This window comes from Chaetodon trifascialis, chromosome 4 (assembly GCF_039877785.1).
Source record: "Chaetodon trifascialis isolate fChaTrf1 chromosome 4, fChaTrf1.hap1, whole genome shotgun sequence".
Lineage (NCBI taxonomy): Eukaryota > Metazoa > Chordata > Actinopteri > Chaetodontiformes > Chaetodontidae > Chaetodon > Chaetodon trifascialis.
In genome coordinates this window covers 3,667,942-3,786,911 of record NC_092059.1, presented here as the reverse complement: position 1 = coordinate 3,786,911, position 118,970 = coordinate 3,667,942, and the positions used below count along the sequence as shown (strand labels likewise).

At 44.3% G+C, this 118,970-nt stretch overlaps 1 protein-coding gene across 1 annotated transcript; it reads right to left on the bottom strand.

Moving 5' to 3' along the window:
- Positions 1-14,580: 14,580 nt before the first annotated feature.
- On the bottom strand, positions 14,581-102,211 carry lpp (LIM domain containing preferred translocation partner in lipoma). Its single transcript, XM_070961399.1, has 10 exons — positions 102,013-102,211; positions 89,134-89,234; positions 85,773-85,895; positions 68,523-69,116; positions 52,326-52,422; positions 40,201-40,370; positions 23,855-24,033; positions 21,265-21,385; positions 16,694-19,533; positions 14,581-16,653 (listed from the first exon to the last, which is right to left on the bottom strand). The coding sequence occupies exons 1-9, from the start codon at positions 102,206-102,208 to the stop codon at positions 19,405-19,407; spliced, it is 1,710 nt and encodes a 569-aa protein (XP_070817500.1). The 5' UTR covers positions 102,209-102,211; the 3' UTR covers positions 14,581-16,653; positions 16,694-19,404.
- Positions 102,212-118,970: the final 16,759 nt, after the last annotated feature.

Genomic DNA, 118,970 nt, shown 5'->3' with positions numbered 1-118,970 from the left:
ACACCTCGACCTGCAGCTGAACCACAATCCTCATAGATTCTGTTTTATATTTATTTTATATGGATTTTATTCTGTCCAGAGGCATAATCTCTGGTTTCCTGCCTCCAAAAAAAATATTATTATTACCTGTAAATATGCCAGTATTTTAAATGTTTATTCAATTGTGTATTTAATTTCATTAAAGGGCAGCAAGTGTTGGATTGCAAATATATTGATCAATAATTTTATGATAGCAAAATTGTGACACAGAGCTCTTCACGACCAGCCGGTGGAGGCAGTAATGTCACTGCATGTAAACACAACACATAAATCAGCTCTTTACTCTGATATAGTCTGCACAGCAAAAGCCGTGTTTCCATCAAGGTTGTTTTTATGAGCATTCTGAAATATCACATTCAAAAAGATCGTCAGAAACGGCAAAATAAGTTAAAAAGTTTTTACGCTCGCTTGAGGTTTTTACCTTTTTGGAGAAAGTGTTAATTCGCTAAATGGGGGATGGAAAAAGTTCTGCCACAGCAAACACAACTCACATGACTGATCCACTGATTTGAACTGCAGCATTTTGTTCATTTAGTATGTTAGTATGACACTGCGATTGAAGCAGCTTTATCTGACACACTGGAGTTATTTTCAACAGCTGTGTGTAATACTGCTGTGCTAATAAGAGGTCTGCAGGCTTTACACAATGTTTTCACTCCAAAGAAAAAAAGCCCAGGTGCTTCTTTGATGAAACAGCTTTGCTAGCTAACAAGGTACATATAAATAAGAGTGCTGTGGAGCTATTTTAAGGCCACAGAACAAACATCAATATCCGTTCAGATGCCGAATTTCCCAAAATGCCAGAACCCACAAACTCTGATAAAACGTTATCCTGCCCAAGAAAGCGAGATAAAACTGCTGCGGCGCTAACGTGCTAAATTTGTCCACACGCTCTTCGGTTCAGATGATAAAGTTCATTGCACATTCCTTCACAAAAGATCACAAAGACTGACATTTAGAGGAAAGTCCACAGATTTGCGAGACGAGCTGTTGCAGGGGATTACCTGCTGGAATCAATGCAAAGAGTTAAGCTACTGATTTTAGCCACAGATGCCAGTTTATTAAGCGCTTCCTACAGCTCCGCACGGCTGCACCAAGGCGTGAGAGACGTCTTCTAATTCAAAGAAACGCTGGACACCTATCAGCTGGCGACGACACCTTCCTCACTGTAATTAAGTTGAATAAGGACAGTCAAAGAACGACGGGTTGCTAGGAGACTGTTGCAGAAGGAGTCCAAGGAAGGCATTAATGCTGACCTTTAGCAGAGGACAAGGCAGGAAAATGAAAATGATGTATCACATTGTTTTATGCGACGCATCAGAGATTTAAATATAGAAATCAGCCATTTATTATTTCACTAACAAAACAGCATTCGCAGCTGACGGGGAGCAGATTCACGAGGGCTTTAAAGCAAAGTTAACACGGGAGGTTACTCTTTGGTAGTAACACCAGATGCTTGAATCACTGTTTCCATGACTCATGGGATAAACAACACTTCACACTGTGTTTCTAACACACGAGTGTTGACACGAGCGCATTGTCTCTCAGCCACTGATGCTGAAAGCTTGATTTAAGTTCCCTAAATTCCAGTATGAACTTTAAGATGCACAGCAGACTCTCTGACCGCCGCTGCAGACCGCAGCATCAGCATCATATTTGAAATAGCAGCAGAGTTTCCACCACCGGTCCTGTGTGTGGGCCCTTCAGCCGAGCCATGCCTCGAGACCCGCGGTGCGAAAGTCTGGTCCCATGCTGCATGAGAGTGTGTTTAAATCAGGTCATTTATCTGTCTGGGTGACGCGCGGCGATGTGAGAGGCACACACTTCTGTGAGAGCGAGCGCCACAGGGTTGCCTGGTGGAGCCGCTGTGTTCATGTGAGAAGAAGGGAGTAAACTTTGCTTCACACTCTCAGACGGATTTGTGGATGGTGAAAGAGAACGAGACGAGCAGGATTTCGTTTTTAAGACAGTGGCGTTGCAGCTGTGAGGGTGTCACTTTGCTACTTTGCTGACAAGCGGTTTAAATATTTCACATGGCCTATATTCAGGCAACTGATGTTTGACATTTACAGCCACTTCGGGAGCATTAGTTCCATTTATTCCAAATCTTCCATATCACAGCGCTCCACCACTTCCAGGAATCTGTTTGTATCCTGAGACATCTGATATTATTCGAATGCTTTAGTAACAGTTCCTCGGCTGGAGTGCACACAGAAAGTACAACGCTGCACAAAATGACCTTCTCATCAAATGACGCGAGCGGAAGGAACATCTGTAAGTATGTAAAAAGTGACGCAGACGGACTGCAGTGTGAAGCGGGGAAGTAAAAACATGTTGTGGTTTGACCTGGAGTTCATGCTGGAGAGGAGCAGGGCAGCCATTGGTTGAGTCAAACCACACCGCCATTATCAGTTTGAACTTACCGAGCTCCTGAATTGCGGCCGAGATCACCTCCACAGCCGGGTCGAAGGGCACCTGAGCACCTCCAGGCAGGTTACTACGACGTCAGGCGGGCTTCGGCATCATTCAGGGACGAATCGACGACATGTTCATAAAGCCTCTGCAGCTGCAGATACTCATCAGTTTCAATCATCCTGTCTCTGTTTTTAGGGCCATTAGATGCCAAGAAAAAGCAGAACAGTCAGTGAGAACAGTCAGAACAACGCTTAACTGAATGAGCTTTAGCTAAAGTCCTGCTGTTTTCAGCCCAAAACTGATCTCTCAAGCATCAACTGAGCTGAGAAAATGAGGCATCAGTACTCCCAAAGAGCTGCAAGAGGGTTTTTCTGCATCTGCAGGTTCAGAGATTTGTGACAACACGAAGAGAGGCACAATCTGAAAGAAGCAACAACAAGTAATTAAGACATTAATTATGTGTGCAAATGATCAAAGTGCTGAGAGGCCAAAAAACATCACAAATACAATAAACAGCAGCGGGAAAGATCGACTGTAATTGTGAGTCAACAGTTTTTACAAGTGAACTCACACTTAATTCATAATTATAAATATTTTCCAGACAATAATAATTAGAAATGACATCTTTAGTATGAATAATTAAGGTATTCATGAAGGTGTTCATTATGTTGCATGCAGTTTTACTTATTTTCAGCTCATTCCCTCACAGCCATGAGTTTCTAATGTGTCATTCATTATTTCATAGGTGTTAATCCATACATACTCACAGTCATGTGTCATGTAATCATTTATTAAATATGGCCTGCACACACATTCATAATAAACAATTCATGGGCTGCAAAAGTGTGTTTTCAAATGTGAGCAAATACTTTGCAGCTGTAAATGTCACTTGGTTAGAGCGACCGCAACACGACAACTTCACTTTCTAGGAGAACAATGAATCTATCAAAGACCAGAGACCACAAACGCATCACTGAATTGTGGTGCATTCACAGCACAGCGGCGACACACGGCCTCAGAGACATAATCAATAATGCTGATTACGCCATAAAACACAGAGGAACAGAAAGAAAACAGTCTCATGTCGTAAAAAACTGAAAGGAACAAAGACGTTATTGATATCAAAAGAGCTCCTTTGCTTGACTTTCGTTTGCTTGAAGAGATGAAAAACACTACGAACAGCCATGTTGTAAATGCGATCGATTGAGTCTAAGATTCGGTTGGTACTGCTAATTTATTGGACTCTCGAGCAAAAGAATCCATTCAAGAAGAAGGAGAAGCGTGACATTTGAATTTGAGACGAGCTGTTTTCTGTGATGGAGCCTTTCCACTTAATCCACTGTGTGAAGTGAATGGACTCGGCCTTGATAACACACTCAACCTGTGACATTCAGCTGTTTGTACACAAATGTTGGACTGGTAATCCACAAATCCCCCCCAAATCCCCTTAATCACAGCTGGTTGACCGAAATACTGCCTAAACCTTCGACTCAGGGCCGTTTGATAAACTGAGACTCGGGTCTGAGAGGACGCAGGACGGCGGTCAGAGCAGGTTAATGGAACAGCTGAACAGCCGCTCGAATCATCGATATACTGGAGCACGACATCCTGGTGTATGCTCAGTACATGGATTATCACATTTTGATGTAATTGTTTTTGCTATGTAGCTTATGGAGGGCAGAGTCCACTCTTTCTGTGGCGGCCTTCCAGTAAAAACACCTCAGACGTCTGCAGCTGATGCATCCTAAGAACGTCTTTTCTACAGTCATGCTAGCAGCTCTGTGACAGACGAGAGCTGGTGTGAACGCTAAATGCTAACGTCCAGGCGTCACAATGACAGGGGGTGAAAACACGTGCTGTGAAAGCACGGCGCCAAACGGAAAAAAAATTGTGGCGCCATGACGAAAAAGCTGCCGAGTGACATTTTGCACATCAAACAACTGAAAACAAGCCAAAACTTTATTTATTTAGCACTATTCTTCACACAGTGCTTTACAAAATTAAATAAAAATAAAAGCAGACAAGGTGATCGACCAAATCAATCAATTTGAATAAAGCATTTCCAAAAGCTTTCACAAAAAGAAAAGTTTTAAGATTCAGAGACTCAGAGTGAGGCGGCGCAGTGGAGCAGCAGGAACAGCAAGAAGGTCGCCGGTTCGATCCCCGGGTCGGGCGCGGCCTTTCTGTGTGAAGTTTGCATGATCTTCCCGTGCATGCGTGGGTTCTCTCCGGGCACTCCGGCTTCCTCCCACAGACCAAAAACATGCTCATTAGGTTAACTGATGACTCTAAATTGTCCTTGGGTGTGAGTGTATATGCTGCCCTGCGATCGGCTGGCGATTGGTTCAGGGTCTACCCCACCTCCCGCCCGTTGACAGCTGGGATAGGCTCCAGCCCCCCCGCATCCCCGGAAAGGGATAGGTGGTATAGAAAATGGATGGATGGACTCAGAGTGTCTGAGGGACGAGTTTCAGGCCTGTATCAGGAGAATCAGAGCTCGTTAATGTCTAAATGAAAGGTTTTATCTTTCTTTTAAAAGCATTCAGCCGGCTGCTTCCCTGATATCTACAGGTAGTTTGTTCCAGAGCTTTGGGGCCTAATTGACAAAGGCTGCATCCACGATTCTTTGAGCTTTTGCTGGACGCCTCTGATCACCCAGCGGCAGATGATCTCAGTGTTTGAGACGGAAAACAGCGAACGAGGCAGCCAATAAAACGATAAACTGTGGGTCCCGGCCAGTCGGTACGTGCACATCCGCAGCTCATAGCATGACTCAAAACTATACAATTGAGGCAAACTGGAAACTGTTTGTTTGAATCGTGCATCCAGTCGAGCAAAAAGGCAAAATAACACATCGAGCTTGTTACCAGACTGTGCAACACATTGCATAAGACTATTAACATCAGTTTAAGGAAGCCGCGGAGAGCAGGCGCAGAGCACGGCATGTGAACTCTGAGGCAGAGCAGAGGTGCACAAGTTCAGGCATCTGAAGCCTCTTCTCCAGCAGTTCAAGCCAAAGAGGTGGAGTTGGATCAGTTTGGAGTGTCTGTGCAAAACAGTGATGGAGGAGGGAGGGGCGACAAGTTTGATGTGAATAATTTATCACTGATGTTTCCACTGCCTTTGTTCTAGCTCCAAAGGATCCGGGTTTTAAGTTTTAATAGCATTTGTGGCTGGACTTATTATGTGTGATCAAATAATTCTCAGTCCTGGGATTAAAAAAATAAGTATTCTTCGCTTCTTTTTTTTCTAGCAATGTAAGTAATTGAGGCCACATGGGTATAGCCCACTTCTCTCTCCCCTTCACCCTCTGATTTTAATACTGCAAAACATACAGATGTGTCTCTGGTATTTCAGTGACTACGCACTCATCAAAGCTGTTCAATCATTCATTGATTTAAACATTTACTTTGGTAAAAGTTCACATTATTGAGCCCAACTGGAAACAACAGATGGATCCAGTAAGACAGTAAGTTGCACTTGTTAATTCTTAATCTGTCTTGCAAGACTCCTTTGTTGAGTGTTGAGTGGTGGAAAGAGTGCGTCCAAGCAAGATATGCTAATCCACCCTCATGCAATCTTCATGCACCGTCTTTGTATATATTATACTTTAAAACCCATTTAAATGCAACAATGACAGTGGCGGCAGAAGTTTACACTACAAAGATACAGCAGAACAAAAGGCTTCAGCTCCGGAGCTGGCGTTGGAGATAATTTTGGAAACTGATGTTATCTGGTTTAAGTGTAATTATCACATGGGTGATATGTTAAGAGAGAAATTCAAACAAAAAAATGAGGCTGAAGTGATCAAGAGGCGTCTTATTTCATCATATGGGGTTAACAGTTGAACTCTGTGATGTCTGGAGTTTCTAGCACTATTTGAATTCTGCGCTTCTGAGAGAATTCAGGCACCTCAAACGAGGATTCATTAAAGGCTCACGAGCTAAGAGAAAGATTGTTAGATGGGTGAACGCGGGCCTTGGTGAAAGGGTAACTTCTCTGGCTTTTTCCCGCAGGCAAAATTTCAATTATACGTCCTCCTCTGATGAAAAAAAGAAAAGGGAAATGAAAACACTTGATCAAAATTGCCTCATTTCCAGAGCTGTCTTGAGCTTTGACATCACCGCGAAGCAACACGTTACATCAATAAACATGAGTCCTTAACATGCTGCTCTGGAAAGAAAAGCAGCAGTTTGTAGCCACCAACACAGAAACGTCTCCTCTCAAAATGGGTGTAATGTGAAGAGGCAGAGGAACAAATCTGAAGTATCAGCTCAGGTATCACTGAGCACAATGTTATAACACCTGCCTGAACCAGTGATTCCCAACATGGAGTTGAAAAGGACAATTACTTCAGAAATAAACCCTGGAAATTCAGATTTCATCTTAAAACTGGTCTGTTTAGGAACAAAATAACCATCCACATTGCAGTTACGCTGAGCTTTCAGTAAATCTATCAAGCTAATCTGTACCAGCCAATGAGCATGAAAACCAGTTAGCAAGCGAGTAACTGAAAGGCTGAAACGTCCAGAGTCTGAGAGTCCAAAGCAGCTTCCACTTTAAAATCAGCTGAAAATGCAAAATGATGGTCAGCGGTGATGAAGGGCGGTGGTGATGAAGGGCGGCGGCTGGTGAAAAATATTCTAGGTGGGGCTGTGCCATATCAATGCAATAATAATTATTCAATGCCAATATTAATAACTTGAGGCATTTTTGCACAAAGCATAAACATCATATTGCACAACCACAGTTTTGGCAATAAATTACTTTACTTACTAGACATTTTTTCCTTTTTATATACAGCTGAGCACATGAAGCAGTGCATTAGTGGTAAATTGACGACGCAAGTATTTTGTATTAAGTATATTAAGAAATGAATACTGGAATAGAAAAATACTGTACAGTAATTTCTGATAAAGCTAAATGTTACTAATATGATCAGAACTGCAGCAATTAACTGATTTTTCAATTAGCAGATCAAGAAAAATACAATCTGCAACAATTTTGATAATTTCAACATTTGAGTGAACAAGCCAGAAAATGATGACACACCCTTTGTCGCCCTTTGAGCATCAGATTCGACGACGCTGATTGGATAAATTCCTGTTGCTACGTCGAATCTCTTGTCGGTAACTGGCTGCTCTGCCGCACTGGCAGGGCGATTTTTCTATCGCCCCAGCAACTCGGCAGAGATGAGCAGGAAACTATTTTTTATTTTGTATATGACATGTCATTGCGAATTTAAACACACATGGTGCTCAAAATAAGTGATTATTGTTTATTTTACAAATATTTATTTTAAAAACGAAAAATCAAAAACACCAGGGGGGCAGCGCCCGAGCGCCCTCTATTGGCCAGCCGCCACTGGCGGTGGTGATGAAGGGCGGCGGTGATGAAGGGCGGCGGTGATGAAGGGGTGTCTGAGCTCCTGCGGCCGCGGTGCGGGGGTACGATACGTCAGACATACGTACGCAGTGGAGAATCTCATCCCCACACCAAACAGTCTTTGTTTGCACTATTATTTAACACATTCCTGTTTGTCAGCAGCCGCCTGGTTCACATGGAAACACTGCGCTCTGTATATGCTCAGATCTTCTCAGTGGAGGTTCAGGTATAATTGGTAGCACTCAACAATCCCGCCAACTGTCAAGGAAACAAGAAAGTGGTGTTCATTTTGCGCCCACTGCTCCAGCATTCAGATATCCTCAGCTGGCTTAATCAGTCGGCTCGCTTTAGTGTGAGAATGAGAGTTCACACCGAAACACAAGGTTTTGCATTAAATCCACCGACGACTCTCTGCCTCTTACCCTCAGGTCAAGAGGTGACAGCTCAAAGAGCGCCTTAAATCATGAGAACTGCTTTACCTTTCAGTGGAGCTGCAGAGACGCACCTACACTAAGTCAGTAAAGTCTGTGGATTTATGTGGATCTCAATCCTTCCCCCGTGCTGCATATAAATCAGCCATCATTCGTCGGACTCGGCGGGTGAAGAGCGAGCCTGACAGTCCGACTGTGGCGGGAGGGGAGGTGGTGAGTGACGGCGGGGAGGTGGAGGGAGGCAAAGGGCAGCAGGCAGCGCCGCGCCATGACCCCTGAAACACACGTTAGACGTGTTTCCAGAAAGCAGGCGAACGAATTTAAAGAAGAACTTTTGGTGTCGCAGAAAAACAAAAGGAGCGATCAAGTGTTGGGAGCAAATAAACACAGCACAGGCGGCGGCACAGGCTGTAATAAATAGAGCAGAAGAAGAAGAAAAGTGGTGAACAGGGAGAGAAGCTGTTGTTCTTATTGTTCTTCTTCTAATTGTTCTTCTTGTTCTTGTTATTTTTTCTGTGGTTGTTTTTGCTGTTGTTGTTCTTCTTGTTCTTGTTATTTTTTCTGTGGTTATTTTTGCTGTTGTTGTTCTTCTTGTTCTTGTTATTTTTTCTGTGGTTGTTTTTGCTGTTGTTGTTCTTCTTGTTCTTGTTATTTTTCTGTGGTTGTTTTTGCTGTTGTTGTTCTTCTTGTTCTTGTTATTTTTTCTGTGGTTATTTTTGCTGTTGTTGTTCTTCTTGCTCTTGTTGAGTTTGGTCAGAAGATAGAGTAAAAGAAGAAGTCACGATCAGGGAGAAAAGCTGCTCTTGTTGTTGTTGTTGTTCTTCTTCTTCTTCTTCTTCTTCTTCTTGTGGTTCTTGTTCTTCTCTCGAGGTGAAAACAGCTGCCCCATCATGTGACTTAAATGTTCTCTATGTCAGAACTTATTAAGGAAACCTTTTCTATTGTGATACTGAAACACAGTGGAAATGGTGCTTTTGTGAAATTAACAGATCAACAAGCTTCACAACGCTGACATGTTGGAGTTCAGAGCAATAATCCTCTCACAGTTACAATCAGCTCAAAGCTGATTTTGAGTCAAACCTCTGTTTTTACCACTCGTGCTGTTTACTGTTCAACGTTTCTCGGCTGACGGCGACACAATGAGTCTAACTTCATTTTCCAGCCTGTAAGATTCGAATCAAACGCGTCTCATGAGCTCCAACAACAACTGGGATGAAGAAACACTTAATGAAGACAAGGAAACCACAGCTGGAACAGTATATCTTATATGTACTGTTACGTAACTAATGCAATCCAGAAGCTTCAATGTACATTTTAATGAAACGAGATGACGTCTGCGCTTCTGTGTGTCGGATTTTGAACAGTAAACTAAATTTCTATGGCATAGTCGACAGCCATGCTAGTGGCTTTGTGAGGAGGCTGGAGCTAAATGCTAATGCTAACATCCTGATGATGACTATGCTAGCATGCTGATGGTCGACATGTATCATGTTTGCACAGCAGCATGCTAACATTTGCCAATCAGCACCAAATGAGCTGAAGCTGATGAACCTCTATCACAGACAAGAATGATGGAGGACCGTTTGGCAAAACTGGAGAATTACGCCAAATGACAAGGTTGTAAAAAATCTTAAATGTCCTCATGTGATGTCACTTGAGTCAGTGTTGGTTGGGCCTGAAGACCACAAGTTTGAAGATAAAATATAAATAACTAAAAACAGGGTGAGGAGTTAGCGAGCTTACTGGACCTCTGCAGCAGCTCGAGGCTACATTAGCCACCACTAGCATAACATACCCATATCTCTGAAAGAAATGTCAGTGATTGAGTTGCATTGTGGGTAATGTAGGTGCCAGGTTTTGACGAGGGAGAGGAAAGCCTGGAATAATAAAGATGATCTCTGATTTAATATGAAAATGTCTGTGTTTCATGTACGTTTATACCGTCCATGTTGATTCCTCTGTGGTTGGTATCTGTATTCTTGGGAGCAGCTGATCTGTATTTAATAAGTCCTTTTGATTCACTGTCAACACGTGGCCTCTCTGGACCCTTTGCTCAGTCAGTCGGGCTTCATGCCTGAGAAGAGGAGATCCAAACAGCGTCCGACTGTGGGAACTCTAACACAGAAGCGGCCGACATTAACAAAATGACTGTAATATGAAAGAGGAAAATGAATCAAACTGTTATTTGTGCTGGACGCTGCCCGTTGCCTCTCCCAGCGTGTGTGGGAGTGAATGAAATCACAATGCGAGGACAGATTCCTCTGTGAGCGTTGTATAACTAACCTGATAGTGGAGCGGATCTAATGAATCTCAGTCATGACAGGCTGAACTTTGACAAAGAACAGCAATTCAAAGAAATGCTATCGGCGTCGTCCAATGAGGAGAGCTGGTTATTTTTTGGAAACGCGTATCGACAGTTTGCTCTCAAAACAAGAGAACTGCAGTGATTAGCTGAACTCCAGATGCACGCTGTGCTGCTGAAGCGAAGCCTCTGCTATCACTGGCAGTTTAACAAGCGATCACAGGCCCCGTATCAAATCAATTACCATCCATTTATTAATCTCTGCCAGACTGCAGATAGCTCAGTCTGCTCCAAGTCTTTCTACGATAACGTGCAGTGTCACCACGTCCAACGTGGCTGCGGCTGCTTCTCATGTAAATCACACTCCCATGTGCAGCTGACCTGTGGTGTGTGTCAGCAGCTACTGTTACACTCTGGATGGAAGCTTCTTCTTTGATGAATGATACCCAAGAAGCAGAGCATAAAGGAAGTGTGTTCAGGCTAATAACGAGCAGCTGTGCAGCTTCTGGCGCAGATCATCCCAGCAGCAGTCTGCAGTCCACGTGCTGCACCGACATTTCAAAACATTACTTCAAAAACACCTTTACTGCGTCTCTGATTGTTGTTAGTCGCTGAGTAATTATCAGGTTCAGCCTCAGTTTCTCACTGTACGCTCAGTGCGATCATGCTCTTCCGCTGAAAAGAAGTTTCCTCTGCGTGAATTCTGAGAAAAATTACTGGACTCTTGAGTTTTTATGTCCAAGTTCAACATGCACGCAGCTTCCACATTTCTTATTTTGCAGAAAAATCCTGGAAATCCGTCAAAATTCCAGCTTGTGATCAAGTGTGTTTCTAACTCAGCACATCGAAAACAAATGAACAAGAGCATTTTTGAGTTGGACAGTTCATTTTCCACAGATGTACTGTAACAGGCATGTAATGGGCACCACATGTGTATCCTCTGCTCTGACACGATGTACAAAGACGTTTCTGGAAGTTCAGTTCAACAGCAGCTAAAGGTACAGAAGGCCAGTTCACGCTCAACGAGGCCCCCTGGTGGTAGGAGGGAAAATGCATTTACGGCACAAACTAATACACAGATTTTTTTCGGTATTATCTGACGGCTCAGAAACGCGACTTCTTTGCATCTTTGCTCTTCCAGAGACTAACGGTCAGTCATGCTAACAGCTTCGTGAGGCTGCACTGCTTTGAGGTACGTGGTGACGTCAGCATGCTAATATGCTCACACTGACGACGCTAACACCTTAATGTTTAGCATGTGCATCTGCACAATGTTACATTTTTGTTTTCTGTGCTTATATGTATATATTTTTTCCATTGCATAGTACAAAACCACAGTATTTTATGATCCAAATTTTACTTGTGTACAATTCAAAATTTTCCGTTGAGAAATTGGCAATATTATTTTTCTGCTCTTTTTGTATACAATGTGCATTTTCTGTCTTTTCCTTTATTGTCCATTTGTTCTTTTTCTACATCTCTCTTTATTCTTGCTGTATTTCCATCTTAGTTTGTGTGTTAGCATGTTAACATTTGCTAATCTGTACAAAAAGACTCCTCCGTATATCACTAGGTGCAAAGCCAGTCTGCTAGCATGGTTTAAAATTATATAATAATGATAATAATATATTACATAACTCTAAATTTCTGTTTTTGCAAATTAGTGGTGCGTATTTGTTCCTGGCTAATGTCTACATTGTCATGCAGAGGTTAAAAATAAGTAAAAGATTAATTCAGATCAGTAAAAATACAGTTTGAGCTCTTTGCATGAACAACATGAGCTTACAACATATTTTAATGGAATAAATTTAAGTTTTTTAGCAGCTAAAAATAGCTTACTGAACATTTTAACGCTAAAAACGACATCATTAATTGTTAATGGTTTACAACAATCTGAGTGCAGCAGTAACAGACCAAACAGACTCTCACAAACCAGCCGGAGTGACGCTCGTACAGCAGAGTGACCGCCAGAGGTGAAAATTTCATTTTACATGACTGCAGTAGCTTTAGAGGCTCGGCTGCACGGATAACAGCACTTCAAATGTTTAGTGTTCATTTGTGAATGAGTCATGCAACATTCACACTTTTGCATCAGTCAGTAATGGAGGCTTACAGAGGAAAAAGTTTAGTTTCTGAGCAACCTGTCACAAAGTCTGCAGCGCTGATCGAGCCCGTGAAAGCTTTCCATCTGCAGTCCATTATCTCTCTTTAGAAGAACCGAATCTGAAACGCTCTCGCTCTTGAAAATGTTTTGATGAACAGTAAGTCATGAAGACGGCTGCTGCTCCTGAACACCGTGGGCACCTTGGCCGGTCCTTGGATGCTCACAGCCAGTTGTGGAGCAAGAAAAGGATCTAATAACGGTTTCATACAACGTGCACACACGAATGGCTTGGATTTGTGTCTCACTGTGATCTGAGTTCTACAGAGAGCAACACTGACTCAGTGATTACATCACTGCCTTTAGCCAACTCAAGGACGCCCAAAATCAATGCTCTTGATGTAAATGCACAGTGGGAATTCACTTTAAAGCTAATAACATTAAGCTCAGAGCACTGCGATGTGGGCCCACATTGTAATGTTATGTAAATCTGACCATATGACAGCTTCATTTAAATCCGAGTGCGCAAGATTATGCATGATAGTGGCCCATTTTGCTCCCTCGTGCTCATCTCTGCTTCCCGGTAAATAATTCAGGCCATAATTCTGCGTATTAGAAGAAGACATTCAAAAATGCCGAAGCAGGCCCCCGGAGACTCCACGCTGGAATTTTATGCAGAGGAAGAAATTGGAGGGTACATCATGTTGGCTGGAGGGCCCATCACTCATCAATTTGTTTGTAAACACCAGATTTATGTGCAGTAAAGCAAGTCCTCGTCTAAACTGCTGCAGGGCTTTTCTCTCTCAGACACACACGCGCGCACACACGCGCGCGTGCACACACACACACACACACTCAATTTCGCCTCCAGCATATTTAGGAAAAAATTACGAGGAAATCTCCATGATGCCGCCATTCTGAGATCGTCTGAGTCTACTGGCAGAGAAATGAGGGTGAGCGCGTGCTCTCAGTTCACAGTTCACGTCAGAGGCTGGAGAGCAACGAGCTGATGATATAACCGACGTATTTACTGTAAGCATCAGGTCAGCTGTGGGTAAATATTTCTGTTTGATTTCAAACTCGTACGTGCATCACTTCTCAGTGACCAGAGGACGAGCCTCCTCCTCCTCCTCCTCCTCCTCCTCCTCCTCCTGCTTTGTCTCTGACATTTCAAATAAAGCTGGTTTTCCGGTTCGGTCCGGAGAGATCCCTCTCTTACGTTCCTGATTGCTGCTTCAATGCAGCAATCTGCAGGAAGTAAATGAAATGCTCAGTGACTTACGGCTGATATGCAGCACACGAGTAAAGATGACAAATGGAAAGGATTAAATCAAGCGGGTCTTGGGCAGGCGACAGTAAAAAAAAAAAAAAAAAAACTTTCAGGAGGTCTTTAAATTATTCTAACAACTCCATCAAGCTGATCCCAGCAGTAAGCATACTTCACAGCTGAGTGCATTTGCTGATCGTGGCCACAAAAAAAGGAGGCTGCACGCTGTATCTGTGTAATTAAACTGTTGTCCCAGATGTACACTCAAAAGACTACTGCAAGTGTAGGATTTCTATTAAGCAGGTGATTCCAGTTCGTCTAAAGAGCGGTCGGGGACTCGCTGCACGAGAAGGGAGGAGATGAATGGGAGCTGTGTAAGCACGGGGCGTTCGCTGCCGCTGAAGGGCTTTTAAGAGAGCGAAGCAGCTGTGGGTCACACTGGAGGTCACCAGGAGGTTTCAGGGGAGGATGAGGAGAAGACAGAGCTCATTATCTGGGCGATCCCAGAAGCTGACGGGCGAGCGTTAAGCAGCCACAGGCGGGGGTGGGGGGGGGGCAGCACTGGCCTGATCAGAGGGAGAGAGTTTGGTATTTTCTTAAATGATTCAACACTGCAAACAAAGACACAGAGACACGAGGCTACTGCAAAGCTTTTATTGAAGAAGAAAACAACAGTTGACGACATGCCCCTTCCAAAGATCCAGAGCAGATCAGATGCTTTACTGCTACAACAGAGGGTCAAGCTCTTTAAGACTCATTTAAGACTCCTGCTGCAGCCTTAAGCTCCGCGGCCGATGGAAACATCCGCTGCACGGATTCAGAGACGAGCCCAAACAGAGGGATCATCTTTATTTACTTTGGTGAGGACGAGTAAACATGGCTAAATCTTTGAGCGAGGCACTGTGAGACACACAGCAACAGTATCGTGAGTCAATACTGCTCAGTCAAAGGCACTTTACAGACAAAGACAGAAGACAACACGAACACACTGAACGAAGGAAGAGTCTTTACACTCGGAGCATCAATCAGTTTGAGAGGATTCACGTCAGGCAGGGTCCTGCAAAGATGTGCGATGTGTTCAAGGACCGCCGCACAAATACCATCAACAGGAGAGGTTAATACAGCTCTAATGGCACATGGACAACCTCACGGACCAGCCCAGGGTACGCTTTGTAGGAAACGTGCTAATAAGCCAATAAAAACATATGTTTAAAATCAGAATAATTGCCTCTTATTCTGTTTAAAAGAAATCTGCTTTAAAACTGCAAAGCACATCACCTCCTTCAGCTGATATGTGCACATCCTGCAGACAAAGCAATCCTTAGTCCAATATTCAACATTTAAACCTTTATTTAAACTTGACACATCGTTCAGGGTGGTTCATGTGTGATGATGTGGCTCCAGCTCTGCTAAACGCTCCTCTGTGCTACTGCTAGCTCGTCGCCAGCCGTGTCCGCTAGCCGCGTGTGGTGCGGAGCAGGAAGTCAACACGCTGTTCAGCTGCTTGTCATGACGAGAAACGAGGCCGATGGGCGGCAAGCGGAAACGCAGAAGCTGCGGCTGAATAACCAAAACAAAGAGCTGAAGGACGCTAAAACGCTCCGTCACGCTGAGGGAAAGCCTGTGGGCTCCTTGACTTGTGCGGCTTTAAACCACCTCACATGCTGCGTTTTGGTAGAAATGGTCGAAGTTTAAACACAGTTCTGTTCTTTCTTATCGGCTGTGTGAGATTCTCTTTCCCAAACGGTAACAGCAGCCCTCTTTCTGGCCAACAGGCCCAAGCTGTGAACACATGCTTTCAACAGCAGCTCTAACTGACGGCTGCACTGTCGGTTACATAAAAGGAATGAATGCTTGATTGTTAACTGGTACATTTACTTAACACCATACAGAGTTCTGATTGGACAGCGGTCAAGCTGATGTGGAAAACACTTTCTGCAATTTTGTGAAGCGCATTTTTACGCTGACGTCCGGAGCTCGTAATCACTGCACGCTTCCTCACACTGCCACTAATTAAGTTAAACACAGCGCTGGAGTGACTCGACTGTGCAGCGGTCATGCCTGAAAGCACCGCTAATGTTCCCGCTGCTGATTGCTGCAGCGTTGCGATGAGATGTTTTCCTGTGGAGTCCGAACCAGAGGCCCATCTCTGGCACGGAGGTCCGCTCCTGAACTCCCGAGCGACGATCGACACAGCTGCTCAGGAGAAGTACCTGCACTTGAATTTTAGATGAGCGTCATGGCTTTGCTTTAGTTCCCGTCCTGTTCTTAACCAGCTGCTGCTTTTGTAGCCCGCCTGGTTTGAACCCCTCGTTTGCGCTGTCTAACAACGCAGGCGGGTCACACAGCTTGCCATCGACCTTTAACAAACTCAGCCCGATCACCAGGAACGACTCCGAGGGCTGAAACCTAGCAACATGTGACATGATGATACATGGAGCGTGTATTTTTTGTCCTCTGTTGCCTAACAACCAGCGCTAATCAGATGACTCACCGAGTCAAGTGTCAAGCGGTCAAAGCGACAGATGAAGAGTGGATCTAACGTATGTGAAGATAAAATAAGGGGAATGGATGTCTGCTTCAGCGTGGCACATTTCAGTGCTTTCCTCCTGCAGCTTGATCTCTTTCAGATAACAGAATAAAAGATGCTTCAGATTAATGTGAATTGTGCTGTGAATTAAGTCTTGTGACATTTTAACGTCTTCAAATTGAGCTTTCACTGTTTTGAGGGAACAGTTTGCTCTAATTTTCACTTTTCCTGCTTATTACCACTGACTGCTTTTTATTAAAGGGCTTATTAGCACAGTTATTTACATGGTGTAACCCTGGTTGAAACGCTGCCACAGTCAATTTGATCACAAAGGCTCTGATGTAACCAGACTTCCTGATTACAGCAGATTCAGCAGACAGAGAGGTTTTATTTCTGTGATCACTTCTTAACGTGAAGAAGACTCTCTGAAGGCTGTAATTATCTGCTTTGTTCATAATATATCCATCCACAGTTTTGGGGAGTTCTCTGTCTCACATTGCGTGGGTGACTGGAAACCAATCCAACCAATAAACAGGACTTTACTTAAAGGGACCCTGTGGAGTTTTCTTGTAAACAAAAAAAAAACAAACAAATTTTCAAATTCGTCTCATTTCCCCTTTAAACATTTGCAAAGCTGATGGTTTGTATATTTAAAATCGTGGTTGTTTACGTCCTTGTTTGCGGCTTGTAGTCTTCTTCTTCGATGCTTTTTCAGGCACACTGTTACACTTCTTTGCTCGTTACTGCCACCACCTGTCGATCAGCAGAAGAGCGTGAAACCAGCTGCAGAAAATGTGCAACACACACCTGCTGGGTGCCGCCTACAGCGATGAACACATTATGAGACAGACATGTCAAAGGCCCCCCACCCACCCCTCCTACACTGGAGCAGGACCCCGAGAATGAAATACACACATGACTGCTTTCAAAGAGCAGCCTTTGTAGCTGTTTGGAATTATTTTCTCTTCTTTTTGCATGTTTTTTCCATCTCTCTGGGGACTTTTTTCACTTCACATGGAGGTTTTGATGCTGACTTTGTCTCTGCATTTAGGTCCATGTGTGCATTCAAGACTCATAAAACCATAAAAACTCCACAGGGTACCTTGAACTCACCACCATCGGTTAAGTCTGACTCATTGCTGTAGTGATTACGCTGAAGTAACTTTCAAATCAAACAGTCTAACCACTGCTCAGTGACTGTGATGGAACAAATAATAAAATCAGACACTTTGGGGAAACTCGTGGTCCCTTCTTAGCCCATCGACTTAAAACAAACACTAAATATAAAAGACGAGTGTCAGCGGTACAGTCAGTACTGACAGACAGCACAGTGACACAGTCACACAGTACCAACAGCATAGTTTGATTAAAGGCTTACTATAAGGACACTTACGCTCGAATCTGTACAGGTAAAATATTTCCTTATTCATAAAAATTTCTTATAAAGTGTCGATGCAATTAACATTAAAAATTGCATAGCCATCTCAAATCTCTACCAGACTGCTTTCACTACAATCACTAATCTAATCTACATGATGGTAAATGAGAGGAAAAGTTACATATCTATCTGCTCAAAAACAAGATAATTAAATTCCAATATAAGGCAGCATGTATATGAATGGAATGCCATGATTGTACAGTTCAGGCCCCAGAAAATCATCTACCGTACACGCAAAAGCAAATTCAATTGGAAGATACAAAGAAAACATTATGTTCAAAAGGAAATTGCATTCCACAGCTGCCTGTTGAGGGTTGCGTCTTTGTCACTGAGAATGACTCGTTGTGATTCGTGTGGTCCCGATCAATATGATGTCATGTTTAATACAGTTGCATACAAACTAAGGTCACGCTAACTGTGGCAGTTTAAATTCAATTCTTTGGTGTTCAGTGATGCAGAACTGCTTTGCAATAATGAGCTTGAGTGTGTAATCGTATCCCTATTTGTGTACCGTCTGTGGGTTTGCACTGCGATAAACAGTAAGAGGAAGATGATGTTCTCACCAGCAAACTGTATGCTCATGGTTTTTCTAAATACTGCGAAAGCTACAGGCGCACACATCCATCCATGACGCCTTCACCTGCGGGGCAGATGTGTCAAACATTCTGCACGTTTAGCTGGAGTCAGGCTCCATCTTAGATCACAAAATCCAGCCGGCGAGTAATATTTGGGCTTGCATGCACGCACACATGCATGTGCACCCATGATAATAATATGGGATTATAACACTGAGTGTGGATGTGTATTTTAACTGTTAACTGGTGGATTTTAAGGTGATTTGAAGCAATAGTTTGACATTTTGGTAAAGGTGCTTATTCGCCTTCTGGTTGGGAGTCAGATGAGATGCCACTGTCACATCTGTACGATCAATAAAAGGCTGCATCTTAAGCTTCGCTTAGCATAAAGACTGGAAACAGAGGGAAACAGCTAGCCGCTAAAGCTCAGTGAGACACATGTAAAAGCTTGTCTTTTTAATCCGTGCAGACACAGAGGTCTAAAAAGGACAAGGTGTGGCTTCACGGAGAGCGATGTGTCGGGATCATCTTGGTAATTAATGAGCTTTACGGATACAATTAGGTGGATTTCTGTTTCCAGGTGTGATTAAGCAGAGCGATTCACCTGCAGACGGCAGCTTCATATCGATCGCAGGCATCAATCTTTTCATCTTACTCTCAGGAAGAAAGTGTGTGAGCACATTCCCCAAAATGTTGACCAGGACACACAGCGTCCTCTGCTGCGACTGTGCCGAGTCTGTAGATACATGTTTGCAGGTGAACACGTGGTTCTTGTTACTGAGAGTGAATATATAGAGAGGGATATATGTGTTCTGTATACGCTGAGGAATGCAAGCTTGTGTGGATCGGTATGTCTGCGAGGGAAAGAGCGAGCGAGCGAGCGTTGGGTTATCACAGTGGAGGTGACCGGGCGGCGGCTGCTCAGAGGTCAGTGGTGGCCTTGGCGGTGAGGGCCTGGATGCGGCTGGTGTTACAGTTTTTGCAGAGGACGTGTCCGTCCAGAGGGTAGCAGCCCTGGTTGTCCCCCTCTGAGAGCAGAGAGCCGCAGTCCTGCAGGACACAGATACTCTGTTAGTCCCCAAACACAAACAGAGTCATTAGCCACGCTCACCGATCAGGCACATTCATACGCTCTCTGTGTTCACACCCTAAATGAGGCATTTACTGCTGTTTAAAAACTCAGCCAGAGTGGAGCTACAGGAGGCTCTCTGCAGAAAAGCCTGTCAGCGTTCTGCTTTCCTACCAGCTGCAGAGGGAAGAGCGGCGACGGCGGCTTCTGACTGCGAGACCAAAGATCCCTTTGTCTGAAACCTCCATCACCTCAGTGTTGAGCTCAGCTTTGACGCTATTTAGATAAATCTTAAATAATAATTACTGTATGTTTGAGTACAGGATTCTACTCGTCTTTTCCAGATTTTAAGATGAATATATTTCCTAAGAGTAGATTTTTTGATGCCGTTCTTTTGTTTTTGTTTACTCCTCTGTCTTCTGCCTTTTGCCAGAAAGCAGCTGTTTGCCAGTTAAATCTTTTGTTGTAGGCCTGAAATATCTGCTACCACAAACGTTTAGAGAAATTCATGGTCCCCAGAGGATAAATCCTAATGACTCAATCATTTTTGACTTCAGTCAGTACTTCAGTACATCAAATCTCAGCTGTGCTCTGTGTTAACAGCTAGTTAGCGAATGTTAGCATGCTAACAAGCTAAAGTAAGATGCTGAATCTGAGCGAATTTTAATATATTGGTTAAATAAAGCAAAATCTTGAATCAAATCCTTCTTTCATGAACTCTTCTCTCTAATGGATCTATTAATCTGTTAATATGTGAACGTTATGATTGCTAAACATCAGCATGTTAGCACAATGAGCACATTAGCATGCTGATGTTAGCATTTAGCTCAAAGCACTGCCTCGCAGCTGTACGCTCCATTTGTTCTTTCTGCTTGTTGAAAATAATTGAAGTGATGCACACACACAGTGCAGAGTGTATGTAATGCTTTCATTTATCTGATCAGTGCAGTGAGGAGCGGCCTGACTGTTAATCATGCACGCTGAGCACATGTGTGTTGTGTACTTCTGGCTCTGCTCTGCAGCGATGACGTGAAGAAGAAGACGCTCCTCGCTGTACGCTGCGATGTTTGTTTTTGTTGCAGCACCTGTAAAGCTCAGCTCCACGCTCTCTTTACACAGTAATAACCACAAAACCCATGAGGACAATTTCACACACACAAATACAGATGCACACATTGCTTTGGCATTATTTCCTCGTCGTCTGTGACGCCGGGTTACTCTCTACATCTCTCTCACACACACTCTGACAAATACAACTCGCTCTCCTCACGTTTCCCTGGTGACAAAATTCTTCTCTTGTTGAGCCCCTTCAGCTGAACTAATCTGCTTTGCTTTCCTTTGACCTTTATGCCTGCCAAACGCTCTGTGTACTCACACTGGCACGGCTCTTTGACAATGTGACACGTAACTTCTCTCTTAGCCGGGCACGTAATGTCTCAGCGCCGCTTATCAACCGGTGAGCGCCGGCTGACAGATTGGTTACTATGCGAGTCCGTGAACTTTGCAGAGCAGAGATGGAGAGCTATTTGGAGGCAGGTAAGAGAGGGATGATTCAGTCGTCTGGCTGAAAAGGTGACTCGGGGGACGGGCATGCATGTCGTGCCTTACACCTTCATGCCTTAATGGTTGTCACCTAGAGCTGCGGCAGATGGTACGAAAGCACCGCTGCTAATTACAGGGAGCTGACATACCAGAAGAGCTAGCTCACATACCTCACAGCGGTAACACTGCACGTGGAAGTCGCGGTCCAGGGCCACAATACGGACGGTCTCCTCCTGGCCCGGCGCTGGCATTATCGGCTCAGAGCACACACAGCAGCGCGGAGCAAACTTCCTGCCAGAGAGAACCGAGAACAACAGACGTGAGCTCGCAGCGACAGGAAACACTGCTGCTGTCTGATCCGAGATCACGCAGGGCTGCAGCGAACAGTGATGCTCATTACTGATCAATCTGCCGGCCTCTTTCTCGATCAATCGGTCATTCGTTGGGTTTTTAAAAGCAGAAAAAAGGGGCATACTGCGTCACTTTGAGCTGCAATTCCTGCACAAAAGGTGCTATACAAATAAAGTTTATTATTATTATTATTATTATTATTATTACTTGACTGGTGCAACATTTCCTAGCTCTCCTTGCTCGTGAAGTCCGCTTACAATCTCTCATCATTATATTGTGTCTACCGGCCAGTTCGACCAAAAAAAATATTATTTTTCCTTTGAATAATTTTCTGAGGTCTGAAAGGGTAAAAATATTTTGGAATTCATAAGAAAAATAAGAGATTTTTTTTTTGTGTGGTAGAAAATTTGCTGAATATTTTTTCTTTAATCGCCTCGTGACCCCTCCGAGTTGTCTGGTGACCCCAGCAGGGTCCCAGCCCCAGGTCTGGCACAGCTTGTGCATTTGTTTCCTGTATTTAATTATTCATTCCATCAACCGCCGAGGAAAAGCTAAATTTGCCCTTCTCTGAAATAGTTCATATGAATAGAACATTTGAGGAAAAGCTAAACATAGCAGGGCTTTTACAAATATCACAACCGACACTCACGGTGACATTTCCAAGCCTTCAGATCAGCGAGTCTGGAAATGCCTTCAGCAGGAAGAGGTCTGTCTAACAATAGGATCATTGAGGATATGAAAAGCACCCAGAGATCTCAGGTCCCGTCAGGTGACTGACGGCCGGGTGGACACTTATTTCACACGCTCGCCGCGCGCCTGAGAATCAGGAAGTGAAGGGGGCGCGTGGCTTTGGGGAACCACGGCTGTACAGTATCAGCCAGAGAAAACACTCGGGCCCCGGCGTGACTGTTCCTCGACACAAAGGGCTGCGCTGTTGAGGTCACACTTGTCATGTGGAATTAAATAACGGCCCAGCGCAGCTACTCCACAAAGCCGAAGCTGTGCGCTAACACCGAGAGCCAGCTGTTTACTTCTGTTTCCCTTCTGGTCACTGAGCAAAGGAACATTTCTGGTAAGGTGGCGGTTATGCAATCGGTGGATTGTGACACAATGACAGGAATTTACTATTAAATTCATGTCTACAGCTTCGTCTCAGAAGGTCACTGGGCTTGTGACACTGCCTGCAGTACTTCCCAAAAAGGAAGCACTGAGATCCCATATTGATTATTCTTAACTGCGGTTGAAATTGTGAGGTCAGAGAGGGATTTTAAAGCAGAATTACTGGATTTAGCCACATGGGGGCGGTGAAACAAGCCGAGGTGTGAGCGAAAATTGCCTATTTAGCAAACATGGAAGAACATCAGCTTTCATTTAGAGTTGAGCTTCCTCTTCTTTAGCCCAATGCTAGAGGTTGTACTTTACCAGCTAGATGCTACCATTTGTTTGTGCTGCACAGGAAGTTTACAGTGTTTTTATTTGAGCTTTATGCTGAAAACTGCTGCCTGCTGGAAAACCTGCAGACCAATACAACCAAAACAATGAGCTGAAAGACGCTAAAACGTTCCCCCTGAGATACTGCGATAGACACCGTTCATGCCACTGGATCCACTGTTAATATGAAAACATTGATTTGTGCAGCTTTGAAGGAATACTCTGGGACTTTGCACATGGTTTCCTGATGATTTGTTTTGCTTATCTGGGCAAAAATACTGGAATCAGGCTAAAACTGCCAGCCTCCAACATCCGTCAAAATATAATATTTCACAAGTTAATATGACACTATGGCTGTGGCAGCATTAGCTTACACACTGGAGCTATTTTCCATAGTTGAACATAGTGACTGTACGGGGTACCACAGATGGAGTTAGACATTTTTGCATGATGTCACAACTGGAAAATAAAACCAAGGTATTTCTTGGATTGGATGAAACAATGAGTAGCTTGGTAGCTAACAAGTTACAACATATACAGCAAATAAGATACATTTTGAGCTATTTTGCAGCTTTGAAATTGGTAAAGGAAATTAGAAATGATGCGTGTTACTCCTGACAAGTGTTCTTCTAAATACTGACTCCCCTTTTAGCTCTGTTTGGGTCTCCTTGGGGAGATATGTGGTTCATTAGCTGCTAAATGCTCCTCGATGTTCACCAGTGAGATGCTAATTTTGTCTTTCTGAAATTTGGTCCGTGGTATGTTTGCTGAAAACTGCTGCTTTGTGCATCTGGATGGACGAATGATGAGACCAAAAAACCAAAACTGAGCTGAAAGATGTTAAAACGCGATGAAGAGCTGAAGGAAGCTGCTGAACTGCCAGCGATGATTCTCTGTGGGTTTGTCAAGATGAGCACATGTTTGTTAGTACATACAAAAACAGTTATTTGAGATGTGATGGGGAGCTGTTGTGCGTACTTGTGGAAGTCCTCGATGCAGTGGATGTGGTTGGAAGCGTCCACGGTGAAGGGGATGCCGTCCAGGCTGCGGTGGCACACCACGCAGGTGAAGCAGTGAGGGTGGTAGGCTTTCCCTGTGGCTCGCAGGATGCGCTCCATGATGGGCTTACTGCAGATGGTACAGGTCTCAAGGGTGTTCTGTAGACACAAACACACAAACCCACAAACACCCACACGGTTACACAACCAACCTGATGATGAACGTAGTGATTCTGATGATTCATCTCCAAAGGCCCTTTGAGCCACTGTTTACAATTAGCACTTGTCCGCTAACAAATTTTAACCAGCACGATATATTTAGGCGAGTTTCTCTGCATTTCCTCCGGTTCTGAGCTTGTGATGTTTAACTTCCTGTTGCCTGTTCAGGTGGCTCCGCTCCCATTCGTGCCTGCGCAGCGAATAAATCCACGCTCGGGACCTTTAGCTCGGCTGTCCTCAGATGCCTCTGAAGCTGAAGGAATCTGATTAGCACTCCTCTCGAAACACAAACACAGTCATTTTTCAGCTGCCCTCACCCACACTTCATCCTCCCATATGCAAGAGTGTGAGCAGTAAATATTTCCACTTTGTGATGACTGCAGGTTTTCTGCAGCCAGGCGACTGGGCAAGCGGCCCGCGGGGGGACGTGGCAGCCGCCTGCCTCTGACTTATCTGTGGCATCTCTCTTCTTAATACCTGCCGGGAGACACCATTTGTTATTTCAATATTTCATAAATAACGACCGCCTCTCTAAACAGCAATGCAATTACGGGGGTGTGGATATATCATGTGAGGGTGATCAATGCGCAGCCTGATGCGGCCGCGTGCGAGCTCGTGGGCCCCGCTGTCGCTGCCTCTCGCTCAGGCATTTCCTGGATCTCTGTGTCTCTCTGTTCTCTCCCCTTTTCTGCGCTTGGCTGGGCTAAAGAGTTGCACGGTTCAGCTGTTCCCATTGGCTCCCACTGTAGTAGCAAGCTGCCTCAGTGTTTCCAAACACAGCTCGGGGTGTGTAGCAACACTGCGCTGCGTCATCGGCTGCCTCCCAGACACACCGCCGGGCGCTGCCGTTTAAGATGACACTTCTGTGACCGCTCGGCCGCGGTAAACTCCCCGCCGTGCCCCGTCCGGCTGCGGAGCACGTGCACTGGCATTTATAGTCTTTATGCTAATGAACGAAGCAGCTTCGCAGGACGAGGCTCATGAAACTACAATGCATAAACGTTCCTGACACGACTCCACGAGGTGCCTGACTTTTGCTTCTCAGATCAACTCGAGACACGATCGTGTGTCACTGGAGGGTAAGAGGGCAAGAGACGACACGGCTGATGTACGACTGGAGGCTGCGAAGAGGTGGTTTGAAAAATGGCCGTTTCTTCAAAGCACTCCTGGAGAGGCATTATTTCATGAAAAGCAATGTGTGCAGACAAGCTCTGCATTCTTATTTGTCTTTTTTCCCCTCTCCAAGACGGTAATAGAAATAAACATTATTCCCAGGGCAACATTTGTGTATAAACAATGTCCATATTGCAATCCTGCTCGATCCTGGAAGTGGAATGAAGCCTTTAATGAGCTCGCTGCACTGAGCCCTTGAGGTTTGCCTCACACATGCACACAGAGGCAGAGCGAGGCAGAGGTAGAGAGGGAGAGAGAGGGGGAGAGAGGATATATTTGCAACCTGAGAATCTGAGTAAGATACCAGGGCCAAACAGCAGCAAACCATCCTCAACTCTTACTCGTCTGTCTGCATTTCCACTTACTTATTCTCATCTGCCCTTCATGTGGGAATACCTTGCCCTTGTTTAGCTTAACTAGAGCATATGATTTCACAGCACACAGTTCCTCCGGGCCATTGTAATGAGTACAGTACTCAAAAGACAAAATTTTCTCTCTTTCTCTCTGATGGTAGGATTCTATGACCTCAATTCATTCATTCTGCTCAGCCCCTGTTGTTTCTTATCCACTCGTGACTCCTTTTATTTGGTATTAGGTAACATTTATTAGGCCTGTTACACAAATGTGGGTCTGATGTCAAAACAGAGAATGTACAAAGAATGTGTTTTGGTACAACCTCCACAGATGGTTTAACAAAATTCTGCATAAATCACTTCATGCCCTCTGTGTCTGACATCCAGGTCCTTTGCAGTTTGCCACTAGAGGGCTGTATATGTCTGCAGATGTCCGGGTTTTGCTTTTCCCCTGACTAAATGTGATGTATTCAAGCATATGTATTCTTTTTTTCCCCTCTCCCTCATACATTTCTCTAAGTGTTTGCCCAGAAGGCTAAACAAATGTCTAGGCAGATGAGGTAAAGTGAATTTAGGTCAGACAGCCTCTTGCTGAACTGAGGGGTGAGTGGAGTGCGTTAAAGTCAATTGTGGCCCCTTTTCCTCATCGTGAGCCGTTTCCTTTTGCTACAGAGTGCTATCACGGCCTCGCGCCGAACGCACTGATGCCCGCACAGTCCGGCGCAGCTTCCCTCTGTTTCGCAACGGGCTCCAAACAACGTTTGACACAGCTGTCTGTCGGAATGAGGAGTGTGATGGCAAACAAAGCATGTAACAGGGAGTTAAGAGGTCCCATGTGCTCCACTGTGAACATGAGACGCAGGCCTGACAGACTGAGGCACACACACAGTCCAACCACACACGCACCAATCAGCAATCAGTGCAACCTTATCTAAACATTTTTTAATATTTTTGGACATTTTTGCACATTTCTAAAGTGAATCAGCTTGTCATTTCTAAGCTTATTGATCAAAGGCCACTGCCTTCACACTCAAACAGGTACAGTGCAACTAAACCAGTAAAAAATGTTCCAGAAGAGCAACACTTCTACACTTCACTGTTTAAATCAGCACACACAGGCTCAACATTAGACTGAACGACGTGATCAGAAAGAGGGCGACATCTCGTCTTTGTACCTTAATGTACTGCGAGACATCCTCACGTTTTAGGAGCTGGAACCATCAACCGTTTGACATTTTTGCTTGAAAACGGACGATTACTCAGTAATCAAAATAAAATATTTAGAACTACATAACAAAATACTCGCATCACTGCTTCATTCAATCAGGGGGTCTGGATGCCCGATTAAAATATCACAATCAATTCAGCGTGCGGTTTGTACTTTTCCATGCAGAGCACAGCTACGGCTGAAACAATGCTGGAACGCAGACGTATTTTCCATGTTTGCAGATGAAACAATAAGCAGCTGGAGATCTGCTGTGGCACGCTGCTAACTTTAAGCTGTTACCCATCTCCTCCCTCCGCATCAACACAAATTTTGCACCTATCTGTCCTTTTTTTTTTCTCACATGGCCTGAGCGGGGCTGACAGGAGTTCGCCGAGACTGCACGCGATTTACGGCCTGGCACGCTGAACTCAGACGGGGCCAAATTTACAGTTGATCTGATTCAGTGTGTGAGTCCAGACCTTCACAGAATGTGCTGGTTGGTGCCAGGCCATGCTGCATGAATTAAGTACACCCTGCTGAAGGTAGCTCAGAGAGGCACTGCTTGGAAAGGAAGGTCTGAGCGCCGCCGCTGCGTTTTGGTTTCCTCTGCAGCGACTTGATGGTGAACTATGAGTCAAATCAGTGACCCTCCAACTTCCCGAGGGAAGGTGTCTGCTGACTTAATGAGCCTTAACAAGCAGCCCCTCTCCCTTTTATTGCCTAATATGGGTCAATAAAGCAGGACAAAGACAAATTATTGTGCCAAAAAAAAATATAATTATGCACTCTTTTAAACAGGAAGTGCTTTAAAACAAGAGAAGAAGAAGAAGTGGGAAATAAGAGAGATGAAGGAACTATGAGTCACAGCGAGGCGACGCTACAGAGAACATGAGAAAGCCACAAACTACACGGGTCAACAAAATAATCCAACAGCACAAACTACAGCTTGAGGGACTTGAAAACAAGGACACTGAGAGAAATTCACAGTTTCACCGCCGCAGCTTTTCTTCCGACCCAGAGCGCATCACATAACGATGATGATGAAGATGCAGTACAGAGCGTTGGCCTTGCAGCACAGCACTGCTCCTGTGGTCTTTGTCTGTAGTCTATACAGATATGACGCTGGCTCCAGCAGCTGATCAGCTTCTTGGCCGGTGCAATCACTTCCTGGATGCTAAATTATGAATCCTACATTGATGAAGAGATGAGCCCCCTACCCCACCTCTGACTGGTTACTGCTCACTGTCTTTGATGGTTGGATTGGTCTGAGGAGTGATGATTGGTTAGGATTTAGGTAAGAATATTAGGATAAGCCAATCAGAGGCAGAGTAAATTTACTTCCTGGACTCTCCACTGGCCGCCTGGCTAACAGTTTCCCTCCATATCCAGTCTTTATGCTAAGCTATGTGCTGTGAGTGTTTGACACAGATATGAAAGTGGTGTCTAACTCTCAGCATATTTCCCAAAATGTCGAAATATTCCTTTAAACGCAGCGACAGAGTAAAACCCCTCATGAACTTCACACAGGTACTTTTTATGTCAGTGTTATTTTATTGGGCTGCGTTATATTTCAGGGCGTTCCTGTTATTATGCCTCTAAAAATACCACACATTCCACCTTTTTAAGTGGAACACCTGCTGCTCGCCGACCACCAAGAAGACAATTTAAGATCTGCTAAGCCCCACTTAACCTCCATTAAGACGCCCCAAATACACCAGAGATGTTTCACTATTTGTGTTGTTTCACTATTTTCCAAAGTCCATTTATTGACAAAATCCTGCCTAATCTGCCTCTTACACCTCCACATACTACGGCTGAATGATCCCACGCCAGGCTTTGAGTGCAAAGGTCATTCAGTCTCCAGTTTAGAGTATATTTGTCTATTATTTGAAGCGCTTTCACGAAGAGGAAGTTACCTCGCTCGCAGCCGACTGGGCTCCAGCTCCTCTTCTTGCATACTTAAAAAGCAGATTTGGCCAAACTGTCCCCATGACAGTGTTTCCAGAACCTGATGCTGCTCTGTTAACCCTGATTGTGGATTCACGCAGCAGCTTCATTCAAAGAAAGACGCTACAAATGGATTAAATGTAGAGTAATTAAGAGGTTTTGGGAGCCACCTTGAGTCAGCTGAAAAAACCCTCTGACAAAGTGATAGATGGGATTATTGTGGTCGGGGTTAAAGGGAAGTAAACTTGTTTTCCACATTCTGAAGCCAAATCATGGAGGTCTTGGCCCGCGGAAAATGCCAGAAATCTGCTTTGGTCGAGGGAGGTTGGGAGCTCATTTAAATCTCCACACATTTGCGAGGGGACTGCGGGAGCACCACCCTTCCCTGATCTGTGGTCTGCTCAGGCCGCGGAGGTGGAGAGGTTTGTGTGTCAGTGTGTGTGCGCGAGCAGAGCTGAGCCTCCTTTCAGTTGGTTGGGTTCAGCGATCACGATCATCTTTCCAACCTCCTCCTGTGAAGGTTAACAAGTGAGCCACCCCCTGCCATTTCCCCTCCCTGAGGTCCAACTCACCCAAGACCCCCGACACGATCCCATCCCCAGCCCTTGATATCCAGCTTAAATTTAATTTTACATATCAGTGATTGCTTTCCAGTGACCGGCGCTGCCTGGCATCCTGACTCTGTCCATCTGTCTGTGCAGTTTCTTGGCGTCAGGGCCACAGAGCGAGCGTATGAAGACACGTTAACTTGACTTGACTCCCTTACAAATCCCTGTCATTTCTAAGCGTGTTATGTAAATCACCCACTCGGATCTGTTCTGCTGCCTGGATGCAGATGACTGAGGTGTGTGTGCGTGTGCTTTGTTTACGTGTGGGTGTGAGCGAGCATGTCACGCAGTGGAAAGTGATTCTCCTAATGGTTTGCTAACTCTGAGGATCACTGACCTTGAAACTATCGGCGGTATAATTTGTGACAGTCATCTGCGCGCACGCCAGTCCGTCAGGACGAGTGCGCCCAGGTTTCGGTGTCTCTGACCTGGAATGGCCCCGCTTCCTCTGAGCATAGGTCTACCCTGCTCAGCTCAGCTCAGCTCAGCTCAGCTCAGTCTGTCTGTGTAATAAATTCACACTGGGTTATGGATGACCAGCGCGTGCAGGAATGAGGTGGCGTCCTGCCAAAGCCTCCTATCCTCATTTGTTTTGTGCATTTGGTTGCTGCCTGGACGCTGTGAGCGGCCTTGGCCCAGTGATCCTCCTCACCAGCAGCTGCAGCCTGTGCAGGTTTCGCTTCTTTCGCTTGAGAACATGAGTTTTGACAAAGCAACAAAAACTGCGAGTGTCGAATGAGATCCGAATATTCATGCGTTCCATTACACTCAGCCGAGCAGCTTTATTTGTTCGTGCACATTTCTTATTTTAGCCAAGCTAAAAGATGATATCAGGCTGAAGGGACAGCGCCGACACACAGATCATGCCTCGCTCAGGCCTTTCTTTAAAGAATAAAAGGTGGCAGTGGGGGCCCTGATCTCTCTCTCCGGCTCAGGCAAAGTGGCCGGCCTGCCTGTCTGCCTCTCTGCCTTAAATTCAGCTCCGCAGCAGAATGTGACCCCTCTGGACTTTGGGCAATGTCTCCTGCTCTGGTTACAGAGAGAAACTGACAAAGACCCCGGCAGTAGTTCTCTCATGCCATGAGTTAGAGTGACATTGTGGTGGGTCAGCATTGGGTCACGGATATTTTTCTCCTGCTCGCTCCTGGGGGGAAGGGGGGGGTGCTTCGACAAAAAGCATGAGGAGGCTTTAGAGGCCCGGTGTTTGGAATCACTCTCTCCTCTCTTGTCCAAACAGTGTATTCTAATAACAGCGCTCATGCTTTTCATTTACTCGCCTGTAATGGATAGGACAGCTGCATTTCCTGTAGTGCAGATCAGTAATAAGAAATAATGACCTGCTTGAGTTCAGTGGGCTCACACCCACTGTACAGCACAATTATACACACACATAATTGTCTTGGCAAGTCTGGAGACGTACTAAGATGTGAAATCCTATTCATGCAAGTGCTATCTAATTGGCTCACTCCTTTGAGGAATTAGACCGAGTTAATCACGTCTGAATATACAGAACTCAATTAGAACTCTGCAAGCTAATGCAGACAGCCATGAATATTTGATGACGAAGTCAGCAGAAAGCGGGGCTGCTCAGACGACAAGTAAAACCAGGGTGGGCGTATACCTGCCGCCGCCGCCGCTCGCCGTGTGCGTGGCAGCTCTCCCGGTGCGAGCGGCAGCTGTGCAGCCGCGCCAACGGGGAGCTGCAGCGCCATGACGACGGGCATACCGGGGCCCTGAACTCACCATGCTGGCTGCGAGCCTCTGGATCTGACTACCTGGATATCCATCACAGAGAAGTGACAGGTGTGTGGGTGGTGTGCAGTCATTTCTAATTAGGGCCATATTACTGTCAGCGAAGCAGCATCACAAACTTCCTTCCTCTGTGTTGCGTTGTTTACATCACTGTGACTGGATGCGAGGGGAGAGATCAGACCGTGATTGGACGCATTGTATCGTATATCCCCTCTCTCAATGACAGCAGGGGCTTTGGGGGAGTTCTTGGGGATATCCCATTGTTAGGTGGGAGAGTAGTCTGCTATGATGTGCTGTGGAGGACATCCATCACCAGGAGCCCTGATGCAGCTGGCACCATGCCTGTCGCCTCTGGGTCCTCTGGCACCCTCGGAAACTTCCCTTTGCTATCCAGATTGTATGAGTGCGCCGCTGCGTTTGCACACACTTTAAACACAACTACGGCAGCGGTTCCCAAATTTTTGTGCCTGACGGACCCCAACATCGCTCAGGTGAACTCAAGCACCCTTTCATCAGCACCACCCGTCACGTCCCAAATGTCCACATTTCACCTGATTTTAAAGTAGTTGCATCACTACAAAAATGGATACTGTTACAAGTCGGTCAATGGTTAACACCAAGACTATTTGACTGCTTACACGTGTTGGTCTGGAGGTTAATTTGCATACACACACACACAGCCTGATGAACTCCAGCTGGCGTGCCGTATGATTGAGAGCCACATCCCACCAATCTGTGCGATTCAAAGAACGACTTCATGTTACGTCATCAAGAGCTACTGTGGCTAAACCCTTTGTAAAACACTTTGTGGAGAAGAAAGATGAGTTAGAAGCAGAGCTAGCCGGTGCAGACAAGCTCTCAAAGAAAGGCTAACCTCACTTCATCAGAGCTGACTCACAGCAGGGTTTCTGTTCTCTGGTGCCAAATGTGGAAAAATTCTGAATAAACATCAATTAAAATAAACTTTGCTTGCAGCTATTGTCAATTTAGACAATTGTTTGCGAGAAATAAATGTGACATTTCTAAAGCACGGTACCGGCTCTTTCTAGTGATAAATATGTTGCTGTCATGCTGGAAAAGAGGCGTCCTGGATCTTTCCTGCACAGACTGACAGTTCAAGTTCAGCCAAACACACGACTGAAACACATTCCTATAACAACCTCTGGAAACGAGGTGGAACAGTTGTTTTCTATTCTGTGAGAATCAGTTTTCTGGCTCGGACGGTTTCCATCATCAAAGCTGGTCGTATGTGAGCGAGAAGCGCCGGGTCTCCATGGGGAGGTTTTACACAGACACTGGAAAAAAGGTCTACACATTCAGCATGAGACGAATCATTGAAAAGGAGCAGTAACACTTTATATGAAGGAACACATATTCACCATTAACTAGCTGCTTATTAGCATGCATATCACTCATTTCTCCTGATTACTGCTTATTGATAAGAAGGAAGGATGTTATTGTATATGAAAGGAAGTGCTTTATGAAGACTAATAAAGAGTCACTATGCTACTAATAAGCATGCTAACAAGCAGCTAATTCATGGTGAACGTGTGTCCCTTAATATAAAGTTAAATATTTGTGTTCAGGAGAAGAAAGTGTGAAAATGTGGGAAATTATTCTACAAAACACAAAACACTGACTTAGAAAAAACAAATCCAGCTTCCTATGGAGCTACTTTATAACTTTATCAGCGTTGCTTAATTGGATCATTTGTTTAATTACATGCGGATTGGTAAATCGAGTCCCACAGAAAAAAGTGCTTTTGTTTTCACAAGTTCTCTTCAAGAGTTCTTGCTGAAAAAGTGGGTCCGCATGATAAAATTAATTACACAAAAATGAAGCCGCAGCCATAAAGGCGGCCGTGTGAATGGGTGACCGGCGAGGCTGACATCACCACTTTCCAAGACAGACAAACAGACACGGAGGGTAAAAGCTCATCAGTCAATCATGAACGTTTCCTGGTGACTGGCAGGTCAGGGCTGCTGCGCGCAGCTCTTCCTTTACAATAGCAGAATGGAAATCTTTCGGAGAGCGTAGCCAATGAGACCAAAGCCCATTTATTTTAAATAACAGAGCCGTAGTACAACACCAGATAATGAACGTAATTACATTCAAGCAAGTTGGCGTCCGTGACCTTGGTGGTCTCTGAAACTCTGTCAAAAGAGGCAGAAATAGATTAAGGTTTTTGTGTGGGCAAATCCCTATCTCTTTATTACTGCTCTTTCAATGTGAAGCCCTGCTCCTGGTGTGACCTTGTGTTACTTACATCACTCTCATTACGGCACACTTAAACTGGCTGCACTTTGGACGATCTATATTCATGGGAAGTGGTGGTATAAACAGGAAAGTAGGGATGTGACACTGCCTCGAACAGGGAACTGAGCATTGTCTGCAACCCTTTTACCGTTCACTGGTGTCAGTTAAGCAGATTGAATGGATCTGTTTACCAGCATAGAACCTGAAGCAAAGGGCAGTTAAGCAGCCGCTTCAAAAAAAATTACCTGGCCAATAACCTGGCTGTGGGAACGCTGCAGACATTTGCAAGAAGGACTAACAAGGCGGACGTGATGGACGGCATAGAATGGACTTAAGAACAGTGGGCACGGTGCCCTGTGTAAGCAATTAACCTCGGTGACACCGAATCCCTCTGCTGAACTTCTTCAAAGCCCAGCTGAGCGATCAGACAGAGGAAGAGTCCTTGTTGCTCTCAGCTCTGTTAACTAATACGCGCTCATGGTTAGAGGCAGACTTCCTAAAGTGAAAGGAGACAGAAAATTACTATTCATATCTGAGAGTACAATTTCAAATAGACGTGGTGGCTTGTATAATCCCACTGACGAAGAACATTTAGGCCTGAACTCTCTCGAAGGTATAATGACTGCTAGAACATAATGACTTCATTGGTGCACTGGTTTGTGATGTGAAGCTGTGCAAAAGTCTCACATTTATATGTCTGAATCAGAGTCCATCACGGTTCCTTTCACTTTGCTGAATACAGGCAGGAATGAGCTGGAATCCTTCAGACTTCGGTCCTGGTTGATTTGAGTAGCTCTCCACTTCACAGCAGCTCACAGGAAAGCTGGGTTTGGTTGCTCAGGTGTTGGAGGTGTGCAGCTCTTCATCTATGACACCTGCCGACTGCTTCATCACTCTCTCGTGAAATTTTGATAGGCGACAGTGTTCTGCGCCAACTCCGCTGACAGATGCACGCCGCGTTTCCTGCGGCGGCTTCACAATAAAAGCCACGCTGTGTGTCGCCGGTACAATGCTCTTAAACTCATAGCAGCAGGAAATGTTTAGTTTGCATCAGAGGTAACTTAGCTACACGCCAGCTCTGATAAGAAAATAGCTGAGTGAATACTCTGATTTAGTCTCGCTGATGTCAGTAAAGCTGGATTACACGAGGCATCGTTTCCTGTGAATCCCTCTAATGAATCCAGTGTGGGATGGTGAACTGCCAATAACAATGAAAACCGTGCAATAGAGAGAGTGTAAATACACTGAATGGCCGTCAAAATGAGTGTCAAAACAAGGTTTGATTTCATGAAAATCTTCAGGATTTTAACTGTTTCTGTCACCACCACGACAGAAACTGGTCCAAGTAAACCAGTTACTCATATCCAATCACACAAACAGCGCATGCCTGGATTTATTCAGAACACATGACTCAGTCTGAAGCTGGTGTGTTCACACAGAAGCTGACACTGAGTGTACTCCTGCTCTTTCAAATTAAGGCGTTTTCCTCTAAAGTGCAGCACTCCTCTTAAATGCATTACACCTCATATCCCTGCTCTCAGCCCGCTTTGTCTGAGGCGGCATCCTTCAAGAACGTAAAACCTTCAGGCTCCTGCTCCTTAATGTGCAGCTAACTGCAAGATGACTGACTCAATTAACAAGGCGAACATTAAGTGAGAAATCTGAGGCTTTCTCTAAAGGTTTACTTTGAACCAGCAAACGGAGGTTTTGGGTCAGCACCTGAAAACACACTATAAATGTCATCACAGACGTGGCTGCATAATTGGATCTCCAGCTACTTGAGCCCCAGTTAAGATGCCTGGCGTTCAGGGAGAATACCGGTGTGATATCGTGTTTGTGATTTTTCAGATGCTCTGTGATTCATTTGTTCCAGTTTGCAGGAAACATACAGTCAGTACTTTGAATTCACTGGAAAATGTTTCACATGAGAGCCGTCTTGGAAAACACTTAGTGGCACTAAAACTGAAAACTGCTGCCTCTCGGTAACAATGATGGACGGCGCGCTGGGTGGTGTTTGCGCACACGCTCACACATGGAGTCTTATCATGTGTGCAAACATGGAAGGGGGAAAGCTGTGGGACACCTCAGCCGAGACAAAAAAAACAAAAAACAATGGCCACTCAGTGCAGCGCTCCATGCAAAACCAGACATCAGCCGAACGTCTGTGGAGTTAATCAGCGTCATCGTGCATTCAAATAGGCAGCGATTAGTCCTCCGTGGAGGCGAGCCAGGGAAGCGCCGCGGACAAAGGCCGACTGCTGCGCCCGCTGCAACCTGTGGGCCAGTGGTGTGACTGAGGTTGGTTAGACAGAGATAGCCGGTCGTGAAATCAGGAAGTAGACAGGTGATGATAACAGATGTGGGTGAGCTCCTGCACATTACTAAAAGGAATTAATGATATCTAGACAAACAGTCTGAATGAGGCAAATCAGCCAGCGGAAGAGACGGATCTCGCCAATACAAATGGCAGCATTGTTCCACAGAATATGTAAAGTGTGAGCCCAGATAAGGGGGCTGCTGATCGCCTACTTTGATACATGGCAGAAAACTTTATTGGATGGCAATCAGCGTGGCGTACAAAATGTATTCATGCAATTCCTGGCAAAGGGATTAATGGATTTTTGCATAATATTATACAGATTCAACACACAGTGAGCTCCTAAGGCACCTGTTCTACCTGTTAGCAAGTCCACACACTGCAGGAGGAGTTTTGATCCATTTAGCACCTACAGCACATACCATAATATAAAAACACATATGCTTCCACCGAGTCAATACTGCTACTACGATTCTATTTTCAGTGTCTTTGAGAAACTGACGTGCATAATGGTGAAGTTCAATTAAATTAATTAAATGTAGTTTTCACTTATTCTGTACCAGCAAATGTTTTTTTTTATCTATGAGTATGTAGAGAACACAGTATTAGTCAGACAGCTGCATTTCTTGTATGAAAAGTTCTATAAAAATAAAATAAATAAATATATATAATGAATTTTCAGCTTTCTAAAGAGATTTTCTTTCACACATACTCATCACAGAGAACGATTCACTCTGTGAAAACAGCTCTTTTATGTCTGGTTCTGGAGGAAGCATTTAAAAAGAAATGACAGCGATGTCATCGGGGTTATTTGGGCTGAGGCTTGGGGACGACGTGTTTTAAGCAAAAGGCCGGTGTTTTACATTTACCTGGCGGGGTGAAGCTTCAGCTTCTGAACACTTTCAGGCTCTGCTGTTTGGATTTTGACGGCTGAATTTCTGTTTTTTGTTTGTTTTTTTAAGCTTTGGGCTGAGGCAGGCTAGCTGTTTCCCTTTGCCTCCAGTCTTTATGCAAAGCTAGGCTAACCGCCCACAGGCCGTAGGTACAGGCATGAGATCAGGAGCAGTTTTCTTATCTAACTCTGAAGGGCAAGAAAGCGAATATATTTACTGTAAGTGCAGGAAAAGTCACCATTTAAGCCTTGTCATAATAACTACACTCATAAATCAAATCTGTCTCTTTCAGGGGTTAATTAGGAGGGAGAGGCTGTGGAGGGGGGACAGTACAGGCATCTACAGTCAAAAAACCCACTCCCAGTGTTTCAGTGGCGTTCGTTTGCTCTTAGAGATTCCTAGACTGACTGACTTGCAGGCTAACTTGAAGTTTCCCACTCTCTCTCTGGGATGTGACATTTCTCTTCAGAGACTCAACTCTCACGTTCATTCTCTAATCGTACAGAGGCGTATGACCCTGAGGATGGGAATAAAAGAAGAAGAAATTACTTTCATTAAGAAATTCAGATTTCCTCCATCCTTTTGATCTTGTGCCAGAAGAACATTTATGCTGATGAAATGCATAAATAAAGTTCTTAAATTATCCCGTTCCTCTTTAGCGCATGTATCAGAGTTGGAGAACTTCCAGACAAGACAACTACAATCACAGTGAGTGCCTCTGAAAAGAGATGATTTAGGAGATGGCCTGCCGCTGGTTTCAGCGGCATGTGGCTCAACTTCCACACTTTACTGGTAAAGTGCACATCGAGCCATTTCCTGCAAGTGATGTGAAGGAAAATGTAAATGACAGTGGGACATTTGTGTTTCCTGGGCAAATAAGTACCTGACAACGTTTGTTTTAATGTGGCTCCACTCTGCTTCAGGGGCCCACACAGGCTGCAGGACATTTGAGTTGCTGATTTAGCGTTGTCATTGGAGTGCAATGATCAAAAAAACAAAAACGATCAAATCGATGCAGCAGAGCCAGAGATATTGTCTTTTCTCCCTGACAAATTATTCTCCCTTGGCAAAACCTGATGCCTACTTTACCCACAATGCAAATGAACTGCCGACAGTTTAGTCTGAGGTTTGTGTGTTTAGCGGCTAATGTAGCCTCGTGCTGCTAGCTGTAAACTGTGGGCTGCACAGCTCTGGTGAGCTCTCGTCCTTCTAACTGTGCACCCTCAGATTTTTTCCAAACTTGCACTCTTCAGACGTAACCGACGCTGACTCGAGCGGCATCACTGAAGGAAATTTACTGGATTTCGTGCAGCTCCCTCTGGAGCTGAAAGAGGCTTTCTGCAGGAGTCCTCCTCCAGACCTGCAAAGAGACGCTGAGAGTAAAATCGTTGGAGTTCCCCTTTGATGATTTTTTTTTATTTACCGGCTTCTTTTGGACCTGACACAAGTTTAAAAACAAACTGAATCCAATCATCTAAATCCCGTATTTCGAAATAAAACAAAAATGAAAGTTTCAAGCTATTACCCAAACTTTCCACTGTAATGGCTCACTGCATTGCACAGCGACTTCCCGTCTCAGCTTCCAGGAATCACCCACAGACTTTCCCGTGATATTGCTGACAATAAGAAACTTGGACGCTGTCACATCCAGCGACTGGACCGATGGCAAAACGGAGCCATATTCTAATGAAACCGAATGAGGGAAACACTTCTGCAAAACCATTTCCTTGTGGTCTTGAGAGATGATGTGTCTTTCCTGACAATATTGTGCAAGGAAATACTTTTATGTGAGTTGTGCAACAGAGCGACAGGAAAAGGGGTCACAGTTTTGTAAGAGGGAATAAAAACACCCAAAATTAAAAATAATTGCGGTGCCTTCTGGGATATCTCGCTGTCAGTTATTTCTACAGTCAGGTCGACTTCTGATCAGAAGAGTGAATTAGAAAAGTCGAAAATTAGGAAACAGATGAGACAGAAGCGTCTGTAATATCTAATCCACAAAGAGAATCACCAGCAAGTTACATCCTAATATGATTTGGACACTCTTTTAATAATAAGTGCATTTAAACCACATCTGAATGCTTATCAGCTGGAACTCCAGATAGTTATGCATCAGCTCACTGAATGATGTGAAAACAATATAATCATCATGTAATTCACCGAGGAGGAGATATCTGACAATCCTCCATGATAAAAAGACAAAGAAGGCATCTCTGATTCATTATTCAGGGAGAATAAATTAATGATCTATCAGGTTGGCCCGGGCTACAAAAAGTTTTGCGCTAGCCTCGTGTATTAGCTGCTCATGACTATCACTGAGGTTAAATCTGAAGCTGCGCTAATTCATTTCATAGCTGCTGTTAACATTGAGCTTTCATTTCACTGTCAACAACAGGCAGCCATAAAAATGGAAATTTCAAGTGTTTTAAACCTGCATTCATTCATGTTTTTGCCACTTGTGGCTGGAAGAACAAGCTGCAAACACCACACTAACATATCACCATGTTATGAGGTTGATTAGCTAACGTTAGCAAACGTTACACATCCAGCAGATGGAGCAACATTAGCTTTCATTAAGAGTCAAGTTTAAATCCAATATTCACGCCCTTCAGAGACAATATTCAACTCTACGGCTGCTAAGTGCTGGCTAACTGCTAGCAGCTAGCACACGCTGGGTTTTTCAAGGCTTTTTCACTGGAAACAGCTGCAGAACAGCAGAGAGGAACTGCGGTCGTGTGACAAATCTCTGGTGGTTTGTGATTATGAGCGACGTCTTTCAGGTCACATACAGGCAACATAAAAATATCAATCAGTGCAGCTTCAACATCAGCTGCTATGAACTGTCAGCAGTACACTGTTAGCTAGCTGGTTAGCATCTGCTGCGACTGAGCTAATCGTAACTGGAAGTCTGCTAACACATTCAAAGAGCGTTTTATATCAAGGGACACATATTCACCATTAACTAGTTGCTTCTCAGCATCTATATTAGTAGCATATTAGCTTCTTATTAGTTATTAAGGGAGTTAAGGGTTATTAAGGATTAGGTTATTAAGATCATAATTCACCTACAAAAACTTAATTCCTTATTATCAATAAGCAGTAATTATGAGGGAAAGCTTAATAAGTGCTTTATAATGATTAATAAAGAGCCAATATGCTGCTAATACGGATGCTAATAAGCAACAAGTTAATGGTGAATGTGTGTCTTTAATATAAAGTGTTATTAATATCAAACAGGCTGAGAACACAAAACCAGACTGTGACACTGTTTCCAGCATCTTCTCATGCCTTTGTATGTCATCGAAAGCTGTGTAAGTGCAGGGAATCACTTTCAGATGAAGAAATCACAAAGGGCAGTTTCATTGAGTGACCAAAAACAAAACAAAGCCAAAGAAAAAGAGGAAATGAAGAAGTGCGTGGAGAGAGGCGGCAGCTCGACGGACTTTGAAGAAATGAAATGCGGTCGCCTGAACACTCCAGGCACGTGGCTCGCAACGAGCCCACACCTGACATCATAAAGTGAGCTTTTGAAACGTGGACATAAATAAGTGAGCCAAAACCAGGCGGAGAGGCAGGTGGAGGGAAAAAAAAGGTGACTTACAATATAGCAAGGCTCACAGTACGCCTTCTTATCCACAGCGAAGAAAGGCTTGCCGCGCAGCTTGGTGCTGCAGGTCATGCAGACGAAGCAGTCGACATGGAAGACCTGGTCCATGGCGGTGCAGCCGGTGCCTTCGCCCACCACGTTCTCTCCACAGCTGGCACAGCGGCCTGGGGGGAGGAAGAGGAGGGAGCAGATTCATCACAAAATCCACAGATATTTAAGGTCGGATCGCATTCATCGACAGTCACGCTCCCCGAAAACACCATCGAGATCAAAACTAACGATCCGGTGACATCTGCGCCAAAGTGTGACGACGGTAAGCAGCTTGACCTGATGGGAAGCGTCCGACAGCGGGCGGCGAGCCTCTCACGGCACTTTCAGGACGATGAAACAACATCTCAAACCCAGCCAGGCCAAAAGAGAGAGAAGAGACATTTCTAAAAACTATGTGAAAACAGTCATTTCCAGGCCACAGATCAGATATCGATTACCCTCAAACTGATTTGTTTTTTGGATCCCTTCATGAAATAAAGAAACCTGAGAGGAGAATCAAGCGAGGCTGCAACTAATGATCATTTTGATGATCTGTTGTAGAGCTGCGTAGTGAAAGGAGTTATTTTATGAGCCTCTGGTTCTGGAAGTAAAGGCCCATTCCTTTCTCCATAGACAATGTTCGGTGACTCAGAGCTGGAGCACGACGGCTCAGATGGACATAAAACTCTGCTGTGAATAATCAGTACAAAAGATCAGGTGGGTTAAAAATAATCTGCTTCTTTGATAAAAAAGAGCCAGTGTGCACACAAACAGAAGGACAGAAGGTAACTCTCACTGTCAAGGTGGATGTTGGTGAGAAACATTCAGTCTTTGGTGTGAACAGCAGACACAAGCTAAATAAAGAAACTGACTTGTGGGTCAACTTTGGATTAATTTGGCTGCTACAGTGCCGTCTTTTGTCCACATTAGAGCTGCAGAGGTTGATCAAAAGAAAATTAACTGCTAACTTTCTTTTTTCAGGCAAAAATGTCAAAAATTTGCTGGTTTCACCTTCTTAAATGTCAAGATTTGCTGCTTTTCTCTGTTGCTTACGATAGTAAATGAAAGGTTTTTGGTTGGACGAAAGGAGAAATTAGACGTCACTTTGGCCTCTTTTAGACAAAATGATTCATTGTAAAAACAATCTGCACATTAATCAATAATGAAAATAATCGCAGCCCTGTGCACGACTGCAGCTGCTAAACATTTTGACTGCTGCAGCTCTGATTCGCACCTCTTCTCCAAAGCAACGCGCTTGTGGGTTTTTTACCTGTTATGGCAAAAAGATGCGATCGCTGGAGGAACAAGAGGTCTTCACATAAACCTGCAGGGTCTTTTCATTATTCACATGTTTGCAAGTCTGTTCCAGGTCGTGTATTTTCACTCAAACGGTTAAACCTTTAAAGCAGAACATGTGGAAAAACTGAAGGAAGGAAGGAAGTGACGTCTTAACATGAGACGTTTGGTCTGATCAGCGAGTCTGAAACCCAAATTATTCATTTTTAAAGAGAAGTTTAACATTACTGCTTACAGAAGCTCTAACATGTCTCCGTTTACTTGTGTTCGTTTGTGTTGACGGGCCGCCGTCTCGCCGGGTCTGACCGCAGGACCCACCAGCCGAGCTGCCGCCACGGCATCGGCTCACATCACCTCGTTCCCAAAATGTTACGCTGTCCCTTTAAATGCTTCACTTCCTGATGTCAGAAGCGCCTAATCTTCATTTCTATTTCAAACACCGGATAAGGAAGGATTAAACACTATAATTATGCGACATTAAAGAAACTAGACACAGCAGCAAAGTGCGACATGGACGACATCTATTTCAAAAAATCAGGCTTTAAATGATAAAAAGAAAACTTTAGAAGTACGAGCGAGTCTTTGTAAAAGGGGCACAAGTGAACTGATATTATTGCGCCACAAAGAGCCTGATTGCATACTGCGGGACATGGCACTGGGATATCTTTAATTGAGTTGGAGATATCTTTAATTGAGTTTAAGATGTCCTCGACTCAATGCAAGTTATCTTCAACCCAATTAATGACGCTGTCAATTTAATTACTGGTATCTTACAATAATAGGGTTTAAAAAGATATCTGAGAATGTTTTATTTTTTACACATCTGAGGACAGATGCAATCTCTCAGAGGAAGCATGATACAGTATATTTAATTAATTCAAGTTCAGTTGTACAGATCATTTCCGTTCCTTTTCATTTTTTGCTCCATCTGAAGGCTGATTTGGGCGATGATTGACACTGTGTGTTCTGAGCTGAGCGGTTCAAGCGTGTTACAGACAGAGGCGAGACTCTAACCGGGGGAGATAGAGTATCTGATGCTTGCATTTTCACAGTTCCACTTTCTGTTTTCATATCAAAAATTCAAACGGAGTGTAAAGCTGAATCTGTCTCAGGTATCAGCACAACTTTGGGAAGTCATATGTTGTTGAGATCAAATATCTGCTTGACTGCGAGGCCCGCTAATGGTCTTCTAATCTCAGATAACTCATTATCTCATTGTCAGCCTCGGCGGAAACACAGAAAAGTTGCTTAACGAATGACTGGATCTGCAACTTTCCCAGCAACATTTCCGAATCCGACTGATATTTGCGACTCCTTCGTTGCCGGATTCGTCGTTTGGCGCCGGGGGACGCATTAAGAAACAAGGGACTGACAAATTGCTGTTGAAGACTATTAGATGTCAACATTGTGAATTCTTATCGCAGCAGCAATCTGTGCGTTAATGCAGTGACGGCAGTCAACCACGACGACTCACGGCGCAGACGAGTTTTCACAAAACCTGCTATCGGTTTCATCTGTTCCCGCAGCTCTATCCACACCTCAATTATGGCTGCGTTACCTACTGTACAGGGAGGCAGATTAAACAAACTAGTGAAGGCACGTCTCGGGGGGACATGTGGGTGTCAGTGGAATCACAAGCAGGGTAATCACTTCAGAGAGCCAGAGGGAAAGAGAAAGGGAGAGAGAGCGAGCGAGAGACAGAGACGCAGAATGCTGAGCCTGTTAGTGGCTTCAGATCACAGGCCATCTTCAGTGAGTGGATGAGAATGCCAAACATGTCCCACAGGGCTCCCACTTTAAACAGCGAGAAGGAAACCTCTCGGAAATCCTTTTCCTTTTGGCAGTCTGTGATCGCGAGGGCCCTCAGGAGCTATTTGTGCACGGCTCGGCATACAGTGTACACACACACACGCACACACACACACGCACGCACGCACGCAGGATGGAAAAAAAAATCTCTTTGCACCAGACATGCCACACATGTAGACGAGCACATATACAAACACAGACGCGTGTATCATACACCGCATGCATACCCGCAGACGTGTGGTGACGTGCTGAGCGCACACACACCAGCAGCCCACACATGAACTCACAGCATCGCAACAAAGAGCACGAGATCTGAGGCTGCAGTGAAGCTACTGTACGCTGCACCGTTACCATCAGTGTGAATGTGAAGCTACCAGAACGGGACGGACTCATAAAGAGAGTCTAAAAACGCTGAGACGATAAAGCAAACAGCACGTCTTTACATGAGGTCTGAGCTAATGATGACGTTCATCATCGGGTAATTGATCGGGACTGGAAAATGTCAGAAAATGTGCTTTGTAATCTTCTGAAGGTGTGGATGACTTCTTCTTCTTTGTGATCTAAAACCAGCTGAAAGTCATTTTTTGGCCTTTTTGCTTTAAAAATAACTGAATCTCGCAATGATTTGCCCCCCCCCAAAAAAACAGTTACCAATTAATTTTCTATGAATCAACTAACTGATTGATCGACTAGTCGTCCAGCTCTTCAGGTAATGAATAACTCTGTTTCCTCCCATCATGCCAAGCGTTTTTCAGAGGAGATGCTGCTCCAACAGACATAAAGTACATTTAATACAATAATGTGCGATTGCTCGATCTGTTGAACGCTGTGTGGAATGTTTAAGGACTCACCATTAAAAATGTGACAGATTCTAAATAATCTAATTATGTTTTCATGAGTGATTAATGTGATCATCATTTTCTTGGTGAATCTAAATAAGAAAAGGGTGAAAAACGGCAGTTTAAGATGCTGCTTGTTCGCTCTGAGCGACATTCGCTGGACCGTCGAAAGACTCAAAGACGACCGGCGAACGTTCACATCTGAGAGAAGCTTCAGCATTTTTCCTTCATCGATTATCAGAGATTCATTTTCTGACATCTGTTTTCAGCTTTATTTTCATGATCAATCAGTCTGTCCATTTTCTCAGTTAATCAATAGTTCCCTGAGACGTCAGAAACACTTTGACTGACCGCCAGACAAAAACCTGTTGACACGAGACCTTCTGCGATCGGTCGATGGTAAGTCATTTGCTGTCAATACGTCGCTTTTTCAATGGACTTTTTCAGGTTTCAGACTGAAGTTGCTCCACTTGAACTGAAAGAATTAAACATGCTCTCCGAGTCTTGTGTTTCATTAAATATAGCACAACACACACGTCTCCAAAGCGGACTCGTACTCCTCTGCCTTTCATTGCGGGGAGCGAAAACGATTCCACAAAGTGTAGAAATGTGAAGCTTTGGAGCGAGTCTGTAACTTTTCTTCTCTAACAGTCGTACTGTATGATAATAGAGAGGAGCGCCGAGTGTTTTACAATGCTTCACATCAATAATTTCACACGTCTGCGTCGGAAGTAAGCATTTTCAATTTCCAGACACTACTTCAATTGACTTCTTGAATAATACAGGACAGCAATTGAAGCAACATCGTATTTACCCCTGTGGAGATGATCGCAAATACTTTCGAACTATTTCAGCTGGGCATAAAGGAATCATGAAAGGCCTCGCTGCTCCCCAGCGTCCCTTTGCACGGGGAATGGAACCAGAGTCTTAATATCCAAACTTCAAATAGTTCCTGTAGAACCAATGCAATGGTGACGGGGCGGGAGGGGGAGTTCATTTACACTTTACTCACTTTCTTTCCTTTCATTCTTCAGCCCTCAGAAGTGTCTCTTCTCTCTTACATCGAAAGTCAAAAGAAGGACTGAAGAGAAAATCTTTTCTTCTTCTCTTTTTTTAAAGAAGCACATTCCCTGTGAGCTACGGAGGCTTAGAATGGTTAGACAATTTAATTGGATAAAAGGAAAAGATTAAAGAGGCCCTGACTCTGTTCCATAAATAATTGATTTCTAATGTATTTGTAGTGGCAGTGAGACGCTGTTGTTTGGGAATGGGGGATGTTGAGTGGCAGAACGCTTCAGATTTCCCTCAGTCTTTGCCTTCTTTGTTTTTTCACGCCGTGATATTGAAGCAGCATGAAAGGCAGAGAGGGAGCACACTTGCAGCTCAATTTGATCTTACATCGTCAGAAATCAAAGATCGTGCATGTAAAGAAGGATCGCACGGAACTTTTTTGTGGGAGACCAAACTTTTCACACTATGTTACTAAAGAATACAATTCTGCTGGTGCAACCCTTGCAAACCCCAAAGGCAAAGCCGGCAACTGCAGCTCGTATCCAAAACTAATAAAAGAACCACAAAATCCATTTCGGGACTTCAACTAAAGTTTCGTGCTTGGATTAAAATATCTGATAGATATGGCGGTAAAAACACAAAACACACTCAACCGCTGCGTATGTTGTGCTTCAATACGAACAACACAACAACGCTGAAAGGAGAGAATTAAAACACAGCTAACAGGAATGCGGCCGCAGCTAATTATCTTGCTCTACTTCACATTTTCACTGGGCCTAATTTTTGAGTAAGTGTTTCCAGCCTGTGAAACAGCACTGATTTGTGGTGACACCCCTGAAAAGGTGGGCCAAATAAAGGTACAAAGTTGTGATAACTTCTTCACACTTAATTAAAGACATAAACAATAGGTCAGCGAGTGGTTAACAGCAGAAAATAAGTCTGTCGAACACATTAGGAGTCAAACTGCCAGCGACTGAACTGCCAGAGGCCACAATTTGTGCGCTGTTTCATCTCTTCCCCCTCTAGGTTAATCTACTTTGTTGCTTCAGATTGCCCTCCGTGCAGCCTGACAATGCTGCGGCCTTCAGTTGCCTCGGGATGACGAGGGAAATAGCTGTCATCGCTGCATTTCAATCTCCGAATGCCTCATTCCTAACCCCTGCCTTTAATCTCATTCCCAATGTCAGCAAATAGCAATCTGCAGAACTGCTGCGGCGATGGTGGAGGATGGAGGAGAGGCGAGCCCGTGCCACTAAGCATTACCGCTCGGCCTGTCAGGGCCCGCGGCGGCGGAGCGAGGGGGACTGAGTGTAGGTTACATGTTTCTGAAGCAGGTTGGCAGGAGCGACGTGGAGGGGTGCCAGGGAGCGAGCGGGGCTGACGAATGGGGTGAAAGAGAGCGAGGAAAGGCGGGGGAACAGGTGAGCGAGTGTGCAAGCTGTGCGTTCACCGACGTCTCTGTGTTTATATGCTGTGCATCCGTGTGCACCCGTGTGCCAGCAACTATGTATGCGTTTGCGTGCATGAGCATGCGGATGTCTACTCATTCCTGAGGTCAAACGCTCACTCACAAATGAAATCTAGCAACGTGAGTGCCCGGAAGCCTCAGCTGGGCTCGCACGGCAGCTGATCTTGCAAGCCTCAGTGGAGCTGTCTCAACGAGGCAGGATAGCAAGCGCCGAGCCTGGCGGGGGAGGAAGGGGAGGGGAGGGGGGAGGGACGGGGTTGGTCACCTCACGTGAACCGCTGCCAAAAAGCAGGCTTCTGTCGCCGGGAAGAGAAGCCCCATGCTGGCACACTGCATCAGCTGAGAAACTAGAAAGCAGCGTTGCGAGGTCAGCGGCAGTGCTGGAGCAAGATAATGAGAGGGAGAAGAGCGGCGAAGAGGACCCATAAACTACGCCCAAAACACGGCTTCGTGCCTCACGAGCCGCTCCGAACGGGCGCAAATATGATTAAGCTCTGAGAACACCACCAATTACAAGCAAGGTGATGACATCGCAGAAAAAAAAACAAAAAACTGATCTCATTCATGGAGGAGCTGCAGACAATTTAAAGGGAAAAGATGGAGGATTTTGCAGAATTTGTTCAATCTGACAAATTTGTAGATTAAAAGCGCTTCACGTTATTTGCATAAGAAAAAGGGTCTTGGAAGTCAAATCCGCAGCCTCACACTGACACACATACGGCATTTTCCCTCTAAAAGGCAGCGATGATGGATCATCCGTGGCTATTGTGCTGTTTAATCTAGTCTTTTGCAGTCATACATTATAATCCACTGTAGGTGGTATAGTGATGCACGGGCTTTAGACGAGTTGCCATGTCACCAGACTGCCTCATGCGATGCCCCCCCCCGCCCCGGGTGGTCGCTGACCTCCTTCCAGCAGCATTATGCTCTTCTGTCTCATACAGATTGTTGCAACATACACACAAACACAGGGAGTACAGTGCAGCACAACAAAGAGGCAACACTTAGCCACTGTGATTGGAGGAAATCCTCTGACAGCGAAAGAGGAAACAGGCTTCACGCTTAAAGGGCCTGTGAGGAGATTACTGTGGGAGAAAAGTGGAGGCAGGTTCGAAGTGAAACGAGCTGCGGTCGTATCGCTGGTGAAGGACAGACGTGAATCCGCCACTTTTTCAAACTGGTGTCAAACGTGGAGCACATGTAACGTCATTTACTGCATGGTACTATTTCAATTTCAGCATTTTTATTGAAGTATTTAATTACATGTCGCTCCATGTTTGGTAGTTTTTTAACATCTTAATTGATTTTAAAGTTGGTGGTTACTGCAGTGACGGCAAGCATGATTTAATAATCCTGCAGGAAATGCAACAGAGGAGCCACTGGTGTGTCCGTGACGTGATTTCAAGCTGCACGAGCTGCTGCTGTGAGTTTAAGACGCACATTTGACGAGTGTGTTTCTTAAAGCTTTTAATGCATCAGGAAATGTTGGGTTAGCATTAGCAGCAGCTGCAGAAGAGGCTGATGTCGGTAAGATCAAATTAAAAATTACATTATATTAAGGCATCATTTCCTGTGAATCCCTTGTGCTGCAGTTGTTTGTTTCAGGGCGGGAATGGCGGACTCCGCCACCACCAATGGAAACACTGAATGTAAACAAAAGAATGTAAATATACTGAGTGACTAAAAGACTTTTTAGCTTTTATTTTAATGACACGCTTTCAGCTGCATTTTATATCTGAAAATACGTTTAAATGTGTGTGTTCACGAGAGCTTCTGTTTTTTCTGCGTATACGTGCCACATGAACATTAAAAATGAACTCACTTTAAAGGTATACCTTCACACACTCAACAGAAACAGTTATCTGTTTTGGGGGAGATGGTTGGCCGAAGGCATTTGGAGGCTGTGGAGGTGGAGTGTGGTGGGGGAGGGTGAGGGTGGGGAGGGGGAGGGCGTCTTTTTAAGCCAGCAGAAAGGTTTTACTCTGACACACATCCCACTTGTTATGACATGCAGAGACACATCTAAAAGCAAACTCCTAAGAGGTTGCTGAGGGCGACCTCAGTAATATGCAAATGGCTCCACCGGAGTATCTTAGACAATGCACAAAGCTGTCTAAACTGGAAGCCTATTAATACATTAAGTTATGATGCTCGCTCGTGTTGTGAAGAAACCGAGGCAGCTCCACAAGAGCGCACTGTGTGAACCTAAACTTTTTCTGACCCAATTACCTTAGCTGATCTGTTCTGACTCCTCTGGCCTGTACTGTTACTGGAGCTACGCTGCCATTTGTATCTCTTCCAAGATTCCTCATGAACATTTCATGTGAGGTGTCTTATAAATTATGAGGGCTCCTCCAGCTGACATTATGAGGAAAAATGGCAAAGGCTGCCTTTTCTTCTCCGGCTCTTATCATAAAACAAAGGCTAGCTCAAAGCAGGAGGAAAGGCTTTTCCGACAGCTCCGGTCCTGAGTGGTGTACAGTACGCCCAGATGAGTCCCGCTGCTTATTTCCAGTGACTATCGCTCCACCATCTGATAATAACATTACAAAAACATTTATGCCACTGCTCAGAAATCCCTCTGGAAAATCACTCTGTATAAATATTGATTGGATATTAAAATTTCACATCTCTCTTAATTCTATACAGTGGAATACTGAAAGTCTGGAACCGCATGAAGGATTCTCAACTTGTCATTTTGGTATTAAAGGAGAAATAAAAACAGATTCTCTGCGGCAGAATGAACTACACTGCATAAGTATCATCATCACTAATTGTAAATAATGCAAAGCATCTCATCCTTTCAATTATTCAGCTTTATGTCCTGGTTTTGGTTGACAGAAATGTAGTGATGACAAAATATTGTAAGTTCCTCTGATGCACAAATGCCAAGGCATCTGTACTGCAAGCTGAGTAGCTGTGTCTTATTAGATTTCCACAAACACAGTACACCTACGCACAACCTAAGTGGATTAAATATGACGGATGATGACATTTGGAGAAAAGGCTCTTTCAGATTACTCAAATCTAATCTGGAACTCTAAATCAGGACTAATCAGTTGCTTTTCAAAGAAGCTTCAATCACAGGAGGAATTTCTGGCTTGCAAACTGGGTTTCTCGCAAGAAAAGCCGTTCTTTTATAGTGCTTCATTTTCAGGTTTTTTACAGCTGGAGAGGCGCTTGCATTTGAGAACGCCTGCTTCTTATGTGCCACAGAGAAGTCTTCAAAGACGTGACCGGTGCAGCTGCAGGACCGGAGCGTGGGGATGTTGTGTAACTTACAGGCTACAGATGGAGCTCCATTGAGTCTAATGAAAAGTTTCTTTGTGACATCACAGAGCCAGAGAGTAACGTTAATTCAATTCAATTAAACCCCTCTGGACCAATGAAAACTCACTATAGCTGTTTCAGATAAGAAGCTCATCAAAGACATTAGTGACACCAATAAAACTTTGCTATAGGAAGACAATGATCCAGTCCAGTAGCGCGCTAGAGATCGCAGCCCCACTTTGATTAATCTTGTTAATTACTAGCCTTAGGGTTTCAGCAACTGCTAGCCCTCTTCCCCCTGAACCCCACCAAAAAAAGAAGGGGCTTGTGTGCCATTAGATTCTTTGTAATTACAAAAGTCTCCTGCCTTGGGACTGATTCTGCCACAGCCCTGCACATACAGTGAGGAAGAGGCCCGACTAAAGTCAGTTTTAACATTAGCTGTGGTGGCTATATGTACATTATTCAGCGGGGGAGGACGGGGGCTCGGCGGATTTGCAAAGCAGCATGTGCCTGCGCTTGAACTCTCTCCTAATGAGTCCCCGCAGTCACCTCAGTCGAACGCTCCTGCCCTCATCCTCTTCCTTTCCCCCAGTCAATTCAGCTGTCGCCTTGTTTAACCACAAGATGACCCTCCTCCCTCCCTCCCTCCCTCCCCCCGCCCTCCACTCCAGCAACAGCCAGCCGCTGTCAGCCGGGGACGCACACTCTATCCCTAACTTGCTCTGGCTACCTCAGCTCACATATGACCCATTTCTCCCATGTCCTTGTTTTAGCAGCCTTCAGCCAGCCAGCCTTATAGTTGGCAAACAGTGGCGTGTGCATGCATGGTATGGCAGTGCACAGAGTTCATGCCAGGTCTGCTTCGCATACACATTCACCCAAAAATTAGGCCAACAAGGCTTTGAGGGCCATTCCTCTGTAAAATGACTACACTTTGCTTAAGCCAGCAGATCCATTTGACCTATGTCTAATGTGAACCAATTAAGGTTTTTTACATCAGCGCGCACCAACGTGAAGCCGAATATCCCTTAATACCAGTTAAATACATGTCCCTGTAGCTATAATACACCTACACATGCTATCGTGGTGTGCTGTGTGATTATGTGCTGATATAAAGCCTGCTCCAGAGTCCCATTGAATGTATTGAGTGAGGTATCTAATGGGCATGGGAACTAATTCCAGGGCAAAGGGGATTAAAGGCTAGAGAAGAGCGAGCAGCAGAGGGATGGCACTCGCTGGCAGCCGAGGGTGCAGAGGGCGGAAAAATAGAAATGAAATATAAACGCGCAGAATCCTTGTCTTTTGAATCCTATTTTGCAAAATAGTATTAAAATTGGTATTTGTTTAATCCTGGCAGTTATATATATATTTTTTAGGTTTTTCAAATGGGAGCAAAATTAAATATCAAGCGCTTCAGTGAAAAGAATGTGAGAGAAATACTGTAAGAAACACGGCTAAAATCGAATCAAATCAGGACGTTTCATCTGTCCGGAGCCTTTATCTCTCATTGTCATTAGACCCTGAGCCAGAGCTGAGCCGTGTCCTTTGATCACTGATACAGTTTTGAGACTCTACCTTGAGGACTGGTTGATACCGCGTCTCCACTTGGAAATCAACGGACAGGAAGCAGCGAGATGAATCCTGCGTTTACCTCGTCTGTATCACATCTGCACTGTACTCGACTGCCTCCAGCCGTTTCCCATAAACACTGATCTAGTGATACAAAACAAACTTTGGGCTAATCAAAGAACCCTTATTGCAGGTTTACTCCATTAACCCACTTTGTCGTATTTAGACCCTAAATGTGTGCTGGATTCGCCTTCGATGGACGCGTCTTCACACTAATCGAGTTGTTTGTTTCTTCTGTTGTTTTCACAAAATATCACAAAAATGACAGAGCGAGTGCTCCTAATGATGATGTGTGTGTGTGTGTGTGTGTGTGTGTGTGAGCTCTCTCCAGTATTAGTGTTACATGTGAATCAAACAGTGACTCACAGGCTAATTTTAGCCACTTTGTTACGCTCACCTATGAATGCCTGTTGCAGAAATGATTCTCTTCTTTTGTTTGGTGACACAAGATGAGGTAATGAAACACTACAGCACATTCTTCTCTGACCAAACCAGGAAGAACAGATATTAATATGGTGTGTGTGTGTGTGTGTGCGTGCGTGCTTCCACGTGCTTTTTGGACAGGTCTTTCCTGTAAATGCTAGCCCCTTGCAGCTAGCATCACATACAATCTGCACAAGCCTGGCTAGCATGCTAACACCAGCAAAGGCTAATACACCAGATGGGAAAAACTAGCTGCCCTGCTCCAATAAAATGGAAAACAGACTTATGGTCTGTGGGAAAGGCCTCTGCTAACCAAGAGTGTGTGAGGTGATCATTCTTACCGAAATATTCCTCAGACGGTGGGTTGTCCATGTCAAACAGCATCTTCTTGGTCAGGCGCTCCAGCTCGTCCTCGGGGTGGGCGACGGGAGCGCTGCCCTGAGGACCAGAAAAGGAACGTAGTTGGGATTCACAAAGCCAACCGAGGTAATGAAGAGCATTTCAGCATTTATTTCCACCTCGCTGATGGATATCACCTGCGATCCGAACGCTGCTTAAAATGCAAAGAAAAAGAACGTATTGCTTAACGAAATACGTCCAGGTTCAGCTTACAGATTCACAAAAACCTGACTTCAATAAATCAGGATGAAGCTCGCAAGGTCAAACAAAACACATTGGCTGTAATCAACATGCAGTGGATGGTTTTGAGTCTGCCTTTCCCCTCTGAGGTATCTGACCCTGGCTCAGGCCCCAGTGGTGGTGCAGCTCAGAAGGTTGTGCATATCCTTCAGTGCGATACAGGCATGTGGAAAAAAGTGTGACCCTGACTAATCCTTGTATTTTGAAAAATAATGATAACAGAAGGAAAAGAGGAGGCCAACATTAGAAGAAAGCTACTTTTAAGTCTCGCACACTTGGGCAATAGGTCAGGAGATTGTTATTTAGTCATACTCGGAGCACAAAAGACTTCAGGTGTGAGCTGTGTTGAGGCCTAATCTGTGAGATGTTAGAGGGATGACATAACTCTCTGAAGATGCCACTTCCTTCCTTTCCTCGCCAGCCTGCCCTCCCTCTTATCATGCCGTCTCTGACATCTGCCTGCTGTGTGTCTGTATGGGGCTGACGTGTCGTGCCTGACATTTTCTGCCAATCATCCGCCGCTCCACCATCCCCCCCCCCGGCGCCGGCTCACGGCCCAATCCTGTCACAGGTGTGTGTGTCCTTTGCAGACGCCCTGGAGGCCTGAACTTGACTCTTCCTTTCCTGCTGCGTGGCCGAGCTTTTTCACAAATCACTGACGCTCCCGTGACCTTCCCTGGATGTGCGGCCGGCCGGATCTTTACAGTAGATTTGATTTTCAATATTGCAGCACGGGCCGTGATCTGAGCTGACCTTTGAGGTGTTCCTAATTGCGACTTCTGGGAGCTGGGCGAATGTTGCGAGCGGTCTGGTTTTGTACGAATTTATCCGTGGTTTACGGCGTCGCATAAAGGCATCAGATTTGTCAATAGCAGATTGAGTGAGAAATGTTTTTGTATTCAGATTGAAAGAGTAATTACAGGCCGTGTCAAACAACTCTTCTGGTGTTATTGATGACTTCATTTGCATGCACGTAATCTTCGTTAATGTGACTCACTGCATGTGTCAGTCAAGGTTTCGAGAGTGTGCATGTGGGGTCGGTGCGGTTTTAACGTTACATTAAAGGTGGTAATGCATATATACGGAACATTTGGCGTGAGAACACGCAACGGTCTGCTGAGTTAATCTCCGGAGACGGCGAGAAATGCTGAGCTCTGATTACCGTCCGCAGTGTATCAAACTGAACTTTATGATGCGTGACTTTTGCTCGGCCCGGCTCGGGATGCAGCGGGCCGATAATGGAAGCCCAAACAGTAGGTCTCATTAACTGTGAGGGATCGACACGTTCGATGTGCAAATCTTCCTGCCGTGCCGGCGCGCTCTCCGGAGAGCAGCTGGGCCCGAGCTCTTGGAATTCTTGGCACCTCGCGCCTCCTCGGCCACTCAACCGTAAACAGCCGGGATCGCATCATGGGGGATTAGGAAGAGATGAAAGGCACATTCCTCTATTGTCGGCTCAAATTACACGACTCTTTTTTTAATAACGCTCAGTGTTTATTGGAGGTGTACGTGGAGGGAGTTGATTTCCGATACAACTACCTGCATAAAAGGGTAGATAATAAGCCTGTGCAATGCTCGTGCACCTCAAAGAAGTGCTCTTGTTGTCAACGTGCTGCTCATTATGCCCGTGTTGTTAGTTTGAGACAGTGAAGAGGACGATTTAACACTGTTAATCTTAGCTCCACATCAAAAGCACATTGGAGAGGGAACGAAATGCTGCTATTACCAGAAACAGACTTTTGAGTTTAAGCTTCATTTATACCTTATCCACTCTCTGACACCCTGCAGCAATGCACTGCCAGAGAGTTTAAAGCACCTTGTTAGGGAGTCTTTTGTGACAGCACGGAATAATTTTTCACTTGAATAAGAGAAAGAAATTGCTTCCCTGCATGCTTTATGATTGCTTCGCAGTTCCCGTTCAGCCTTTCAGAGGCAACAATAGAAACCATACAGCAGCTATACGTGCTGGAGACATGGTTTTTCAGTTATGTCTGGCTCAATTCAGTAAATTGTTTGCCCGTGGCCTCAGGACACTCAGGCGCAGTTTCATTGAAGTTAGTGTTTAAATTCAGCGGTGACCGGGTTAACAGCTGCACCTATTTCCTGCTGTTTTCCCAGTATGTCGAGGCTTATAGTTTCAGGTCATCTGCCATCTGCTTTTTAATGGCAGAAATCCTATCAGTTGTAATACCCCTGAAAGACATGCTGATGGACCATCAAATGCCATCCACTTGACAAACGATTTTCAGAGAGTTGCTAAATGCCAGACCACTTAGAATCAGAAACAACAATAACATCTGTAAATGACCACCATTGCGTGCTACCTGATACAGCATGACGGGGAAAGGTGAGCAGACAAAGCAGAGTCTGGGAGCTGATCGCTGCTCCACTGCCACATCTATGAATAAAGCTGTGAGCACCACCCACTGTGGAATTGGCATTGTGTCAGAACTGATTAAGTGAGGAGAGTGTGTGTGTGTGTGTGTGTGTGTGTGTGTGTGTGTGTGTGTGTGTGTGTGTGTGTGTGTGTGTGTTGGGGGAGCTCGGTACGTGCTCTCACCTGATGCCCTGACAGCATCGTGTCCCGCTAAGAACCAAACCTCAGGCTCTGTCTTTCCTGCTCCCACCGCAGTGATAGAGAGTGAACAGGAGAGACAACTCAGATCTAAAGCTTTGTTAGCGGAGCTGGAACAAAGAGTCCAAGTGAACACACGGCTGCAGATATTTACATATCATCAGCTGCTACGGTACAGAACGAGAGGAGCTTACAGATCTGCCAGATAAATCGTGGCAGCGCAACCCACAGGTCAACTGCGCTGTGTCTCAACAGTGATGTAACACGACTTCAGTTACACATTGACACGGATGCAGATTTTTCACTCCTGCTGTCTGGATGGCAGATGTAAAACCTGCTAAAGTCAAATTAAAATTGTCTAAGAAGTATATAAAGTTTATGGACATGCTGTGAGAGCGCCCCCTACATCTGAGGGGGTGCAAATGTTTAATTTGTGCGATACGGCCATGGACACAGTCACGACAGTCCAATCATTTGTCATAACCACAAATGGAGTCATGAGAAAGACGCAGCTAATGCTAGCCAAAGCCCCTCCTAATGCTAAAATAAATGTTAGCTGAATGGTTGACCTTTGTTACATGTCAGACCCCCGTGTGTTTCCTGTCTGACTCTTAGCTGTCAAAGTGTCCAATAAATGCAAAACTGATGTCTCCAAAGAATAAACATCTTGTGGAAATCAGTGCTAACGTTAGCAAAGTATGCTAACTAGCTACTTCCAGATTCCAGATGAAAAACAAACTTTACAGCATGATGGTGAATGCTGTAAAGCGACGCCATAGATCGCTAAGCTACATTATACCATGTGGGCTTGTTGAAAAAGGCCGCACAGTGGCGCTGGTTCGATCCCCGGGTTGGGTGGGGCCTTTCTGTGTGAAGTTTGCATGATCTTCCTGTGCATGCGTGGGTTCTCTCCGGTTTCCTCCCACAGACCAAAAACATGCCCATTAGGTTAATTGGTGACTCTAAATTGTCCTTAGGTGTGAGTGTGAGCACGAGTGGTTGTCTGTCTTTGTATGTTGCCCTGCGACTGACTGGCAACCGGTTCAGGGTGTACCCCGCCTCTTGCCCAATGACAGCTGGGATAGGCTCCAGATTATGATTATGATGTTATCCAGTCCGTCGCACAGCGAGGAAGCTGACAGAGCGTCTCTGAGGCAAAGCCCGTTTATTTAAAAAGCACCATACAGACACAAAGTGCTTCACAGGAGCATAGAAATACATTCAAAAATAAGACATTAAAAGACAATAAAAGGTTAAAAAGATGCTATGTACTTAATTTACTGGAAATCTGCAGTAAACAGCACTGATTCAAGGCCTGAGTTCACAGCTTTAGCAGACTTCAGGTATTCAGGAAGCACAGAAACTAAAAGCTGCTGCACCTTGCTCGGTTTTGATCATGGAACACTGAGTGAGCCTGTCCCAGACGACCTGAGGACGGGTCTGCATGCTTTACATCTACATCTACATGGTTTCATCCTCCTATCCTCACATAGTTTACATTTCCTCCCACAAAAAAACAGGAGAGTTCAAATTTCAGTTCAACTTTTGAGGAATGACGAGCTGCAGCCTCATATTTAGGCCAGTACGTCTTTTGCACAGTTCAAAAGAAGCAACGTGCAAAGACAATGAGATGAGAGCCGCTCCGTAAACAGCAGGAAGCGCCGAGCCGAAAGTGATAACCAGCAGGGAAAAAGTACAAACGCTGCAGAGAGAGCCCAACGCAACACAACTGGTAAACAACACTAATCTGTGTGTGTAAACCTGCGGTCGTCCATCAGCTGCGTGCCGCTTCTGTTTCACTTCCTGTAAACGCAATACTGCACCTTAAACCGAAAGCGATTGTCTTACCTTTTACAACGGCTTAACGTTTCCTGCATGATCAGCACCAACTAAAGAAAGACATAATCACTCAGACATATTTACCCACAGATTAAATGATGATGGACTTTACAATGCAAAATGCTCTTTGGTGTCGATGGAGCCGCGGCTTTAACTCTGGCTTTTAAAGGAGAAGCTTTAGTCGGCTCTCAATCTGACATCCTGGCTTTTGTCCCCCTCAATCACAATGGCATTATTTCAAATGGACACAGCCTTTGAAAGAGAGACGGCTTATTAAAATAATAGCAATATTAAAAACAACAACAGCAAATGGACCACTGCATTCGTTAGGGTTCATGTGGGATTGAATTTTTTTTTATTGGATTGGAATATCTAAAAAAAGCTTCTTCTTTTTTTTTTCACCGCAACACTAAACGAGTGATTACAGCAGCTTAGGCGACTCTGTTTTACCAAAACAATGAAAGGATTGCTGGATCAGTCACACTATCCTTTCAGTGAGTTGGTGTCTGTTTGCGTGTGTGTGTGTGGGGGGGGGGGGGCATGTACAGCATGTCGTGTGTCTGCAATCAAACATATGGGTTAAACACTTAAAGATGCTTTTTTGGTGTGTATTAAGAGCCATCAGTTTATAATGGATGGCTTATTTTGATTCCACGCCGCAGAGGCCCATCTTCTCAACTGCCTTTGAAAGGCAGATTGTTTGTGTCACTGTGACACGGCGGCACACTTCAATAGAAACCTTGGAGAGTGCCTCATTACTGTGATTCATTCGTAAGACTGACCAGACAGAGTTATATTGATGATAATACAAAGGAAGGCTCTGTTTTGATCACACGGGTAATGTCAAGACGCCACTCTCAGCAGCGTACGGACGCAGCAGGTATCCCACTTCAAACAGGAGCGCTTTGTCTGGACAGAAATGATATTTGTGGGAAAGTTGCTTTGTCATTTTTAAGGCCGCAGCATGCTTAATTGAAGAACTGTGTGAAATCAGTGGCTTTATGTAATCCAGCTGATGAATTTGCTGCTCGCGATGTTAAACGGGTTATGAGTAATCTGTAATGCATTACACTTTGAGAAGAACCATCGCAGCGCTGCGTATTAAGCTCAAGGCCACCTTCTGAGGAGGCACAGATAAAGTATACATTCTCTCCAAACAAAATAGGTCATGCTGTTTCAGCTCCAATTAAATGCTGAGAAAAAATAACAGCCAACTGTAGAGCAGCTGTGTACAGAGCAGCCAACGATAATTAAAAATTAACCAATTCCATAATTGACATTTTCCACAGCCACTCAAATCTTTGCTGTAAACTGAATTCATATAAAGGGATGAATTTCAGAGCGTTCGCAGACATGTAATGTACGTGGAGGGGCCTTTCAATGTTGGTAAGATGGTGCGTGTGTAAAAACTAGGTCATCTGTTCGGAACTGACACATCCCCCTGCAAACAGATATTTGAAAATCTGAGAGTGTAGAGAGGGGAGCCACAAGCGATCTGAAAAAAACAACAACAAATGACTGCACAAATTGTCGGGACGGAGATAAAACTTATTTGGCGTCTCTTTGTGCACCATTACAATCCTGTGAATGCAGCAAACACCATATTACACAGGATGCAGGTTTCCCTGGTTTGGGTGAGAGCTCAAAGCGTCTCCCTGCTGTTTCCTCATGTGGCAGCACAGACCTATGTTTAAACACATGTGGTGGACATAATGAAGATTCATACAGGTTATGTCTTCAAATCGATGTATTGGCAGCCTGCGCTTCCTTTTGTAATACACAGTGTTGTCCGTCTCCTGTGTAATTTTGCCTCCTGAGCAAACCATGATATATCCTTCCTCCCTCCACCTAAACAGCTGCATGGTTTGACTGAATGACACCCTGAAGGATATTTGTTGACCAAACACTACCACTGAAACGTCTCAGCCAACAATACACAAAGCCCGGTCCGCTGAGGGACGCTTCCTTGATGAGAAAAAATGTTTAGAAAGTGCACACGTCTCACGGATTGGGAGCCAGGGGCGGATGAGAGTCCTCCTGTGGACGGAGGAGGATGTTAAGGAGGGCAGAGAGGAGTCTCGTTCCAGCAACGGCCACAAAACAAAGAAAACTTGTTTGTGTGCAGGGAAGCATTGGGACTGACAGGAGACCATGTCCTCCAGGAGCCAGCAGGGGCCACTGTTCACGCAGGTGGTTTTGGCTGCCTGGGGTCTGAACCAAGACAGCTTCATACCTTCATGGAGTCTGTGCTTAAAGGGCAAAAGACTTGGATCAATACATAACGCAGTCAAACAGAGTCTCTCAGATGACCTGCGCCTTTTTCATTAACCAGTAAGCTAATAAATCCTTTACATAGCTCACATCACCACAAACAGAGGCTTAAACTCTTCAGAAACGACCAATTTACTACAAAAACACAGCTATGACAATTTACTGTCACATGACCGACTGTCACCCAGCATGCCACAGGATCATGAACTAACCGCGATGGAGGCTGCGGAGGAATCTCAGGACTGCATCTTCATGTGTTCGCCACAGGCCAGCAAGGAGAGGTGGAAAACAAGAAGATAAACAAAGCGCTCAGACATTTTAGACTGCCGAGGCTCACTGAACTGCAATGACAGCTATCGATCGGGCCAGTTATTTACCAGCCAGGCCGTTCGTCTCAGAGGGGGCCAGAGGAGGAGAGGGTGGCGGGGGCTATTATTTATGAACGGTTATGTGACAAAGACTTCTGATCTACGGAGGGTTAGCGCTGACCGAATGAACCGGCCAATCAACAGACTAACAAACAAACAGAGGAGGAAACAACGCAGCCTTTCAAGACCTCATCTTCATTTGATATCAAAACTGTTCACTCTGTGAGGCTTTGTGGATAATTCAGGGTCTGACGCCACACGATGAAGCTCTAGTTGTCGCATGTTTTATGTGCCTTGTCAGGTGGAAAAATGCTGCAATGAATGATGGATCGAGATCCTAGTATTTCCCAGGAATTCTCACCAAAGATTTCTGCCTGAGAAAAACACTTCTGAGATTTTTGAGGGGGTTTTTGCATGTGTACACTCACTCAGTGCAACACACTTCCAGTTCCACACTGGCAGTGTGTTTTTCCCCCTCACAGTTAATGTACTGTTAAGAGGGGTTATTGTTTACAGCCACATAAATGAATGAATATGAAAGAATAACATTAGAAAATTGGAATAATTACCATTTCATGATTACATTTCTGGAGTTATCTGCTTAAAATAACATTTAATTCATGATGAGAGAGCGAAGAATTCCAGGGAAAGATTTTATAATCACCAGGAAACCTTAAACCCTCATATGCAGCAGCTACATCAGATAATTACTTTGCAAGCTAATTTATTTGGGCTGGATGTGGCTTTTTTCATAAATAGCCAAACCTTTCAGAATATTTCTGGATACATGAAAATGTGCATTTTTGCAAGTCCATCAATGAAAGGCTTCATAGACCAAAAACTGTCAGTTCACAGCAGACATTTGGAAAAACACAGGTGTTACTAAAAACATTAAGTGGCTGTGTTCCAATTAGCTGTGCCAGTAAGCCATACCAGCATGCAGGCATACACGAGGCAAAGGTGAGAAAGGCAAACAGTAAATCAGCACATATGGTCTCTGCCCCCGGACGACTCCACGCTGCAAAACTGGTTGAAATTCAAGCAAGCATCCGCAGTTTGAACATTATATGATATTTAAAGGCACACTGCAGAGTTTTCCTCGACACAAACACATTTATGTCTCCTAAACTCATTACTACGACACATTTTGGGATGTCAACGACTGTCAATCAGTGGAACAGCCTGAAACCGCTGGCAGGAACATGTGTTTCGAGATACAAACAAAAGACCGCACGTCAAACATTGCTCCACAGCACTCCTAGTGGTCAAAGACTGCACAGTCTACCTTTAATGTTGCAGCTGCTGGTTTCACACTAGATGTGGCAAATACTGTAATCCACTGTACAAGTTTGTCATTAATGCTCGTGAATAATTCAAAATCTTGATTAATTAGTAATCATTTTATTAATTCAGCAGTTCTTACAACGTAAATCTTTCTATCAATCCTATTTAAATACAGCCATAACCTGGCGACACCCTGGCGACCAACACACACTGTATCCGACCAAAAACACAGTGACAATAAATTACTATTAAATAAATTACAAATCTAACTTTTAACTAATTATTTCCACGAGGCCAGTCTCAAAAAGTTCGTAGCTTTGATAGTTAATCACTTGAACATAATAGTCCCCATATTTATCAATACTATCAATGCCCCTGGTACCCTTAATGGGCCTAATTCGTTTTTGTTGTCGCTTGTGGCTAAATTTGCATAAGAGATTTGTTCCAGCCCAGTTTCAAACCTGGAAGCAGCGACTGGAGGGAAGCTTTCTGATGTGTTAGCATGATAAAATGAAACATAAGGAGATCCACTTTCATCACTGACCTCAAGGATCAGGTCTGGAGAACTGACCTTTAGTCTATGAAGCATTTAGTAACCAGAGCTTGTGTGAACCTCCACAAAACACCATGTCCTCCAACAACATGGTTACAGGCACAGCACTAATTATATACAGTTGCTGTACATGTACATGCAGTGCTAGAGGAAGCCAACTGACCCGTCCCATAATCTGAGCTGGATTAAGGTGTGCCGACTCCTCAGAGGAATGTGTGCTGCATGGTTACAAGTCATAAATCAGTCAACTGATTTGTGCCAAAAGGTTTAATATTCAAAACTGAGATGAGCAGAGAGGATGAGTGGTTTTTACCTTCCTCTGCATGGACTCTAATTCAACTGACGACGACTTTATTATTTTTACACTCTACGTACGCCATCTTCATTTCAGTCGTCAGAACGGGACATTAAACGACCAGCGTACCCGCTGTGTGAGTGTATAATGACACAGCGTATGCATTAAGTTGCCTCTCTAAAGCCTTGTACCTTACAGATTCTGCCCCAAACCCCCCAATTTCCTCCAAAGCCACTTCTGTATTTTTAAACTTCACAAAGACCACAGCCTAATTTAAAAACCTCAACAACAAATTGTCATGCATGTCCCTCCCTCACCCCTGCCTGCTGCAGCTCTGAGAAAAAAAACATATCTATGATGTTTATGTGTATCTCCAATGATGCCTTGAAGGGGGGTCGTATGTTCTGTGTTTACCAGAGGAGCCGGCTTGAACGGCCCACTGATGTGGGACTCACCACATGGAAGAGGGGACATTTTTTAGAAGATCTCATGACATATGCTGATGTTTTTAAACATGTTGGAGCCAATTTTTCTGTTGCCATCATGTCACTGAAATGCAGAAATCCCACCAACATTGACCATTTTTTAACAGCGTTCTCACAGCATGAAGGTACCCAGCTGAGTTTTTATATCACTAGTGATGCTGTGGATGGGTCCTTATGTTTGTTCTTGTTTGCACAAAAGGACGCATGTGCAAGAGCACACGGGTGCTATTCTCTGGTCTACAGGCCACAGCGATGTGGAGAAAAACACATCAGTACGGCGGGAAAGACGGGCAAGAAGGAAACTGCTAGCAAGTAAACATGAACGCAACACAGCCGGTTTCAAAATAATCTTCTTTTATGAGGACAGAATCGGCACTGAACACATTAATCAGGCCTCAAGGATGCATACAAAGCGTTTTGACGAGTAACTCTGAATGTAAAAAGAAACTTTGTTTATGCCTTTAAATCACCTGAACTTAAAGCACAACATGCATTTGGCTTCCCGCGTCATAAATACGACGGTTCGACACGGAGGCAGCAAAAGAACAACAAACAGAAACGTGAACGTGCTGCACGGCTCGTTACTCCTGTGTAATACTGACGCAGATGAGATGCTCGCTTTGCTCACGCGCTTCACTTTGGCTGAACATTTGTGCAAAGCGCCTGTTGTTTGTGATTCTTCGTACGATCTTTGATTTCTTCACCAGTATGAGAAGAAACTTAAGGTGTCAGTGGGCGTGCTATTTAAAAACCATGATTCACTTTGTTTTTAATTGTGCGGTAAAAACAATATCACTGTCTGAGACACTGCACGGAATATGTTCTTATTATATTTTCAGGTTCATTAATTACCTTTCACCCAGCTTGCATGCATACATCACACACACGCTCACGCACACACGCACAAAGCAAAAGCTTATTTTAGTGGTGTCCTTTCTCTGAAAGCTCCACTGTACATTCATTTGGCAGAAATTGCGACGCAGGAATAGAAATTCTGATTTTGTCCTTTAAAGACGGTGGCATTTGAATAGCACACAAACAAATGTGTTGAGGCACACAGTGAGAATTTAAAGCTGCTTTTTCTGACGTTGTGTTAACACTTTACGGTTCAGTAAAAATAGAATTCCTGAGGATTATAAGGAAGTATTTATTTCTTTTTTGAGTCGCCAGAGGGAAATTCTGGATCAGACGGGAGGAAAATGATGAGCTTTCAGCGTAATGGTTCGATAATGTTATGAAAGAAGTGAAAATGCATCAGTGGTCAGAAAAAGATAGCGACTGTGTATTATATCAATCACACAATACGATAAAAATATGGGACTATTTTGTTTGTTTGGTGCAGAACAAGCTGGAATTTGTTTCAAGGTGCATCTACAGAGAGATAAGATCACAGGGCTGCAGATAACATGTCTTCATCTAGTCGAAGCCCTGGGCTCTCACTTTGTAGTTACACATGGTAACCCTGCACCGAGCAAAGAATCCTCTCCGGTAATCTACAGCAGAGCGGGTAACCCTGCACTCAGTCAGCTTGCTTTTTTAAGAGCTGCTCATAGTTCTTGAGGGTAGGGCAGCTGAGGTCAATCACATGAGGTGACGGCATCACGTATGATGTAAACACAGCAAGTGTTCGACCCGATCGCCTTTCCAGACATAATTTAAGCATCTCTCATGCACATTAATGGACGCCTCCTTTTACTGACACGTTCAGACACTGCAGAATAATCATGTTCTAGTCTATTATGAGTGGCTGAGCTTCCACAGTGTACAAAAACAAAACCATGAACCACCGTCAATGTCAAATCTTTTGTTTTTGTGGAGTCCCCCCCCGGGCCCATCCCAGGTCCCCTCTCATTCCCTATTACCATGAACCCTCTGGGGCATATCTTCCACTGACATACAGTAATACTGACTTCCACTGATAAGTAAACACAACTGTATGCACCAATATAGCCTGGTGCTAAAAAAGCCCTGCATTATGTCTTGCCTTGCTGATATTAAGAACTGCATGTCTTGAAATTTCCTGTACTGATCCTTTTAATTACCCCTCCTGGTCCCAGAACTTGCATTATTAACAGTCTCTCATATAGTCTGGTTGCCTTATTTCATAATGTCAAACTAAAAGCCTGTAATTTAGCAGCAGTTTGACCAATTTCTTTTTGTTTTTTGACATTATTGAATTGTTTCAACTGTCATTTTGTCGTTTCATCTCATTGTATATTTATATTCTTGAATATATTAACAGTTTTTTCCTTGTTTTACTGCAGCACTGATGCAATTCAGCTTTTGAAAAGAGCTATCTCAGTAAGGTGGTCTGCCATGATGCCTGTTAAATTAGCCTTAGCAAGATTGAACTGGTGCTTATGATGCGTTCTGGTTGCATGTGTTAGTAAAAATCAAGCATGGAAATCAAGAATTAGTATTTAAATTCAGAATTAATGAAAGATCATTTCTCAAGTCGGGTTTGTGTGGAGAGTGAATTGCTCATTTTGATGGATTTTCACAGGTGTTACTTTGAGGTTTGTGGAATTTTGGGAGGTTGTCGCCACGTCAAACATACATAAAGATGCTGTTTTGGACACATCCTGATCGCACCATATGCAAATGTTCTCGTGCAGGTCAAAAGGCAAAGTGGCCAGGCCCAGAAGGCAGAGAAATGTCAGATATTTAAACGTGTTTGACAGCTGAAACCATCATTGACCTTCGAGGGGGCTTTAACTGGCTGCAGGGATTGAGCAGTTCAAAATAATCCTCCCCTGTCAAACGTCACTCAAGCTCAGCAATAACACAAGTCATCATCCAGCTTAGCTTTCCTCCAATTTCGGGAAAGACGGAGAGACTCGTGGAAACTGGTATGTTAACCGGCAGCCATGAAATCTGTTAATTTTTCGGACTACAATAGAGATCAAAGACTGGTGGATTTGGGTAATTAAGCGTCCTTGGAGACTGTTGATGTGAGAAGCTGTTTTTACACCTTCACTTTACGTGTGAGTAAGGACACGTTGGGGGGCTTGGGCGCCGGGTGGCAGGGGGTGAGGTGGGGGGCAGAGCAGCCGAGCTAATCAGAACAAGTCCAGATCACAGAATTTCATCCAAGGAGTTCATCTTGGACTTCTAATGACACTGACCTTCTATGAATACCCTCAATTATGCGCAATGATCTCTTGAATAAAGTCCTCAATCAAAGTCACAGACCCCCTGCTGAGAAAGTCTCGGGTATTACATAAAGTCACCATTAACTCTACGTGACTGGAGATAATTTTTGATAATTATGACAAATGTGTGAATAGTTCCTTTAATTGACTGTGTTTTGGTTTATTTACACAACAGATTAAAAGAGGCACAACGCACTTCTTTTAAGTAGATTTAACACCATTTGTAAAATGTTATGAACATGTCACGGCATTGGGTCAAGCAGAGTGATGATCATAAAGGCGACGTTGACAGATTTTGCTTTCAGTCTAATCTCGCTTTCATAGTGTCTCTGGTTTATTTTGGCATTAAAGATCCGACATAGTGGACACAAATAAACAAAAAATCTGATTAGAGCTAAGGTTTGGATACAACAGTTTCGGGGGGGGGGGGGGGGATCGGGTCAAACATGATGTGACACGACCGAGTCTTTTACAGCTCATCATCGGGCTGAGTGTGTGCATGTGGAGCATGAAGTTTCCTGATATGTTTCAAAGCCTTCAAATAAAGCACGGGGGGATGGAGGCACTGAGCGCATTATCCTGCTACAGTACATCCTTGGGAAAGAGAGACAAATATATATATGGTGTACGCTATATCTGTAAAATTACTGATTTGCTTTTATCTGAAATCAAAGAGATGCTCAGAACTCTATTAAACGCCACCTTGTTTTTTAATAATGCATCATTCTGGGACCAAAGCGAGCTTTTCAAGGAAAATGTAGACTTTTGTTCTGAACAAATATAATTAGACTTATTTTTAAGATACTCTCTGCAATCTTGAAGCTAATTTGTATTTAGTAAAATACAGTCCTTGATGAGCTATTCCCAGAGGCTGGGAGGCCCAGTTTGTATTTTGAACCAGCATAAAATCCTTGAATTAAACAAAACTCAAGGGCCTTTCACTTTCCAGAGATTGTCGACAGCTGGATATATTGAGATTAGAATAGCTGTCTCTGTAGCATTGACTACTCTGTTCTAAAGAACCACAGGATTTTGCAATTCTTCTCAGTTGTGTACAGTTCTATAAAAAGGTCCAGCGTCTTGCCATGCTTTTGAAGGCCTGAAGCCAGGTCTGTGACAGCATCATACCAGTCTTGCCAAGATTAAACATAATGCTTTCTAACCTTATTATAAATATGTTTTGTGTTGGCATTTCGTTCCTTTGTGTGACGATACGGTGCACCTACGACACTGTTTAGGAACAGACTATTAAATCTAAAAATGCTAAAGTAAGAACCATTTGTTGCTTTGGTCCACAACACTTAGAAATGAGAAGACAATCCAGTCTGATTGCTTGTTAGGTCTTTCCTCCTTAACTACCGTCTCAAACTTTTATTTTCTCGATACAGTTTATACAGCTTGAGATTCTTTGAAATCTTTTAAACAATGGGCAACCAGGCAGAAGGAGACCGAAGCCATCGACTTTGTCAGGTGTCACAAGCAGATTTAATCAACTGGAGCTAGCCTTCTCTTGAAGCTAACGCTAATTCCATGAGCATTAGCTTAGCAACTTAACTTTTTCATTAACTCAGGTAATGTTGGCTGGAATTGCTCTTTTTCTAAGAAAAAACATGGCAGAGACATCCTACTAGCTGTGAACAAGATCTTTTTTAACGTCCTTGGACTTGGAGGTGGGACTTCTGTAGGTCATCAGCTGAGTGATTTAGCCAGACATGCTCATGATCACAGCTTCCATCTGAGCAGATGAAGTCCTCATACTTTTGCTCTTGTATTTTTTATTCAATGTTTGCTTGCCTGTACAGCTACGGTTAGTAAGCTGTGGTTGGACAATCACTGTCTGAGGGACAGGTTTACCAAATGGTCAATTATTTCAACTTTTAAATCATTCAGTCTTGATAAATTGTAACACATTCAGCATAAAAACACGAAGAATCGTGTTTTTACCTTCAGATGTTTAACTTTGGACGTATTCGATCTTTGCAAAATTCAATGGAAAATAAATATCACCATAAAGCTATAAGCTTAAGTTCACAATGCACACTGGGTAGATACGTACACATGAATATGAGCTGCCTTTTATGAGACAAATGAAATCAGATGGTGTAAAGCCCCAACAGAGAAGATCTTTCAAAAATTCATAAAGGTTAAAACAAATGTTTATTCTGAGCATTTCAATGAAAGATGGCAAGCAGCTCCCCATTGCACTGCCATCTGATGCTGCACAAGTGTATACATACTGTACACACACACACACATACACACACACACACACACACACACACACACACACACACACACACACACACACACACACACACACACACACACACACACACACACACACACAAATCAAGCTGCTGACACAATTGAAGGAGTTTGAAAAGCTTTGGATCGCGCTCGTGACAACAAAATGGAGCAAGACTTCAACAGATGGATTAATGAGGTGATTTCAGTCATTCAGATGTTTCCAAAGGCTTTTATTTACCTGCTGATTGCACATATTCAGAGCTTTCACTATTGTCATGGAATCTGAGTTGCGACTAAAAGGACAGAATTTTGGAATAGAAGGGAGCAAATTGAGTTTTGTTCCCATGGTGTCTGGGCTCAAACTTCAGATAGAGGGACTCAAATATCCCACAGAGGTTTGAAGAAGCACTGCTGTGCTTTCATTTTGACAAGAGCAAGACGACGTGGTTCAAGCATCCAATCAGGACGCCTCCCAGACTCCTCCCTGTGGAGGTATTCCAGGGATATCTAACTGGAAGGAAGGTCCAGGGCAAACCTACAACCCGTTGGAGGGATTAAATATCCCATCTGGTCTGGGAAGGCCTGGGAGATTCTCCAGAGGGAGCTGGGAGACGCTGGGGAAATGGATGCCGGGCAATGTCTGCTCAGTCCAATGCCAACAATCCAGAGTATGAAAAGTGACAGAAAATTCTGACAGGGGTAAATGGATAGATGGATGGGTGGATGGATAAATGGGTGGACTACCTGTAGACTCTTTTTTTTTTTTTTCAGGAACTAAAAATGATGGCACCTGATGGAGCATGTTGCTAGCATGATGAAAACATTCTTACCTTTGGTGGAACGGCTGGTCCAGAGCTGTAGGGAGCCAAGCTTGGTGGTACATCTGTGATGTAGGTCTTCTTGGGGCCTGGAGGTTGGTATGCTTGGCTGGGGGCCAACTCAGGTCTCCTGGAGATTAAGCCACCTTGGGGTACTCCTGGATGGTGCTGTTCTTGATATGCACCCTGAGACATCGGGGAGAAGCCAGGCTGTGGCGGTCCATAGGCAAAGTCGGGACCTTTGGGTTGGGCAGGCATGTACTGCACTTGTGCAGGACTGCGAATGGGCTGCTGGCCAAAATGGTGCCCACCTGGGGCTTGATGCTGGGGGCCAGGCTGGGCTGACCTCACCTGGACATTGAAGGTGGGCTGGCTTGGGGTTGAGGCTGTAGCGTAGGAAGCTGGGACAGGCTGAGGAGCTGCGTGGCTTTGAGGCTTGGCCGCAGGGCTGACAGAGGAAGGGGGGATAGACGAAACTCCCCCGGGAGCCTGAGGTTTGGGCGTAGACTTCTTGGTAGCTGTCAGAGGTGGCTGGGTTGGAATGACCATACGCTTGTAGCCGGTCACTGGAGCATTCGGGGTGGAGGCTGCCGAGGATCCAGAGTTCTGTTCAATGAAAGCCACAAAAGTTGGGGCGTCATGAAATGCATAAATACATAAAAACAGGATGTGATCATTTGCTAATCCTTCTTGACACTCAACTGAAAACAACATACAGTCAATATATGTAATTTTTTTCCTCATCAGCTTAATTGATTTTGGTAAATATCTCCTTATTCTGAATCTGATGCAGCAACACGTTTCAAAGACTGGCAAAGTTGTGGATCATTCCACCAGTGAACAGGTTGATTGGTAACGTGCAGTGGATGTTGAGGTAGGATAAGTGAAAACTTTGACCTGATGGTGGTGCAACAAGAAAAGCAGGATCACCAAAACCAGTAGGCTTCAACCTCTGGGGAGCATGAACGTGTGTAAACATGTCATGGAAATCCATCCAATACTTGTTGAGATATTTCAGTCTGGACCAAAGCAGTGGACTCACTGACAGACCTGCTGGTAAAGTCTGGTAAAAAGCTTCGTAACCAACCTGGTCACAGTAACAGACTGAACTGAAAACTAAAATAACTGAAACCCTGTCGATGATGGAAATACAACAGTTGTATTAAAGCAGCTATTTACTGATACAGTGTTTTACGCTCAGATGATTATCCACTCTGCCTCCCCAGAGTCAATTACAAGGCTACCTCGACAGCAGAGGCTCTACACTGTCCACGACCACCCATAATCTATGGCTAATAAAGCAGGAAGGGAAGCGATAAATTGTTTGGCAGAGGACGCCATGACAGCAGATTGGCAATGGCACATGACGCTTGTGCTGACTCCAGCTGTTTGGGAGTGAAAGATGTTAAATCACTGAGATTTGTGGTGCTGGTGTTCCTGGGAAGAGACGGCCGCAAAGCAGCAGCAAAACCGCTGCTGGGAGTCTCACCGGCTGAACAACGGTGACATTTAAAGCTCTGGCTCTAACAAAATATACCTGTGACAGTGAATAAGACACAGAATAACAGCGTTTCACTCAGATGTCAGAGCCTTCTGCCCTGAGTGTCTCTCATGTAAGTAATAATTGTTTTTCACCACCACTACATATCGGTGTCAGACGTTCAGCCAGTCTAAAAAGGGTCTATCATTAACCTTGGATGGCCTTATTAGGTTATTGCCTGAAGCCAAAAATCAGAGTCAATTACTAAATTTGCAGCACTAGGGGAACAAAAATGAACACTTGTAGTCTTTAGACCCTTTGCAACTCAGTTTGATGAGATGTCTTCTAAATTGGGGCAGAGCATCAATTCTAATCGATTTCCCTTAAAAGTTGATCAAAGCCTGCTGCACAGCGATGGCCCTGACAGCTGGTTTGCTGCACCGCTGCACTGCTTTGTGATTCTGTGCTTAAATAATATAAAAAAAACACGTGTTGTAATTCACTCAGTGTAAAAGTATACAGTAAAATTTAGTCTGTGATCCTGATAATGTAGAAGGATAAAAAAAAAAATCAACTTTTGGGGAGGAAAAAGAGGTGCATGCATCAACTTTGTCTAAATCCCATCTAATCTAAGTCAGAGGGGAGCCCCTAAGGAACCATTAAAAGCTCCAGAAAATATTTTCTGCTCTCACTCTGATTCCTGTCTCAGTGATTAGCGCTGATGTTTATTTAAAAAGTGTGTCTGTCTGCATATGTATGGAAAAATCTCCAGCATGCCCTGTAGGAAGTGAAATTACTTAATTTAAATGTTTCATGGGTTTTAAATACTCTAGATTATTAATTTATCTTTAAGGCCTTAGAACCTACAGTAGCATTTAGTTAGCAGAGCAGTGGAAATGCAAATTGGCCCCCTCAAAATAATTACACTGTCATGGTACATTTTCCACAAATTACATTAAGAGAATGGATTCAGCCCTTTCTGAGGGTGATGAAACTAATCGAATGCGTACAATCTGAGCCGAGCGTCTGCAGCGGAGACGGCTTTCATATTCACTCGGCTATCGTCTCAGCTGCTGCATCCCTTCGACCCGTCAATGCTAACGAGTGCGGCCTGAGACGACATCACGACCGCTGAGAGACTGATCGGGAGGACGCGGACAATCGTTCACGACGACGTCACTTTCTTGCTGAAGAGCAAGATGTTTGTTTAGCGATTAAGACGTCGCTTCCTGTGCCGTCACTGTCATCAACAGCATTTATTTTTACTGTTAGAATGGACGAGGCACTCTTTTCTTATAGTTTAATACAAGTCAGATGTGTATATCTTTGTTTGATCTATTATTTATTCATTTGTATTATATGAACATTATTCATCAAACTGTGTTTACTGACAGTTTGCTGAAGTGTCTCTGAGTCCATGTACTAATCTCCTTCATCCAATCACGTGTTCACAAAGTGAACCCAATCATGATCCTCTCACCTGTCACCAATCAACCTGTTTACCTGTGGAATGTTCCAAACAGGTGTTTTTGGAGCGTTCCACATCTTTCCCGGTCTTTGAAGCGTGTAGCTGCATCAGATCCACAATAAGCAGATATTTACAAAATCAGTGAAGCTGATATTGTCTTTGTACTGAGTTTATGTAAAAAGGATTCAGGGTTGCAGTAACCTGTTTTGTTGTTATGTCAAGAAGCTTCCATATGTTGCTCCATGACATATATCACAGTATGGAAAACAAACTGTCCCAGAAAATTACATATAAAATTGAGGTTTAGAGAATAACCTGTTTTATTTTGTAGACACACATTAAAAATGACCTGAGACCTGATTCAAAGGTTGTAAATTGAGGCTGATTGATGTGATCACGTCATCACATTAACACTGAATGCTGATAAAAAGGTAAAATTGAATCATTGATCACTGCTAACTTCAAATTAATGTTCAAATTAAAAGCATAAGCTGTTTCACAGGAAAGTCTATTTTCACACAATTACACTTAACGAAAGCTCGTTTACACGCGGACCTACAATTACATCCCATAATGATTCAGTCTCTTTGTGTTATGTGCCCTGTGCAGGTCAGACACAGTGTGAATCTAGAGGTTCAACCCAGCTTATAGCATCAGCCTGAGTGTTGTTGTCTCTATTGCCCCCCACCACACACACGCCCACGCACGCGCACACACACAGATTTTAGAAAAGTTTTCCCTAACGCCTTCAGTAAAGTTAACCCTCACTCTACACTGTAATTCAGACTGACTTTGCAAACAACTTAAGTGTGAAATTTCACAGAGAGTCTCAAGAAAGCCTTTTGACACATTAAAAAAGATTAGGAGAGACTATACGAGCCTTGGGGGGCTGAGCAAAACTGTTAACTTTGCATTTCAAACCACGAGGGTGGGGGGATTTTTTTTAAGCAAGCTTGGGGAAAACCCCTAAAGAGGGAGAAGTTCTGCATCTCTTCAGACTCGACTAAGACCTTGGATATTTTTTGCTCAACTTTTTCCTGCTTCTTATTCACACGAAGCTGACGACTGCTGGCTCTCCGGTCCATCTGCATCTGCCTGCTTCAGCACTTACGCTGTGACCATGGAAGAATTCCCAGTCAACACTTTCGCATTCACTGATCTTCCCTCCCTTTTAGTCCTCCTGTCTCTGCACAATCAGCCACAAAAGTCACATTTCGCAATCCGCCGGCCTCGATGCAGTCATGCGGTGGAGGGTATCAATGCTCTTCCTAAAATAGTTCAAGATAAGGCACATTAAATATGATTAAACGATGTCTCTGCGGAACGTGGCGAGACCTCTAGCTGTTTTGAGCTATCTTTCCGTTTCCAGATAAAGTGTGTTATACACATACTGGGAGCTTTTCGCTCTGCGTATCTTTTGTCTGCATGTCTGATTCTCTTGTTGCTCCTTCAAGTGACAGTTGCGTGACAGCCGTCGCCTTTAACAAGTGAATATTTCAGCACTGTTTTCACCCACGCCATATCAATTACAATAAATGTTTAATGGCTGCCCTGTATCACATTTGTCCTGAATTACTACCGCTGAGGCTGGTACTCTCACACTGAGTACATCATGGTATTACATGGAACTGCATATGAGTACCAGTTTATTCCTTGTGGTCCATTGGCCGGGTTCATTTACAGGACCGGCTCTCACAGCCGCAGCTGTCTTTATGTGCTTTTTATTTTTCATGTTGGCATCGAAATTTGAGCGTGAATGCTGGGAAAAGAAGTAAAAATATCATAAAAAGTTTTTATGCTTGGATGAGGCGGGAAGTGGCCAGTAAATCATGACGGACGTGAAGCTTGTGACTGAAACATCAGCTGTGTGCGGAGTGATGAGGAGACCGTAACCTTCCTCAAATTATTCAAAGAAACAAACATATTTCCAGTGTTTTTCATTGTCTGAGCTTTGACTGGAGCGGCATCCTCTTCTTCTACAGCGGTTTTTATTGGTGAGGAGAATTAGCGCCACCAGCTGTTTTGGAATCTGCATTTTTTTGTGCAGATTTTCTGGAAACTGGGTTAAACTTCACGTTCCGGCTCGTCTGTTTGTCCGTATCCCCACGCAGGTCTGGCCTAACCTGAACATGACCTGAGTGATTCTTTGGATTTGAATCTGTAAACATGAAATTATTCACAAAGTACATCCTAAACTTCACAAGCGAGAGTCAGACTGCAGAAGAAGAGAAAATCAAACACAGTAACAGTCTGAGGATGTGGGAACAGTTTAGATTCAGGATTACTGGCACTGCTGGGGAGGAAAACTCACGAGGCTTTGAAACTGGAATAAAAAAATCAACATCTCCACAAAATCACTCACCAACTCTCAGAGTAGCTTCTCTTGATAACATCACTATATTTGTTCTGTGGCTTCTATTGTTTGAACAGTTTATAATTATTACATGAACGGGCTGAAGGGGGGGCACTGATGCACGACAGAAAAATCTACATCTACAAAGATCCCTTTATCTAAAATTAAGATAATAAAAATTATGAGCACACTGAAGGCACATTGTGCAACGTAAAAATCAATATGTCAGTTGACTCTGGGGACAAACGAACAGTGAGGCTGTTTCCAAATAAGCTCATGATCGGCTCATGCACTTCTCTACTGCAATTTCTTCCTAATTACCGACAGATACAGCGACACTATGCGCTACAATGGGTCCATTTATCGCTCAAACTCAGTCCTACTGTATCATCTGGAACATCAAAAGGTCAAACATGCTTAAACAAACTCACTTTGAAACAAACACGTTACAGTTTTCCCAAAAATCAAACATCAACAGCGATGCCTTTGTGTGTTATTTGCCTAAAATGAGTGTGAATCTTTGTCCATTTAGTGTCTTCACAGCAGCTCACTCATTCCTGCAGTGTGACCTTACTGTAGAAGAAATCACAGACAGACTTGGAGTGCAGGGAGAGATGTGAACACACAGAGTGAGTCAGGTAGTCGTCACATACAGCGCATGACATGCGCACTCTTTGGTTTTACCACCAAGACAACCCGAAGACAATGAAGACGAACATTAAGCCCGTGCTTTAAAATTCAGTTATGTAATAACCTAAAAAAACTGGGTTTCAGAAAAAAAAATGTAATATTTCTAGCATGATGTAACAACATCATATAAAGTAGGGCGTATTACTCACTGATGCAACTAAAAAAACATTTTCAGGGCCACTGTGTGAAGAAAGAAAAGTCCCCGAGAGTCACCGATCGTGGCGCTTCTGCAGGCTATCCTTACAAAAGAGGGAAATGTGTGTTTTGCAGCTCTCACCCAGCAGAAACTAATTGTTTCATTCACCTCCTGCAGTACCACAGGCCAGCCTCTCACCACACACGTCCCTGACTCATCCCTGTAACGAGCTTTTCATGCACTCGTGACCCCTCCTGCTCCAGGAGCTGAAATACTGCACCGCTGAAAACGTCCATCGCTTACAGTACGTCGATGTCATCAATCCCACAGACGGGCGACTGTAACTGTTCCCTCGGAGGATGTGTGTGTTTGCGCGTGTGCACGGTGAGCTCGCGCGTGTTATCGGGATGAGGGATAATGTGCAATGACAGCAGTTGATGGTAAGCCTTTTAGCATTGTTACCAGGACTTGGTGATGTAAAGAGGCAGGATGCATCGACTGTCACAGCTTCTTGGCTCAAACTAAATTTGTCATTGGTTCGCCCTGTTAATAAAAGACAAAGGGGTGATACTATGCAGTTTATTTGACTAACAAACATTGACGGAACACATTGAGCGCCCGAAGGCATGCTCCTCTCTCCACAGTTGGCTGCCCCTGTCAAAACTCAGAACCTGCTGCCAGATTGACCTTAAGGTCAATGGCAGCCACCGGCGCTGTGGCAACATCTCTGCTCCGTGCAGCAACAAAGCAATCAGAGAGAACAGCAGCATATAAAACAAACAGAGAGGAAAAAGTTAAACACCGCCAAGCCCTGTAATTACAGAGCTGGGGTGTCATCTCGATGCAGTCCTGGCAGCTCTCAGAGATAAGAAACACACAATCGCACACTTGTGGCGTCAGAGCCCTGAAGAGCAAAATATCCATTGCAAAAAACAGCTGCCTCTGGCTTTGACCTTTTACAAGGAATAAAAGAGGTTGGCTAGCATACCAGTGTCATGCCCGTGACAGCAGCAGAGGCTGGAAACAAATGAAGCCAGCATTCCTCAGCGAACTGTCGCTGTCAAAGAGAGAAACAGTTTATCTCTCAATCTGGATTTTAAGTGGGCAAACACACAGCACATCAGTTTAAACAACGCAGCCGAGGCCGAGCGTCCGCTTCCTTACGACTGACCTCTGAGTTCGCTGGAAACCATATGACGAACCAGCGCTGATAAATAAAACGTAATGTGTCACTGCATGGGCCTCTTTACATGTATTCCTGACTGATGCAAATTTATTCCGCCTTGAGAGGAGCTTGAATCAAAGCGTCTCAGTGTTGTGACAGCCCAAATACGTGAAGGGCGTTCCTGTCATGGGAGCAGGACGGCGGCGCGAGTACACATGGAAACAGTAAGAGGAGATACACCGAAAACAAGGGCGCACGAGTCATCGCGGTCGCACTGCAAAGCAGGTCACAAGCAGGCGAGTGAGTGAAACGATGAAGGAACAGATGAGTGAGCCACTTTCTATATTAATGAGCTGCTTCCTGATCTGGACGTATACAGTACATGTCCTCAGATAAAGTACAGTAAAATACACTTCTGGTGTATTTTGACCCCTCGCTGGTTTCATGGCTGCTTCAGATCAGGTGAATATTGAGAAAATGAAGATAGGAGCAGAAGCAGAAAATCAAAATCACACTGAAACACAGATGAGCCTTTGAACATCATCCTGCTCAACAGCATTTTGTACAGCTCATTCAGCTCAAGCCTGGACAAGGACGGTGCATTAAAAAAATCTGATTAAGGCCTTTAAAACACGCCGTTTCCCACAAGCCCAAGATGGCTCAGATTATGCATCACCACCTCCACAGATTACATCTAAAAGTTGACATCAGCATGGATAATGGAGAAGCTAACAAACAACATAATGGTAAATACGAGCCAGTTAACAGAGGAAGCAGCTTTCTCTAAAGCTAAAACAACAAACAAACAAACAACAGATAAAATGTTGACTAAGGGGCATTTGTTAGAGTTTGATACAGCCATGCTAGCTGTTTCCCTACGTTTGAAGTCATTATGCTAAGCTAAGCTAACTGCTGGCTGTAGCCGAACATCGATCTGATAAACCCTGAACTGCTCCTCTAAAATCACCAAGGCTTTGAATTCCAGTAGCAAGCGCTGTAAATAGATTCAATGAGAGACGTCAGAGAAGTTTGGCTACACACAACTCCACCCTTTCCCAATTTAAAGACTATGAAATTAAAAAAAGTCTAATCCGACATCACAGTTCATTTATTTCTTGTTATATGCTGAATATGTGAAAAAAAAGGGGGTGTTTGGACGACAGCCAGCAAAAACTTGTTTACATTTCCAAGCAGTTTGGTCTGATTTATTCATTTCTCCCTCACCCTGTAACAACACAGGTGAAGGAGGTGTAGGTGGAGGCCAACAGTCCTCCACAGCTTCATGCTTTACCTTCCAATTCACTGTGACTATTCGGTTCATCCAGCTAATTCCACCTTTAGCATGCAGGACGTACTTAATGTAGCTTGGTGACTGAATGACACGGCTTTCTTACACCTTGCATCTTACATTTCATATTTCTCGCCACGATAACGGCTGAGCGTGGCTATTCCATGTATGAATTCATTTCTGCACCTCTCACATGCACACACACACAGCTGAGGTGTAAAGGATGACGAGCGCTCCTGAAGGGATGAAGAACTGAAACGGTGAGTTCGTCCCTTGAGATGCCTCCAGAGTTCGAGCCTCATAAGGGGAGCGGAGGAAAGGTCACCGACCCTCTCACACTCTCAGGGAGCTGAGGCACCGGCAGGGCGGTCTGGAGTCTGTATTCTCTGAGAGCGCTGGGCAGACGCCGTGATCAGTGGGAGGCTCGGGAGCGAGCAGCGAGGGCCTATCATTCTGCCATGTTGTGACAGCGAGTGCCATCCGCAATGCTCTGCCTGTTGAGAGATGGGAGTGTCACGGCATGGCTTGACTGGCACAGTGTGAAGCCAGGCCTCCTCAGGGCACTCATGTGGAAGGATCCATCTCAGCAGCATTTCAAGCGTTTGGCTTCAGCTCAAGTGTCAGCAGACTTCAATAATGCCCATCTGTTTTGTATGGACATGACAACTTATTACACAGACATCAAGCTATTTGACACGGAGGACAAATACAAACAGGCCGACGTGTGCGGGGCTGCAGCTCGTCCGCTGACGTGGTCGTGAAGTGACGGTGACGCGATGCCCTTCTCTTTGGTCGTTCATACAGCGTGAACCGAATGGGCCCTCCTGTACCTGTTCATGATGCCGGGACGCTCGAGGAAAACGAGCAGATTGGATTTTCACTTTCATTTCTCAGTATTTCACGAGTAAATAAAACTGCCCACATCTCTGCAGTGAGCTTCAGCGTTTCAGCAAAAACAGATGGGACGTGAACTTTTGAAACCTTTCTGTGCGTATATAATCATGTTATGTAAATAAAAGTTTAGTTTTCACTCAGTTTACTGAAACACAAAAATGACTGCAGGAAAATAACTATTAATAGTACTGATTGAGCCAAGTTTTGCAAAATATTCAGTGTATGTGACATAGCTGTTAACATACAGGAGAGCTGAAGTCATGTGAAGCTCATTTTAGTCTTCACAGGTCCAAAATTAAGGACCCAGTCAGAAACTGACCCTGAAACTGGACAGCCTGTCCATCAGTGTCACTTTTTACTGTCATTGGTGTGAACCTACATGGTTCTTCAGATGAGGAGGAAATGCAAACAGTTTAATCAGGTTGAATCCGACTGTGGTTCATCTTCCCTCCTGGTACGATTCGTTTGGGACGGTCTGATCTCAGCAGTCACACTCAGGTCAGGAAGTGCTCTCGGTCCGGTCACAAATGAACGCTGTTGTTTTGTGGTGGGAACGTGATCCAACAGCAATCTGAGCTCGAGCTGACCCAACCACAAGGTGCAATCAGCAAGTTTGAACTAAACAGCTCCTGTAGCCAGGTGGGCTTGTTACACCGAGACCCAGATGAGGGAAATAAAAATCTGCTGGCCGAATCTGAGCTGGACGAGCAACAAAGAGCGGTGCCTTCCTGATATTTAGGAAGAAACGACCTTCATCAGGAAGGTCGTCCTTCGGTTCCATAATTTCTAGAACTGTTTGATCAACAGTTAACACACAGTCACAGGATTTGCCACAACAGCATGGGATCTTACCCAAACCAGTAGGGTTAGCCTAACCCTAACCTTAAGATCCTTTGATCCCAAAAATAAAAAGGGTCCCAACATCCTTTGGATCCCCACAGCCCCCGAGAGCCCGTGCCCCTCGCAGTGCTCCCCCCAGAGCGCTGCGCTTTTACCCAAACCCAACCTTAACCAATCGACCCACGTCAGGTCCCAGGTCAGGTTTCAAATACTAGAAACCAAGAGAAGACCTCTACTGTTCCTCTGTTAATGCTGCATCGCGACCCAAAAACACATGAATAGCGTCACATGATCAGTAGTCCACGTCACAGGGTCACGACCTCTTTCCTCAGAGGCACCAAACAGCTAAACAGTGCGGTTCATGTAATTTTTCTCGACAGCATTAAAAGATGGACGCAAACAAAGAGAGCGCTTCAGTGCACTTCGACTGTTAATCGAGGTGGAACCACGACTGGAAGTGAGTCACACATCTTTGATCCCAGAAGTTCACACACACACACACACACACACACACACACACACACACACACACACACACACACACACACACACACACACACACACCTCTCGATGCAGCACAGTAAAACTGGGGAGGTTTATCGTGGCGGTAAGTGTATGTCGAATAGGGAGCTGAGGCTTTCAATATTTTATTTATAACGCTGCGCATTATCGTTTCGCAGCGTGTGGATGAATCAGACAGGAAGAGCTTTTTAACTTCAACTCGGATCTTATCACACCAGATGGAATCAGATCAGAATGAGGTGCGGCTTTAATGGAGGCAGTGCATTACAGTTTAATTGGGACAAAAATGTCACTCCTTAATGTGGAATAAAAAAACTAACCCGCTCACTTAATTGGTTATACGGTGGATAACTCGTTAAGTGCATCAGCAGCGTGGACGCAGTTCTGCTCTGCGTGATAATGAATTGACAGTTTCAGTGACCAGCATGATAAAACGCACAAAGACTAAAGCAAACAACCTGTTTTTAAGTGTCGTGCACGACGAACTGTTCCGTTTCAGCACGTGTGAAAGGGGAAGACGGCGCCTGACACTGTTTACTCTCCTGCTCTTCATGTGCATATTAGCAGAATATGATTGCTAATTTTCAGCCACCTGCTGCTCGTATTTGGCCAAAACTATCAGCCTCTGTCTATGAAGGAGGTGAATACAAATCGACGCTGGCCAAAACACGCTGCTCAGAAAAACACGACAAACAAATCAGATGTGAAAGAGCTCGCGGGGCTTTAAATATTGTGACACTTTCACGTGTTGGGGTCTAATTATATCTCCTCCATTATCATCCAGGGATTGGCTTAAATCCTGATGGCCTCACTTAGTTTTCATGTTGTTCATAATGACCTTAAGGCACATATTAAATGAGTACAAATACATTTTTTAATCTAACGATTCCCCCCCCCCCGAGTCAAGCACAGAGCTGATGTTGCAGAGTCTCAGCAGGTGATGTCTTTGGTTACTAGAAGTGCAGCAGAGGCCAGTGTGGACCAGAGGTCACAGCAGACTCCTCCAAAGCAGCACTGCTGCTCTGCCGCTTGATGAGTGCACTATTTTGACACTCATCTGGGCCTCCTTGTTAACTCCCCCACAACAGATCTGATGCGCTCAGACAGGCCTACGCTGCATATTAGTGGGGCTGGTTGGGCTCAGATTGCAGTGCAGCACACTTGAAGGATTTAGCATGAACAGGCTCTCTTGTGTTTCCTCCAATCACCACACAGGATTTAATCTTTACATGATCTTAAACAATTGGTGAAGTAGGACCAAATCTACAAAAGGTTTAATGCATTATGTCTTTTTAAGGTGCTGGGGAGGGACGGATGGGTTTTCCTTTATGGTGGCCATCAGGTGTGTAAGTCAACCAAGCCTCGGCCGACCGAAAGCTGCCCCGAGTTTAAACAAAGGAAGTCTCTTCAGGGGCAGGTGAAACAGCAAATACGCTCCAGAAAGTTACCTCGGAGTCGTAAATGCACAAGATCTGAAGGAATATCAGATGCCAAAATACTGCACGCTGTATTATATGGTAATACTCTGAGACAGGATTTTACAAGTCTGGAAGCAATCATTATATCTTCCTGCAGGACGACCGTGAGGTAAACAGTACAAATAGAAATAATATGCTCTGCTCCATTCAAGGAGTGTGAGCTGGCGCGAGTTTGATTCACCAACGCTGTGCTTCTCCAGAGACATCACGTATAGAAAGAATGAAGGCGGTGTGTTAACCCTCGAACAGCCGGAAGACGACCAGCGTGATGTAAACCATAAGAACTGAACACTCACGTTGACGATCTTCTGTGCAACAAGATTCAAACACTTCTGATTCAAATGTGGCATGACAAGAAATAACAGGCACCTCTAACAGAACAGAGCAGCGTTTTCAGGTCTGGCTTAATTTTTGCTGTCGCAGGATAAAGCGAACAAACTGTAACACAAACTTGGTTAACTGTGTCAAATAACAAATGGCATCTACGATGGAAGTGGAGAGAGAACAAATGGGAATTATATAATGATCACATTTCATTACCCACTGTTATGCCACAGAGAATACCAACTAAAGCAAACAAAATTGTTTTGATGTCTGTGAAGCATCAGTGCCGGCTGAACGTTTGCAGGGATGCTACTTAGATTTTTATGAATGAGCAGCGACGTCCATTTCAATTTCATCTGGGAGGCAAGCACACATAAGGTCCCTCTGCTGATTCCAAATTTAATGCAGGGAGGAGGATTCCTCTCCGAGAAGCTTGAAAGGGAGCGCGCGGGGTGGCCTATTGATTTTGGAGAGCTGGCTCTGTAATTGCTTGCGCGCAGAAAGCTGTAAATCAAAACCGTTGGTTACTCTTCGCTTGTACAAGCAGGAGATCACTGTGCAGCAGTTGTGCCAGTGCTGGAGTTTGAAACCTGGCTCACGACACAAACCAGTGTTATGCTGTAGAATAATGCATTGAAGGAAGCCAAGCACGGACTGACAGGAGCAGCTGGGTGGGGGAAAAGGTCAACCTGAGTTAATCAGCTAGAATCAGCATCAGCTGAGGAGAGCATTTGTGCGTGTGTGTGTGTGTGTGTGTGTGCGCTCGTAATGCTGAAAAATAAACAATTAAACGGAAAGCAAATTTTCAGTGTGCAAAAAGCTCTCAGAGAGACGACAGAGGAAGAGTAAAAAGGCATCATGACGGCACAGAGAAGCTGTCTTAGACTGCAAAACCAGGGTTAAGTCAACAAAATGTCTGATACATAACATTTCATGATTAATACATGTCCGAACATGTATGTGTACTCTGCTGAGACACAGGTGGTGTGTCTTCTCACCCATAACTCCAAAGGCTGACAGCAGGTTGTGATAAAAATAAACATGCAGCGGCTTTGACCCTGACAGGTAAAAGCACCACGACAGCCATACATTACTTAGTATGACTGCTCACCCGCTCACTCGCCAGCTGGACTCTCAGAGCTATACAGGTGCACATCAATTTTTCAAGCCGTGTTGACAAAAGCTTTCAGTTTCCTGCTCTAATACGGTATATACTGCTACAACAAAGGTGAGCGGGGAGGAAATGGCATGTGTTTCAGCAGCTGGTAGCTCCACATGCTAAAAGACGTTTGTCCTATCCAGAGTGTGCACCTGGGCTTCTGTGCATTTCACCTTTCTATGCACCAGATATTCCAGTTTTCTAAAAAGAAGATTTTCCTGCTGTGCTGTTTGAAAAATTCCACTAATACTCACATTTGCATGCAGCTGTGATACTGTTAAGCAGGTTTGTTTTTACTTCCCAGCAGAAATGTGGCCTTTTCTTCAGCGCACGCGTCCCCACCCCAGCCCTGCAAACCGCTGGCGAGGCGAGGCGAGGCACGGCGCTGACTGTAAACAGGAAGGAGCAGGAAAAACCCCAATTTAAAGCACGTTCTGAGTACGCTGCATGTACGTCCAAAGAACGCTCCTACAGCCCGAATAATATCAGCATGCTACACGCTCCATTCACAGTGAGGCATAATTCAGAATATCCCAAATGGAATATGCTGTTTACGTGACCCTTATCAAACTGGGAATGTTGGCATTCGGAATAAAAGAGGAATATTAGTGGCATGTAAACACCGTCAGTTTGAAGCTGTTTGTGTGTTTCTGTTTACATGAAACACTGAGACAAATAAAAGAAAGCAGATGCTTTCACGCTGTGCTTTAGATTCTGTGTTCATTCACTCTGAATGAAAACACTGCGAAACTTCATGACCTTGTAACACTAACAGCTACAGAAGACATGTACACAGCTCCAAACGACGCTCAGCAGCGACAAAGATTTAGCATTTCTCTTTTCTACTGTTAAAGGAGCAGTTCAACAGTACGGGACACGCTCGCCTCTCTGTACGCTAAATATGAAGCCGCAGTCAGCATGACATGACGCAGTCACTCAGCTGATGCTTTCACTCAAAGCAACCTGCAGCAAGAGCATTCAACCATGAAGATGGAGCCGAAAAATTACGAGATTCATGTGAGTCGATGAAATTCATGCTTCGTCATGGGCCGAGCTGCTGCGTTGTGGATGAGCTGCAGAGGTCAGAGGGCACGAGCCGGCTGCTGTGGTCTTAAAGCGAGAAGATGAGAACCTGGACCAGAACCTGCGTCGCTCTCTGGGTGAGGAACCCATGCTGGCAGCAGGGGGCAGCTGGTTGGCAGCCGGCTAGCTTAGCTTAGCATCGGATGTGTTGTTTTCACATTTTTGCTTGTTATCTGTCGGAAAACCAAAGTTTGAAAACAAGAAGATGTGGTTTTAATGGAACAAGGCCCCAAACTTTACCCACTGTCCCATGAATGGAAACCTGCAGAGACACCTGTGGACGGAGACACAAGCTCTGTGTTGCACTACAAACTGTCAAATGTCCGTTTGACGGGTCAAAAAGGGAGTTCACCGTATTTCATGAGCGTATAATGTCATGTTATCACAGCACCGCATTTAACATCAACACCCATGAACACACTGACTTCCCACAACAATACGCATACTAGAAATCATCAAGTCATATTTTACTTACTTGCCTTTAATGTGTATCATTTCCGAACCCCGCGGTTCGCTTCCCTTCGCTCTGTGTCCGCTATGTTTCCTCTGTGCGGTGCAATAATTCTCACTTTGGGTGTTTTACACCCTTCTCAGTGCCTCCAGCCACAGAGCCAGGAGTCACCAAACCAGAGGACTTCTGTCTGTCTTTCCCCAAAAACACCACGTTTTATGAGCCTTCTGCTCGTCTGAACAGAGGGTATATTCACAGATGTGCAATAAAAGCACGATAAGTTTCTACGTTTCTTATCTTTTCCTGTATGATGTACTGACAGTGGATGTAAATATGTGCGTCTTGATGAGGGCACAGACCCTCATGTGCAGCTAAATGAATGGCTTTGTCAATAATTCATGGTCTTAAGCCTGCTTTCAGTATTACATATGCATCCTGAATAAATAAATTAAGCCTGTGGACATGCTAACTACACAGTCAATAACCCACAGGATGAAAACTTTGTAATTGTGTACACCGGTGATGCCGGCGGGGCCACGTTAGGAGCCGTCACAGAGGACGAGCTTTCAGGTATTACATTATTGCTCGAATATCTCACTAGAGATATGATCTGCATGGTGCCGAAGCCCCTCTGAGCCTTCCTACTCCAAACACAATTGGTTAGGTTTTTTTATCAGCCTGTCCTACATTTATTGTGTGTCAAACAATTTAGTGAACTGCCCAAGGCTTTGACTTTTTGAAGTTGCTGTTAATATCGTTTAATATCAACTAATGATATAGGTCGAGACTCACTTTGTCGTCACTGCAAAACATGTCTCAAAGATGCAGCAGATGGCTCCGCGTCCTGCAGGAAGCTCGTCTGCTGCAGTGCACGTTGATCAGCCAGGACGTGAAAACCACTGACAGGTGGAGAGAGTAACACTGATCATCTCATTAGGATGCAGTGTTCTGCTGGGAAACCTCGGGCCTGGCATTCATGTGGATGTCACTTTGACACAGAGCACCCACCTAAACATGGCTGCAGACCGCCATGGCAACGGCGCTCACCCAGCAGGACGCTGTGCCCCGCCACCCCCCAAAAACTGCTCAGGGACGACTCGAGGAACACGACAAGGAGCCCGAGGCTGCCCCCATCCCAATCTGATCAAGCATCTGAACCAGCCCAATGTATGGAGACACAACCCCCCACCCAGAGGACCCAAAGGGTCCAGGGCCAACGTCCTGAGGCCCCGGGTCCGCGTGTCAGAGCTGTTTTGGCTACACATGCAGGCAGCTTTAATGTTGTGGCTGATCGATGCAAAAGAACAAATAATAATAATTCAACCTTTCGGAACATTTCTTGGTGTTTTTAAACAGCATCCTTTATACAACAGTACTCAGTTAAAACTGTGTATCATCTTCCAATGCGATAAATTTAAGTAGTTTTAGAAGAAGTACTCAAGTCCTTTACTGCATTTTACTTACTCAAAAGTACCAGTACAATAATATAAAAAACTGTCACAAGTAAAAATCCTACAAAACTTCAAAGCACATCAGTATTATCAGGAAAATGTACTAAAGTTATCAAATGTAAAAGTACTCCTTTTGCAGTACGGTGGTCCTGAATACTGATACTTCTACTCATTCTTACTGCTTCATGGTACTGTTGCAGCGGCTCAAGGTGGAACTGGTTTTAACCCTCTTTTTTTATAAAGCAGCTAACAGCATACATGTACAGTACGTTGATCTTATAACTGTAATACTGGTGCAGATGACCTTTAACCTCAAAAGTAACCTGCAGCTACAGCCTTCAGATGAATGTAGGGCAGAAAAAAGTGCAATATTTCCCTCGAGATTCTACTCAGCACTTGAGTAAATGTACTTGGTTACTTCCCCCGACTGGCCGACAGTGTGTATTTGTACACAGGTGTGAGGTCGCGCTGGGGTCATACCTGCGTGCTCCGTGGCTTGTAGGGCGAGCTGCTCTCCAGGTCTGCCAGGATACTGGTGAGGGAGTCGATCTCGGCGTCCAGGCTGGAGCGCCTCTCCTCCAGGGTCTTCTCCGGTCCTTTCACCTGAGGCCGAACACGGCACGCACGTGCACAAAAGTGAGTGAACTCAAAAAGTTAAGGCCAGATAATCATCAATGACGAGTAATTCTGACTCCGTGCTGCTCGGAGACATTCTCTTCTCGCTTTGGATTACAGTCTCTGAGTTCAGCTTTCACCTTGACCTCAGACAATCCTTTTGAAAGCCACACATCAATAGTAGAGACTCCTCTCTGTGAGAAATGCTGTGAGAAATAAGAAGCAATGCATTGTCTGAGAGACAACTTTCATAAGGCAGTGCACTATTCACCTCCTGCTTTTCAGCACACTTGGATTTACAGTATCTCATTCTTCATGCATTATTCATCACAATCTCATTCAGGAGCATTTCAAACAAAAAGGTTCAATTTTTCTAAATTAAAAGTCAGATGTTTTTTTATTCCATATTTTAAACATGCAGTGCATAAAAGCTGACCAGAATAGCTGTGATTTCTATTTAACTAGTTTATCATCAGAGGGTCTTGAAAGTGACGGGATCGCTCCAGCAGACTGAGACCTCGCTGATTTATTCATCTGCATTTTTTCACTTCCACCTCAGAGAAAATACAACACGCACGAAAAAGTCACAAAATATCTTGGAAAAGAGAAACAAAACTGTTGCACAAAAATCTGAAAAGTGCTTAAAGTGATTTGACCATTAGTGACACTCCGTTTTCTGCAAAATTCCCGGGAATTTCTCCGTGGAATGACACATATATTTTTATCTTTTGAACTATGCTGCAACTGCAAGAAGACTTCTTGCAATTGCCTGCGGGGGCTTTCGGAGTTGGCTGGATCAGTGACTGCTTCTTATTCTAATGTTATGTGTTTGGATTACCTGTCACAAACTATTACAGGCGGGGTTCGCCTCCATTTGGAGCCGAGCTGCTGCTTAAAAACATCTAAGGCAATCACGAGCGGGGTAAACAAAGCAAAACACTAATGGCTTGTCTCAAATCAACAGAGGAAAAACAGGCGAACTGTGTTTGACGGTGATAACGAGGAGGATGAAAGGAAACGCCGCAGCCTCTGCGATGGGCTGGAATCTGCCACGTGGGGCGTCGTAACGTGGACAACGGCCACGGTGAGAGCGAGCTGCTCCTCGCCTCCTCTGCTGCTCGAGGTTTCGGCATTAACGCGTCATAATCCAGACATCTCTGTCAGCGAGGGTGATGAAGACAAGAGAGGAATTCAGAGGAAATACCATTTCATCACCGATTCATCCTGGCACAGAACATGACAGAAAGACACTCTGACTGATATCTGCTCCTTTTTCTGAACGGCGCCCACAATTAAAGAGCTCTGTTCTGGCTGCACGGCACATAATTAAGATACCAGTGGTGTATTTAGGAATTAAGTTGCATGGCCGGAGTGGCTCTACAGCCAGTCTGATAGGAGAAGAAAAGTTCGGGATGAAAACATGAGAGCACTTCTAAAACTAATTAAGCACTTCACTGCTTCCTCATTTCAGCCCTCAAATGTCTTTTAGCTGCACAGTCGACTGTTCAGAGGAGGACTGATGACAGGGATGGCAGCAGTAAACACAGAACAAACTAAGTGTAGTGATTTCCAGATTATCTCTGTAATCATGTCTGTTTAATATCGCAGCTGTCCTGTGAAAACCACGCATCTCCAAAAACAGCCTCGTTTTCACACAGCAGTGCAGGATGTGTTCACGTTTCGGTCTTACACAGCAGTCAGGTGCACACACAGGTAGATGAAAAAAATCAGTAAATTAGGAGATGTGTGGTTTTCACTGCACAGTGATGGTGCACTCAGTCATAACTGATGCAACACGTTATGAAACTGGAAAAAATATCAAACGCCTCATGTCCAGCATGGAGACACTGCAGCTCCAAAGGTCATCAGGTGCTCCTTCACCTGATTTGTTGACATGCTGGTCAAACAAGTCTTTTCAGACGAGGATTAGGTCCAAGTACGAGCAGAGAGGGATTTAAAAGCTGCGTGAAACGTGCACAAAGGTCTCATTTGTTTTCCTTTAACAAAACCTGAAAACTTCGGGTTAAATATGAAGAATCAGCACCAAGCTGGATCTCTTTAAGCAGATCTCAGGTCAGATCTTCTGTTTTTAAGTCAGTTATTCTAAAATTTCTTCAATAAACTTCAAGAACGTTTGAATAAAAGCTGGTTCTCGCTTCACGTTATCTTACACAGAGCAGTTACACATATTTCACACCCACGTGAAAAGCACAAGTATCAGATCAGTTTCCCATGACATCCCATAAAATTTCAGTAATGGTTTTGGTACTATAAAAGCAGGACTGGTGTGAATGATCTGTGACTTAACTACCAATCAAAGCGAGGATTTGTGTGGAAGTTTGTGGATCTAATGATCTGCTGGAGACTCAGACTGAACTTTCCTCACATTTCTGATGGTTGGAGCTCATTTGTTGACGCTTATTTCATTTCTAACCGCTAGTGTGTCCCTAACGCACTGAGGGGAAGCAGCTCGTCCACTGGCTCAGCCTGACGCCCCCTTGGTCAAACAAAACCATGAAACTGAGAAGTGTGAAGGCCGTTGCACTGCGCCTTTTAAAGTAAAGTATAACAATGAGAGGGCCCACAGTTTAAGGTCATAACACCACATGAACGGACATTCGCTGCTGATCCTCAGGATGCAGTCTGGTGCCGTCCGTGTGCACAGTCTGTGTGGGAAGAGCGCAGAATTTACATGCGTTGCATAACTGATGAAGGAGGCATTTAAGGAAGTATTCATTTAGGACAGAAAACTGGTCAGATCAAATGAGGGGCTTGAGGAGGATTTCTTTTCCCTGCTTACACTGAACAAAGGAATGTGAAGCACTTGGAGGATTTCGCAGCAGAGGTCAAGTGCTGAGAGTGTCAGTGAGAGCGCAGAGGCCAGATATCCCGGGAGGGACAAATGCCTGTGGGTATTATGAGCAGCAAAGCAAAGACAAGTGACCAGGCTCCACCAATAGGTGTCAGCCTTCTTTCCTCCCTGCGTGAGAGCTCTGAGAGCTGAAGAAAGTCTGCTGTGTGGGTCCTTGGGTTGGGGTGGCTGGCTCCAGGCAGCATCTGGAGATGGACGTCTCTGCAGTTGGCTGCAACTCAAATGGACTGACAGTTCTGCTGGACTTGGTACATGAACTCAGTGTGGAGCTCGGGGCTGTCTTCGCTTTCTGCGCTGACTTTCAGAGAGTTACTGACAACCGAGAAAATGTAATGTAACAACGCTTCCTCTCACCTGATAATCGTACGAGTTCATCGGTGGAGGAGGGAAGGAGCCGGAGGACGGTGGGAAACCGGTTGAGTCTTCCACAGGTGGTGGAGGGGGAGGGTAGTCCGCTGGGATGTGCATGCACACACACACACACACACACACACACACACACACAGACGCACAGACACACACACACACACACACACACACACACACACACACACACACACACACAGCAAGAGAAACAAAAACGGCTTATAAAACACTTCCTCTTTTTTCCTACATTCAAACTGTCACACTCAACCACTGAGTTATCTCACAGCACTTAATGAACAGAAGTGCATGTTTTCAAAAACTAGTGTGACAGATTCAAGAAATTAGCCTTCCAAAACAGTGAAGAAAAGGACACAAATCTAAGCATGAAGTGACTCGTTCAGTTACATCAGAGAACTTTGAGATGAGTTCACATGAAGGTCTGCACAGCGAAGGCCAGAAGTACTGCAGATTACACGGTAACGTTACTCAGGTTACTGCGGATCAGTGTATGAACGGCGTGCCTGAGCTGCTGCATGCTGACGAGGAGAATGTGCACACACACTCCTCTGCAACCAGGTCATCCGTTAAAAAACAAAACAAAAAAAAACGTGCATATGAAACTGAAAATCTGAAAAAATCTGTGTGAAGAACGGTGCAACAAACAAACTGTGCGCTTTATTGTAAACGCTGCTGCAACAAACAAAGAACACATCATGATGTCAGGTTCACCAGCTGCAGGTGTGATTTTAGCTCCCGTAGCCACTGATGCTTGAATTTTACTACTTAAAATATAAAATTAAAGCTGCTATAATTAATATTTCTATCTTACATATGGATCAAATACATCATGTGAAAGCGTTTGCTCAAAGCGATGAACCAGCAGCGAATCCTCAGCCCGTCCTGCACTTCCTCCGGGTCCACGTAGCGCTTTAGCATCGCTCAGCTCGTCGTTTTGGTTCTATGGACAGCGACTTCACTGCTTTCACTGCTCTCGTCATTTTGTTTTTGGCTGCAAACTGCTTTCAGCTAAAAAGCTCTAAAAACCTCCTGCATTGACCCGCTCGGCTCCAGACAGCAGGCAGACAAAGCTAGCAGCTAGCTGGTGAACAGAGGAGCATGTAGCAGCTAAGAGCCAGATATTTCTGTCAGGAGGTGCAAAAACAGAGCAAAAAGGTTTCTTGCGTAATGCTGTATGTGCATCTGTTTGAGTCATTTTACCTCTAATATGAAATACTGTTGAATTATTTGGATGTTTTCAACTGAGTTTGTTGTGTTTTATAGCTGCAACGCTAATAATAAGGACTTTCAGGTCATAATTGATTCATATGGCAACATCTAAAATGCAATAAATCAAGATATTCATGTTTGTCATTACACTGTTTGAAAGATACAACATGGCAAAGGAAAACCAGACTATTTTAGTGAAGTTCAGATTATTCATCAGAACTTGTCTCGAGCTGTAAAATCAAGTAAGACATTCGAAAGCGTTTACGCAGCTATTATAACAGAGAGCTAAAGAGACAAAAAATGGAGCCTTGTCATCCCACGTCAATGGATTGACACACATAATTGCAGCAATTTGGTTAACTAAGAAGTACTAATCTGGAGTAAGCATGTGCTTTTTCTCCCTGAGATTGGAAATGTAAATGCTGTGTTACAAACGGGTTAGACTTGGTGTTTGTTCTGCCAGAGGAGGACGAACAAGCCAAATTTGTAGTTCTAAAGTCCACGCTAATCCAAGGATTGCATCCAACCACATGTTTCAGACAGGATAAGGAGTTACGTGCCAAATTAAATTCTGATTTGGCTTCTCTTGGCACAGGACTTAAGACTGAATCATTTGACCATGTACTTCTAAGTACCAAACCAGACATGAGCTTTGCAAATTAAAGGCTTTTAGGAGACGTAATGGGAATTTGTTCCAACGCTAAGACTTTGATGAGTCCTGTTCAGAAATTCCATTTGCTTTCCATGGCTTTTATCTGTTTTCATTAGAATCTAATTGATGTCATCAATGTAGTTTATCCAAGGCAGCTGACCAAATTAATTAAGCGTGGTTTTCACTTGCCTCGACAAAACAGCCGGAAGAGAGAAAAAAAGAGAAAAAGACAGAAATAATGCAGCATGGTTAAAATTGGACACATGTCTGCGTCTCGAGCATTACAACATTTCAGAAATTGTGAGTATTGCATTAAACATTCCCTCTGGGTGTTGAGGGCCTCAGTGTGAATTGTTTATATAATAACCTCGTGACCTCCGCTAAAACTCCAGAGTGTAACAGCTCCTCTAAACCTCTGGGAGAAAAACTAAAATATGCTGCTCGACAACAAGGCTCTGCCCCAGTCCTCCCTCCCTCCCTCCCTCCCTCCCTCCCTCCCTCCCTCCCTCCCCCCCTCCCTCCCCTCGTACTCCGGCACGGATCCTTTTTGCCAAAAAATAAGTCACTTGTAACTTGTGGCTTACAGAGAATTAAAACATTAAGTTTCATGTACGCTTCTCTCGAACATCAAAGATGTTTGGGATTCATCATTTCAGGAAACACAAGAGTTGTAAATGTTTCAGAGACGCATGTTTTATTGAAAAGGTCTTAGAGTTCTGTATGTGGAACAGTGGAAAGCAAGACTTGGAGCAGGAGCAGGGGTCAGCGAGCATCTTTGCTGAAAGGATCTTTCTGCTTATTTCCCCCTCCATGGTATTTTCTAGAACCTGTCGGCGTGCCGCTCATTTAGGACTGAAACGTGTTGATGTGCTGATGTAAAACACCATCACTGCAGCGCTTGTGCTTCTTCCAAGCGAAACCGTTTGCTCTCGTAAACGCCTGCACTCAACCTTGAAGTGGTCTGCGGCTGATTCAGGGTCAGCTAGGATACAGCGGTTTAATAGAAGCCTTTGCGATTAAGTGGAATATAATATTATAGCATATTTCCATAATTAACATTCTTCTGTAAAAGTGAAATTTACATCAGGATGTTCAAATAAATCACAGATTTATTGGCGTCACGAATCAAAATGCTAAAAAGTGGAACCTGCAGTGTCGTCGGACCTCAAACTGACGAAGCCAAAAAGTGGTTTGGTTTTGAAAGACACCTTTCAACACTTCACATGTTGCATATTAAAGCAGCTGTTGTCTCACAGCAAAAACAAATTAAAGCTGCAACTTCAAGGCGCCCTGCAGAAACAAAACAGAAGTTTTGTTTACATTGAGTGTGTCTCACTAAAACACACCGTGCGCCCTCGAGGTCGGACGAACACGTCGAAGGTTTTTCCTTCCTCATGAAATATTTGCAGAGGAGAGTTTCTGAGTATTCTAAATCCGTCTTTGCTCACTTTCATGTTTGCCAGCTTGCACTCTTCTTCTTCACTGCCTTTCTAGGTGCACCGCTGCACTTCTTCGTCCACAAAACAGGAACGAGCTCGTATCCTGGTCGCTGAAAACATGACTCCACAGCGCTACTAGTGGTCAAAACCTCCACGAGGTCCCTTTAATTGTCAATTTGATGCTTTTGCTATTGCTGTTTATTTTGCTGCCTGCTGATCTTCTCCCATGTTCAACACATATTGGATGCCCACATCAGGAAAAGCTTGCTTTGGCAGATGAGTAGGAAAACATTAATTAAAAGTGTAACATATTATGCTGTGTGCATTAAAACTAAGCTAACCCCATAACAACACGCTGCAGGCTTGGTGTCAAGTAGCCCTCTACGACAGCAGGAACCACTCAAGGACGCTTTCTATGCGAAGTCGGTTTACATACTGGTCTGAAAAAAGCAGCGTGTGGGAGCAAACAGGCGAGAAGAAACTCAACTTTTTTTTTCTAATTTTTCAATAAGAACTTTATGAAATTGGTGAAAAATCTGAAGGAAAATCTACAAACTGAAAAAACCTGCAAACAGGAACACTTTAATAAGATGTAATCTGTGTTTTTCCCTATTTTTCCCACTTCTACTTTACTTTGAACAGAACTTTTAACCTGTCCTCATCAGAGGAGGAGCGTCTGTCCTCTCTCAAAGTGAAACGTAAAGATAATTTTGCATCTTTTTCTCTGTGTTTCAAACCACCATTAAACTCAGCTGAGACTGTGACCTCAGCTCCTCCTACGGGGATCGAACCCCTGATCTCTCCGCTGCAGTCGACGCAGACTTCATCTCACCCTCGTCGCCGATGTTTCTGCTATTTCTAATAAATGTAAACTGGAGTCGGGTTTGGGCCGCTGAGCACCTTGTGTTCAGCCGGCCTGCGCAGTGCTTATGCCGTCAGGCTGTAAAACAGTGTGAACGAGGCAGAGCGAGAACGACTTCTGTGCTGTGAATGAAGCTGGCTCCATTTGTGACAATAGGGAGTTGAAAGCTCCAAGTGAGCACTAATGAGAGAAGCAGCAGGAAGACCTACTTAATAGGACAACTTCCCCTCTCTTTATTGAGCAATTACTTTTAAGTAGCTTCTTTGTGAACAAGGAATCCTAATCAGTGATTAAAGTTATTTGAGAGGCCATAAGAGGTATAATTGGTTATCGGGAACAGGAGTATTGTTAAGGGGAAGATAAAAGGGTGGAGAAGGATCCAGCTGTGACACTGGGACTAACATTAAACTTTGTTTTTCAAGTGAGAGCTACATCCATAAACACTTTGAGTACTGTATATGACTAATGATTGGCAGCCATGACAGTTTAACACTGATGTATGCTGCAGTAAAGAGAAACACCATTAGAGTTTTTTGTAGGTTGCAGATGAGTCTTCGGATTAGTGTGTTCTGTGGGGGCTGAAGGTTGAGCATATGTTTACAGATTTACATATGTACAACATTATCAGAGTTCCACGTATGTCACTGCGGCCATCTGCTCTTTAAAGAGCGAGGACAAAGCCCGCCACAGCTGCCTTTCCTACAGTGCATCCAGCGTTTCGGTGAAGGAAACCGCTTCCAGGACAAAGAGCAGCAGAGACGAACTGAGCAGCCTCAAACGCAGGGAGAGTTCAGCCCGGTCGCTGTAAAACACACACCGTGTTAGCTTGTGTGTTTGGGTGCAACATAAATCAGCTCCCATGACCTGAACTTGAGTTACTGCTGCAAGCTCGAGTTTCTGGTGTCTGTTAGCATTCGTGCACGCCACGATGAGCCGGAATAAGGGCAGAGGAGCGAGACGACGAGGGCCACGCGCGTCACGTGACGGCTCGAGTGCCGGCATGTTTAGCCGAAAAACTTCCGCAGCAGCACCTGACCCCTGAAATCTGAACTAATCTGCATTAACAAAGAGGAGAAAAATGGCTTTGCTTCATTCAGCAGCAAAATCCATAATCCCTCCCAGACAAAATGGACAAAGTGTTTTAAGTCCTGGTGTCAGTCCGCATGCTTTATCTCCACGTACCCGTTCCAAATGTGCTGCGGCAGTGGTTGAGAGCACATTGTTTTGACATAATTATGGACCCATTTTATTCCATCTTCCGCTGGAGAAGAGCAGCTGAGCCCTGCGCTTAATTAGCATGATATGTATAGAAGAGTGATTTATGACTTCATTTGGTTTAGAGATGCAAGGGAGGATTTGAGGTCTTTGGAGATGTACTTGTTTTAAGTGTGAAGGAGCCGACCAAAACTGGCTCGCGCTCCTCCGAAGAGAATTCCCACGGGAGCAGAAATTCAGATCAGGAACGAAGACGGATTCCGTTTTTGTATGAAAGCAAAGAGACAAATGCTGTGAAAAGGTGAAGCCGGAGTCATCGACATCAAATGTGCTGAACAATTAGTGCTGCGATGTTAGTGAGGTCTGCAGAGGAGCGAAAGTGTGATTCATCAAAGGCAGAGAGGGAGCGTCGCTGTCATTTCTTCTAAACAAACGGGAGAGAGAGTAAATGAAGCCAGTCAAATGTCACAGCAGACAGTCACCGCTGTGTAAACTCAGCCAGTTTCATAACACCAAACCCTCGTCGCAGCCTCCGCCGCGCTGAGGAGCGACTGGAAACTCAGGGCAGGTACTCAGCAGCCCATACGTCGACTCTGAGCTTATCCACTTACATCACATGACTCTGTGACCTTTCCAAAGGACACGAGGGCATTCCCAAGCTACCATGTACAGCTAGCGGTGCAAATGGTGACATTTCAATATAATTACCACTTAATGGATACTTAATGTAATTTATTAGGCGTCTTAATTTGCTTGATGGAGAAAACTGTGAGTGGGCGTCTTAACTTTAGCAACTCAGATGTTATCAAATAGCTTGAAAGATCAGATATGAGAGCTGAAAATGGCATAATGTGATCAGTATAAAGTATATGAGTATGAAGTATGCTCGAGCTGGACTGATGTCACGGCCAGCATTAGCTGATCTCAGATACAGTTTACTGCTTTGTTTGCCCTTTAGCGTCTGGAAGAACCCGCTCTGCTGTGAAGTTTGTATTTCTGCTGAAAAGTGGAAGCTAGTGAGCTAAGCTAACTCACTCAGCTCAGAATGGAAGCTAAGGTTAGCACATTTTCCCATTAGAGAGTACTTATTAAGTCTTATTAGACTTATAAGTCTAAGCACCTCCACATGAGGATTACTGGTTCGTGTGCATGTAGATTGAGATGCGAGTCGTCATGTTTCTGCAGTTGCTTTTGTTGTTCTCACAGCTTTGACTAAAGTGAAAAATATTTAGTGTATCCATAATGAAATGGGCTCTCCCTTGGCCCGTGCTACACCCTCCATCACTGATGGAAATCAGGTCTGTAGCTCTTCCTTAACCAAAGCGAGAACATAACCTGCTTGGTGAAGGTGTTCACACATCATCACGTCTTTAAAACTGTCAAACATCAACATCTGCATCCACCTCAAACCTCCACTACCGGCTGAGCTACACCTCTATCACACCATCTGACCGACGGCGCGTCGTCTCCTGATCGACCTCACTTCACGGCCGAGCAGTCGCCTCTTCTCCACACGTGCAAATTCACCCTGAAATCTTACTCAGCAGTCAAATTTCCTTTGATTACGTGGACGCCACTTTGACAGAACAAACAGGATATGGAGAACTTTTTTTTTTCTAACAGCGCTACGAAAAGTACGAGAGATTTAGAGAAGTGAAAAGTCTCGTTCCGGCTGCAGGAGGAGCGATGAAATGAAGAGAAAAACTTTAGAGAAACACGAGGAGAACAAAGAGAAGGAGATGAAGAGTCGCGCTGATACAAACGCTCACGCGCCGCAGACGAAGCACGAGTGGCCGAGCCGCCGTGCGTGTTCTACTTAGATAAAAGCGTCTTTGTGTACGCTCAGAGCCTCAGCCTGTGGTCTCTATGGGGACACTGACACGCTCACTGGTGGATTTCCTGTAAATTCTCCTGGTGACACCCATGAGGGACTCTGACATAACAACCGGTAGTCAGTTTGCCTCTGGCCAGTCAAGCAGGGAGGAATGAAAACAGCTTATGCACATGTTCGACACTTTTGAACTGCTCTGAGCAAACAATTAGCGGGTTTCTGGTAAACTTGGCGAGAAAAGTTTGACGAAAAAAAAAGCGCTTCTCGGATGTTTGAAACTTTCACTATGATTATCTGACGACGAAGACTTTTTAACCTTCGCAACGAGCAGCCGAGACAGTGTGAGACAAAGCGGCGTGGCAGCATCACAAAAACGGCTTCAGTATTAGTGTGTGTGTGGTTTGGAGGTGTTTGCAGTTTATTAAGTTGTAGATTTTAATCAGTTAATATTCCAGCGTTGTGAATGAAGCTGATACTGATGACTAATTTCAGTGTGAATCATTTTCTTTTGTGGCAGACGCTCTTTGGTCACACCATCTGAATATTTACATGCACTTCATACAGGAAAAAAAAAATCCCCATTTAAAAGACAGACATTAGAAGAAAGCGTCTGAAATACTGTACAGCAAAGATAAAAGGAGCAAATTAACAATAATGAAAGTGAGGCAGGAGCTTAAGAGCCGACTCCAAGTATTGATCAGAGCGTCGCATGCGCGTGCTGAATAAAAGGCAGAAAGCGGAGGCATGGAATCAAAGGGAAAGCAGAAACTGAATCTGTTTCAGGTAGACGACCTCTGTCCTCGACATCACGTTCGACACTCTGATCTCACGCGTGGAGACGTCCCAGAGAGCGGCGAGCAGACGGCGACCATCGTCAGCCAGCGCGTGCTGATCCGAGCAGACGGTGTGCAAAACATCTCATCAAAGATATCATTTCTATGGGTTTAAATGCAATCAAAAGGGAAGTCAAGGTGGAGAGTAAGCCATTAGCATAACAGGGATGTGAGGTCTCTTCATGCACGAGGGTTCAGGGTCGGGCACACGTTACATCCTCCGTCTGACAATAACACGCAGGCTTTTAACTGTTCCTCAGCGCTTGAGAGCGTACAGTGAATGACACACTGTTGTCAATACTGTTTTAATAAAACTGAAGTCAACATGCTTTAGAAAGGTGCTCTTTATTGCAGACTGTTGCACTGGATTGCATTGCCTTGTATTCATGATATTTAGTCCGTTTCTCCCGCAGTTTGCTGCAGAGCTGCTCCTGATCTAATCACACATCTATTACGCTCACATCAGCGTGCATTTAAAAGTCCATTTCTATACAAGCGCACAAACACGGGAAACAATCTTTACATTGCTGGAGAGAAGAAAAGAAGTGGAGCACCGGCTGCTCGGTCTTCATCGAGCGACGCGGCGCATGTACACATGAGATCAACCTAAACCCTCTTTTGGAGTGAGGGGTCGCAGTCTGAGGCCTGTGTGTTTCTCACTTCCTCCTGCAATGTTCTCCCTTAAAAATGTGAGGGCAGCCCTCGCTGGCGGTGCGCCGGCCCCTTTGTCCCGCCGGTAAACACGGCCTCCGACTGCTCATTCCAGCCCTGATACTGGCCTCTGCCAGACAAAGGGACACCGAGGCGCCGTGCCAAATTGACTCGTCCTTAATTTTTTTATGCTAATCCTCAATTTTACATCAGACAGTCCCCACATTTGATATAAAAGATATTAAATATATAAATACAGAGGGACCCGGATAATCTGCTCATAAAGACGTCTTATCCTTTGACAAGTGGAGATGTCTGCTGATGGCTTTACATATGTGCATGTTCAAAACGCTGACAACAACCAATCACCAGTGTTTTTATTCAAATTAATGTTTTAATGACAAAAAATAATGTCGCAGCAGCCCAGAGGTCGGAAGATTTTAATGCCACAAGACGCTGCAACCTACAGGACATCACGTACGAGCAACAAGACAAACCCAACCCTGAAAACAGCCGCAGGGACTTAAAACACTTATTAATTACTGTTTCCTCCATATTTCCCTTTTCAATCAGTATCGCTGACCTCAGCTGAATATTTATAGTGAAGAAAAGATTGCAGGCGTTACCCCGTTTATGTAATTACTGTCACAGTCAGCGTGAACAGAGCGAGCGGGATTAACAGACACTGAGGCCGTGAGACTTCAACAATGCGACTCTGGGACGGCTGAATTCATAAAAGTCCATCATGTACATTACAAAGTACAACATTACAACACTTAAATCATCCACAGATGCATCCCCACCCTCTTTATATTGTTTCATTAATCCTCTTAATACCCAGACAATGATTAATAGTGGAAAATGAGACAGTGGCAACGGGTCTGGATTAAATGTTCTGCAGTGAAACGACATTTTGGAAGGTTTCAGTGACGCCATAGAGCATCAACTGGGGATCAAATCTGTTTGCTAAAAATCTCCGAACACGTCCAATAAAATATAAAATATCAATACTAGAGATCCCTCTAAGAGCGACACTCAAATATTGTTTAATTAAATACTGCTAATAAAGAATGTGCTCTGCCGTTGACTCCGGCTCCAAATATGTATTTTCATCTGCTGACTCTGTGTTGAAGTGCACAAAAGATTCAGTTTCTGCTCTTATTCCAAAAAAGACAACACTCATACGAAGCTGTTCATGTGGCCGGATCAAATTCAGGTGACTGTCGTGATCTGAATAACAGTGAAAGATGAATGCTCATGTAAATACTCGCTGCTGTTTTTCCCTCTCAGCGGTGGGCAGAGCTCAAACGACGGCCGTCTAAGAACAACTTTTACAAAACTAACATCTGGAGCAGCAGACAGGTCCACAGCTCAAACCACAAACCCCCACAGACGGCAGTGTTTTCAGCCTGACAGCGCGCTCGCCGCTCGCTCAATTTCATAACCGTTTCCCCTGTTTTGGAATTTGAGGGTTCTCAGGGGGTTTGAGGGTAGAGCTTCAGATAATGCTCACATTACATAGAGCAGATGTGGAGGAGGGAGACACGCGGGCGGTGCGACGTTCTGCGCTCGCGTTCTGCCTTTGCTACGTAACAACGTGCTCGCTCATGAACTCAGCGCTCATTAAACGGCTCTAGAAACAGTGATAACGACTGAGATTCAGGGAATCAGCATCAGTGCTGGTGAAAGCATTCTTGACACAAAGTTGTTTTCCTGTAAGTGCCGCAGTCACTTGAAGCATCGGTGGTTGTAAAAGGCCTGTCGGTCACCACCGAGGAGGTGTTTTCACTTTCTCATCAGTGACGCCAAGAGACTTCAAATGACGTGATGGTTAAATCTTAAGAAGAGAGCGCGTTCTCCACGTTCACGTTAATCATCTGATTATTGTGTTTCTTTGTTTTTGAACTAAACTACGAGCGTTTAAACAGTGAAACACACGTTTCACGTCTTTGCTTCCTCGTCCACACGCCGGGAGTTCACTTCATTTAGAAAGTCTTTTTAAAAGGCAAATAAAGATTTCACTTTATAATCTGAGCCTCTTTCTCTCGCTGATATTACTCATCAGAGGTGATTATGGAGGCAGCCATCGCTCTGTGGAGTCATATCTGTCTCATGTAAAGCAGACTCGGTTATGCTCTGCAGAGCACAGCCTCTGCGTTTGCTCAGCTCTACGTTATTTTAATCATCTCTGCCTGCAATACGAACCTTAATAATGCCAGACTGCGACAATGCTACGACGGAACAAACACTAAATAAGTTACGCATGACAATCCTAGTCCTAAAACTCTATTAGTGAACGCATTTAATGCAGATTGAGTTGCAGCACAAGAACATTTTTTCATATGAACCAACCATCGGCTCCCTGTGGGCTGGAGAAAGCAGACAGCACACGCTTCCTGAAGCAAACCACAGCACACAGCGCTGCGTGTTTATTAGAAATTAGGCATGCAGCAGGGCCTCTGTCACAGCTAACGTATAGAGCTGCGTTCATGCAAACAAGTGAGGTTCCAGAGACGCGATGCGTACAGTGTGTGAAGGTTTATGAGAATCACACACACAAGAGCTGCAACGTGCCACTGAACGCTTCTGCAAACCGTCCAGAAAAACGCCGTCAGAGCACCGCGAGCGATGGCTTCTGTGTGAAACTCTCCAGAAGCAACATTTCGACGTTGCACGACTGAAGAGAAAGTCAGTGCAAAGTTGAGAGTGAACGCACGGAGCAGAGCTTCATTAAAGAAACGATTTCAAGGCTTCACGCCTCCACCTGATGAATGTACAGAGGCAAAAGAAAGGGCAGAGATCACAGGGCGATAAGACGCTGCTGCAGTTCCTGGTGAGCTGTGATGTCAGTCAGTGTGTTCCCTAACTGACTGAATAATGTCCAAAAGCACAGAAATGAGATCAGACATATAACTAGGACAAGGCCAGAGTCACATCTGTTATCAATGAGCCTCTCAGGACTGTAAAAACACATTATACCACGACTGTGGAGAGCAACATCAAGATGCTCTGCTACGTATCGGCAAACAACAGGTGAATTAAGACGTCTATTCCCTAAACAAATGCATACATATTCATGCTTTTATAATCACTGTGTTCTGTGAGGAAAAGGACAAATGAAGGAATTTGGCTCAGCAGCCGTTTTAGACTTTTAAAGTTGGGTTGTGTGCTGATTTAGAGTCAGTCTGCTGTACACTGAAGGACTGCTCACAATCAATACAACGACATCGCTACTCCAGTTCAGTCGCTCCTGAGGGAAAGCTGCCGGGTTCATTGTTGAGAAAAAGAAATAATTCAGGCTGAAGTAGAACATGAATGCAGGCCGAAGAGAGAATTACATGATAAAGTCTAATGAACTAATATTACATTTAACTGACAGACGAGAGGAGGAAGCCAGTCAAATCTCATTTTACACAGGCTTCACCTTCAACTGCTTGATATCAGTCATCCATTTAAACTCAATATCAGACCTGATAATAAACAGACCAGGTCTTGCCTTTGTGTTTACACCTGGTCTTTTTAATGTTGAGATCGGATCTCCGTCCTGCAGAGCAAAACCTGTGAGTAATTCGAGGGGGCGATGAGTCGGCCTCAGACTCAAAATCAGAGTTTTGTGAGTTGCTGAGTTTCAGGAGGTTTTATCAACTCTTTGAAACGTTTTCTCTGACAGATTCTCAATTATTTGTCCCCTCTTGTAAATTTGTCACATGTAATTCAGTCAGTTATTCCTTCCTTTGTGTTAGAAATAGTCAGTTTGTCCCAGCAGCTGCATGGCAGCAGATCAGCTGCTGATGTACTGCTTACTGTACATCATTCATTTCCCACCGATGCTGCTCTAACTTCTCACACAGCTCAGCTGAATAAAGCATCTTTTGGTGTTTTCATGGCAAAGAATAGACGTAGAATCATAATCAGAGGCGTCTTTTTCTGCCTTCTTGCTTGCTCATTCTAAATTTGTAAAATATCTTTTTCATGTTAGCTAAAAACAAATATCTGTACATCGGATGCCAGCACGTGACATGGACTACAGATCCGAACACAACACGCCGATCTTACTCCGATCACGACACATTTACATCCGCTAACGCGTCGTTCTTTATCTGAATAACATGTCCAGATACGTCGCACTTTACTGCCAGGTGTGAGCGTGCTGTTACCTGCAGTGTCGCCATGGGTGGGGTCTCCCATCTGTTTATAAGGGTTGAACTTGGGCTTGGGTGCAACCACAGGGGCGAATTTCTTGGGTGCCTGCTGCTGGGATATGGAGATGCTAGCACTCCCCAAAGACGGGGTCGTCTCCATCCTGGCGGCCACTTGTCCCGTCTGGTCGCTGTTGTTCGCTGGGTTCCACATGGTTCTGAAGGAGGAAGGAAAGTACAAAGAAAATATATTTAATTTAGTCCTGTAATCAGGGTTTCAGCCGTGTGAAGCACACTGAGGCCGTGGAGAGAGAGACTCACAATCCACAGCCATGCTAGCAGCTCTGTGAGGCTCTGCTTTGAGCTAAATGTCAACCTTGCCATGCCAGCATGCTCACAACAACAATGCTAAGCTTCTGATATTTAGCTATTTTTACCAAGTGCCTCACCTGAGTGCAGCGTTGATGAATGTGCAGAATGGAAATGCTATTACTTCTGCGGATATTTGGTTGTAAACGCTAAATGAAACGTGTGACCCACTGACGGCCCTGAAGGAGAGGAGTTATTAGGCTTCACTGTAATCCGTCATCCACTTATGGTTCTCGAGGTGTTTGTATCTCAAGTGGCGGACAGATCGACGCTGCCAGCTCCACGTCGCTAGCGTGGCTGAAATGAATGCAGCTCAATGGGGAAGTCACCAGCAGCTGCATGTCGTACATGAGCACCACAGATATATAATTCTGTCATCCTGCTCGTTTTCTTCTACTTCTGCAACTGTTAAAACTCAATCGGAGCTTTTTTTTGGAGTGAAGTGGCTCAGCAAGCGCAAACCTTCACCTTCCATTCGCCGCCTGGCCTCCACCTCTACACGCACTCACTGCTTTTACATGTGTGGAAGACTGAAGCCTGCTTTTTGTATTTCAACTATTGAGTCAGACCATTAAAGCAGACAGTAATATTATTTTGTAAAATAAGAAAGGAGGTAAAACACACAGATCTGTCATGTGCTGGTGTGTCATGTGTTGAGAGGAGATCGCTTTGAACTCTGAACCTCACATCCCGTGCTGCAACGCCTGCGCCAGAACAACAAATCAAAAACAGTGATGTGTGAAACAAAGAGCGGCGAGAACAACAAAGTCTGTTAAAACCAAAAAGATTTAATAACAGAAAAGACGATCGATGGCTGAAAAAAGGAGATCAGACGAGCGTTGAACAGCGAGGACTCTGATCTGCACCTCAGCTCGTTTTCTAATTAGCTCTAATTACCTTCGCTGTGTTCTAAACCAACGCTGACACACCAGCGCGCGGCTGATATTGACAGCAAATCAATATAACGACTTGGATTTGCGCGTTCGGCTGCCTTTGTGGACTTTCATGACCTTAATACAGTTACAGTGAAAAGAAGACTTGCACAGAGTGAAAGAACTCGCTGAGGCTGAGGACACAAACATCCCGGATTTCACCATCGCATTCTGAAATCACTTGAAATATTTGAACTATTTATACGCCGCGCTTTTTCCCATCCATCTTTTTGTTTGTGTTTGTTGTGCTGCGTTCTGATGTTTTTGCTGTTTATTATGCTCGCTCTGACTGATACAGGGTTTACATGCTTTCTCCGGAGCACAGTAGAGAAGCCCACGCACAATCATCTTTTAATATCTGCTCAAATCCCTGCTCCTCCTGCCGTCTGAATGCTTCTCACTTCTGATATTTTTCCTGCTCTTAATGCTGCGATTCAGGCGACGCGCTGGTGTCTCACACCCACCTGTCCTTTCAATGCAAATGCTTTCATTTCTCGACGCTCAAGTGGCCAACAAAATAAAAGATGAATTAAAAGGAGGGAAAGGGAGAAGAAATGATCTTAGCATGTGTGAGTACGACTCAATGCACGACGCGTTGAATGGGAAACGTCTGCTTCAGCGTGCGGTTACATTCTCTGATGGTGGCAAATAACTCACAGCGGGACGTACTGAGGTGAACATGAAACCCGCTTACATTAGTCTGATTTTAAAATAAACTGTCCTCATACAAAGTGATTTATGGGAACATAAAGCTGAACCCAACACGTGTGTGAATAAAGCTTTACCTGTAAAATCTTTAGGGCATAATGATCATTATGCATTGATTTCAGGTTCAAATGAAACAGACTTTCCATTGGACGAGCGGTCAGACAGTAAAAAGCATCGCAGTCACTTCCACCGCGTTGAGGTGGAGGCTGAAATCTTATTTTGATGAGCCGAGGATATTTTTCCTTTTGTCACCGAATGGCATTAAAGGACCACCTCTCAGTATTTTCAGCTGGGCACTGCAGGTTTTAGCAGATCCTACTCAAACAGGAGTGAATTCTGCATTTGTAGAGGACTATTTATGACGGCGGATGAATACACACTTCATGCACCACTCCAGCAGGACGCCGTATGTGGGACTGATCATGACGAAGGAACATGTTCCTCACTGATGTGTTCAAGGACAGCAGTGGAGGTCATCACATCCATCAGGCTTTGGATTCACAGACAATTTTAATTAAGAGGAGCAATTTATTGATGCTTTTGGTCATTTCATGGAATTTGTTGAACATTAGAAAAATATAGATGACCAGCTTTATCCTTGAAGACTGAGGGTGGCAGTCACATACTGTCAGCTGTCTGCAGCACATCAAATGGATTATGAACCTAAAAGCGAGAGAACATTTCAGCTTTCATCACCTTTATAAGTCATAACAAATAACATGGTCTGATGTTAAGGGCCCACACTGAAGACCACCAGGACGCTGAGTCTGATGTTCAGCGTCCACAGAGGATCAAAAGAAACAGACCTCCTAAATATCCTTTATTGTCCTGCCGTCAAGCCTCAGCAGAGGCGTCTCAGGAGTGTTTCTGAGGTGAGAAAAGGCTCGGTCGGGACGCTCCTCAGCGCTGTCACCACGCGGCTCTGAATCAGCTCTGATTTTGTGCGACGCGACCTCAGTCTGAACAGTCACATCAGAATTCATGCAACTTTTACGTCACTCGCTCGCCTGAGCTGAACCGAGCGTCGTGCAGTGAGGCTCGGCGCTGACAGACGTGGCTGAAAGTAGCCCCCGACATCCTGAAATTTTGGATGTTTCTGCGAAGCCGTTCACGTCACGGTCCCACCACTCCTGGCTCTGCATCCACACACACCTCCGTGCAGAAGAAACAGCCATCGCTCCACAAAAAGCCCCAATCAAAGACTCATCTGCTCGCTGATTGGCTGGTTTAAACGGCACATCGGCCTCTGAATGAAACCATGAACGCTGAAGTGAACAACTTTCAGCTCTGTTAAACACCCACTGCCTTTCATAGTCGTACTTCAGTCTTGTTTACTCTGCAGGACGGTGAAAAATGACATTAGAAATGAATTCAGTTTGGTTTGAACGACATGATCTGTGTCGGTTTAAAGGTTCCCAGACGAAGCAAACGTTTTCTGCGGTGGCCCCTCATTCTTAAACCCTCGTAATAACACTGCGGTGCATGAAAGGATTTTATCTTTTCAACCACTTTTACCAAAAAATATGAGCAGGAGATCCTGCAGAACATGCTGCATGTTGGAAAAATAATCATCAAATGACATGAAAAAGAAGGTCATAATCAATACTGCATGTTTTCAGTGAAGACTTTTTGCAGTCCAGCTGCATCCAGTGTGGTGTTTGCATTTCTGCCTCGTCTCTATAAACAAGAAAACCACTGAAAGACAGATAAGATGAGACGATACGCCGAGCCGATGATGGACATTTGCACATCATTTTGAATGATAATGTTCATTTTACCGTTCACATCAGGGTGAAACTGCGACAGAGCAGCGCTCTCTCATCTTACTTCCACATTGGAGAAAAAGTCTCTGCGTGATGAAGAAGCAGCTGTTGATTCATGGTTGAACCAATACCACCCACTCAGAGAGTCACAGCATACAAGATCATGTGACTTATGGTATTTCCTGTTTCGCTGTTTTCATGCTTCATTTCTGGTATTTGGGCCTAAAATGCAGGTTTGGATTATCTTAATGCTTCATCCTCATTTCTTTCATTCCTGCCAAATAACTCATAACTACAAACCTCCAGCTGTACATTCAAGACCTGCTCAAGGCATTGCAGCTGTCAGTTTCTCCGTCGCTCTCACAGATCGAAACATATCTGAGATCTAAAAACACTGCGGAGCACTTTGAGGTCCGGCGTAAAGCTCCAGGGACGCAGAGCACATGTTCTGTCTTCTGCACATGCGTTTGCTGACTCCATCCTTGTGTGCAGCAGCGGCAGGGAACACCTAGCACAGGTCATCAGCCTATCAGAGGCAGATAAACACATTCACAGTTTCCATTTCACCCTGCGAGTCTCAGGACTGTGGGAGGAAACCAGAGCACCCAGAGGAAACCCACACATAAACAACACGCACAGCACACACACCAGAAGTACATGAACTTCACTGCCAGAGAGGTCTGAAGATGTGACGAAGTGAACGCGACTCAGTGTTCTGTGATTTCCTGCCGCTTAATAAGCTAATTTATTCATTAGCTTACAGCTCTTCTCTATCAGCCATGATGTGCTCTGTGATCAAAAGTCCCTGTTTTATACACACACACACAAACACAAATGAGCGAACACACCACAAGAAGACATGTACAGACGCACACCCACTCGCACGCAACACGCTGCTACGAGTGAGGCGTATGGCACAGGTCGAAAGCACGCACGCAATCACTAAAGCCTCATGAAAGGAAAGTCGATTCTGATTGCCGGGGCAGTTACCAGATGACTCACAAAGCTGCGACACCAACTTTAACAGTTTGCTTTATGGGGGCACGGCAGCCTGGCTGTCTTCTCACAGCTGTTCCGCTGCACTTTTACAGCTGTCATTGAGGAACTGCTGCAGGTGTTTCTGCTGCATTAATCTTTCATACCCACCAAGGAAGCCATCAAACAAAAGCATCCAAAGAGGACCACAGAGAGCGCAGAGTTCTGACAGAAAAGGGCAGGGTTCAGAGGGGCTTTTGGGGAAAGCATGGGACGCTTTCTAGCAAATCCTCGCATGTTGAAAGCACACGCAAAGCTGCAGGTCTTGATCCGGCAGCGTTCGTGATCTTCGGCTTTTAAAATGCTGCATTAGCTTCTTCCTTTTGCCGTTCTTCACACAGGCGAATGCACAACCAGTGACTGGACTCAGAGCAGCAGACTCAAGTTAAAGTTAAAGCTAAGCTCTGAAACCGGCCTGTACACCTGTGCTTTTAAACAAACACTGCTAAAAAGGGAAGTAAATGGTGCATTTGTTGGGGATTGAGAGACATTTGATGCTCTGGTCTTTAGAGCATGGAGCTGTGGAGGATTCAGCAACAGGACGGTGTGTCTGATGTCATCATAATAAAAGAACTTGTCATTCATTCATGTACTTTTAATCGTTTTTGGACAATAACGGAGCTCTATGGCACAGAGGAAGAAGATGCTGACACTGCTGGTTTTGGTCTTCTTGTGAGATTTGTTGACAAACAGAAAAATGTAGAACGTCACCAGAAGACAGCAGATGAAAGACTGAAGGCGCCATATTAACACCGTTTAAGCTGCCAAAGCACAACAGTCTGCACATCCAGCAGGTACAGAGCCACATCTGGAGTCATGCTTCTGTGTAATAGTACAATACTCCCTCTCCTTTGAGCTCTGCTTTGGTCTATACCATCTCCTTCAGCTCCTACATGCTCCCATGTTGACCAGCTACTTGCTAACCGTGTCTTTATGCCCACTGGGCAGCAGCGCAGTGAGCGTACAGTCGGTGTTTAGAGCCTTGCTGCTATAAACCGCTGCCTGCTGTCCACAAAAACAGTGCTGACAAGAGTGAGAGTGAACCACAGAAGTAAAGCTGTGGACCAGAAGACGATGAGCTGAAGACACTGAACTCCGGGTGATAATTCTCTGTGGGTTCATCTCTACGAGTCACACCTTTGACATTAAACGCAGACATTTCATCCAGCACTTATATAAACATGTTGATTGCTGCAGCTTTGACTGTATGGGTACATCATTATGAAGTATACAGTAGTATTTCTTGTAGCTACTGTGAATGCAGTACATGAGCACTCGGATTAAAGACCGCTCTCCATCTTTCTTCGCCATTCTGAGGCACTTATTAACGCTTTTCTCTGCACGGCCACATTCTACATCTACTAGGCCATTAACGAGCAGTTCTCCTCAATAACCACCTGACGACTGCTTAATGATAGAAAGTTGCTGGACATGAATTATGATGATAATAAGCTAACCCTGACTCATAATAACCCTAACACAAGAACCAGAACAAGGCATTAATAAGGGCTTTATAATCCCTAATAAAGAGCCAGTATGCTACATGCTAATTAGCAATTATTTAATGGTGAATATGCGTACATTCATATAAAGTATTAGCATGATGCCATATTATTGTGAGGCACTGATTAAAAATCATAAACGAGGGGCTTAAAGGTTAGAGAAGTGTTTCAATACCAGGACGAATCTGTGAGGGAGCATATACCTCTTTACCACCACTGAGGTGAACCTGACTAAGACCCTTAATCTTCCAGCTGCTCGGACTGGTCGTACTGGGCAGCTTCCAGGTGTGAATGTGTATAACTGTGCGAGTGTGATCTTATAAAGACGTTTTAAAAGACATCACAGCCAAGAACGTCGAGTCCACTGCTGCCGTTTGCTTTGCACTTCACATTTTGGGAAATAAAATTGAGCAAACGTCCTCAGAAAACTTAAACACATCCTGTAGACTCCACATTAATGGGTGTCTGGTGTTGTCCATAATACTGTGTGGTCCTCTACATCTTTAAAGCTTGTAAGAAAAAGGGAACTGAGACTTAAAGGGCAATTATGCTGCTTTTCTCCCACCTTGCCCTTCGTCCCATGAGTGGAGTTCAGTTAACTACACAGCGCTTGGTTCACTGGGCACCGATCAAAACATCGCTTCAAAAAGACACTGCGAAGACGAAGACGGAGATACACTTTGGCTGGCAGATTTTTCATTACAAACAGAGGGGTGGTGGGCATCTGGGATTAGCACTCACGGTTGGTGACGCAACGTGCGGAGGATCAGCCATGCGGATGAAAACGCTTTAAAAATTAAAGGATCCCCATCTGCAAGAGGCTGCTGCCGAGCCTTCCCGGCTTTGGAGCCGCTCTGCTTCAGAGGGCTGGTTGAATGGCTGAACAGGTTAATGCGACATTACACAAACAGGAGCTCGTTCCCCACGTTCTGCTGTTTGGAAACGGGGAAGAGCAAAGAGTTCAAGTGGTCATTATGGATCTTGAAATGTTTTGTGCAGATGGGTAAATATTGGAAAGTGCCGGAAGTCTGACACCACGCTGCATGTTGACATATTAATAAAAGCAAAAAGCTGTTTTGGACCTCTTTCAAGTGTTAAAAATTTAATGCTGGGAGCGCAATACCAGTGTCAGGGCATCAGAGGACTGGGCAAGTCAAACATGATGTTCTGAAACATAGCCACTGCAAACAGCACAGCTACATGAGAAGATCCTCTCAACGCCAGGCGAGGAGCGAAGAATCAGGCTTTATTACGGATGCTGCTGATTCACATTTCATTTTAGAGGTCTTTCACTTGTTTCAGGCTAAATTCAGTCATTATCAGCCATCAAAAAATACAATTAATGAAAAATAATGATTACTGTGGTGTCAGAATACACACAGGTGCTGCTGCTCCCTCACTTTTATAATCAACATCTGCACACTGTCAGCACTTCATCACACACAATGACCTAGAAATAATCCACTTGACATAGTTAGAATTTTAGTGCACGTCAATGTGAGAAAGTACTTATTTATCCCTTTCAGACTGGGATTCCCTACGCTTAAGTGTCATTTTTTTATTTCACTCATCTCTATAAAACATGTCGGGTTTGGATTAAGTAAAGTAAAACATCACCGTTAAGACGCGACACAGTGAGAGGTCCTGATAAGCCCCCGGAGGGATAAAGAAGGAGGACATGACTTGAATATATCCAAACAAGATTTAGCATATGTTTTACCCCTGATATTAGATATTATGTCTTTGATTAATTCATTGTGTCTCTCATTCAGCGAGGCTGCAGTAAAAGCCAGCACGCAAGATTTGTGGTTTTGAAAAATAAATCACGTTTCAGTTGCAGCCAATATTTTTACAGGTTCGTGCACAAAGACACAGTTTCCATCTATGCACAAAGAAGCTAACAAAGCTCCAGCAAAGGCAGTGAAGAGGAGTGAAGAAGATCAGCTTCGCAAGTGAATTCAGCGCGTTTGTCAGAGCACAAGGACACACGATGCACAGGAACAGTGAACGCAACACACGTCTGTTTGCTTCCAAGAAACTTAATCAATGTTAAACTTTAAACTGTAAAGAAAAAAAAAGTCCAACGTGATTAATTTGACTGATCATTTATCATTATGCTATCAGATTAATCTGTGAGCTCTAGTTTGGTGTCATTCAATCACAGTGGTGATGTTGGTGCTTTCTCTGGACTCAGTCATCGTCATCATTTCCATGTTGATATTGAGATCGCTCAGATTTCTATGAGCTTCATGTTATATCTCTTCCATCTCATGTAGATCTCTGAAAACCTCATTAATGGTGTTGAACTCGTGTACTTTGGTCATCTTTGGTCCATTTTTGCTTCACAGTCTTTCATTTTCTGTTCAACAAACGAACAGGAGCTGTGACAAAGAAGTTCAAACAGTGACTTTACGACGGTCTGACTTCCCTGTGTGAAAAAAAAAGGGTCTTCGGGGGTCTCGACACACTCCAGTGAAGCACCTTCACCTCTAATACCAACAAACAGCGGTCCTGTTTCAACACTCCTGTCTCAAAGCCACCTGCTGTGAGCCGGTCCTCGCACCTGCACGGCCTCTGAACACAAACCAGCCGTGACAACCCGGAGTGGGAGAGCTAGCAGGCAAAATCACCTTTTTGTGGTGTCAAAGCGAGTGTGCTCAGAGCTCAGTGAAGAAGAGGGTCTCGATCACACCTCATCGCGTCCACACTCAGACAGTAACCCTACGTGAGGGGGCTGATTCCAGTCTGACAGAAGCTGACGGGCAACAAGTGTTCGTCTGACAGAACAAACTTGTTGGGCGGGTTGCAGCAACGGACCTCAACGGTTACTCGTCTACTTCTATATCAGCGATGCAACAGAGCGCTCTTTGTTTCATATTTACCGACACAAGCTGTCAACGCGATCGATTTGATTAATACATTATCACATTTCAATTATTTCTGTCAGGAGGCGGCGCTTTAAACGGTCACTGGGTGGAAGTTTTAAATTGCAAATGACACTTTGATGGCTGACGGGAACAGCATCACAACATGTTTTACAGCTGCCGTCCACCTGGCTCAGAGTCAGCTTTTAAACAACAAGCGCTCCCTTTTTTTTTAAAGGCCAGAAAATTTCAGACCTATTTGCACAAAGAGCGATCAGACAGCCAGTGTAAAGCCTCTCATAATTAGGCTAATTACACAGAGGGATAATATGAAGGTTAATCAAATGATAAACACGGCAAATACCGATTTGTTTTCCCCATTAGCTATTGTGAAGACCCCAACCAGTTGATAACCATTACAAATGAGATTTGGAGCTGTGACTACTACAAAGAGTAAGAGCCCCACCCCCACCCCCATCCCCACCCCCTCCCTGAGCAAGGCAGAAGAAAAAAAAACTGAATAATGGGTGAGAAATGAAAAGGTAGCTGCACTGCTTTCATTTAAGTGTTTAGACATCATGTGAAATGTATTCTCAAGTTGAAAATAGCTTCAAGGCGTGAAAAAGCTCTGCTACTGTACATCTGAGCCGACTTAGATTCATTACAGAGGCCCCGTCCCACCACTGTTAAACCTGGAGGAGCTCCGTGTGGCATTTTCAGGTTTCTCTCACTGCTTCAGATATGATTTGAGACCATCGGAGACATTTGAGTCTCTAATTTGATTCAGTGCTTCAGTCTTTTTTAACAGCATTCTTGGTTAAGCATGTGAATGTATGTGTACATATATGTATTTATGGATGCACACGTGGATGGATGACTGGATTATTGGCACAAGAGGCGCCCGGGTACCAAAGAATGTAAACAATCATGAAAAGACAAAATGACGACCACAGAATGACCAAAGTGACATCAAATGAATACAAAATGACCACAATGAGGCACAAAGTGACCATAAAGAGACACAAAGTGACTGCAGTGAGACACAAAGTGACCACAAAGAGACACAAAGTGACTGCAGTGAGACACAAAGTGACCACAAAGAGACACAAAGTGACTGCAGTGAGACACAAAGTGACCACAAAGAGACACAAAGTGACTGCAGTGAGACACAAAGTGACTGCAGTGAGACAAAGTGACTATAAAGAGACACAAAGTGACCACAAAGAGACGCAAAGTGACTGCAGTGAGACACAAAGTGACCACAAAGAGACACAAAGTGACCACAGAGACACAAACTGACCACAAAGAGACACAAAGTGACCACAAAGAGACACAAAGTGACCACAAAGAGACGCAAAGTGACTGCAGTGAGACACAAAGTGACCACAGAGACACAAACTGACCACAAAGAGACACAAAGTGACCACAGAGACACAAAACAACAACAGAGACACTAAAGTGATGCCAAACGACCACAGAGATGCAAAATTACTACAAACGACGCAGCTTTGCAGTCGTTCTGTGTCTGTCTGAGTCTGGGTTTTACTGCCCCTGTGCATGAGGGGTGGGGGCCCTAAGACAGTAACTTGGCCCAGGGGCCCACTGCTTCGTAAATCATCTCGACTGCAGGCATCTGTGTGTATGCATGCATGTACGGTGCACGCTGTTGTGTGTACACGCACATCTGTTTTTCTTGTTCTGTTTTGTTCATAATTTGGGTTTACGGATCTGATCATGTGGTACATCATCATCATCATCATCATCATCATCATCATCATCATCATCATCATCATCATCATCAGTGCAGGAGAAGATACTTAAAGAGCCCATGTTAGGGCTGATTAGCCACATACGACAGACTGAGCAGACTCTGGGAGTCGACAGAACGGTGCGTGGAGCCTACTTCGCCCAGTCTGTCCCTACCGGCTGGAGAGCTAACGCTAGCTAGCAGCCGTGTGCAGGTATCAGACTGAGGTCACACAAAGAGCAGCAGATTTCAGACTTTTCTTTTAAAGTGTCTGCTTCTACTTAATTACTCTAACTGTGTGTGAGAGCCTGTGTTTTTCTACGTGCCGGACAAAGAAAGGCTCGCAGGTGGTGCAGCTTTCTGTTGTAAACGCTCTGCTATCGTGGACCTATGTTATTTCAGTCAGGTTTAGTCTTGCTACATTTTGCAGGAAAAAAGAAGAAACTGCTTATCTTGAAATAGTGAATTGGCCTCAAGCTTTTTATTTTTTACTAACTTGCACAGCCATCGCCTAAGAAAAGGATTTGTGCTATTAAATAACAATGACTGTTTGGGACTGGATTCAGAGATGTTAAGCTGTTTTTTTCTGTCTTTGGCTGAATGTTTAATTGTCGGTGCAGACGGTGGAAACAAGACTTTCAGATCTTGTTGTATTTTTGACCTCTTGGTATCACACAAGCCTGCACATAATTCGGGGTCTTTTATCTGTTCCAGACTCCCCATACGAGGGGGTCTCTCTTTCAAGTAACTGTGCACAATTTAGGTATTTTTCGACAATAATTTCCAATCGTGATTCTCTGCATGGGAAGAATACTCTCAGAAAACCCTTTTTCAATCCCTGCTTCACTTTTTTTTTTTTTTTTTCCTGCTGTTACTGCGTCTTTGAAGTGTTTATCTGTGCACGTTGTTACATTCATACACAAAAAGAGACACAGAGGAAGTTTGAAGGGTCAGAATATTTGCTGAGAAAATCTACTGTTTGAATGGACTCCGCGAATCTTTTGTACCAAAAAGTGTCATCATTCATTTGCAGAGTTTCAGAATTACAGCAAAAAGCAGACGTGCATTTCCGCGTCACCTGGGCATAAAAACACCAGTTATTCCACCAGATAATAGCTTTGTTTTTTTAAAATAACACCTCAAAACTTCCTAACAAGATTTGCATGACTTTTCTGAACAGCTGTTGAGTAGTTTACTTGAGTTGTTGGCCTTTGCTCCCTAATGACAGCAGCACAACTTTTCTGTAAATATGTGAATCTGACTTTAATGCTGACTGACAGCTTGTATTGGCTTGGGATATATCAAATAGAATTGGATGGCTTGCATGACTGGAGTATGTGCTCCTTGATACTGCAAGTGGTAAGATGCGACGTCTCAGGAGTTTATCTTATCTGAGTCTCAGGAGGTTACTGACTGACAGCTGTAAATATATCACAACACAACCATAACCATCTCCTGTGTACCTCTGTGGTAGATAGCAGACTTGAAAAAATATATTTGCATCAACAAACAAAGAAAGGATCTGTATATTTCACATTTTCAGCAAATCAATAGCAAATGACAGATCATGATCTGCCTCCATTTGATTACAAAGGGTCACGTTCTACTACAGAAGCAGAGATGCAGGGCGGGGATGTCACAGCGACACACGGCAATCCAACAAAACTAATGCAGTTTCACAAAGCTGTGGATAATTATTCCAGAACAACATTAACATCACGAAGATTAGATCTAAGGTAAGGCGATCAACAAGAAAAACAGCAGAACATCTCCTTCTGTGAGGCAGCAACGAGTTCAACCCTGTGTATAACACAGAGGAATATTAGAGAGATTATAGTATTTATATTTCAAATTAGGGTTTTATAATTTAGTGAAACACTGATCAATTCTCTAAATTTGTAAGATGCAACTGAAGGGGACGTGCAGCAGAAGGCATATACTATGACTTATTTATCAACCTGGTTTTAGCCCAAAATCTCTCAAAAGTGGCTGAAAAGCCACCGCAGTGATTCTGTAAAGAACGACAGAACTGAGCTACTTGGAAAGAAAAACGAGGTGCAGTAATGAAATTCGTCAAAGCAGTCATGCAGTATCGCATGAGGCTGCACCTGAGCTGAATCCTCACATCAGTCTGCTAACATGGTCGCAGTGACAGTGCTAGCATGATGATGTCAGGAAGGTATGATTACTGCTCTGTTCAATGTGTTGCTTTTGCTTGTTGACATGCAATTATTTGCTAATTAGCAGTAGCAGAACTAAAGTGTTTGTCAAAATTAAATTTTGACCACATGATGGCGCTCGACCAAAAGTTAAAGGAGCATCAAAGTTATTACAGTTCATCTTCTGAGGACTATGAATGTCTGATTTCAGTCATGCATGAGACATTCAACAAAGAACTAAAAGGTCAACCTCATGGTGGCGCCAGAGGAAAAGTCAGGAGGTCCCTGAAGGCAGCAGGATTCATCCTCTGGGGACCATGAACAGCTGCAAACGCTCCACAGCAGTCTATCAGATAGCTGTGGGGAGATTTTAGTTTGGACTAAAGTAGAGGACCAGCTGACCAATTACCATCCTTTTGAACCGTATTTTTTTTATATTTATCAAATGTGACTAAATGTAAAAAGTCGATCCTAGAGCCCAACAAATCAGCAGGATGGATATATCGACCACTGATGATTTATTACAGATTGTCGTACATTTTTGCCAATGAAGAAGAAGAAACTGCAGTACAGGTGTGTGACTCAGGTGACTTAAAGAGAGACTCACATCACTTTTATCACTAAAGCACTGATGAGTAAATATTTTAACTGAGTTTCCCACTCAGTGTGAATCTTGGTAACAATTCCTAAATCTGTTGAATCTTTATCTAAATGTTTGTTAAATAAGTTTTCTAAAAAAAAAAAAAAAAATCAAAAGCAGCCAAAATATTATTCTCCAATTCTTTTTTTTTAATATCAATATCAGCCTTGACAGTCCAGCATGAATATGGCTGTGAAGAAAAGAAAGCCCTGAAAACCTCCCAAAGCTTGGCAGACTACGCATTAGATTGGCCCACATCGTGTTTATTTATTTATTTATTTATTTGTGGCGAACCATCTAATTAGCATTTCATACTTCCCATTCTAGCATACTGAAGTTCTGTGTGATGCAAAATAAATAATGTGTGTGATGAGTGATTTAACATCCACACTGCCTTGCTGAGCAGCTTCAGGGAGAACATTGGTCCTTGCCTCCAAAAATGTCAAACAGCCGCCTGTGACGGCCCGAAATTAAATTAAACTGTTAATCCAGAAACTGCAAAGGTGACAATGAAGGACCATTATTCAACGCTGGCCTATAGCTACGCATGTCAGTCTCGGATAGGTAGCTAATGCAGTAAGTGCCTCTGGCTTGGGATTGGATTGGGGCAAAGTCAACAAAGTAAAGCTTATCTGGGGGGGGGCAGTGAGTGAGAGGAGCTGCAGACTCGCCTTAAAACAGATAAATCATCACATCGAGCCATCATTAATTGGCCTCATCTGACAGGCATTAACCTAAGGCCTCTTATCAGAGCAGAGGAAGTACTTATCATGCAGCAGGAAGTGTTTTTGCTGCAGCTACCTGCGTGGGGGGGGGGGGGCATGGTACCATCCTCAACCTTGATGTTTTAATTGCTGTCTTTCATTTCGGAAATAAGCACTCTAAGTTAAGAGTAACTGTCAGTGGGGTCTGCTGGTGGTCTGATTTTAAATATTTGTTCAGCGCGGCGGAAGCAGTCGTTCTTCAGATGAATGAAGCAAATCAGTGAAAAGTAAGAAGACTTGAATTGCAGCAAACACACAATGCAGCTGGGCGTTTCAAGGACAGTCCACCATGTAAGTCTAGGTGATAATTAAGTTGACTGGGGTTTCTCTGTGAAATAAAAAAAGAGCCACAAAGACTCTCTAAAAACTTTCTGAAATGTAATTTATGAAGACACGGACAGACTGGAATCCTCGTCTCACGAGAAAAGTATGAACTCCAAGAGGACGCATTCTACCGCTGGACAGCGCTAATTATGATCCTGAACTCACAAACAAGTCAAGCGAGCGGCCGTATGGCTGTAACTGCCTGTGCTGCTGAAGCCCGGAGTGATGAAATATGATAAGAGAGAGGCAAGCGTGTAATTTGGGGGATCAAACTGTCAGCTGTGTGTATCTTTATAATGGTATGTGTGTGGAGCAGGGGCTGTAAATCAGTTTTGAGTACATGTTTATTTAAAACCAGTGTCGATTGGGATGGATGTGGTCATCTCACTGCATTCTTAATCAGGCTTCAAATGCATCCGTCCAATCCATATGACTCCACTGTGATATGATGCTCATGTACTGTAGAGCTGTATCTGTTACTCCTAAAAGTACTGACAAAAATGCTAAACACATCAGTATTTTCAGCTTACAACAATGATTTCTTATTCGATCATTACTATTTTAAGCAAAAGATTTCACTCAGGAGACGTCTCCTAGCCTCACCTCATTGGGAGCATCAAGTGATGCAGACTGCTGTGTGTCTGCTCATTTGGTTTTTATGATGCTAACTTAGCGTACCGCTGAACCCATCGGCCTCAGACCTTTTGTGCCTCTCGTGGTTGTGATGATTCACAATTTTTGAAACGCTTCTTTACAGACTGTTCGGTTTCATACAGACACTGAGTGCTGACTGCACTCCTCTTACCTGGCCAGTAGGGGCATTTCTAGCAGTCGGCTAGGCTAAAAACAACGTTGACTTAGTCTGTTGCGGGCCACATTTTAGCCTTTGTCGCTCAAAAACAGACATCATTAGAAAAGTTTGGTGTCATCTTGAGCTGAGGAATCCCTAACCCTAAACCCCAACAGCTGAAAACAACTTTACACTGAGAGGTGTGTCTAATATTCTGCCCACCTCATGCATGCACATACGGAGAAACACCTCTCGATATTACGTATAACACCACATTTACGTATGACCTCAGCCATAAACACATGATTGAATTTACATCAAAAACATTACAGGCAGCATAAAAGTATATTTCACTTTACAACAGCTGCATTTCACTGCTCAAGTGTACCTAATAAAGTGGCCACAGAGTGTATTTATACCAAATTATTGGTAACAGTGGTAACACATATGCACATTAACACATGAATGTGGGGATTTTCCTGATCAATCAGACGGTGGAAGTTAAGTTGGAGTTAAACCAGACGTTTGTTATTTCCCAGTTCCTCATGAAGAGGAAATTGTGAAACTCTGCGACCTCACGGTGACCATCCCAGCATAATACCACAGCGAGACTCCACTTTTCTGTCCTATTTTTGATTTGAGAGGTCTCGCCTGTCAACGGGTCGCTGTGTTATGATGCTGCAGGATGACATCACCAAACCTGTCCAATGAAAACTGTCGGTATGACTCCATGTTTATGCGTCTCGGTTCGTATTCGGGCTGTTGCAGCGAAGAAATTTCCCCTGAGGTGATTCAGTAAGTCCAGTCGGGAGTTCCAGAGAGAGTGGTATCATGATAACGGGCAAATTTCCAATCAGATGGTGTGAAAATATCATGTTTGTGATTCTGTGAATTGGGAGAAAGTGAGCAGCAGAGACATCCTTCGTGCGTCTAAACTTGCTCGCTCGCATTCTGTTGGAAGCTGAAATGTTCCCGAACTGGCGAAGCATCCATCCCGTCTTAAAAGACAGAGACTGACCACGGCATGGGTGACGTCACATCCAGTTGTGGCGGTTGCTCGCCATCCTGGGCGGCTTTTCCTTATTACGGTTATCACGACAGTCCTCGCTTTTTCCTTTGATGTGGACCCAATGACCCACACTACAGCTGACGGTACCAGTCATCGTGACATGGGCTGAGGAGCAGTCACTGTTCCCTGATCTAAAAAACACATCAGGCTGACCTTTCTGCCTGATTCACCTCTGCTGTGGCACTGGTTTAGCAACGTGTACAGAAATCCCATCACTGTAACACAAAACAACGCCAAAGTCTTAACTTTGATGTCAACGAATAATCTCTCCGACATCCCGAACGCTGTGAGATCTAAAGAAGTCAGACTG

Excerpts from the sequence above, each read along its gene's own strand:
- lpp (XM_070961399.1), bottom strand. The coding sequence starts at position 102,208 with ATGTGGAACCCAGCGAACAACAGCGACCAGACGGGACAAGTGGCCGCC. Across the intron at positions 89,235-102,012 it reads CACCCATGGCGACACTGCAG|CGGACTACCCTCCCCCTCCA; the intron begins GTAACAGCACGC and ends TGCACATCCCAG. Across the intron at positions 85,896-89,133 it reads TGAACTCGTACGATTATCAG|GTGAAAGGACCGGAGAAGAC; the intron begins GTGAGAGGAAGC and ends GTTCGGCCTCAG.